We start from the raw sequence: 144179 nt of genomic DNA on the forward strand, positions 1-144179 counted from the left end.
GGGACTGATTTCTTCTCAGGCTCTTTGGTTTCTCATATTCTTTTGTGAGAGAATAAAGTAGCTACCTTTTTCTTTTATGCTGTTTTTCCTCTAATAAAGAAACACATTTACAGCTCAGGAAAGACCAATTTTTCTATTAATGAAAAAAAGTAAGTAATTGATAAAAAAGATAGAATTTACAATCTATAAAACAGTATTGGTAGAACATAGTGAAACAGCAACCAGTCTTACTGTAGAGATGAACTTTCCATCCAGCACTCCCTAATGAAAACAAAATTCAACAGACACATCTTACTTTTCAAGTGATAACTCAGAGCTGCAATCATAGATTCTACCTGATAGCATCTGGCTGCACAAAGCATTTATCTGAGATATGCAATCAGAATCTTTCATTTGCCACCCTCTCCCCCAACACTTAATAATTAATTAACAGTAGAAATGGGAAGATTTGTTCTGGGGCCTGTTAAAAGCCTAATAGGAAAGCAGATTTTATTCTTATCAGCTGGGAAAATAATTGCAAGATATAATCTTGTTTTGCCTGGTTTGCAATTCTCTTCTCATTTTAAGATGATACCAGCTCTGACTTCCATGCATTTTCATTTGTTTCATGCTCTGTTTTTTTTTTCAGAAATACACTCATTAGTAGTGACATTAGCTTTATGTCACTTTTAATTTCAAAGTTAATGGTTAAAATCCATTCTGTGACAGTAATATAATTAGTGGCATGTTAACTACTTTTCCTTATGTCTTTTAGAACTGTATCATGTAAATTCTACAGGGAATAGGAAGCTAAGTGGATTTTTTGCTCCAAAGCAGAAATAGCATATTGCTAGCAATGATTCTGTATATACTATAGTATATTGTAGTATACATAGTACAGCTGACAGCATATTTTAGTTTGTAATCGACACCAAATGTAAACATAAAAGATCAGTGACTTGGTTCTGTTTGTGCAACTGATCCTCCAGAAAGTATTATTTGGATTATGTAAAATAGAATAGACAATCGTTCAAATCTATAAGAGCTCATTTGAAAAGCTTGTTCCTTCCCCCTTGCAAGGTAGTGGCTTCAACAGAAGCAAAAGCAGGACCAAACCATCCCTCAGTGTAGAGGTTCCTGCACTATATACAGCACCACATGCCTATCCACATCCAGATCAGAAAAATAATCTTGAATATAGGGACAGCTCTAACATGTAAGGTTGAATTCCATTTTGTCTAACATCTAGTGGGCAAGGACATACTTTTCAGATGTATACTTGCCAGTGATTAACTTCATACTAACTTCAGTGTGAGAGATGAGCAATACAAGCTTGTGAACTCTGAAAACTCACATAGGCATGCTATACACTGGTGGTATTTTACTGAGGTAGCTGATGCTGTCCTTGGATTGAAATCAGTATAAAGAAGATAAAAATCACCTCCTTTGTATACCATAAACTCAGATTGTAGTGCTTTTTTCTGCCCCAAAAGCCCATCTCAAATACTTCTTTTCCGCTTTCAAAGGTCTTAAGATCATTTCTGAAGGAATCAGAACTGCAAAGGCCCAGAAATGTTAAGTTAAAGTATACATTTGCCTGCAGGGAAAAAAAGGGGGGGGGGCTAAAAGACGTGGAGAGAATGAGAAGGAAACCAGAGCTCAGTCAGGCCTTGCCATGCAGAGAATAGATTAAAATTTCACTTACAGTCCTCATTCTTCCACAGACCTGGTTGTTTCTTGGTGCTAAATCTGAGGGTTTACCAACCCTCAAAGTATACCAAGACTGAAAGTGTTTGAATATACATCTGAATATCATAGAGACCTATAAAACTTCCAGCACTTCCATATTCTAACTAATTCCTATGTATTATGCTGAAAATAGACCTAGAAGTCGTATCTTGGTGCCTGAATGATCCCCACTCCAAGCAGCAAATTGGTCTGAGCCACGTAAATTTTCAGCTGTAACAGAAAAGGTCAAAGATTAAGGGTAGAGGGTAGCATCTGCTTTCTAGGACTTTTCATGTGGAATGGGAGATTACCTTTAAGAAGTTTTAGCAACTCTCCTGAGTTCCATTCTTGCAGCTATGCACGTGTACAGCAGACAGGCAGAGAATGGCAAGAAGTAAATGACATGATGGCACACAGCAAAGACAGATGTATTAAATGAGGATATTGGGCAGTCATGCATTGGATTTTGAGGGATATCAGGCAGTAAATTGAGGTGCCAACCATATGGACACAGGAGATGTCAACGGACAATTGTCGATGGTGTGTGGTTATCCTCAGTACACACAAAAAGCTGCAGATTTCAAAAAATAGGCCTGCAGCCATTGTGGGGGCTATTTCAGGTCATTTTCAGTACAAGTCATACAGTAACTGGAAGCAAACATTGATTGCTTACGGTGAGCCAAATTTCTTGATGATATCACATGAAGTCTGTTGGCATAGCCCTGGTGCTTTATGAGACCAGTGGAACTGATGCAGTTCAAAGCAGCTGAAGCTCATTCTTTATTAAAGAAGAAACACAGGCAGTTCTGGCAATCAATAACTCCCTAATCTGCCAGGTCCTTCTGACGCCATTTCATATTCATAATGCCTAGATAACTTTCTTTGAGCTATTTGGAATATCCAGAGTTGGAAGGGATACTGAAAAGACAGCCTGTTGAGTACAGGCAAACTGAGATCTATCTTAACATAGACAAATTGTCTACTTTATGTGACCAGTTGTTGTGTTTTGAAAACAATATGCCTCTGAAGTTTTGTTTCATTTTATTAGAGTATATATTTAAGCTACTTTTGCAGAAAATCTTATGTTTTTGCCATGGGGATTATGTTCAAACACCTGGCTAATCATCCTTCTTCCTTAAAATGCTTTGAGTGATTCTTGGTCAGATAGATGGATTATTTCATTCATTATTCATGAAGCAAGAATGACTTTGATCATAACCAGCTAGGTCTGATTCAAAATATCAAGCAGCAACCAAGAACAATATAATGAAGAACTGCTTTCACATTATTCAAATGTGCTTTACCATTTTTTTTATTCTCTTGTACCTAAACCCTAAGCAGAGATGAAGGAATGTCTGGAAATTAGTTCTGAATTGTTGATGATCAGGAACATGGCTCTAGGCAAGTCAAAAACTCGAAGAACTATTGAAATTTTTATGAGATGTAAGCATACCCTAGAGACATATTCTGTCTGCCAGGACAGCAGTGGGAGTGGTATTGCTATAGTCAAGTGACAAAAAGAACAAGTTTTGAGGTACATCTTACTCCAGCCACTTCACAGCAGTGGATTTCTGTCTTGCAAAAAAAAAAAAAAAAAAAAAAGAAAAAAAAAAAAGACAAAAAGAGGATATATGTTTACCAGTGTAAATCCTTACTCATTCCTTGCTCACACAGAAAAATACTGCAATCCATGTCACTGAGCTATGTATATTTCTTTGAATCTTTACATTTCCTTTGATGAACATTAAAAAATGACTTTCCATCTATACTATGAAACACACTGAAGGAATTTCAGTATATAATGGTTACATAAGTTCCTTGCTTAAAAGCACTGTGTAGGTCTTGGATTTCCTCCATAGCATTCTAACCTTCAAGTGATCTTTGATACATGTCTTGAAAATAAAAACCTATGACATTTGTGAGTTTGAGCACCACATAGTGCTATTATTGTTAGATATCTACTGAAAGTACAACATCGCAGGGCGCAATAACCCAGGAAATTTCTGAAGAGTCTGGATACAACTCTTTAACATATGTGATGGATGGGTTAACTATGTGAGGTGCTCTGCTGCCTTCCCTACTCAAAAATAAGGAAGTACTGGTCAAAAATGTGATAGCTGATGACAATCTTGACTGTGGTGACCATGAGAGCGTAGTTTGAGAACTGTTCAAGATCAGCAAGTAGGGGGCATCCAAGCTACCTGTCAACTAACCTGTCTCTAGGAAGATTATGGAGTAAATATTCCTGGAGACCACATCCAGGCACACGAAGGCTTACAACAGTCTCTCATAGTATTTTTGTAAGAACTCGGCAAGACCTAGACCGGAGACATGGACTACTAGGTGGTGGGAGAAAAACTGGACTAGCAGACACCAGGATTTGTGGTCAGCAGTACAAAGTCCAGCTGACAGACAATTAATAGGAATGTCCCCCAGGGGCCAATACTGGTTAATGTATACTAACGAGCTGGGGGAACAGACAGAATGCATCCTCAGAAAGTTCACAGATGATACCACATAGTAGGGGATGAGGGGCAATCAATACACCGGAAGGCAGGGCAGTCATTCAGGTGGGCCTCAACTGGCTGGAGAAACAGGCTGCCAGAAACCTCATGAAGTTCAGGGGGAAAAAAATGCAGAGCTTGAACCTGTTACGGAATAAGCCCATGCATCTATGTTGGCTGCAGACTGGCTGAGGAACAGCTCTGTAGAAAAGGACTTGGGCCTCCCAATGGTAGAAAGCGGAACTGGCATTTACAGTGCACCCATATGACAATGGAAGACAACCACGTACTGGATAGTATTACTGCACTACAAGCAAATCAAAGGAAGTAATACTTGTCTTCTGCTTGGCACTTGTGAGACCATGCCTGGAGGGCTGTGTTTGTCTTTGAGCTCCTCAGTACACAGAGCAACAAACAGATAAAGCCTTGTGATGGGACACCAAGATGGTTAAGCGAATATACAAAGAGAAGTGAGGGAACTGTGTTTATTTAGCTTGAAGGAGAGAAGGCTAAAGGAGGATCTAATTTCAGCCTTCAATTTCAGTCTTCAGATGTAGAAAGGGCAGCTCCACACTCTCTTCAGAGGTGTACAGGGAGAGGCTGAAAGGCCATAAATGAGTTGTAGCAAAAAGAACATGGGAATTAAACTCTATCTGCCATTTCTAAACCACTAGTGACACCTAGCTGCCAAGAAAAATACTGCTATCTACACTTGGCACAGATGCAACATGAAATGCATCAGATTGTTTTTGCTAAGATACAGATTCAGTAATCTGAAGGTTCTTTGCAGTTTAACACGGAGAGTATAGACCTTGACACTGAAAACGTGTGTTAATTCTCTGCTTCATAAAGTACATAGACTTTTGGAATGTGGCCTGCCAAGTGAAAGGCACTGACATTATATCACTTCAAAAATATTCCTACAGCTATGTCTGTGCTGTCAGGCTAAATCATCCACTTCTCATTAAGGCCTGATTCCCTGATTGTCCACGTGTGCTACATATTGATGTGCACTCAGATGACCTTTCGGGTGCTACTAGCTGGCTCCTCAGGTGGGTATCTTAGACTTAGGTGAAAGCAGCTGACTCATGGGCAGGTCCTGCTCTCACAGGCAATATAGATGTAACTGAACCTGGCCTGGTTTCAGCTGCCTTGCTATAGTACTCCAAAGACCTTTGGGTAGGCCTTGAGCCTCCATTCCCTCACAGTGGCTCCAGTGCTGACCTGCCCTCAGTGTTGTCCTGGAAAATGAGCTGTGAAACAGTACTTTTTATTTTAGTTAACTCTTGCACCACTATACTGGATGTCCATACTGACAACTCACGACTCCTTGCTGAGCTGGGTAACACCAGGGAGAGTGTCAGTGCCAGGCCTCATTACTTGGCTTATAAATGTAAGGATGGCAAGAAACAAACTTCCTCTTAAGTTAAAACAAAAGTAATGAGAGTGGCCAACTCTTGGCCCCAGAGGATTGTCCAGAACCAGTCAGATTTTCTTTTATGGGACAAGAGCAAATCTCTGGTAAGTGTTTTGCTTTGGAAAGTCTATTGGTTAAGGACAAAAAGTCACAGGTGAAGATATGACACAGCATTCAGGTTCTGGTACCCAGAAGAGAGACTATGTTAGGCCACAAGTCTCCCAGAATTGCTACAGCACCCTCTCATCTTTCCCCTGATCCAAATATTCCTGCCTCCTGCCCATCATTTCCCAAGAGATACAAGAATCCCACTTTGGTAGATATGAGGAACATGTATTGTGACTGGGCAGCAGCTGTGGCCAGTCATGACAGGATGGGACTTGCGTTTGCAAGTCATGCTGCTGAAGACACTGCCAGAGCAATGTAAGAACTCCTGTCATCTTCACCAGCTTCTTTTTTACATACACTCTCTACATTTATTATCCTTCACTCAAAAAGCAGGCTCAGAAAGGTATTTTGGGGACCAGCAAATAAACATGCCTTTGAAACAGACATTTACTGTTCTGGCCATACTCAGGTATGCTCTTAGTGTGAAGCTAGTGGGCAATCAGAAAATATATGGATTGAATCAATAAACACCAATACATTTGTGGACGTTGCGGCTACTGAAGTCACTGATGTTTTTGAGAATTGATAACTAGCATGCAGATGTGACTGATGGTTCCACACACTTGAGTAATAATGATCCTAACTGCTAACTTTTCCACCACACTGCCTCCTCACTGATCAGTAGCTCATAGTTAAGCAAATCCAGAAAGCCATAAATACCCTCTTGAACAATAGAATCAGGTCCTCACAATTGCCTGCTACAAAGTGGCTGCCAGCTTACAGTAAGTTTTGTTATAGAGGACCCTTTCCTCCTAAATTTCAGTACCATCATTGGTTCTTTGAAGTGTGGAAGACCAGATGCTACTTGTCTGTCTTCTCTCCTTGGTGGGGAGACTGGAGGCTGGAAAAACTAGTTAGCTCTCTGCCAGCTGATGCAGCTTTATCTATCACAGTAGATACACCTGGTTCTCAGGTGGGCCTCCTATTTACTGTTTAAATCATTATTGGCCTTATCAGCAAGCTGTATGCTGTGGAACCAGCTAAGACAGACCCTCATTTACAGTGAGCAGAGGAAGATCACAGTGATGTGCAAACTCATCTGACGTGCTCTGTATGACAGCAGAGTAATGCTGTGGAGCTGGAGAACCTATTGTGCCATGTGGATGCAATTGACACAAGCTATAACAGCCTAACCTTGTAGCATGGATTCGTACTTGAACTTGTATTATTTGGCTCAGCAAATGTGAACAGTGTAAAGGCACAGCACAGAGCACTACTCCATCTAAGAAGTATAGAATGATTCAGGCTGGAAAGGACCTCTGAGGTCTTCTAGTCCAACCTCCTGCTCAAAGCAGGATCACCTATGAGGTCAGAGCTGCACAGAGCACCTTATCCAGTCAAGTCCTGAAAATCTCCAAGGATGGAGACTGTACAACCTCTCTGGGAAACTTGTTTCACTGCCTGACTTCCCCTGTGGTGGAAAAGGTTTTCTTTACATCAAGTTGGAACCTCCCGTTTATTTTATGACCATTGTCTGTCATCCCTTTATCATGTACACCTGTAAATAGCCTGGCTTCATTTTCTCAGCTACTTCCTCATAGCTATTGAAAAGGTGCCAGTAAGTCACCTCGAAGCCTTCACTTCTCCAAGCTAAATAAGCCCAGTTCTCAGTTTCTTCTCACAGGTCATGTGCTCCAACTCTCTGACCATCTTGGTGGCCTTCTGATGGACTTGCTTAAGCCTACTAACATTTTTTTCATACTAAAGGAGAAAAAATTGAATGAATTATTCCTGATGTGGTTTAATAAATGCAAAATAAAGGTGAATAAGCACTTCCCTCAATCTTCTGGCTACGCTCATGTCAGTACAGCACAGTATTCTGGCAGACATCACCTCTGAATCAGTGAGGTGAGCATACAATAAAAAAATACACTATATCCTTCCTAGAGGTGAATGTTCTGCTGGACATGGTATCCTCGGTTGGATCACAAAGGTGAATCAATCCATATACTTTGATTTAAAGTTAAGTTTAAATTGGCATTTTCCAGAATTTCAGAGACGGTTCTCCACATAATACATCAAACCATTACAGTTTGCCTTTTCATTGCAAAGATAATATTATTTATTGTTAGGTATGTGCTTTATTGCTTTTATGCTGGAACTAAGAGCTATATACACTCTAGGGCAATGTATTAATGATCCATTAATTTATTACTCAGATGTTTAAAATCATTCAGTTTAATGTTTCATACCCTTCTGCACACCTGAGTTAATACTTACCCTGGAATGCTTTCTTGCCTAATTACAGCACTACTACTACTATGGAAAACTGGGATTTGATTGCATCCATACATTAATTATAGCGTATGTTTATATAGTATGATTTCACTTCAAAGTGTAATGATGAAGAAGCAGGATGTACATAGCTGCTCTGGCTGAATGCCTGAAAAGGGGAAGGATTTAAAGGAATATCCTTACATCTCCACCAGAGAGGGCCAAAGAAATGCTAGTGATAATTTTCCAGGCTGCGCAATCTATCTTTCTGCAATAAATATGGGAGCACTTTGCTGGATCATATACACATATCGCGGTAAGTGGTTGCTGTTAATCTTGTAAGTAGTGAATAATTTCTGCCTTTAATGAATTATATTAAGAGGTAAAGTGATTAGTGGTAGGAATGCATACAAAAGAGCCATTATTTACCCCTAGGTTTTTGGCTTCTGTACCTTTTATTCTCTGCCTACAGGTCTTAGCACTAACTCAAAATTTTAATTTTTGCCTGAGATATGCCCCCTTGATTGCCAGTAAAAAATGAGCTTTATCAAAAAATTGTCCAGACGAATTACCATCTCTCAAACAAGAATCATTAGGGTCTTCTTTTTCTGTTTGTTCATTTTTCGTGCCCCTACTGGATATTCAAGTAGAACCATGTGAGAACCAGGTTGTTAGATACACAAGCATATTGTAGTGGAAAAATATGAAGCGTGAAACCTCAGAAACCGTTATACTGAGATTTTTTAGAGGCCGTGGACAGTCTTGACACTTGGAATAGTAAAAAAAGAACTGCTCTATTTTTGAGATCCAGGTAGCAACTGATACGCCAATTAACACAAACTCTCAAACAGGAAATAACTAGAGAAACCTCATGCATCCCTAAACACTACTGAACCTCCAGAGTAGGCTATTATTTGAGAATAGCTGCAAAATAAAGGTAGAAAATTGAAAAAGTAGCAAGCCCCATACAGAGCAAGATTTACTCTGTTCTGATCCAAGAGCTGATTTCAGTCTATGACAGGTAGTCACCACACAAAACAGGCAAGTGTTGAATTTGCATCCATATCACCTCAGATCATACATGGCTGATGAGTAATGTCTTATAAACCAGCACATATATAGATCATTTTACTGCTCTATGTCCTAAAGTAAAGTAAGGCTTCCTAAATAAGTCCAATGAAGCAGAGAATATTCCTAAGGATAAATAAATCACCCAATTTTATTTCTGGCTTTCAAAACAAAATAACCTACAATGATGAAATACAATATATATATACTATACATACATGTACATATAAAGGTTTGGGGAGGAATACCAGAGTGGAGTGCCCTGAAGAAAGCAAAGTTAAAACTGACTTAGAAACTCCATTCAACAAACCATGAAATAAGATACTTAGGCTTTGTGAAAAGCAAAGAAGTAGTCAGGTGGTATTTACGCTTTTAAAATGGGATATTCCTCTTGTATTTGGTAATTAAGAGTACTCTTCTGTAGAGTATTAGCAATCAATACATACTAAAGCAGTCCAAATAAACACTGGAGTGTGGACAGTAACAAGTTTCATCAAGGTTTAATGATGATATCTGAATCTACTGAATGAAGACTATACTTTTTTACACAAATCAATTTGGATCAGCTACATTGTACTAAGAATGAAATCTTGACCAAAGGATGCTTGGATTATTTGAAAGACAATCTGTGAACTAAGGTGAACAGAGCAAAGTATATGCAAAAATAATATTTTGAGCAACATTTGAAGGCCAGATGCATAAAGTTTGTCAAGCCATCCCTGCCATAGGAAAGAAGGGGGAAAGCAAAAAGACAGAGCTGGGACAGGGAGCCAAGAGGAACACAGGGCCTGCAGAAGTGAACTTGCTACACTCCCTGGCAAGAGACTGGAAGAGCTGATGGCAGCGATTGCTGCTCCTGTGAGGGGCTGCTCAGCTTCTCTAGCAGTACACTAACACATTCAAGGGAAGGTTTTTTGTGATACTGGCATAAGTATTGTAGGTAATGCAGCTATGCCCATTTTGCTGCTTTGGGTACTCTATCAACCACAGTACACCCATCTACTTGGCCCATTCCTTAGGACTTACCTGAAAGATGAGAGATACAGAGTCAGTAATCTTCCTTATCCATCTCAATACTATGTTTTCCCTATAGCTCGACAGTTCAGAGAAAATACATAAACTTGTGTTATCTTTTGTTTCTTTATCTGTATAATTTCTGGATTTAAAAAAACTATGCTCCTGTCTTGTGGCAGCTTCATTTTGGTCATGGTTCCACGAGTATACAGAGCTAAACCCAGCAAGCTCTGCTGAAGGCTGTGCACTTCAAGAAACAGAGTTCAACCTTCTAATAATGAGCTGGAGGGACCCAGGCAGACAAAGAGCACACATACAGGTTTATGGCTTGGAATAGCTGTGAAACAGACCTGCAGTAGAGTCAAGACACTGCATGCCCTTGCCATTTTGCTGGAATCAAGAATTCATTCTCTTTAAATTATGACTAGATCGCACAAATGCTTAAGTATTTGGCAAAAATAAACAAAACAGAATGACATGCCCTGGTGGTGGTATGTGTATGGGGAAGGTTCTTTCACTTTCTCCACAACGCACCATAAGCACTGTTATTTTAGAGACAGATCAGGCCTTCTAGTGCTAAAACACTTCCTAAGATTCCCTCAAGGTAAGAGAACTTAAAACTTCCACTAAGTAGGGCGAAATTCCCCATTTAAGAACGATTTTATGTGGATGTCTTTAGGTGAGAGGAAAGAAGAATCATAAAATCTGCTACTAGAACATGAACATTAAGTGTGCAGATGCTGCACAGCCTTTTGGTGACTACTAGTGCAGTCTGAGATGTAATTACATTTTTGAACTACCTAGAGCTTCCTGAGCCCATGTTCTACAAAAACATCAACTCAGCACTTTATTCATACTCATTGACATAGAACTTGCGTAACGCCAATTCTCTGGGTACTGGAGAACACAGTGGACTATCACTAACCCATGGTGATCAGATAGAAGTGCAGCACCACACAGAAGGGCAGCAGGGCTTAATTTTGGTCTTAGGAAATCAGAAGAAAGATGGTATTATGGTTTGAACACTGGAGTGGCTGGAATAAAACTTCAAATCAGTTTATAACTCTGCCCCTGCAGAGCTGGGTTAATTTTTTAAAAGTAAGTGAAAGAGCTGGGACTGTTTAGCCTAGAGGAAAGAAGGCTCTGTGTGATCTTGTGAATGTTTATAAATATCTGATGGGAGAATGCAAAGAAGACAGGCCAGAAACTTCTGAGTGGTGCACAATGACAGAATAAAAGGCAATGGGAACACACTGAAACAAAGGAAGTTCTGTCTGAACATAAGGAAAAACATTTTTACTGTGAGGGTAGTTGAACATTGGAACAGGTTGCTCACAGAAGCTGTAGAGTCTCCATCCTTGGAGATATCCTGGCCAACCTGCTCTAGCGGATCCTGCTTGAGCAGGGGGGGGTTAGACCAGATGATCGCTAGAGATCCCTTCCAACACCAGCTAATCTATGATTCTGTGAATAATTCACCAATTGTTCTCTGAACTGAAGCTGAGATTTTCGAACTCCAAAGCAAACGAATATCCCATTGTGATTACTTGTTGTTTGACACTCAGCAATTTTGGTAAGTCTCATAGAAAACTTCCACTCCCTGTCTGGATGAGCATAGCTTCTAGAATTAGGTTAGCGATGTAAACATTTACAATTAAAATTTTAAATTTTTTATGTGCTATAAAGATTTATAAGGGGAGTAAAATCTCAGTTTTGCTGTATAACATGTAATAATTTCTCAGTGTTCAAATACATTTGCAGAATAAACAAAATACCTATATCGAAGGACTTATCCTTGTTTATAAAATGCTTTGAGAATCTGGGATGAAGAAAGTACTAATAAGCATTACTGTAATTACTACCAAAATTCTATACCTGTTCCTGTTATTTTTCCTTATTTTCCCTGCTTTAACTTCTAAATTTTGCCCCCTTTTATCCAATATTGTAAGAGAAATCTATTTCTTTTTCCATGGTTGTCCACAGAAGTTTCCACTGTTAACTTCAGAATGTGCACCTCTGGAAAATATTATCTGAATGTTAATTTCTAAATTATTGTTCATATTTAATTTTTCTAATGCTTCCATCTGTGTTAGCTCTATCTTAATTTAACTTCAGTGGCCAGTTCTATATAATGCCAATAGTCCTCTGCTGTGCCTAACAAAAATAGCAAAGTACTACAAATTCTCTTTCATTCATGATCACCAAAATGCACTGAATTTATACAAAATGAGACATTTCAAAGATCTGGGCAGCTCTATGCTTAAATTCTGCTAGAAATCATTCAAAATATCCACAGCATAGATGATTTTGTGAACAGAATTCACATGAAAACACCTAACAATCCCAAGGCTTTATGCTTTTCAGTCTCCTTCTCTGGCGATATTCAAAACCTGCTTGAACACGATCCTACCTAACATGCTGTAGGTGACCCTGCCTGAGCAGGAAGACTGGACTAGATGACCTCCAGCAGTCCCTTCCAATCTCAATTGTTCTGTGATTTTGTGCAAAATGAATCAATTAGGAAAATTCCCTGAAAGGAATGCTCATCATTATCATCTGGGCCACCTTCTCTGAATGTCAGACATGAAACGGGGCAAAAAATAGAGTTTTTAGAAACATTTTACTGATTTCTTTGCAACTACCTTGTTCCTGTTTGATAAGAAGCAACTGGGTAACTAAATTGTTACAGGAATACTCTGTTCTAAGGATGCATACTTAAACCATTGTCAGTATTGATACCCCAAAGTAAAGTATAAGCATATTTTTCTGATACATATATAATCTTATAGAAATATTAAAGCAGTATCTGTGAAAGACATTGTCTGAAGTTATAATGATTAACTACTTAGAAATCGGATTCGGGGCAAATCTGTAGGAGCTACAGTTCATAGTTCTCTGCAAATGTCAGTTATTCAGTGTTGTGTAAACCAAGACATGATGTTAAGACATTTGAGAAGACTAAAGAAGTTACATATACTCAGCAGTATAGACTGCTGTCCACAGCAGTACAGACTGTCCACACAGGCGCATACTAAATAGATTCGGATTCTTCAACATGAAAAACGGAATACTTAAGATCATACAATATAAAGTCTCTAGAACAATGAACACCACAAGAAAAAATGTGTGCAAGGAATAATTTTCATTCACTATTCCCGCAACAGCAGAACTAGGTGGTATCCACCAAAGCTTTAATAGAACAGGTTTGAAACAAGTGAGAAGAAATACTTCAGTACATAATCCATCACTATATTGTGGGACTCTGCCACAAGATAGTCTTAGAGCCTGGAATCGAGAAAAAGAGAAAGAAAGAAAAAATGTTTAGAAAGAGGTTGATCGGGGCAAAAGACTGAAGGAAAGTCATAAGCGCGCCCCTAACCGGGGCTCCTGACACACGCAGAGCCCAACTGCCCCGCCCCCGCCCCCTAACAGTCGGGCGGCTGGAGCACGCGCGAAGGTCGCTGGGACACACGCGCGAGCGGCGCGCGCGCAAAAGGCGGGAGCCAATCCAGCCCCCTTTCCCCGCCTGCCGCCCGCCGGAAGTGAGGCACGAGGAGGAGGGGTGGAGCCTATCGGGCCTCTGGCAGGGTCGGCGGTCGCCGCCATTTTGTTCGCGGTGAGCTGCCGGGGCGCGCGGAAGTGGCGGCCGGCGAGGCGGGAAGGGAAGGGCTGGGCCAGGCCGGGCCGGGCCGGGCCGGGGAGCGCCGGGCTCCTCCCCTGCTGGGGCGGAGCGGCGGGGCCTGAGCGCGGCCGGGCGGCGGGGCTGAGGCTGAGCGGCGGCGGCCCGGCATGTCGGCCTTCTCGGAGGCGGCGCTGGAACGGAAGCTGTCGGAGCTGAGCAACTCGCAGCAGAGTGTGCAAACGCTGAGCCTCTGGCTCATCCACCACCGCAAGCACTCGGCGCTCATCGTCAGCGTGTGGGAGCGGGAGCTGCGCAAAGGTGAGGCCGCCGCGGGGCCCTTTCCCGCCCGCTGGTGCCGGGCGGGGCCTTCCCCCGGGGACGGTGGGGATGGAGGAGGTGGCGCCCGGGCGGGCCGCGGGTGAGGCGGGCGCCCTCGGGGGTGTGCCCGCGTGGGGAGGTCGGCGTGGTCTGATGAGAAGGGGAAGGGGGGCGGGCCGACCGCGGCGCCTGGGGAGAGCGGAGCTGCCGACACAAGTGGTAAATCCCGGTTTCGTGATGACTGAGGGCCTGGGAGGTGTTTCTCCTTCCTCTTCTTTCTCCCCTCCCCTGCCTCCCCTATTTCTTCTTCCCTCCCTCCCTCCCTCCCCCTTCCCAGAGATGCTTCTGAGTATGCTGCTTTTCGTGTTGGCTTGTCCCTCTTCTCGGCGGTGGGAAGAAGAGAGGGCAAAAGAAGGGAAAGAAGGCGGGGAGCACAGGGTATAGGGCTTCTTGTTATAATAACAATAGTAAACATACTTGCACCTTAACCATTTCCAAACCTAATCTCTTGTTATCTACCATGATGTTGGCTCTGAAACGGTCTGTGTTGTCTGATATGGTGGCTTTAAGCACTTATACCAGTAATTATTCTCATAGAACAGCTGAAGATGGGAAGGAATACTTAAGGGAAGAGTGATATGCTCAAATGAGCTTAATATGCTTAGAGTGTCGTTTTGACTAACTTCTTGCAAGTTGGTTAATACTCATATTAGCATAGTACTGATGAGTTTGTTTCTTTAGATGTGTTCAGTATTTGATGTTGTTAAGTGCACAGATTTAGATTTCTGTGTGGCTTTCCTTTTAACAGGAAATAATTTGCATATGTAGAAAGCAGTTCAGGGAGTGAAAGGCAGAGATGGCACATGAAATTTCACTTGATCTTCCTGGAAAGTAACCAGCTATTAAGTTTATTCATCTGCAGGAAAAAAAAAAGAGGGGGAAGAAAAAAGAAAAAAAACCACTTTCTAGAGCTCTAGCATGGTCTAGAAAATATTACTGCTTTCCAATAGTTACCTTTCTACCCTCTCCCCCCCCCCCAATAATAGTTGAATCTTTAATGGCAGAAGTAGAGGCTTGGGTTTTCAAGTGGACAGGAAAAATGGAATGAAGCCATTAAAGGACCCACGAAAGAGAAACTACTGTCTCAGTTTCAAGAAAATAAAAGGGGAATTTGACCTGCTGGAAATAGTGTGTTTATTGATATTAAGAGAGTTTGGGTCTGGATTGTAATTGCTTCTTAGAGGGCAGAACTTAATAGAAAAAGAACTGAACTGCCACAGAACAAAAATCTTGAATATGAAACAGTACAAAACTTTACAGGGTACTATGGAAGCAGATTCTCATACTCTTGTAGATATTCATGAGCTACTGTATTTTTATTTAAAATACTAATATGAAATGCATCATTTGAACTTTCAAGTCTGAGGATTTCTTCCCTTTAGAAAAAGGAATGACACATTGCAGAATATTTGAATACATAAATTGAATTATTTGAATCTGTTATCTGAAGAAATGTGTATTTGATGGTTTATTTTGTAAGACTAAATCACATAGTGAAATATTTCTATTATAAAGTTGTTTTTTTTTTTTTTTTTTTTTTTTTTTTTTTTTTTGTTCTGACAGCAAATGAATTGGTCTTCTAGCTGCATATGAAATACTTAATATTCCTGGGTATTCTAAATAAACAAATTCAGGTTTTCAGTGTTCTCAATGATTGGTGCTCAGCCAGTGATTTGGTTGTCTTAATTAACATACTGAATACCAGTTGATAATAAAAGCAGCAACACTCAGTTTTTAGGACTTTAGCATTAGCATAATTTTCCTGTTGTGCTCTTTTGAGTAATTAGAGAAATGAATTGTTAGAAACATGGCCTGAATGTTTGGAGGGGGCATTGGGAGATAAGGATAAAGCTTTTCTTAAGAACTGATGGCTAAGCTTTGCCTTCTGTCAGCTCTTGCTGAGGCAGTACTGTCCAGGAACTGAAAATGGAACTTTGCCTTTCTAAATTTTAAATCTTGTGATTATCACCTTTTTTGTTATTGCTCCCCTTCTCCAAACCTCCTTTCTACCCTAACCATTTTAGGCTTGTGGAAGACTTGCCTAAAACATTGCAAAGTTAACTGAGTTGAATATAATATAGTGTGAGACCAAAGTTTTCTGTATGCTTTCAGTTTTGGTAAAAGACCCTTTTTGTGCTTAGATCAGGTTGCTTGGACTTTTTTTTTTTTTTTTTTTTTTTAAGGTGACTTTAGATACTTATGAAATGAGATTGAAATCAGTTTTCCTTTGCTCCTCAAGGTTTGTTTCTGGTTCTTTTCCTTCTGGAAATGTCCTTAGCACGCTGGAGTAGAGGTGTGAAGAGGCAATGCTTCAAATGTGCATATAGCTTGTTGGGCAACCTACAATGTTAATCTACTTCTGTTTACTTGGATTATTGGCAGTGTTCAGGTCTCAGAGCATCTTTACAAATCATCAGGTTTTTAGCTTTTGTTGATTCACTTGGTGCATGCTTGTATTTATACATGCACTTAGACTGGGCAGAACTTTCATGTTTTTGCCATAACTGAGAGGAGTTATGTAACACTGAATTTGTCTTGCTGAACTCTGGTGTTGCTAATAGTCGCTTGAAAGAGTTGATACAACTGTGATTACTGAAGGCATGTGTGCGCGCGCGCACACACACACGTGCGCACATGTTTTTTGTAATACTGCTTTAACTTTTGTTTGAAGTTCCTTAAAATACTGGCATTTAGCATCCATAGGGTGCCATTCTTAGAAACTAGCTTTGGAGGAAAGCTAGTATAATGTATTCTAAAACTTAAATTTTAAGAAAAGTACTAATTACTCTGGATTGTCAAGAGATTCTTACTAACCCTCACAACATGTTGAAAAGGATGTCCTCATCAAATTGCTGACTGTAAAAGAAATTTTAGTAAGGAGTTGCATACAGTATGCTTCAATAGACTAAGTGTAGAGGCATGCTTTTATAGTTGACCTTGAATATTTGCTAATAAAAAAATGTGTGGATTAACAAGCCCGTAAGGTGGGACTGTGACAGAGCTGGTGTTCTGCCTGAGCTATTAAATAATCTTGATGCTGCACCTATGCAAAGCCAGTCAGGTGTCACTCCATGTTTTAGTATGTTGTTTTTCCTGTTACGCAGAGTATCAGGTATCTATAACTATAATTAATGGAGAATTGATTCTGTAGTTCGTTGGTCTCTTATTCAGTGATCTTTCAGAATGCCTTTAACTTTAAATGACAACTGTAACAAAACAAAAGGTTTTTCCTTTTTCAAAGTGGAAGTAGAGGCCTATACTGTCAGCAAAACAGCTTCTTCTCCCCTCTGCTGTTGGATAAGTATTTCTGTGGCTGCTTTTGGTGATGTTATCTTGTGCGGTGCTGCAGTTGAAAATCTATCAAAAGCAATAATTAGCTTTTAACTCCATGAGTTTCCTGATGGAAAACTGGTGCTTACATAAAGAAGACTTGAGCGCAGTATCACCACTTTAGGCAGGAGCCTGTGTTAGCGATGGCTTAAGTTGATTATGGAACTGCTTGCTTCTGAATTTCAGAGTTGATTTACAGAACAAATAGTTGATGGGGAGGCAACTTGTTCAGTACTTTATTTATAGTAAAGCTGATGCTGGAACATGTCATACAGTTTTGAGTTTTGTTCTACAAAAGTGTGGGTTTTTTTCTTTGGTACTCAGAATATGGCAACTTTTAGCTTTGAAGTACCTTGTGAGACTTAACTTTTGTGACATTGACATACAATATTCGGTTTATTTTTATAGGGGCCTTTTGAGTGGTGATTAGGGAGAATTTGTAAAGGCTTGAAAAGTGTGCACTGGGGAAAAATGATCCTACCTCAGCTAGATTTCAGATGTATGAAATGCAACACTCAGTTACTTACCAAGTAAGCTTACTACTACTAAGTAATTTAGTAATTAATCAAGTGTAATGGGAATACCTCAATCATTCCCCAAATGCAGCTGATGGGGCCGCTTTTTAAAACTATTTAATGCTGCATGTGCATAAAGGGATTGTCTTACAAGGATTATTCTAACAAAATATTGCATTACACATGCAATTTTGTTGTGTAAGCCTGCAGCCACTGAGTGGCTATAGGGGAAAAACTCTTAGAGAAGCCTCTTTGAGTATCTCTGAGACAGAGGCTGACTTTTTTTTTTGGGGGGGGGGGGGGGGGGGAAGGAGAGTACTTGCAAGTTAGGTATCTTCTGTTGCAACTGTTTGTTGCTCCCTAGTTTCAGAATTCTTTTTGCAACCCTAGTCTCTAGGTGAAAATTTCAGTTCTGTAATTCAAAACATCAGCCTTCAAGGGTAAGTACTTGTTCAGTATTTTCCATATGATCTTAACTGTACTATATTAAATATTATTTTTACAAAAGCATTTGGTTGGATACCTTCTGTTCTTTGACTTAATTTTAAATTGCAGAAGTTTCACCAAGTGTTTAACTTCTGAGGACAGTAGTAAAGGGCTTTTTGTTCCAACCTCCAGTTGGTTGCATATAATACTTCCCTGTTAGCTTTTTCAGGTCTGGTTATGTCACTGGTTGTTGATAGAAATATATCCTACTGACTTAACAATTCTGTTAAGTGATATCTTTGAGCTTAATTTCAGATTCATATGTCTGAACTGTTCCTCTGCATCTCATAGATCAGTCTCCAAAACTGGTGCTGAAACACCATTAATGACTTGTTCTCTTTATTTTGGTTATAGTCTTTGTCAACACTGATTGTCTTTCCTGGCAAGTTTTCCTAGGTTAGCAGAACCACCATATATCTACTTTTAAGCCAGCCGTAACTGTTTGAGTACACTTGCATTGGTACAGATGGACACATCCTTAGCATTTGACTATGCCATTTTATCTCCTTTTCTAATTTGCTGTGTGTGGTTTGAAATGCTGGAATGATTCAGTGGTGTAAGAAGTATTTTTGCCTGTGTGTATTTTTTTCAAATTTGTCCTCAACTCTGGCTGCTTAGACGTGTGCTACTGTTTAGGTTTTCACTCATTTTGGCTATAGGCTATATATTTGGCTACAAACTGACTTTGCAATATATATTTCTGGAGCTTGGGGATGTTGTGACAGTTGTTCAGTGCTGCAAAAATGGAAGTTAGAGAATCTTAATAGGCAAATTGAGTAGGCCTAACAAGATTGAGACCACATTCAAAAGTAACGCTACATCGGAATTGCTATGACATTGAATCGCAGCCTTGGAGCACTAGGTATGTGGGTGGTTTTCTGTCATGGAAATGAAATGTTTTGGTGATCATGAGGTTATTTTACCTAGTGGCAGCATAGTGCCATTGGTTAATGTGCTAGACTTGGTAGATTTTTTTTATCTTAAGAAACAAAACTATGGCTTATTGATTTCACTGGTTAGCAGATCATCTTGAGAAGGTTAGTAAAATGCTTAAAATGGAGGGAGACTGGAGTATCTTCCTGCTTCTCTGTGTGAAGCTTCTCTTGTGTGGAAAAAGGTTCAGAAATCAAACAGAAGTGGACAAAACTTCAGAAAAATGTCAGTTGAACTGAGTTTAAAAAAACCCCAACTTAGTGTATACTGCTTTACAAAATGAAGTGTCATCATGAGCAACAGATTGGCATTTATGAGAGGCTTTCACTTGAAATGGTTGTATTTGAATATGTAATCCAACCTTTGTGTTGTGCTCTTCTATTAGTGTTGAAAGAGTGCAGGGTTTATGAATCAATGCGCTTTTATGGTTGTGCTATTAGTGTCGTGGTACCAGTACCTGTCTGGCTTTTGTCATTCTGGTTCTCAATATGTAAGATATGAAAAAAAATAACTGAACTTAAACCTGTTGTTGTTTGGTATCTGTTTTGTGTTATGCCAGGCCAGGTGACAAAAGGAATTGGTTTAGTTTGTGTGTTCAGCTGCTTCAAGATGCCTTAAGTGCTGTGGGACGCTTGTGCAGAATAATTGTATTGGAAAGGTTTTCCTGACCATGGTCAACTTTCATGTCCCCGCAGTAATTACATGCTGGTGATCTTTCCCAGCGATGGCTGTATGCTATGTTCCCTTAGAGTATTAGACTCCAGATTCAAAGTCAAGATATCTAGACCCTCACACTCCTAACATAAATTCTATGGGTAGTTTGTGTTTTATTGCTTTCCCCCCTTTCAAAAGGAAATACAGCAGTTCTCAAAACTTGGTGAATTTTATTAGTTAGGTGACTGAGGCAGTACTGAGTACTTGGCCTAATTTTTCATAACAAAGTTAATAAATTTGTTTTTTAAAAGCCTGTTGCACAGCATGCCTTTTATGGGTTATCATCTCTGAATCAACTATTCTGATGCTAGCTTCTCAAGTTCTTTAGGATACACTTTTAAGTCATGTCTCCAGAAACCCTGTACTTAAATTGTATAAATTAGTTTTCAGTGTGAGGGGTCAGTGATCTTGCAGTCAAGTGTCAGTGCTGCTCAAGCTAGAAAAGTTGAGTTGTCTTGCATAATGGAAAGTGTGAAAGCTTGCCAGGTGTATACAAAGATGGCATGCAATTTCTCATGCAAAGTTATGGAGCATGCTCTGACACAGGTGTTTCAGGGCTTTTGGGGAGAATTGCTATTACCTTTATACTGTTGCATGTATGTAGACTAGCATACTCTTAAACGATTAAGCCAAAACTGAGTCTAGATTAGAGCACTTTAGTAAAAAGTAAACTAGAAAATACTAGGAGGGTTTGCTTTGAAACATAGTAAGAGGTTGTCTCTGCTGGTATTTTGCTGCTTAGTGCTGTTCACTGATGAGGGTTTTTAACCTACTGGTACTTATTTTCTCTAAACCTCTTATTAAATTGTATTTTCCTCTAAAGTCGTTTGGCGTAGCAGAGTTGGCCTATAGATGGGCTAAAACCCGAGTTGCTTTTTCAGTTGGGTCAATGGTCTATTCACTTGCAGTGGGATGCAAATGAAGTCCCTTGTGCATGCATGTGCTTGCATGTTTTAAGTTTGCTCTTATGTGTCTAGGATAGAATCATAGAATGGTAAGGTTGGAAGGGACCTCTGGAGATCATCTAGTCCAACCCTCAGCGTAGCCCATATGGGGATTGAACCCGTAACCTTGGCATTAGCAGCACCACGCTCTAACCAACTGAGCTAAACCTGCCCCCTGATAGCAGATCTCTCGGTTCCCTAGGGAAGAGATGTTGAACAACACGAAATACATGGACATATTTCTAGTAATCCTAGTGGGAACTCGGTTTCCAGTGCCAGGCAGTAAGGCTTTATAAATGGCTAAACCTGGAGAAGACAAGTGTGGATGATATTGTCTTTAACTGCTAGAATTAAATTCAGTGAAAATAACATAATTACTGTCTTACCTGGTGAAGTGCTTCCTAGACTTGCACTAAAGTGGTGCTTCTTGAGTGTTAACAGTTCTCCTGTACAGGACTCCTGCATACAATGGCAGGATATCTCTGGGCTGGAAGAAAATCATGAATGCTCCAGCCAGATTAACAAATACATGTTCCTGAAAGATAGAGATTGCCGAAAGCTAAGAGTTGATAATGAACATACCAAGTCTCAACAGTAAAGACCTAGTTATCCTATTTGCAGGTAAAATACTATGAATACCTTCAGAGTAGTTCTTGTCATATAAGTGTTAGATTGTGGGGTTGTGGGGGTTTTTTGAATGCTTTTGTTTTCAGTTGGCAGCTGCCAAAAACAAACTCTTCGTGGATGTTATTGAACAGTCTCTGTATGGATGCTATTAAGAAGAATCTACTCAAAATGGTTCTTATCCCAGCCAGCACAATTGACCTCTTTGAAATATTTGAGTTCAGTGCTTCTGGGAGCTTTGACTGTGGAATTGGGTAAATGGGAAATCTAATTGAAACAAGGAGAAGAATGATGTGAACGGTACACAACTTCTGAAAGCGTGAGTCTCTGCAGCATGGATCCGTTCTGAGGTTTGTGTGCGACTGCAGTGCTGGTGTAGCAGTGGTACTGGGCACTGACTACCTTTAACACTGTACACTGGCAGTGTGTGCCTTTCATACCTGTTTTCTTTCATTTTCTTTGACAACAACAGCTTTTCTTTAATAGCCTTTCCAAACACTGAGGACAGTGTTTCTATCATTGTTTAAATAGTCTTACTGTTTGCTGCATCTCAGTGTTCTGAGGTGTATCAAAGCCCAGAGCTGAAAAGTTAGTATCACCACTGCTGAAGAGGTGCTTTAAACAAATGAATTTCAGAACAGATCTCATTATTAGTTCAGCTTCAGATTAAAGCCTTTGGTAGCTTAACAATGTGAGATCTTTTCCAGTAGAAGGAAGCTAAAAGATAATATTAAACAAGCTTGAAAGTGACTTTGGGTTTTAGCATCCCTTCTCCAAACGTGATTCAGTCTCTGTGTAGTGAGACAGAGTAGGCCTTATGAGAATCAACATTACCTGACTCTATGATAGTGTCTAGATCTGCTGTCTTTCTGATATTGGGTGATTTAGTTACTTGTGATAGCAGGAAAGTTAAGGCTTGTCAACACTGAGGACTAAAACATAGTGTTTTTTTCTGTGAAATGGACAGATGAGAACCTGAGATGCGTGCAGTCCAGAGGACTTAGTATAGAGAAATCTGTGCATGACTGGTTTGGAGCCCTAACTCTGAATTCCTTTAAGAAATTTGGGGGGAGAAAGGGATGTGGTGATGGTAGGTTTCATAATAGTGAGTTGATTTTGGTACAGGCATGAAACAACTTGTTTTCTAAGATCCCCTCTTTGAATTGCAAGGGTCCTAAATTCAAGGCTTGCTTGATATTAGAACTCTGAATTACCTGGAACATACAGATGTCACCATGTTTTCAATCACTCTTTAACATAGGAATTGTGTAGCATAAATACAATTTGTATAAACTAAAAACAGATTTTAATTTAAAGATATTGAAGCATAACTAAGCCAGATGATCAGGTCAAAATCTGACCTGAATAAATCAACTTTTTAGGTGTGTTCCTGTAGTGACTGCCTGATACTTCTATGTCTAGCAGTTCCAGTCTAATTTTTTTTACTGCTTGTTAATTCTTTTTTTTCTAATAGTTATACATTTTTGCTTTAATAGAGTATCTTTTCACTTAACTCAGGCTTCTGAACTTCTTGGTTGTGTCTGCCAAAGAGAATGGGCATTTAGTATTTCAAGCAGAAGTATTTCAGAGGAGTATTTCTGTAGTGCAAAATTTGTACTTTGAAATCTTTCCATGGAGTAAAAGTATCTTAATACTGAGGTTTTGTTTTTGTGAGGATGGTTTTGTTACATGTTTGAGAGGTTGGAGAGGAAATTAATGAAATGAGATCATGTTAGGAACTGAACTGAAGTTTAAAAGAAAGTGCTGGATTAGCTTTACCACAGTGCTGCTTTCCTTGAAAGGACAGTCTTAAATCTTTTGTCTTAAGAGAAAGTTCTTTGTAAAGTGAGAGTGTACATACTGAGGTTGGCAGGGTGATAAGGGAAGTTGAGAATTTTTCTGATAATGCAAAATTATATTTGATACAGTAATCTGCAGCTCTGAGAAATGTATTGGCTAATGAAGGTTAGATGAAGTGTGGCAAAATGAAAATGGATGAGTAGGGAGAATTAAGGAAAAAGGAACGTGTTTTTGAAAGTAATGTAAATTTGGAAGTTTATGTTATATTGTAACTTAATAGGATTGGGGTAAAATGCTTAAGATAATTGGAAAAGAAATATACCATAGCAGTCTGAAAGCATTTTTTCAAAATGTTGCCTTGAGGTTACAGTTGCAGGCACATAAATGTTTTGGTAATTAGGAGATGGGAGAGTATCATAGATGTCTGAGTGAGTTGCCAGGGAGTAGGGTTTGACTGTTCAGTCTGTTCAAGTACAGGAAAGAGGTGGTTATATAAGGCTGGGAGAGTGAAATTCGCATCAAAAGGAGGTATTTCTTCACATGAGTGATAGTGCACCTGTAAAACTCCTTGTAAGAATTCTATGCATATTGAAAGGGAAGTGGAGGTACTTGGAAGAAATCCATTGGGGCAGATTTAGCTCAGTTGGTTAGAGCGTGGTGCTGCTAATGCCAAGTTTGTGGGTTCAGTCCCCATATGGGCTATGCTGAGGATTGGACTAGATAGATGATCTCCAGAGGTCCCTTCCAACCTTACCATTCTATGAAAGTTGTCAATAGACAAATCAAATTATGCTCTGGAAAACTCATGAAAATCGTTGGAGGCTGAAGAATACTTTGGCAGGTAGAATACTATGTTGTCTGTTCACTTTTGGTGATGGAGGAAGCTTGGGTCATATTAAGAAAGTGGAAGAATCTGAGCCAAGAATTGCAACAGAAAAGAAAAAAGACTGTGTGACTGAACTTTTTGTAAATTGTGTGGTTTTAAATATATTAATATACATATATACACACACAGAATTAAAGTGAAATGTTGTAAGCGTTTGTGAGAATAGGAAAAAACTCATTTAATTTGGTCTTTGCATTTAGCGTAAGAAAAAACAAGGAAGAAACTTCTAATTTTTCTGGATTTCTTTTTCACTTTCTTTTTACTAGCAAAACCAAATAGGAAGCTGACGTTCCTGTACTTGGCCAATGATGTCATACAGAACAGCAAAAGGAAAGGACCAGAATTTACAAAAGATTTTGCTCCAGTAATAGTGGAGGCTTTTAAACATGTTTCAAGGTACAGTAAACTATGTCATGTGCAGTCTCCTTTGTACTGTATTTGAAAGGAAAAATCTTTCTAGAGAAGTCCACAATTAATATCTTCTGGCCCAGCTAATCCTCATACGCTAATTCTGTACTTGAAGTCTTGTTAATTTATTCAGAGTTCTTTTGATCCTGAGAAATTTTAAAGTTGTTAGATGATTTGGTTCCCTCACACCACTACCACCAAATACTAAGCTACAACTTGATATTTCTCATTACTGCTGTTGCATGATATTTTTTTCCCCCTAGCAGCCATCCTTCTCGTTGCAGGAGTAGAATGCTAGAGTCTCAAAATGGTATTCTTTTTAAATACTGTTTTACAGTCCTAAGGCCATATCTTAATACCAATATATTTACAAGGCTTGCATAATAAGCTTACAAGGATTGATTTACAGGTTGAACAGAGAGAGGAATCGAGCATTGGTGTCTTTTTGGTGAATTTGTTGGGACATCTTTGACTGTTTTTTGTTTCCTTTTCTGTAAAACGTGGTTTTATTGTTTTGTGAAGCTATTGAACTTTCGATTCTTTGGCATTGGTAAAGTATGCTAAGATCTTTGTGTGAAGGGTAATTACTGTTGCAATTACAATTGTGTTGTATTTTGACCTAATGCTGATTTTATTTTTTTTTCCTTGTAACAGCGAGTCTGATGAGAGTTGTAAGAAACATCTTGGCAGAGTGCTCTCTATCTGGGAAGAAAGGTCTGTTTATGAAAATGATGTATTAGAACAACTTAGGCAAGCTTTGTGTAAGTATTTTGTGTGTGCATAAAGATTCAGTCTCTTGCTTGAAATGTTATTTCCCTGACTCCTCAGTTTTTTTCAATTTAGATGGAGACAGAAAGGTCAGGAAGCGAACTTACGAACAGATAAAAGTTGATGAAAATAACTGTTCACCTCAAAGTTCTCCCACTGATCCTCCACAGGTAACAGCATGTTTATAAAATTCTATAGTGGCATATAGTTTGGTATACGATTTCTCAGTTGCTGTTTATTTTTAAATAGTTTTTGCTTTTTTGCCCCTTCCATCTCTCTACACTGAGATACTTACGGGCTGGATCAGTGTTCAACATCTAGAAAATTGCAATGAGGATGATTCCATCCCTATTTTGGATCCACATGATTCTAATATGCCCTGATAGGATGTAAAATTTCCACAGTGCTGTGCTTAGTTGTACTTTAGGACCTATATTAGCTTCATAAAAAGACTGCTATACTTTTATTTATCTCAACAACTTCCTTGTATCAAGGTGAGATGGATCTTACTGGTTACAGCATTTTATTTCCTGAAGGTATCTCATGCTGGGAATCTTCATTCTTCTGTGAAAAGGCTGCTTAACATTATAGTGATATTTGGGCAGTGTGAAAGAACTGTGGGCTTTGGAACAGTGTGTAGTTAAATAAAAAATAAAATTCTCATTATCTAATTTGTCCTTGCAAGGTGTAATCCACTGAAGTGTTTTGAACAAAATCTGTTTACTTTGCCTCCTAAAGCTTCGTTTTTGAAATACTTTAGTTACAGGTTGGAGCTAGGAGGCAAAACTACAAGAAAGTTAATTATTTTTTAAATGTGTGTAGGAAAATGAAAGGTACTATAAAATAATCATTAGTGTCAAAAATACAAGGTTAGTAGCTAGTCCTGGGGCAAGAATTTAAATATATCTCTGTTTTAGGAAGATTACTTTTAAAACTAAGAAGAAGGCGATGTTGTGCTGAGAATTAATATCTTGATTTTTATTTTTTTTCAGTCTGAGAAGACTGTTTGTGCTGATACTGTAAATGCTTTTTAAAAATACTGTCAAGCTGTGTTCTGTAAGCTTTCAATGAGGTATTGGTCTGTATTAGGTTTTATTTTTATGAAATAGCTCTCAATCTTGCATGCTTTTTTCAGACCACAGATCTTATTAGAGCATTGCAAGAACTAGAAAATGCTGCCTCAGGGGATGCAGCGGTTCATCAAAGGATAGCCTCTTTGCCTATAGAGGTCCAAGATGTGTCACTATTAGACAGAATAACAGGTGAGGTTTGGGGATCTGATGACTGAAATGCTGATATGAGAACTTAGAAACATATAATGAAATCTTGCTTTACTTATTTCTCTCTGCTTGCCTTTTAGATAAGGAATCTGGAGAGCAACTTTCCAAAATGGTAGATGATGCATGTATGTTGCTGGCTGATTACAATGGCAGGTTGGCAGCTGAAATAGATGATAGAAAACAGCTAACTCGAATGTTGTCAGACTTTCTGCGATGTCAAAAAGAATTCCTTGCAGAGAAAGAACATAAGCTGGAAGTGCGTAACATTTTATTTTAGTCCATTCTTCACTAAAGCTTGATCTTGCAAATGTTTTTAGTTTGTTTAAACAAATTTTTTCTCCGAAGGCAAATATTTAATCACCAGTCTTAGTCTTTTCTTCCAGCAGATTATTAACAGGAATTCTTTGGCTTTGGTATTCTATAACTATTAAACCAGCTTGACATTGGGTAGTATTACAGTTGTAATCACTTCACTATTTGTCTTTTTTCACATGTTCTGTCTTGATTACATAGAGAGACTTAATTTGTCTAGTGTAGTGAAGTTTGTACCATTCACAGTAGAACTTAATTCTCCATGCAGCAATGTTTTTCTGCTCATTTAGACGGTCTTATGTGCTGCATGGTTTAATATCCTGTTTTGTGATAAGGGCTCTCATTGGTGGAGAAGACTTGTATTTTTGAAGCCACTTCAAGAGTTTAAAAACTGATTTTGGCAAAACTTCAGCATAATGAGAGATGCCCAGGGCAAACAGTTCAGTATGAGTAGATGATTGAGTTACTCCATTCCTTGCTACTGCTAGTCATCTCTCTTCCTTTCCTGCCTCATAATCCTGTCAAGCCCCCAGGTGAACATCGTACCCATCCTAAATGGGAAGTAACACATGAAATTAGGAACTTTTAAGTCCTTTGTCTCAGCTTTGAGGTGTGGGTACCAGCACTATCTTGGGTATTGCAGGAAGAGAATTGAAGCTTCATCTTCTTGCAAGGGAAGGTATCTGTATAGTTGCAGTGGACTAACTGCAGCATGTGCATATAGTTCTTACATGGTGCACAAATGAATTGCTTTTCAGGTTGCACAGGCCTATCATGAAAACTGTTTTTACTTCTGTTTCTTTGCCCTTTTATAACTTTATATCTTGCATTCAGGTTTTTTAGTGTCTTGATGCAGGAAAATACTGTTCATGATTCTGTCTGAAGAGATCAGTCAGCTCAGTTGCATCATTCCTGGACTATTCTTATTTTCTGACTTGCTTCCTTTGCTCTGTGCCTTACAGAAAAGTGATTGATTGAAGGTTCTTCCTGCAAAGCTGGTATTTATGTTCATCTGAGGGAAGGATATCTGTCAACTTCAGTTTAGATACTGCACAGTGTAATGTTGATTGCGGAAGCAACCGAACCAGAAACAATATAATTTGGAAGATGAATGAACAAGAAGCTTTAAGCTTCTAGTCATCTGCTGTGCTTTTCCTGTGTATGTGAACCTGTGATATGTTTGAAGGACAGAGATTCCCACAGTACTGATGTGGAACTGATTGTCTTGAGGCACTTGCATTTCTCTGATGATGATGATTATCTGCAGTTACAACCTGTTTAGGTATAGTAGACCACTGGGAGAATGAATTGATGAAAACATACTGACTTACTCCTTCAGACAGATTTATACTTTCATGATACCAAAGAGCTTGATGCCTCAGAAATTATAAGAGTGCAGCTGTGAAAGATTACACTTCTTTTTTTTTTTTTGACTCAAACAATTTAATTTCTCTTTAATAGACCAAAGAGTTCTCTGTAAGAGAAAGGAGCTGCTAATTCCCAGGCTGTCATGGTCCTTTTAACTGGATCCTTATAACTGGTTATAAAAAATAACTTCTTGAATTAACAATTCAAGAATCTTACTCTAATACAGCACAATTCCAGTCTTGGACTGATTCACAAGGCAAGTGCTGTCATCTTCAGTAACAGCAGCAGTCTGTTTTAAACAAATGAAGGCCTATAATGTTGAAGTAGACTTGCAGAATCTTTAGGCTGCTTAATGTGGTATAAATGCAAGCTACTAATAAAGACCTATAAGCCAAGGTGGTGTGGACTGAAGGCTCTAATAGAGTTGTTAGCCAAGAGATTATAAAAAGCAAGAATATAAAATCAAGCTTCTAAATTTGTTAGGTGAGTTTTTTCTTATGCTCACTACCTGTAGCCACTTCCAAACTTGGGAACTGGATGGAGGCTGATAATCTGAAGTTTTGAAATGTAAGATCAGGTTGTGTTTCTGATATTATCTTTAGGGTTATCTGACAGAATTTCTGTTCTTTATTTTTAAGCAGTATCTTCTAAGGTAAATACCACTTACCTGTAGTCAAATACTCATCTATTTTTCTGAAGCAAGGACTTGGTTTCTGCAAGCTCGGAGAACACCGTACCTCAGACTCGGCATTGCTTTTTGGCTTCTCATTTGAAATAGCACTGGAAAAGAGCTTGCCGCTTAATTCTTTGAGAATGTATCTCTTGGACTGAATGTTCCTAGATTGCGTCTCAAGCTTAACTTCTGGCAAAATTCATTGTTCCTAGACAAGCTGATTTCCTTTGGTAGAGTTGTGAATATTGACTCTCTTCTGAGTATAATAGTTTCTCTAGGTTGTAACATACCAAGACTTCATTTTTTCTGAATTTGTATCACCCATCTGTCACTATACTGTTAATACACTTTGTGATTACTCTATCAAACCCACATATGTTAAGAAATAAGTGGTTATATTAGTGGAATCTTGAAATATAACCTTCTATTGACCTGGTTTAACAGTATTAGAATTTGAAATCCTAGAGAATTCTTGCTGACTATAAACCTGGAGCTTTAGACCTAAATTTGCAGATCTTCTGAAGACAATTTACAGGTAAGTAACTGAGTAATCTATTTTTGAATTAATACTTTCTAAAAATAGCAGCTTTATGTTTATATCTAAATAATTTCATGATTCCCATAAATATCAAGGTAGTGTATGTATTGACATTAAATCTTGACAGAAAATTTTGACCACAGATAAATAACACTAGGTATCATGTCTGCACAAAAAAGTAACCATACTGCTTGTTAGGTGACTGTCATAACTCTGCTCTGGGTAAGTAGTGTCATATTTGACTCTTAAATTGTTTTCTTTAATGTCTGTCTAGCTTCTGTTGCAGGTGGTGGACATGGACGTATCTTCTAATGATGTCACCCTCCATTAGTACACACATCCTGCTAAAAATAAATTTCAGAATCAAAATCCTGTATTGTCTGTTGTTTTTGAAAACTGAAGAGGAGATATTCTGTAACAATTTATACCAAACCTATGCTATTTTCATCTGTATTCTCACAAACATTACTGAGTTTATGCCCAAGATGGATAAGTTGTGCTCCTTTTTTTTGAACACAAAAGCTTTCACATGTTTGTGGGTAAAATTCATAGATCCTTTTAGTTAAATTGTGTGGAATTCAGATTGCACTTTCATTGAAGTTACTGTTACCAAAGGGGAAAGAGCTGTGAAAGTAACACTTCATGTGAAGTGATGGATGTGGAATTTGCCCTTCCCAAGCACAATAAGGAACTTACATTTTATCAGTTTACATCTATTTTACATTTTATGTAGGTAATGAATGTAGATGCATTTTATACTTCTGTGGCCCTTAAAAAAAAAAATCTTTCTAAATAGCATTTTTCCTTCATTTTAAATGTTAAATGAGTAAATGCTAAAAGCTAAGTGTGTTTTGGTTGTATCTGGAAGCTTCTATAGGATTTACAAATAGATGTCATTCTGCCCATTAGAGAAAACGAATACTTGTTGTGGAGTGATACTGTAGGAAGCATTTTTGCAGAACTTTGAAGACTAGTATCACTTCCACTTTACCTTGCTGGGGATAAAAGGAGGTAGAGGGGAGCAGTTTTTGAACAAAAAAAGTTGGTTATTCTCTTGTTCTTAATCAAGGCTGGTGAATAGAGCTTTGTGCAAGAACAGAATAAGCTACACAAAAATTAGTAGCCATGTGCTCTCATCTCCTGCAATAAACACCATCCTGTAAATACTCTAGAATTAATGTGCCTTTAATTGTAGGTGACGTGAATGAAATTGTTTTTGACTTGCTCTTGCTTCCACAAACAAAAATCATTTCATTGATTATGCAATAGACACTTTAGTTTCAAGTAAAGGCTTTGGAAATACAAGATTTTACTTGAGTTATTTACAAGTCTGGACAAAGAATCATGTGTGACCTTTTTCAAGAATAACACTTGCAGGCAGCCTCTGTTCATCTTCATTTACTGTTATAAAAAAGTGCTATTGCTGTACTAGTAAGTGCGTGCTGGATGATCTAGTCTCTTTTAAGTAGTACTTGCATCTATTTAACACCTTGAATTTGGAAAGATTCCTATTGCTAAATCAATTTTTATGAAGTAAGTACTGTTCTTGAAGGCCTGCTGTATTTTAGCACTTCCATTTAATCAAGAGATTTCTGCTGATATTGCTATTTTCTTGCATTATTTCATACAGCTGTGCAAACAATATTCATATCCTTATACTAGTGCATCTGTTTATCACTGGTTTCTTAGTATGTCTAGAGAAGATAAGTTCAATGTACTTACAGTAGTAATATTTCACAGTTGAGCCATAAACTTGACTTCTTTAAAGGATTCCTAAAAGATTTAGTTTCATTATTGTTTTTTGGGGGGTAAATAGGCAGTTAATCATCCTAGTCCATAGCTCTGGAGATAGAGTAGGGCTTGGGGAGAGAGGAGGACAAAAGCATTGGTGCTCCATCAAGTTCCCGTTTAATGGGTTTCAAATGCGACTGAAAGTATTAAGCTAGGTATTAGACGTAGTGATGGTATATCACAACAGGCTTCTTGCGTTCTGGTTTTGTTTCTCAATACAAGCTTGGATTGACACTGTTTACAATGTCCCTCCATGCACTTAGTGTTATCACAGGGTGTAGTGTTTTCATTACTGTTTCTTTAACAACTTGAACTTACTGAGTGCATTTGTGTGTCTTGGAACCTTTCTTTCAATGCTAAGTGAACTTGATATATTCAGTCATGTTTCTTGCTTCTCTGGTCCAAATGAAGTAGATCAGGACTCATAACATTGCAGCTGAGCACCTGAAGTCTTTTGTCTTGCACTAGACAAAGTTGAAGATTCATCAGTAGCCTGAATCCTACACTGCGTTTATTTGTGTGGCGTTCACTTCGTAACATTCCAAATCTCCCTAAATGTGGTGAACCCACAGTAACTCGAGTTAATCTTGAATTAGGACTGAACTGTGCTGCAGCTGTTGCTACAAGTGTAACAATTACAAAACTGCTAGTTGAGAAATATCATCAGGAAGTGGGAAATAAGGTGCATCCATGCTTTGTAGGACTGTTTTGGGTATTCAGAATCTTCTGATGAATTCTGGGCAGCAAGGATCTCTCTGTAAGTAGTGACACCAACAATTGTTTTATGTTATGGCTTCTTGGCATTGTAAATTATTGCATTCATTTCTATTAAAGATTATAGCTCTGGGTGTAGAAGATGGGTTGTGTACTTCCAGTTCAGAGTAGGGTGTGACTTCTGAAAGGTGTTTGAATCCATCTTAGCTATTCCTCAGCTGAGGAGACTGACCTTGGATCTCTTGTTTCCTCTACTTTAACTTGCAATAAAGGAGGGGAAGGCCTTCACCAGCACTTTCTTTTTCCCCTTTTGCAGGCCAATTTCAAGTAACCTTTGCTGTTTTTTGGAGAAATATTTGTAGCCTCTGACCATCAGGAGAGGCCAGCAAACTAGGGATCTCTAATGGATGAATTCACTTCATTCTATTTCTCCCTACTATACTCTGTATGAAATAGAATAGGATTTGAAATAGGCCCTTGTGCTTGGAGTTTCCTGTTGGCTAGTTCTAAGCCTCTGCTCACAGGCTTGCTTTGAATAACCATTCTAAGATGCTTCTTCACTTCTCATGTAGTGTAAATGACTTGAGGCTCAGTCATCTTAAAGTTGACTTGATGCAAGTCCTTTACTGAATATAGTCCCTGATGTTAGAAAAGAAACAGCTTCAGTAGACATGGTAGAGTAGAGGTGGTTGGGGAGAATTTGGCATTCAACTGCAAGACTTGGCTCTTCAAGGTTTACTAGATAAGAAGTTAAAGAATGTGAGGGGGCATTTGAGATTGACACAGATCGCATCTTACCCAAAATAGAAATAGGCTTCCTAAGCATGATCACAGATTGCTAACCTGTCTTGTAAACTTAGTTCTCTTGCTTCTGCAGACCTTTTATTTTTGTACCAGGAAGTGGCAAGAAGTACTGTTGTAAAGGTTAACCTTTGTAGAAGTAATTTACTGGAGTGGAGAATAGCAGTCCTTATGTCAAATACAGCAAAGCAAGGTCCAGATGTCAGTGTGTGTGTGTGGTGCTTTTTTTTTTTTTTTTTTTTTTTTGGCTCAGTGCTATACTTTGCTCAAGACCAATGAATATACTCTTTAATATTGTGACTAACTATGCCATAGTATCTGAGATTGCAGGCTGTAGATAACAATTTCATAATTAGTAGCTGAGAGAATATTAGATAACAGCTCTGTTACCCTTCAGAGGAGCAAGAAATACTTCAAGCTTTCACTGCCTCAATGAAATTTTAAGTGTTAAGATTTGAGTGTAAGTCCTGGCTTTTGTAACAAATCTTGTAGGTTGTACCTTGTCCAACAAAAAGACAACTTCTTGCTTCAGAGTATATTTTAAAACTTTGTCACATGGAAGATGCTCTACTTCTGAAATAGAATAATAAAACACTGTACAACATTGTTTTCCTAAAACTTCTTACTAGTTTCACCTTCATTTGTAGAGGGTGGATTTTTTTAAGCTTACCAGTTATCTTATTCAAAAAGAAGAAAAGATACTTCCAATATAGTACTCATGTCTGAAGTGTACCTTTTGAATTCCTTATTGTAAAAAAAAATACACAGTGAGGATATTGGCCTAGATAATGGGACTTCTAGACAGAATGTTCCTGGCTATAGCAAACCTAAACTTGATACTGCTAACCAAATTAAATGGATCTATTTCCATCGTCTTCTGAAGAACAAGTTTTTGCAGGTATGTAATGTCATTTTGTGCTTAAGATGGGAAACTGAATAATCAGTGGGATATTCTCCCATCTAGAACTATTTAAAATTTAAGGCATAGCTATAGAGTGGCAAGTGAGTTAAGATGTGATGCCTTATTCAGCAGGTGTTCCCTTTGCTTTGATCAGGCATTTGCTGGAGAAAGAGGTTTAAGAAGTGTTGATGCTCAAGCACCTATATATGTCAATGAAACTGGTATAGTTATTTTTTAATTAAGCATATTTATTTTCTACAAGCCTTGATTCTCCACAGTAATAATGCTGTTATCTAAAGCAGACCTCTATTCCTGGTGTTTTTATCACTAGACCTGATAAATTTTAGGAACATCTTGTTGATCTTTACTGAATATAAGAAGTCCACAGAACTGTATACTCTGCTGTGTTTTCCCTTCCCCCAGCTGAAGCTTGCTTTTGGAATTGATATTTCTGTAATTCATTGAAGCACCTGTAAAATCTAAAGAGAAACAAGATTTTCCCCAATCTAGCTACTTGTTATCATGGTGTAACTTACTGTAAAATGCAACTATGCAGACTAAACATTATCCTTTCTCAGTCAGTTTGTGAGCTAAAAAAAAAATCACCAAAAAAGAAAATACTTGTAGGTGGAGAGGGGAGAGGGAAGGAAGCTTTTGCAGAACTGTGCTTTGCAATTTGAAATAATTTGTATAAACAAATAAACTAAATGGAAAACTCATGCTCTAGCTAATGGCTTCTGGTACTTTCATTTACTGGGAAAATAAACTTGTGTATATTTGAGGACAGTTGTATTACACTTGGATAATTTTTCTGGCATCACTAAGATGTAGAAACTTCAAAAATTTGGAAAGATTGACCAGAAGTCCTAGGGATTTGTAGAGATACATCCTTGACAGAAGAAGAGAAAAGGTTAAAACATCAGCTTTTTTTTCCTCTTAGACTTGCTGAAAAACCCAAAGCAGTTTTTGTTCCATCTCAGCTGCTGCAACCTTTAGATGCTTGCAATTAAAACTAAGATATTAGGCATAAAAAGCAACTTACATAAAAACTGATACAGAACTTAGCACTCATGCACTTGGACGAAAAGATAATCCCTTTGAAAGAGTTAATGAGCACAGCGTGGAAACAGTCTAACAAACAAAACTTGTGTACAATGGAGTTACTGTAGACATTGGGAAGAATGCTGTTGTGTCCTCACATATACACAGGAAGATAATTTGCTTGCTGCTGTAGTAGGTTGAGATAACATTTTCGGAGTCCATTAATGAAATCAAACTACCCTTTTATTAGTCATGTTTTAAGGTCAGCGTAGGGAAGGTAAAGTTGGCTGGCGCATATTAATTAGACGTGCCTTTAAGAGGAAAGCTTTGTATTTTTATTAAAATCATTTTAGGAGTGAAATATTCTGTTAGAATACTGGTAACACTTTGTGATGAATGATGAGTGCAGCTTACTTTTTTAAAATAACTTCTTGAATTGAAAGTCATCTGTCAGTATGTCCATCAGTTATGAGTAAGATCTCACTGAAAATAATGTTGAAGAGTCCATTTAAATCTTGCATATCCCAGATAAAAGTCGTTTGTGATTTTTAAAAAATCTGTTACTTTGAACTCATAAGTATCTTCAATCAGGCACCAAAGCTACTTTATTTCCCTAGCTCCAGTTCATGGTAATCTCAATGTTACTAGTGAACTAGTTGGGAGGTTTTTTGAATCTTACACAACTTCTGTGGTATGCATGCTCCTTTGCAACAGCTACTGATGATCTGAAGATCACCTTAAATCTTTCTGTTGTTAATCACAAATTCTCTATATGCAGTTGTTAATAAAGGTACTAATAGGTAGAAAAACATTAACTAATGGGTAGGGATTAACACATAGCAATGGAGTCTTTTTTTTTTTTTTTTTTTTTTTTTTTTTTTTTTTTTTGACTAATAGCTTTACAATGAACTCTTAAGAGGCCTTTTCTAATTATTTATTGAAATGGCAGATGTCTTAGTAACTTGTGTCTCTCCTCAGCTAGGGTGTAAGTGTAGAAGACATACTGTTTGTGGGATTCCAGTTGAATTTTACAGATCAAAACATTGTGCTTACACTAATGTTTAAGTCAGTATATTTCCTCTGAGAATTCTCACTTAAATGGGTGGGAGCATACTATAAAACCAGCTGGAGTTTGTTTCTTACAGAGAATTCAAAAAATGTTACTGATCAGGTGGGCCAGTTCATGGAATAGTAGGTCAAGAACCCCAGCTGAGAGGGGGCGTAAGCTGTTATGGGAAAATGCTTCTATTAATGTTTCTTGCTGTGTGGTTGCTGGAAACTCCCAACTCTTAAGAACTGGCATATCTTTCTGTTAAAGCATGTACGTGCAATACTAGATTTTGAGGAATGTTTCAGCTCCTCAGTAGCAACTTCGGTTTTAATTGAGACTGACCTGATTCTGAAGATCAATCTCCAATGATAATGATAGTCTTTCTCCACAGAAAAAGTAAATCTGGAAGATTTATCTCCATAATACACAAACACATACAACTTGTGCTACCTGAAACAAAATTCAGAGGGAGAATGGGAAGAAGAGAATGGCAGGGCTTTATGTGATGCTACAGAAATCTGGTAGAAGTGTGTGTTCTTGCTGTGCTTGTTACTGGAATCTGAGATTCCTGATTGTGTGTGTGTTACATAAACTATTCTTGTTCTGGCAAGACAAACTCAAAATGAGTTGTCTTATCTGAATTATTTTCTTCCTAGCTAGATTTCCCTGACAGGGGCATGGTACAGATCTGGGAGGAAAGAAAGCAATTGGAAGATACAAATGGAAACATAGTTGAGGACAGTGCAGCATGAGCACTGATTGTTGATGGTCTCTTAAAGTTGTATGGATTATGCATATTTAGGGATTAATGGAAATGAAAAAGAGTAATAGAGCTACATCAATAGCAGATCAAGAAACAATATATTCCCTGTCTGTTGTACTCCCTGAGTAGTAGTTCTTTAGCCCTATGGCTGTGGAAAGCGAGATCTGGAAAAAGTTCTCTGCTGTAGAACTGCTCACCCTCAGCTAATAAACAGTGTAAGATTGTTCTTACACCTTCCTTTGAATTTAATTCTAGACAAAAAGTGAGGGCCAAAGTAGATTTACTTCTGTGGTCAGGCTGAAACAGTTGAGATGTTTTCCAGCTCTGGTGAAAGTGAAAGAATCCTGGATTAGTCTACTTTGAAGTTATTGGTGAAGTTTGCAACTATGGATTAAAAGGAAATAAGGGGAAACAGAATACAGGAAGAACACAGAGAAACAAATCAGGATGGCATGTATAAGTTCTGTAAATGAACTGTATGTCATGTTAAAATTTCATTCCATTAATAGATTATGGAGATGTGTCTCCAAGATAAAAAGCACATTAAGTTGGTTGGTTAATTGCTACCTAGAGCATTTTTCTAACATTTTGTAGCTAATGTTAAGAAACATTTCTAATGTTTCTTATCTGGGCTATGATTGGAGGGAGAGAAGAGTAGATTGCTATCACAGAAGGCTTATAGGTGGTGTTTGATCTGCTTTCTCAGGGGACTAGACTAATGCAGTTGTGCTGCCTATCACTTCTCATTTGTCAGGGAGGTGATTTGAATAGTCTTGTTTCTTGCAAGTTTACTATAAATTAGTTTTCTGAAAATGTGGATGGAAGCGAGACCCTAAGGAAAGCTTCAGTAGCTTTGCTGCCCTTAATCTGCTATCCAGTCAGTTTGTGTGGCTTGGTACCAACTGTAACTGCTGCTACTCTTTGCCAAAATAAGCCTTGTGGGATGTAGAAGGCATCAGGAGGTGTTGGGATGGAGGGGACAGATGGAAGGCACGCTAGGATTTACTGTAGGATGGAGGTGAGAGGATTAGTTAGTTACAGAAATCAAATAGCCTTACCATTTATTGAACACCTTTTTACCACTGTGCTCCTCATCTTGAATAAGTAGTGCTATTGAGGGTAAAAGTATTTGCATGCAGTAATAGAACAGACATGAATATATTTCTAAATTCACTAGTCTGAAGAGCCAATATTTTTAGGCAGTTCTCTCCATGTTGCTAGCTGCGTTATCATCTTTCTTATTTTCACAAAAGCATCTTTCTATTTAATTTTCATCATATGTGAAATTGACCTCACAGCAGGTTCTAAATTCTCAGTGCTTTGGCAATTCAGAAATGTTATGAATTTAAATTGATTTTTAAAAACTGTTAGACTAGTCTGTTTGATTTGAGAACTGTGCTATCAAGAAAATGAAGAATCTACTGTCACCATCTTTTTTCTTTTAAAAAAGGATAAAGAGATTCAGTATTTGAAATTGAGTGGTACATATTAAAGTGAGATAGTTTGGAATACTTTGTTGTGTAAATATCATAAAAGAAATTTTAATGACTAATTCTTTTTCACACTTTTACATTACCAAGCAACCTTTTTAAGCTTATCAGAATAGTGTTTTGAGGGGCATAGGCAAAAGAGGAATGTGTTGTGACATATTAGGCAGAAAATTTGATGAAGAATATAAATCAAATAGTTCAGGGTTTTTTTTTTTTTTTTTTTTTTTTTTTGGTTAGTGGACAAGATGAGGACTCGGAGATAAATTACTGTTAATGGCATATTTGGCCCCAGCCTTAGTTCACAGAATTACAGACTAGTTTTCTAGTCAAAACTAACCACTTCTCTTTCCATAGCTGGGTTTGTCTGTCACTGGATATAAAATATTTGTGTGAATGGAGGGAGTTGAGAAGTGGAAAGAATGCCACATACTTCTTAAATAAATCATGGAATTTAAAGTGTAAATGCATCTGTATGTTGGAATCTAAATCAGTATTTTGTAATTTAGCACAAATCTCAAAATATTTGAAGCTGTTCTGTGAGTGTTGATTTTAACGTAGGCTTGTGTTGAGTGATACATAGAAGTAACTGTAAAAATAAGCTTTTACCTGCCTGCAAATTAAAGGTTTCCCTCTGCTTCTCCCTCCCCACACCTCCATACCACCAAAGGTGGCTTCTATATGCTACAACATCTCTTGAGACTGTAAACTGGATGTGGAAACTGTTTTGCAAGCAGCTGATGAACCAGTTTTAAAGCTCTGCTGCATACAGTTTGGGGGTGGGAAATGTGTAGTGGCTACTGGGGCAATTGCTACATTACAAATAGAGAAAGACTCAAGTTTTCCAAGGCACACAACTGAAAGTAGGTAATACACATTTGAGCTTTGAGTTCCATCATTGAAACTCTTCTCATTTAGAGTCACTTCTGCAAATAGAACATAAATGAATTTTTAAAAATAACAATAGAGCAACATGAAGAAGGTTGGAGAAGATTGACATCTGACTGCAATCTTAGAAGTCAAGCAAATTTGTTCTTGTTCCTCAAATGTCTTGTTATCCCTTTCAATTCCCAGTTATGTTCTTTTTTTTATCCTTTGTTTAAGTCAGTAGCACGTAAATAAGGTTTATTTTACTTTGCCACAAATGTTTCTGTCATCAGACGACAAATGAAACGAGGGTTAACAATTTGTTTGTGTTCTGCCTGTGAACTGTTTATTGGATCTTGTGTGGAGGGTTGAGCTACTTGTAAATCTTTAAAAATAGTCTTAAAGTTTGTCTGCTGTCAAGAAAGATGACGTCTTCTGATTATGAAGACTTTAAAAGGCAGAAGACTAATCAGACAGTAGAACTCCCCTCATTCAGCACAATGTAATATTTCAAGTACATAAAGTTTTTGTTTATGCTATATTGCTAATTATCAAAGTAAAAGGAATGATACTGCAAGGGCAAGTGATAGGAAATCAGTTATCTTTTATACATCACATCCTAATTAATTGTAGTCTGTCCTGTTGCTTTATTTATTTATTTATTTTTATTTTTTCTGCTATACCACTTATCCCTGTATGATGGTCACTAAGATGGCATTAAGAATGTTGCATTTTTATAGAATCTCCTTCCCTCTCTCTACCTGGTTGTTGGTTACTATCGTATGCATCAAGACTCAACAGAGAAGCTCAAACTGGTGCTTTTCATTGCCTAAGTATTCAGAGCATCAAGGTGAAACTTGGTTAAATTCCAGAGTTATTTTGGGAGCATCATAAAATCTCCCATTTAAAGTTACCTGTTAGTAGTGATGGAGCTAATTGACACCCATCATCCAAAATGAACTGTGGTCAGAAGATGGTAGCTTCTCTGTAAAATCAGTATGTTTGATAGATGACCTAGTGAGCTCTACCATCATTGTGCTAACATTATTCTGGAGTACTTGGGCTTCTGGACCTTGATAATCATTTGACATCCAGAAAAATCTTAGGCTTAGGTTAAACTGATATTTGATAGTTAGGTTCCAGCCACATCTTTTCAGTCTTTCACTCCTGCAGCTCCATAATAACCAGGATTAGCAATAGAAACTGTGTAGGTGTCAGTAGTCATGTTTTCCCCTTTCTCGTATTTTGCTGTAGGAATACAGTACTTTTCTTAACATGTGATACATTAACCAATGTTTGGTTTTAAAAAGCCTAGGACTGGAAGGTGTACCCTTGTTATTAGTATTACTTACACTGACTGTTTAGCAAAACAACTTAGCATGCTATCTTGAAAGCCAGGCATTTCTTGTGCTTACTTTCACACAGGTTGTATAGTTAATTGAGTGACTTTCCAGTAGCTAAATCCATCATTCACCATAGCACAATACAGATACAGTCTCTATGGAGTGTATACCTATTAACTGACTTTCTTAGCCATAACCCACTTACTGCAATTAGCTATGGCATTGTGTAAAGATGCAGGAGTGGAAAGTCCATGTTCATAATATTCATAAATGTGGAGGAAACCAGGTATTCTTCCTAACAATGTTATCTTAAAGCCTTTTATCCCAGGGCAGGAAAATTGTGGATTAAAGCACAAGCAGAATTATGAGTGCAAACCCAAAATAGAAAGTATACTCAGTATGAAAACTGATCTGTTTCTGGGGGATTGCACCATCTGGCTATGCTCTGCCATCCAAGAAACTAGCTAAATTCAAGTACGATTTTGTCCAATGCATGCCTGTTTCTTTTTCAGGTGACACATTCCCCTCAAGAAGTAGTGTTTCCTCATTTTCTGATTTTCTTCCTGTGCCATAGTGCTATCTTAGAACATGGATGGCAGCAAGAAGTTTAATCTACTAAATTATCCTCCAGAGAATAATCTTTAAGCCACTACTCTTTTGATTTCCTCAGTAGCTTCTCATCTGTCATTTAGGTGGATTGTCAGTGAACCCACTTCTTACACTGCCTATAAGAGAAAGTCAGCACTATGCTGTTGAAAACATAACAAATGTGTTTCTTTTGCAGCAAGCTTGTACCCATTGTTTTCAGCAGTCCTGCAAAGAAAGAGCACTTTCAGTCGATGGATTTTTTTTTTTAATTTTGAGGTTTTTGTTTTGTTTTCTTTTGTTTTCCCGGCTGATTAGTGTCTTCTGCCTTACACTGAGGGAAGAACCCAGGCTGGTGTTGTGGAACAAAGAGGGTCTTTCATTATTTGCAATTCCACACTCTAGCAGAGTTGTTACACTTGGTGCTAATTATTGAGTCCTGGAGGAATGCTTCTTTATTATTTGGCTCATCGGTAGGATTGGACTTTAAAGGATCCTGCAAATACTTTAAAGCCAGACATTTGGAAAAAAAATATGTATGTGCAGAGCATAAAATGACTATTAATAGAAAACTTACAAATAAATTGTAACATTCAAAGCAAAGAAGCTACCTGTTGCTGTGCTGACTAAGCATCTCAATTTGTTCCCTTCCCGTCCTCTCCATTCTACTTATGCATGTACAACTTAGCAAATATTCTAGTCCAAACTCCTTTAAGCCATGTTGGAAAAAAGCTGCTGTAGTTGGTGGCGAATTAATGTTCTTTTAATACAAAATACCCTGAGAAATTGTTCATACTCAGTAGCAGATACAGGTTTTATCTTTTTGCATCTGTTCAATAATGACAACAATTCTTAAGCTTCTGAGGATTTTTTTTCATGTGTGGGCTGTAGAACAATCTTGATCGTTTGAATTTCAATTTTGGAGTTACTTGTAAGTATTCATTGTCATCTTGATATGTGAATAACTAAGATCAAGTTAGGTAATAATAGCTAAAAGAGCAAAGTAAATTACAGAAGCTACCCTTAAGAAAAGCAAATTTAATAAAGGTTAAAGTAATGTTTGAGATAAATAATCTGGGGTTTAGCTATCTTCAGTTACCAAATGTTAAGCCCAAAGTTCAGATTTGCATTGCAATGGATGGAATGGATACCTTACAATTCTGATGATAAGTGAAGTCCAGAATTACGTTAAAACTGTTTCCACAGGGGAGACATTTATTCAGTCTGCAGAAGTCTAATGGCAAAAAGCTTTCTCTTATGCTGTTGCATACAGCTTTATTCGCTTGGTAAATCATGTTATTTTTTTTATGGCACGTTTGTGTTCAACAATACTTTCCTTTGAATATTTCAGGATACAGCGTGATTTTATGCAAGTCATACTGGTTTTGACATACTGCATCATCATTCTTTCTCCCCCTAAGTTCAGTTTGTTTGAAAAGATAGTGAAATATGTCCTACATTGTTGCAGATCATCCACGTACTTATTAGTGACTGTGGGAACTATTTTTTTTTTTTGGTTTTACTTGGCAGTGTTGTCTTGACCTTTGCTAACATAGCTGAGAGCAAGTCACTTTCCCTAAAGAGTGACAAAAGCATGTCTTCACGGTTCATTCTTTTTAGTTGTGAAAGGAGGGACAGTTGGGCTCTCTCTGTGTCATCAGCACAGTTATTTTCCCTGTTTCAGTTCAAGTCCCCTTGCTATACTATTGAATATCAAGTACATGCTAGAGCTGCCAATGGATCACTGAGGGCCTCATTTAGCCTACCAAGCCCTTTCAGCTTGTGGTGCCTGGCCAGCTTGATATTTTCACTCAAATGGGTTTGTAGGATGCCAGCAGAGAAATTACTTTTTGCTTTACAAGACAAACGCTTTCAAAAACTTTGAATGCCTGGTCATGACACTTTCACAGTCACTCTCTAAGACTACATCTTAGTTTTTCATGCAGAGGGTTTACATAAATCACAGTTAGGTTTTGGATTTAGTGCTGCTTGTTATATTTCCTCTTCCACAGGGGAGAAATACTTCCCCTTTGCAGTGCAACCACCATGCGAAAGGGAGGGAAAATGACATTCCCATGCTTAGTTCTCTAGTTCCCTACCTCAGAATAGGCTAATAACACATACCCAAGAGCACATTTACTTCTTTATAAACACTTTCTCTCTTCTCTGCAACTGATTGTGTCCAGCACACCACAAATTTTAAAGTCATGTATAACAGGCTGTATTGCTGCGCCCTGGAGCCTTTGGAAGCAGCTTAGTGGTGGTGAAGCTGACCATTTTAGCATTTGCCTGAATTTCAACCAAAGATTCAGACCTGCTGGTTTTATTTGCCTTGATGGAAAGATCAGTCAGCAGATGCTAGGCTTAGTTTAGTTGCTTTTTTTTTTTTTTTTTCCCCATTCAAAATTGATGTTTATGTGATGAAATCTGGATGTGTGAGCTCGTGGCCAATCCGATTTTAATGGACTACCCAACAAGTAGAGAACACAGGAACAAGTATTTTAGTACCTCATAAATTGCCTTACAAGCCATGTATTCAGTTTGACAGCGATGTAAGCCCTTTCCTGTGGCAAGAGTGCCATCACCCTTGTTTCAGCTCAAGTTTGTGCAAGTGTATTTTATGTGGATAAGAGGGAAATTTGGGGTGTTTGTCACAAAACCCATGAAGATAGTGTATCTGGTGAAAGTGTACCTGACTTATACACTGACATGACATGCAGGAAGCATATGGAAAACAAGAGAATTCAGAGTATGTACTTCTTTGTATAATTCTATTTTTCCAGCGCCTCAGAATCTCAAAAGAACTAGTTTAGGAAATTCAGTGAGGGAACTGATGACAAAGAGTAACAGGTTTCAGGTGTTTTATTGCTATCTGCTGAAAATTCAGAAATTACAGTCATTAGAGTGATTTATAAAAAAAGCTCTGAAATACTGATACTGTATTTTACAAACTAGTTCTTCCCCATATCCTCGTCTATTCTGAAATACCTATTTTAAAAAATAGATCAAAATTGAAAGAACTAAAGATTTTTTTCCATTATTTGATTTTTTCCTTTGAAGATATCTATTGAACTACTCTGAATTTAGGCACAAATACCATAATAATAAAGAACTTTAACAACAGTTAACTTACTATATTGTCCCAGCGACCTGGTCTTCAGAGGTTGTTTCGCTGGATGTAAATCCAGACCTATAAAACAAACCAGAGCTATTATATAAACAAGGATAATCATATAAAAGACCTTTTTAATGAAATGCAGGTGGCTTGAATGGATGAAGGATGTTTTTAAAAGCTAAGACATTTTAAAAATGATTACTAACCTCTATGTTTTTCTTTTATCAGAAGGATGTGCATTAATGGGGTTACTGCAAGCCTTAGGCTTTTTGAATGAAAAAAGTTCACAATGGAAAAGAAGACTTCAGGAAAAAAAAAACACTGTAAATGTCTTTTCATGTTCCTTTTAATATTATTTACCTGCTCTAAGTCTTCTTTTTTTCTCTAGATTTCTTTTTGCTCTGGTTGCTCATAATTTCTCTCTTAGCAACCACTTTTAACACGCTTTTTATTATAAAACTAGCCCTTTGAGCAATTCAGAGTTGGATTAATAATGTTAAAAGGATTGGTATACCAAATTTACTATCTGAAATTGGTTGTTTGAGAAGAGACTTAAATTGTGATTCTTTCTTGTAGTCTGTCTCTGCCTTCACTTGGTATCACCTCCCTTAAGGACAAAATTCTCATCATAATATTTTAATGCTAAGGCTTGAGAGTAGGCATTTGACTTCTTAAATGGTGGCATTTGTTTCTGTGTGCGCTGTCAGGGAATTAAGATTCTGCTCCTTGTTGGCTGTAGAAAAGATGTAATTGTTTGCTTGCCTCATGTAGTGGAAAGTTTTCATGGAAATACTTCTACAGGACATGAAGGGAGGTTCAAGAAGAGAATGAGTCAGAATATCTGTTGCTGCTGTGCAGCTCTTCCTTTCAACAAGATCAAGAGATGCTGAGCACTTGGAACTACCATTAAATAAGAAGTGGATGCTCATCTTTGAGTTGTAACTAAATCTTCTTCTTTAGAATCTGTATCTATAAAATAGATATATCGACCCACCTAGTGAAATTGTGCAAATGATTCAACAAATGTAATATAAAACTGTCTAGCTAGTAAAATTTATTAGAGTCACATTCTATGACTCCCTGCATTTATTGACTTATTTTGAGAAACGCCCTTTAAAATCTCTTTAAGAAATAGCCATGTATCTTTCATGTAAGAGGTTTTTCTGAAATTGTGTGGTTGTCCTTTGCATCAGTTTCTTCAACTTTTGTAGGAATCCTTTATAAATTGGAAGAATAGTAGGGGAAATTAAAAATATGTATATTTATAGTTTGAAGAGCTCATTAGCAAAGTCTTGAGTCTTGAGTGGCCTGCACTGATAGCTTACTTAAATAAACAAGGCCAACAGCACTGCACGCATCTGTAGCAAAATGAGGTCCTCCATCTGTCTTACATATTATTAATCTCACTTGAAATATAGTTAATACCTCAATTTCAGGTCAATCAAACACTTCTGAATCAAATATTTCTCTTTTTTTTCTTCCTTTCTTGCTCACAGGTTAACATTGAGTGTATCCACACTGCAATTGTAAAAGCTGTATGCATTAGTCTGCTTTAAGCTCTGTGCTGCTACCATTAGACTGCTGATGGTGCTTAGCCTTGTTACTATGAAACCAGGTCTCATGCTTTATATAAGTGTCTTTTTGAGAGTAAAAGAAAGCAGAATCTGAAACCTTTGTCTCTTGGTTAGCAATAGATAAATCCCCTTCCTGCTGACCTGAAGTGTTGCTTTTGTTCTCAGGCTCTGCCTTCAAAATAGTTACAGGTAGTCATGACTTTGTAGAATTTTCATACTTTTATGTGTGTGTGTCAAATAATGAACACGAAAGTCCACATTTTTGCACTTGGACACAGCATTGGCTTTGAAAAGATGAGTTGCACATATGGAATCTGTAGTTGGAATTAAGATCTTTGTAATGACCTGCAGATCTTGTGTGAAATGAAGAATCTATGTCAGAAAACTTTCAGAATTCAGCCATTAGGTAGAGTAAATATTTGAGCCTGAAGACTTTACACAACTGTTCTCACATGCATTGCTGAAGACCTGTTTTTCCTAATGGACAACCAAACTTTACCAATCATAGATTCATTCAAAGTTGGTCCCTGATAGCTTTCAGAGTTTGGATTTCCTTTAGATAGTCTGTGAATAGGTGAAACTTTAAAAAGCTATCTCTAAGCCTGAGACCATTTCACTTCTATTTTCTTTCTTCCAAAACTTCTAGCTCTTGTGTGGTCATACTGTATAGAGTATCAGCTTGATATTTGTTTCAATGCAGTTGCTAAGAATTATTCTGAAATGACTGATTCCTTGTCATTAGAAGTTCTTCAGAACTTTCTCCTATCAGCCAAGAGTTGAGATTTAAGAATTCAGTGTAATTAAAGCATCTCCTGGAAATGTGCAGCTTTGAGTTTATTATATGGCTGAATTTCCAACCAGACAAAAATCCTATAACAGAGAGTAAAATACAAGAAAGAAGACAAAATTTAACTGCAAACAGATACCTTCCATTGGAGCTGCTGGTCATATCTGCCATGGAAATGCTTTAAGTCATTGTCCCATAAGAGTTAACCTAATTAAAGCGATGTCTCTATATAGTAATTTACCTTATAAATTAATATATACCATTGTGGCCCTTTTACAATAGAGTGGAGGTACATACAAATGAAGTGAGCCTAGTAACACTGTATTTTAGCTTATAAGTCCATATCTTCTTTGCTTTAGCTTTCCCAAACATTGACCAGTTTTCTGCGCTGAAAAATATTTTGGCTAACAGTTCATCTCCAAGAATGAAGTTAAGAACAAGTTTGTCATAAAACAGTCCTCAGAAATGACATTTTCTTTGAGATGACATGATTTATGTTCCTTCTTAATGGATTGTAGAATGGAGAAGCCCTTCTTTTTGTCAGGAGCATGTGTTTTGGTCTACAAGTGAATATCAACCTGCATTTAATGAAATTACAAGCCTCTGGGAAAATCTCATGTTGAATATCCTCACTGGAAGCTTGTTGTGAGATAATACTAACTTCCATAAAGGGTTTCTCTACTGGAGATTTTTCCAGCTGAGGCTTAAGACGACTGTCTCAGCAGTCACAGTTCTAGGCAGCTGTGCTCTATGCTGACTATGGAACAAGGATCTGAAATGAAGTTCGTATGTTGACCCTGGTCCTCGTGAGTCTGAGTAGTGGGGAGGTGGAAGCCAACTGGTGTGAATGCAGAACTTGGAAAAGTGCCTATAGAGTTTAGAACTGGGGGTTACAGAGATTAAGAAGGAATATAGGAGAGTAGATATTAAAGTAGAGGAAGAGTGGAATAATGGACAGAGTTTGGGCATGGGAGGAAAAGAGATCAGCTGGCTGAGGAAGTATGAAGAAAGGAACTGACAGGCCCGAAGAGGGTGACATCATGCGTGATTGAAGTGGAGGAGCTGGAATTCCTTTGGACAAAGAGACTGGAACCAAAAACCAGTATGAGGTAAGAGAGACACCTCATGGAGATTCTGTACAGGCAGTGAACAGTGTACAGGCTAAGTAAAGTACTGGAGAGAAGCAGGTGGAATTGAAACTAGTTGCAGCCAAAACTATAAACAAAATGGTAAGTGGAGATCGAAACTGGAGAGGGAGGAATTCAGTTACAGAGCCAGAAAGGAAGGAAATTGGTACAGTTGGTCAAAAAGCATTTGTGAGTGTGTGTACCGTATACAGACAGAGACAGGACAGGGTGTATGAGAGGCATTGAACAGCCTTGCTGGGAGAAGAGCTTGGGTCTAGCAACAGTATTTGAGGAATGGAGACAGACACCAGGACTCAAGACTGAGTCAAATGAGGTCAGACCCAAGTTTAGGCTGGAGGAGGCTGGGCAAAGAAGCTGCATTTTCAAGGAATGGGAAGAACAGTTTGTGACCACTATGAAGGACGTTTCTGATACTCAGCCTCTGATGCTGTAAAATACCAAGGAAATACCCTGCTAAAATGCCATGTTCCTGTTTGTTACCAGTGCACTCAGGAATTTACAACCTGAAGATGTGCGACAAAGTCATTTAATCAAAGTTTCCCCAGGTGGTCACCAGTTTGTTTTGTAGGTTACACATTTCTGAGTACATTGTTTCTTAATGCTTCATTTACAGACATGGAGAAGTTGATGTTTTAATTTGCTTTGAGTATTGACTTCTTTATGATTTTATGTACTAGGGAAAGCCAGATCCTCAAAATTAATGGATGCCTTTGATTTTGATCTCTGCTTCTGTTCAAAAATGTTTTTTGAAGAATAATTTCTTTTTTAGTGGTGAAATATGTCTTTAGAAAACTTATGAAGATATCAGTAAATCTTTGTACTGAGCAGAGTTTGAATAATAGGGTATAATAAGCAATGTGTGGGGCAGTGCATAGAACAACAAGGAATGAACAATAGCTCCTTATTATTTCAGCCCTACTTGTTTTTCACCAAATGTAGTATGGCCAATGGAAAAGTGATAGATACTTACATACTGGAAAGCTGAAGCTTCTCTCCAAAAGTATGTTTTCAGCTAAACAGATACAACTAAGCTATCCAAGCCAGACCTTTCCTAAGCCTGTCATAACTCTCCTTGATTTTCCAGCCTTATCTATGTGTGTGATGCATGCAGATGCATTTAGACTCTGTTTAGTGTCTTAGATTCTAAGCTATTTCAGGGTTTTACTCATCCAGGTGTCAGTCTTTCTTGCAAAAAACTACTCACACTGGGCAACATACTAGGTTTTAATAAGGTGGAGTCTATAAATAAATATCACGTTGAGAATTTGAAAAGCTAGATACCAAGATTTCGTGTGCTGCTTATCTTTGTCTGAAGCTTTCAAGATTTCTATTAGTTTCTGCACGTGGCAGGTGAGAAGCCTCGGTGCTGGGATGGGACGCCTGGTTTTGCACCTGCTGTCAGAAGTTTGGAACTGAACTACAACGTCAGAGATCTCAGTTTTAAACCAGATGTGGCCACCAGCCATGGATGTTTGTGTACCCGCATGCCCTGAGCACCCAAAAAGCCTTTCTGGCCTTTTTGTTGTTCTTGTTTTGTGTATTAAGAGTATGGATTTTCACCTCACCATTCTTTCTAAAGCTGACAAGGGTCCAGATTAAATATTTTTGTCTTTCTGTGAATCTTTTATTCTTTCTTTGGAATCAGACTCTTTTTTCCTTTGCTCTGTATTTTCTGTCATACAGTATTTTGAGGCATGCTGTATCCTTATAGATCAAATGAGGGTTCAGAGTAATTTTAATGCTCTAAAGGAGAAGGCATTTCCATTAAGATCTACTTGAAAATGTTTCAGATGGAAAGAAAATATTTTATGCTACATAGTACACAACCTGTTTGGCCTGCCTGTATTTTTATTATTATTGATGGTTGTGCTGTCTCGTCACAAATTGACTCTTTTGTCTGGTACTTACTTGACAGAGAAATGCTTTTGGTCTAGATGTGGAAGTGGAAGCAATACATTGTTGGCATTGCTTTCAGAAAAACTCCCTATTGTATACTATCAAAATAATGAAAACTTGAGTAATTAGTGGCATTCGAGTTAGCAAAATAAGTTGTTCTGATCGTCTCATAAACCTATTTTATGACTGGAAGAACCAAAAATTATTGCTTGAAAGTAGTGTTATCTTAGACTACTGAAGAAATTGAAGAGACCTTAACTCCATACATCAAGTTGTGCATTTTTCCCAAGAGTAAGACTCCATAGGTAGGGAGCAATGCAAATTCTGCTTGGTGTGACAAAAGAAAATATCATACTTTTGCCTGTCCTTGACTCTGAAGTAAGTAGCTTGATTTTGCCTTATTTACACAGAGGTAATTTGAGGTGTATGTTAAAATTAGTATAATGAAAATTAAAATTTTCTGTAAGGATTTCTGTAATTAAGAGTGAAAACAAAGTGAATACAAAGTGAATAAATTGTCAATTAGTTGTTTCTGACTGAGTAACAATATCAGAAATAAAGCCTAAAATTCCCATTCCCAATCTCTTGTTCTAATTTAAGTCGTGCTGTCAATACGTATACTGAGTAAAAGGATGTGTAGGCACGTGCATACTATTATGATAAAGGAATAAACATATAATTAGCATTGTTTTTGCCGAATACTTGATATTGTCTTCTAACAGTCCAGGACTACTTAGGTGATCCAAATTATTTTAGCAACCCTACATAAGCAAAAAAATTAACTAGTGGTTTTGTGTAGAATTAATACTGTGGAAGAACAGCCCCTGCGGAGGTATCTCAAAACTGTGAAATGGCTACACTTTGACAATTAGCCCACTTTGAACAGAAGCTTTGGGCTACCAAAATGGTATTAAATGGTATTGGGTAGCTTTTAGTGCATTGATAATATAAAATGAATTATAAAATCTTACATCATTTTTAATATGTTGTCTTTTTGTAGTAATGTTAAAACCTTGACTGAACTTTCCCAAAAGTCTCTATTTTTAAAAAGACCCAAAGAATGCTAATCAACTTTTGAACCCTGAGTGTGTGAATTATGCTAAAGGTGTTGGCTGGGGAGGAAGGCTGTACACAGAAGACTAAATTTATGAGAGCATTCTCTTTATTCAGAAAAGAGAGCGTACTCTCAGTAATATTGATCAAGCTGATATTCACTAGGCAACAAGGCCCAGATGAAATTCATATGGAAAATACTGGATTTCAGAAATGTGGTGTTACTATGGAAATGATTTACTACTGACAAAAGGGAATTTCGATGAAGTAAAGCCACTGGTAATCTAATTTAAGGCACAATTCAGGGATTTTGGAGTAAAATCTTGAGAGAATACGGCTGCTAATTTGATTGGTGCTTATTTACCTAACCTTTCACTTTGACCTTTTAAAGGGATGCTGATTTGATGATTCATTTACAAGAAATAACTGCTGGAATGATTTTAAAGTGTGTATGGAAGTCTTTTTTGTATTTGTTTTTTGATAATTTTGAGCTTATTGAGCATTTTGATTCTGCAGTCAAGTCTCTTAGCTTCAAGCTTGCTGTAATTCTCGGTAGCCCAGTGCTCAATCTCCAGCCAGCTCTGCTCTAAAAATAGTGTTGTATATATTGACAGAGTGTTTGTCCTACTTGAACAATGAAACCTGTCTTTTCTTATGACTTTAAAATCTGTTCCCCAAAATAAGTCAGGAGTATTTTTCTGCAGCTGGACTAAAACAAATAGTGGAAAAGACATGGCGTCTTCTAGTGGCAAATTTTTAGACTTTTGACGAGGCAAAGGACTGTGACTCTTGCACAGAATCAGCTCGCTGAGGACTCTGGATGCTGCTATAATGTTAGAAGTTAAAGTATTCATAGCCTTTGGGAATTACTGTAAACCAGTCAGGAAACTGTCTTGTTTCCACAGTCTCTTCCTGGTATCACCTGCACCAGTAGCGGTGATTTAGGCAAATGTTACCAAGCAATTGTTTTCCTAGCAAAAATGAACTTTCAATTTTAAGACTTTTTTTCGTTTGTCTGTATCATAAAAGGAATACTGCTTTGTTTTGCCTACAGTCACTAATGCTTAAAGCTCTGCTAACTATGAATCTGTTTTATTTTCACGGTGTTGGATTCCTTGTAAGACTCTAAAGTGTGTAGAATATTTAAATTTTAAATATAAATGATGTTGAGAAACTTGTGATCATAATTGGGGTACTTTTTTCTCTCTTACTATATAGCAATTTAAATTCTTTTTATCTGTATTTTACCTTCTTAGTAAGAATATGAGATTTCTCTTGATTTCTGATGATCTCTTACTGCCCTTGCTAAGAAAGCCCCTCTGCCACTTATGGTAGCTGGCTTTGAGTTTTTAGGTATTGGATCTTGTCCAATAATCTGAATCATGCCACAGCTATTTAACATTTGAGTTCTACTACCAAGCAATCTTTTCATTGGCCTTCTTTCTTACTCTATGCTTTTAACAATATAGAAAAATGTTTACAATTATTTTCAGAGCTTGTAAATAGAATGATTGCTGTCATCTATAGGCATTTGCCCAGTGTTTCCATACTCGCTGACAACTGCCAGTGTTTGTCTGGCACTTTTACAGGATGATTTAGAACTCTTCATTATTATTTTGAAGTGGTTGTAATCAGCAGGTCTTGGTTACCCATGTGTAGATTATCCAGTTTTGTAGATTAACTATTTCTTGTCATATCCAGCCATTCCCTAACTGCAGCAAAACTTGCAGCCCCACTAGAAAGCATCTACACATGATGTGAAATACAAATTACCTTCATAAGCACTGCTTTGACTGTTAGTACTAACTTAGTTTCCCTAAGATTACACACATTAGTAATGTGTTTCCAAGCTTTTAAAATGTAAATATTCTAGTAAATTATAGACCAGTCTTCCTACATTTTTTATTAAGTTTGTCTTCATTTTATACAAGCTGATTTCTTCGTTACGTCTAGTATTTTTAATAGGTGACTAACTGTATTATGGTGCACTGGTTTAGTATTGAATATTTTATCTGGTATAGTATTAGGTTTCATATGAAAAGTGCCTCATAATCAAATTACAGTGCCTCATTACAAAATGAAAGTAATATTTCTGACATAGGTAAATTTGTCTTCTGATACTCTGTGAATGAGAGCAGCGTGTATTTAATATCCTTGACACAGTTCCTAACAGTAATCCTATCTTATTAGTTTCATGCAGAAATGTGTGTACGTGTGTCAGCTGAACTTTTTTCCCTTGTAAACACTTTACAGCTCAAAAGCAAAAAGACCCCCATAGGTATGGTTCCGAAGTCAAATGCTGGGCAAATCCTACACCTAATGACTCTGTCTCTAAAATATTTTGTTTTCTGAATTCTTGCCTATTAAAGAATATTTAGTCAGCTAACTTGCTTAAGAAATGTTATCTAGAAAATGTCAAGTGCAGTAAATATTAGGGAGGATATTAGAAGATGAATCTCATACTGAATGCTTCTGTGTTACAGGAATACAAGCGCAAGCTAGCCAGAGTGTCCCAAGTCCGGAAGGAGCTCAGGTCACGCATCCAGAGTCTGCCTGATCTCTCGCGACTCCCCAATGTCACGGGCAGCCACGTACACTTACCATTTGCAGGAGACATCTACAGTGATGACTGATTGTAAGAACATCCTTCAATAACCTCTACTTTTCCGTGAAATGAGGGGTAGGTCAGACTGATTGGTACTCTTGTAGTATTATTTTTGTATATTGTTGGAGAGTGTCAGTAAAAATACTCTGAATAATTTATAGAAAAATGGTTTAAAAGTTGATTTGTTTACTATTTTATTGGCAAGTGAACATAAGGGTACGTTTATAAAAGAGTGGCATCTCTGTCTATTGCATTAAAGAATGAGTAATTATCTTATATTTTGTACAGATTTTTGTTGGGTTCCCTGTAAAAAAAAACTGATAAGATTTTTCTTATGTACCCTATATTTAATGTAGATCAATATATAATCAAAGCATACTTCGAAGTATGCTTCTAAGTTGACACATTTCAATGACTGTGAGGCACTGAGACATTATGGAACATAAATATTACGGAAATCACAACCTCATGTTTGCAAGAAGGTTATTGCAATTTAATGCAAAGTTAAAAGTGATCTTGCTAGCTATTATGTTTAACTTACCCACTTCCAAAAAAGGCCAGGTGGCTTATTTTAAAGTAAAAGTAAATGTTCCAATTTTATATTGGAAAACATAGATCATGTTACATTGAACACATCTTTAAATGACTCAAAATGTTGCAATATTTTAGTATTTAAAAGGCAGCACAAAAAATTACACATTTGACCATTTCAATTAGGATTGAAATGGTAAGTTTTCTTTTTACAGCTGCTTAGTTTCCTAGTTGAGGGACCATTCATTTGTACTCTAATCTCTTTCTGGAACATCTGTCTCCATCTAAAAAAGTTGATCCCAAAAATGTGAAGCCATTTTACAACTTTAATTAAAGTGAAAGGCCATTCTCTAAACTGTGTCTGTTGTTAAATGTCCATTATTAAAATTTAACAATACTATGTACCATTTATACAGGCAACAGCATGATGCAAACATGCTGTAGGGTAGCCGTGTGGTAGCTTTGGGCCAAATCATACTTTTCCGTTGAGAAACGCAGGAGGCCAGCCTGAGCTACTGCTCCCTTACCTCCCGCTGCTCCAGCAAACGTTTCTAGAGATCTTCATCTTCTTTTCTCACAGAACAGGAAGAGAGAGTTCTGGCCTGTGTATAATTTAAACTGCAGAAAAATACTGCTAAATAGATGTTTTAGAAAGGTCCTTTGCGTGGCACAACTGTGATGTTTGTCTACGGGTAGCTAAACTTGTGAAAATTCTGTGTTACCATACGAAGCGTCAGCTTTTAAGTTCACTTAAAAGCCTAAAGATACAGATGGGCACCTAGTGGATTGCCAGAAAGTTTCAGCTTTTTTCAGTCAGTTCTAATTAGGCACTTAAGAATTTAGGAGTGATTTTTAAAATGTCTGTCTGTACCTTTTACCATTTAAATGACCTTAAAAACCTAGGCTGAAAGTATTTGAGCTGGATATATCATCTGAGTATTTAACGATAATATTTTGTTCATGGGTTTGCACTTGGCAGGCATTGTTTTGCATCAATTAAGTTCAAAGTTTACAAATTTAATGCTGCTTCTCACATGAAAGCAAATTCTTAAAGGCAGCCTATTCCACCTTGTCAAAAATTACAATGATTCAGCATAGTCCTGGAGTGAAATTGTTGAAAATAGTGATTTGTCACGTTATTGACTTCAGTAGGACTAATCCCTAGAACACTTTTTGGATGTGATCAGAAGATAATATTTCTCTTTAAAATAGTTATACTTACACACAAGCACCTCCGTCCAAATATCCTTCTTTTATGGAAGTTGCCATGAATTAAACCTCTTTTAAGGGAGGAAAAAACCCCAAAAGATAGAAATACAAACTGTTGACATAGCATTCCCTTTTGCATCAAAGTTTGACATTACCCAGCAGTCAGGGAGGGCTTGAATCTGTAGATTTTTTTTTTTTTTCTTTTTTTAAAGATATTTGCAAATAGAAAGAAAGCCCACATGCTCCATATTAAATCTCTGGGCCTCTATCTGCCACCACTCAGACTGCTCTGCTGTGGTCACTAAACATATATGTGATCCCAAAATATCCCAGGTCCATCCTAGTATTTGCCATGGGAATTTAAAACAAAAAGAAACCAATATTCATATTTTTCCCTGAGATTCTTAAAAAAAAATGATGCAACACAATATTAATTTCATCAAAAATTCTGATTCACAGGTAGGAATGTTGAAAATAGTTCATCAGTGCTCGCTAGCCTTCCAAAGATTAATAACAGTTCTGAGGGACCCACAGGAAAAAAAAGTTAACCATAAATAATCCAGGAGAGTCTTTATTTTTTTTTTTTTTTAAGTTTGAGTCTGAGATGTATTATTAAATAAAATCTATTGTCGTCTTTTCATGATAAGAGAATGAAAATTCAGATATAATTTTTATGCTTCAAACATTTCTGTTCTAGTATGTTAAAACTTATATAAATTTAGTTATACATGTATGTGCATTACAGCTGCAGTTTACTCTTGCTAAAGAATAGCACAAAATTTGTGATAAATGTTAAAACAGTTTACTTCATTAAGAATTATAAAACAAATCATAAAACCCACTAGTGAGTTCCTGGTTGAATCCTAGCCAAGGAAAACTTAATTAGTACCCAAACATGGTTACAGCAGCAGTGGCATGGCTTGCTCAGAGTCCATTGAAGAATCCAGCATTGGATATTTAAAACTGGAGGAATATGTTAAGTTTATACAGTCTTTTGCTACCTTAACTTAAAATAATAATAATAAAGTTGAATGCTTAATTTCCTTGATTTCTCAAGAGCATTAAAAACAACACAATAGACTTGTTTTTCCTTTTCATAACTCTTTGTGATAATGTTGCGTATCTACAGGCGTTCTTTTATCAGAGTTGATGAAAGAATGAGGAAGAATCTCACCTTTTTCCCAATGTATATGTTTTAATTTTGAGAAAGTGCTATTTTCTGTATATATTTTTCTTTGTTTTACTGTGAAATTCTTTACTTCAAGGAATGTTTAATAATTGACGGATTTTTTAAATTATCTCTCCAAAGTTGTTTGGAAAAGAGGACTTGAGGACGGTAAATATACTCTTAGAGCAAGTGTCATATATTAATGGCTGAATAGTTTTTTTATTTCTGTGGAAAAGACGTCAGGTTAGAAGATCTGTATTGTGAATGTAATAGCATAGCAGGAGATAACATTTTAAGATACAAATGCAGCCCTTTAGTATAAAAAGATATCTTCAAATTCTTGGGTTCCAAAGCCTAAGATAAATACGTGACACGTCAGGAGGAAAAGGGGTCAGGTGAGAAAAAGTGCCTGGAAGCTAAGAAGGAGTAAATATCAGGGTGGAAATGAAAAGCAAAAAAAAAGTCTGCTTTCGACAAAACAAAAATAATAGTGTGAAACTCTGGGCAGTACAATATTTAGCTGCAGATGGATGATACAATAAGACTGCTTTGGAGCATTACCACTCTGGGAAAAGATGGGGGTGTCCCCTGCCCATTTCTCCTAACACACTATGATTCTGCTCAAACCAGAATGCCTACCCTACCAAAGGCACAAATACAAAATATCAGAAAATTTTCATCCAATAACCAGCTTATTTACTTCACTATATTGCACTTTTATTGAGCATTCTTTAGGGGAAGGGGAAAAAAAAAAAAAAAAAAAAAAAAAAAAAGCAAAGACAATCCTGCAGCTCTTTGCCATATGAGCATATGAGAATGCTTGGAGGTCTTTCCGCTGGAGTCTCTGGGATTGCTTGTATATTCTAATGTTTGCAGAATCAAGCTGTATTTTTGCAAAATGTTATGAAAGCTGTCAAAAACATCTACTCCACTTCTGTGATTTTAAAAACAAAAGTAAAGTCCTTAGTTGCAAAAAATTACGTTTCTTAGAAATTGTGTTTTTGTTGCTCCTTTTGAAAATTAAACTATACACAGCAGTAATATTAGCTTGTCTGTGTTTCACTCTGCTAATGTTGGTATTAATATATTAAGATGAAACACCTCAGTTAATCCTTAGGAACACAGCCTAAACTACATGCTTAAATTTCCATGCTTAATAGTTTATCTGAGTGGTCTTCTAAATGTCCAGCTGAGAGCTTTCATTATAAAATTATATTTCTGTTTTCCTCAAGTTTAAGAAGCCAGTGTATTGGGATTTCCATAGACTAATACTGTTCTCACAAGCCAGTGGCAACTCAGTCTGGTACTTCAGTGATTACCCCCAAACGCACACTTAGGATGCCATAGCCCCCTGCAGAAATAACCATAAAAGTCATAGAAATCATGCTTAGGCTTGACTGGCCCAGTACAGAATAGCTGGATTTCTAACTTTTGGAACATAAGCAAATAAATCAATGTTTTCTGTGGAAAGATTACTGAGCTAGAAAACCAGTATGTCAAAAATTTGACTGTTACATTTATAAATATTTAGGGCCAGTTCTGCTCATTATTCATGCACATGATCACAGTGGCCGTTTCTGCCAGTAAAGAAAGCAGCTTCAAATGTAGTGTATGAAGAGAATTATTTTTAATGGATGACCAATTTTGTGTCAGATCCTATTTCAGTGTCATTTATCTTGATTAGGCAGTAACTCTGCCATCTTGTTATTTAAAAATCTAATTCTGATTTCACCTTTACAACATTTAAACTATCATACTGAGCATGTTTTTTTTGTGGGAATTTGCAGAAGTTCAATAGCACTCTTGTTACTTGTTTGCAAAAAAATCGACTCGTTTGTTAAGAGCTAACGACAGTTTGAAATGTAAAGATGTTTCATTATTGTGCTCTTCTGACAGAATGTGTAATCCTTGTGTAATTTGTCCTCAAAATAACACCTGTGTGTATGCTCTTTCATATTTAATAGAATAAAACATTGTTGTAAAAACATCTTTGAAGTCATTATTTAATGCTTGCCTATGCAATCTCATTTTGTGAAATGGCTTTAATGTAAACTGCTTCCTGTAATTAAGAGCAAACCAAAATCACATAGTGATGCTGATGGAAAAATTAGCACTAATTTTGACGTTTATTATCCTCTGTATTTATAGAACGACAATTTTCAGCGAGGAAGCAGTCAGTGCATTAAAAAGCCTAGGGTTAAATCTCTAAAATTGTAAAGAAGCTATAAAAAAAGAAATATTGACCATCTACCTTGGCTGAGAGTCTTTTTCAGGGCGGAGGGGGTGAACCATTTGTAATAAGCCAATCTGAGTCTGAGATCCTGCTGCTCTCCTCAGCCCTGATGAGGCCTCATCTCAAGTACTGTGTCTAGTTCTGGGCTCCCCAGTACAAGAAAGACATGGAACCACTGAAGAGAGTCCAGCGTAGGGCTGCGAAGATGATCAGAATATCGCTCTTATAAAGAAAGGCTGAAAGAGCTGGGCCAGTTCCACCTGGAGAAGACTGAGGTGGAATCTTATCAATGTTTTTAAGTATGTGAAAGGAGGATGTCAAGAGACTGGGGCCAGACTCTTTTCAGTGATGCCCAGGGACAGTGAGAGAGGCAATAGGCACAAACCGAAACACAAGCATTCCATCTGAACATAAAAAGTTTTTTACTCTGAGCCCCAGCAAATGTTGCCCAGAAAAATTGTGGAGTCTTCATCCTTGGAGATACTCAAAAATCATCTGGACACAATCTTGGGCAATGTGCTCTGAGTGACCCTGCTTGAGAAGGGCGGGAGTTGGACTAGATCTCCAGAGGTCCATTCCAACCTCAACCATTCTGTGATTATGCGAGTTGGTTGTATTAAGCAGCATCTTACAACATTTTCATTATATGGAATTATTGTTGTGCTGTTATTTTCAAAGATACACCATTGTCTAGTTTGTGTGAACAAGTAAGTAAACATAAATCTAAATACCTATACCCAAGGGGCGTATATTTAATAATGAACCTTCTTGGTCTTGCTCTACAGTAAAGTCTCACTAAAATTTTGGCACCACTGAAAACACTGATGCTATTATAAATGGATTTGTTCCTCTAGCTCTTCAAACAAAAAGTGAGTGATCCTGCATGGCAGATATTTAACAGGGAGGCTCAGTTAATAGTCTGTTGCAACCAACAATTAATCATCTTCAGTGTTTCATCAAATATAGGAATGTAATATATGCTGAAGGGAAGACTGCATTGGTTTTATATATATGTTTGCCAATATTGATTCTGTTAAGTATAGTAAAAGAAAAAAAAAGAAAACTATCATCAGAGGTACAGGAATAACGTAAAAGCAGTTCAGATATAAGATACCTGAAACTATTGCTGCACAGCATCTTGAAGCATACTTTAAAAACAATGAATGATGCATATTGAGTGAAAAATACTACTTTTCTTCCATGATAAAGTGGCTATTCTGGTATCTTGCAATAGTGACCCCTTCTAAGAATGCATCTGGACTTTAGTGATGTCTCTAGTAATTACAAAGAAAAAGATGTGATTTGGGGCATTCTAAGGCTGTATCTACATTAACAAGTAGCACATTGCATTAGCAGTAGTTCTGGAAAGCAAAACAGCTGGTACTCAGGATCTGGCATCTGCAATACATTTTCTTAGAGATTTGTACTTCAGGCTAGCCCTGGCACGGTCCTAGGGAATGACTGCCTGTTAGCAGTCAGAACACATTAGTTGTGCCCTTGGAGCAGCTTTTCTGTGCTTTTATCTATAACTGCAATATTATCCAAAAGAAAAGTGGTTCATGTGTGAGTGGCTGAAACCACTCTGTTGTGTAAAAAGCACACAGAGACTACTAGGAGATAAAATTCAAAAGCACACTCTTGGTATGACCTAAAAAAATTACTGTTGGTGCACCTTTAATTTTACCAGATGCCCAGGCCCTTTTCATTTAAGTCTCATAAGAAGCAGAGCAATAAAGTACCTGAAGCACACACTTCTAATATAAAAATTTATTATAACATTTTTCAAACATTTTCATAATATACATTCTCCATGAACAAGACTGAAGTATTTTCTCAGAATACTGGATCACAAACTTACTTAGTAAGAATAGATCAATCAATACCAAGTTCTACATCAGAAAAGGTGCAACTTCAAGGTCCACATTTTGATCCTAGAATGGCAGTTAATTTGATCCTACATGTACATAAGAAACAACCTGATGTAAACCTTTCAAAACTGTTCTATGTATGGCTGGTAGATATAAGATTACATGCCAGTCTTTGAGATGGTAAGTAGAATTTGCAACAACCTTTACTCCCCACCCAACTGCTTTCAAGTCTACCAACTTATTTGTTGGTCCTATTTCTTAACTGGTGTATATTGAATCTGAATGCACTTAAAGGGATCTAATTATTAAAATATAAAATGGGCAATGCAGAACTTTGAAACCAAAAAATCAAATATTTTCATTTGGTTGATTCTCTTTCAAAAGGAGAAGTCTGAAGCATGATTTGCAAAAACGCCATTGCAACTATATGCAGAGCAGGCTGTAAGCGCCATCCTTCATTTTGGTTTTCTATTATACTTTTTCACCTCCTGTGCTGAACTGAAAATGTAAAATCTGACAGTGGAAGACCACTTTCATCTTGACTGCTTCTATTCACATCAAAATGTTCTGGTGCAAGGAGATGGCAACTGTCCAGAGCAAATCTACTTTTCCAGACTTAACTCCAGGAAGGAAGGAACTATGAAGTCTGCTGCCAATCAAAACTGAAAGATGTTTCAAAAAGAGGTTCTCTCCTCAGCCATTTTTTGAAAGAAACTGACTCACTTTGGTAATACAAGAGCAATCAAATACTTTATGGTTGTGCTGCTGCTGACAGAAGTAATGAAATGGGGGTACTGATAGTAGTCTAGTGTGAAACTCCTGGTAGGTATTCAGAGCTTCCTGCATTACAGTGTGCAGTCGCACCAGATTCTGTGTTTTCTGGGGAACAGCAGCAACTGCAGTCCAAATCACAAAGAACATTCTTAAAACAATGAAGAAACTTAATCTGGATGATATACTGTTTTCTCTCTCTTTGCATGAGTGCTATCTTAAAGAGTAAGTTATTTTGTTACCTTTGTAAAGACTGTGTAATAACATTTAAATTACCACAAGTGTCAAAAGAAAGCAACACTACAGGACAGTAAGGCAGACCTCTTGAACATATTGCACCTGCGAAATGTGCCAGCCAAAGTGTCTATGGTTAACTCAAACATGGGAAGCAAGGATGAGATCTTTTAAGTTCTATTGTGATATATTATCTTAAAAATACGGGAGGGAGGTGGTGGAAACTGGTATGCTAATAGGCCCAGTACTGTCTGCTTCTTCAAAGAACAGATTCTGACTTTTAATTATTGGGTCATCAGAGACTGCAAAACATGTTCAAGATTCCCAAGCGTAATGGACCAGTTATTTTCCCCTTGCAGACAGTCAGACTCCACAGAAACAGAGCTTGCTTCTAAAGAACATGGTCTGTTCTTATACAATAAATACCATTAGCTTGAGTTTTAAAGAAATCAGTAATTTTTTTGATTTACAACTGCAAAAATACTTATTGCTGTAACTTTTATTTTGCAATAATGAATAACTAAAGTAAAGTTAAGAAGGTTTTCAAATCTGCCTTCTGGCTTTTCTCTTTTTCTTCTAGATTAAGCATCCATTTTAGCTTAGAAAAGTGAAATTTGGAGTTTCTGGGAGTCTTGGAGAAGGAGTTGGTTGTCGCCTGTCCGGGTACACATGTTCTGAAAAATAAAAGACTCAAATATCTTAAAGGTGAGATACTGGAATTAGTATAAAGTAACTATATGAAAGTGCATACATCTGAGTGAAAATTTCTAATGCAGGTGGTGTATTTTCATATGAAATCGAGCAATCAGAGGTATATCTTATTAAAAATTTAAGCTGGACATTTCATATTACTCACAATAACATAATCGTGCATTCTTTGCACCGTCATTTGTCATTACAATCTTTGATTTTAAAGGTTAAAAAGTCAAAGATGATCTTCCTATTCAGATCACTAAGAAAAAATATTAAATTATCAATTAAAGGTTTAATCTGAAGTAACTGACTGGAACATGAATCCTTTTCCCAATAAGTAGTAGTATGCTCTACTCAGTAAAATGTCTCTTAAATAGGAGAGAAACAGGTACCTGGAGAGTGATGATGGACTCCTTCCTTTAGATCCAGACCTGCTGCAGCTTGCAGGTGTCATTTTGTTTGCAGATGGAATTTTTCGATCTGGTGTCTTAAGGCCAGATTTAATGGTTGGAGTACCGGAATGGTGTGTCATAGTAGCCAGAAAATCTCTGCTTTTACCATCATGTCTTGTTGTTTTGTTGCATGAGTTGCAAGTAACCAGCTACGGAGAGAAGAAAGGAAATATCAGCTGTTCTATCAGTCTCTCCCCCTTCGCATTACAAAGCTACTGTAAGAATTATTTGCTTATGTGAAACAGAGATATTAAAAAAGCAACACGTACTTTACATCTAGTATTTTCATTCAGGCTTCATAAACCAACCAGGTCCCATGGGTTTACCTAGAAATGACTCCAGTCCCCTTGCAACTGATTTCAGGAGGCCCTTAATTCTGAATGCAAACATACAGTACAGTGAACTATGGAAAAAACACCCCATTACAACAGAAAGATGAGGCAGCACCTGAAATGGCTGTATGATACCTTGAACATACCTGAGTGGTACTCGTATTTCGCTAAAAAATACGAAATACAAAGTGATCAAAACTCATTAAGCATATTCTGCCCCTAATGAACTTGTATTACACACTTTCCAGGGAGTCTTTGGATAAAATATTTATAATACCAAACCCTCAAAAATAAACATCCATAACTAATAACAGCAAGTCTCAATGAACACAGAAGAGGCTTTTTATTAGTGTAAAAATACTTACTACGTAACAGTGAAAGTTCTAGACAATGGACACTTTATCTTCTTCTGTTTGTCTACTTCTAGACTGCAGGGAACTCTGGCAGCACAGTATGTTACAAAGGTGCAGCAAAATGGATACCGTCTGACAGTGATAGAGGCTGTCAGATAATGCCCCTTACTGTCATGACAACTACTCATACTAAGAAATATGACAGTAATTCACTCAGACAACTATTAAAAACACAATTACACAGACTGAAAGATACAGTTACATGATAAATGTTTCTGGTCTAAAAACATACCGAAAATAGCTTCACAAAAAATATAAGCAGTTTAGAGAACATCAATATCTAAACATTCTTCATTTTAAAGTGTGCAAATTTACCTGAATTCAGATTCCTTAGAAATAATTACATTTAAAAAATTCCTAAATAAAACATTTTCAGGTAAGTGTTTTGGCTGTCACTAGACATTAATTAGTCAGGCTAACAAACTAGAAGATCAGTTATTTATATGGTTCAGATATCAATGTATCTTTACTCTTCTAAATGAAATTCAGAAGGAGAAAAAAAAACAGCATCACAAAACTGTATGTTACTTCACAGAATATAAATGGAGGTGAACACCTTAAAATTCAAGAATCACTGAACTGCACTTCACAGCTAGCTTCCAATTCTCTGAAAACCATGTACAGATAACGCTAGAATTTTTAAAGAGCCCTGAAATAGTTTATAATGTTATATACCTTTTTATGACTCTCAGGTCAAGATTAAGATATTCCTGCTTGCTAAAAGTATCACATACATAGCTTGTCATATTGTTGCTGGTGTAGTTCTTAACCACACCTGAAGTTTCATTTTTTTTTAAGTCTCAGGTTACAGTTTATCTATACTGCTGATTTTGGAAGCTGTTTGTTCCTGACAGAATTTTAAATACTTAACACCAAAAATACTTATATCATAATCCACAGCACAAATGCAAATAGAATTGAACACAATAAAGTGCAGTTTAAACTGAACCCATTCTAAACTGAACTGTAAGAGTACTCATAGAATCATAGGATCCGTAAGGTTGGAAGGGACCTCTGGAGATCATCTAATCCAACCTCCCTGCTCAGCAGGGTCACCTAGAGCATGTTAAGACAGGGTTGCATTCAGGCAGGCCTTGAAGATCTCCAGAGAAGGAGACTCCACAACCTCTCTGGGCAACCTGCTCCAGTGCTCCGTCACTCTCACAAGGGAGAAATTCCCCCTCACGTTCAGGCAGAACTTCCTGTGCTTCAATTTCTGCCCATTGCCTCTTGTCCTGTCACACTGGACAACTGAAAAGAGTTTGTCCTTGTCCTCATATGAATGCACAGGGCATTTGAGGAATTTCTTCAACTACAGAATAAATCTAAGAACCCTTTGTAATTCCCTTAGACACTGCTCATCTGCTATCTAAAGAGATGGTTCTTCAAATGTACTCTGATGTGTGATTCTACAGCAAAAACTAACTCAAAACAAAGCTTCCAGCTTCTCAGATACCCCTTCTCTTGCAATTTTTTGCTGCTACACTACAATGATCTAAAACTAGGAGGAGAAAGTAGTCCCAAAGGTGCCTTATTGGAATGTTTTTTTTTTTGTTTGTTTTTGTTTTTTTATCCTGACAGTTGATGACATCTGTATTTCCTGAGTTTCATTTTTTGTTATTGGCTCTCTAATTGTTTTTGGTTTTGCAAATTTTATTTGACAAACCAGCAGATTCTTATCCGAGAACTTGTCAAATATGTCAGCAACTGTGGAGCACAGTAAGGTGCTGTTTCATTTATTAAGACATCTGTTTGCAATACCAGATTAAATATATACTTTTATTCTTTAAAACATTAAAACCTATATTATTAAATAATTCTAGGAAAAAGAACAAAAGCCCCTAAAGCTACTTTAACTCTGTTTAAATGACATATATGGTTTAGTTTTGAAAGACTTTGTATAAACACTAATATTTGGCAAAATTTAAGAAAACTCAACTTACAAGGTAACAGTAATCTTTTTCAGTTCTGATGGTCTACGGATATAAATGAAGTAAACGTTTTAAGCTGAGCTAATATATTTTTAGACCACTGATAAAACTGAAAAAAATGATAATCTTTCAGTCACTCAAGCTCTTCTTCAGATCTGAAACAAAGGCAGTAAATGCCAAGCTATATATATATAGGTAAAGACAGCCTGACTGACTTCAGTCAAGCCTTAAATTTTGTGCACGTTTTTCTTCTCGGGCATGTTCTTCTGGGATGCAGAGCAATGTAAGGATTTACGTTACTGTAATATGGCTTTGCATCTAGCGGAGTTGCCTGGTCCTAGTTTTACTACATTCATACAAATAGGATAAAAGTGGCAGGCAAAAATTGACATTCCTGCCATTTTTGCAAAGCTATGCAAACGATACAACTGATACAATCACTGACAGTAGAAATGCTGAAGCTTCCTCACAGGAAGAAATGATTTAATTTTAAACTAGATCTTAGATGTCTGCAGTCTATCCAGAATGCTGCTAAAGAGAAAGAGATCACAAGGAGACAAGGAGGGCAGTGCTGTTTGTGTAGTTTTGCTAACATGTTTTTATGGAGAAGGAAATAAAAGATTTATCTTCTTGCCATTGTGATCTAGATCTCTGCTGCGGAGGGTAGATTTTGAACAACATTGTGAATGTGAAAAGAAGTTATCCTAAAACAAAGGAAGAGTTGTGTGCTCATTAAAAAAAAAAAAAAAAAAAAAACACGTAGGTGTGAGCTGCACTTGTCAGTGAAAGACTCTAAAATCTTCCATCCTGTGCTACTGAAAGGTTTCAAGGAAGTATTAAGAACTTTGCACTTCCAGGCAAATATCCTTACCAAAACACTCCTTGAGTCCCTGTACTTTTTCAAGAGCTTTGTCTGTTTCATATTGAGTTTACGGTTCTTTGCCTCTTGTTTCAGAATCTTCTCTATCTGTGGAGTCATTTTCATCTTTGGTTTGAGACGCACACGGTGGTTATCAGGAACCAGGAACTGGAAACAGTAAGGACATATCCTTTCTTTTCGCAATTCACCATCTACATACCAATAAATGTAAAATAGTGAAATTTAAATGAAACTACCACTGCGTTTTACAGGCAAACATAAGCATAGATTATGACTTAAATTTCAAATAGGTAGCATACTTGAAATTTCAATTCTGTTAAGGGTACAGTAACATTTTTTTCCCCTCATTACATGTTTGAACTTTTATTCAACTTATAACCATGCAAGTGCTAAGCATTTTGTTCACGGTCTCTGGTGGGGTATTCACATTATCTAAGTAGATGTACATTTATTCTGTTTCAGACACAGCTAGAACATAAGAGGAAGTTGAGCGCTGATCTGTTTAACAAAGCGCTATAGAACAACTCCTTGCTAATTTTAGGCAGAGCATACGCCGAATTCACACAATACCTAAATTTTGATGGAAAAAAAAATGCAATTCCTTCCTAAAAATCTGTATGTCAGATGCTCGCAGTTGCGCAAGGCACAGGCGCACCACGTTGCCCAGTCAGCACCGCAATGAAGGTGCGGGTACTCCTTCGCCCGGTCAGTGGCACCACAGCCCTGCGAAGCTCTGGGCCTCTTTTAGGGGCCGCGAGAGGGCAGGACCGCGACCTGGGACCGTAGCAGAGCCGTCCCCGACCTCACAACCCTAAGAGACTTGACGGTATCCGCCTTGATACTTCCTGCAGCCGCAACCCGGCTCCCTAACGGCTCTCCAAACCCGGGCTCTACTGTCCGCCGAGTACGTCGGTTCTGCCCGCTGCCCCACCGCATCGGCCTGCGCCCCGCGGCGGCATCGCCGGCGGCACCGTCCCCGCCGCCGCCGCCCTCACTCGCCTTGGCCGGAGCTCAACGTCCACCTGCAGGGGGAGGGAGCGACGCCGTCACCACCCGCTGCCGCGCGCCACCACGCCCCGCCCCGCCCCGCCCCAGCGGCGCGCGGCACGGGCCGCCGCCTCCCCTGCGTCATGAGCTGGAGCGCCCCTCCCCATCCCCCTCCTCCTCCCCCCCCCGCGCGCGGCTCTGCTTCCTCCCCCACTGCCCGCCCGCCCGTCGCGGGCCCTTACAGCAGGAACCGGGCCTGGCCCGGGCAGGCGCCCGCCAGTCCCCGCGCCGCCGCCTCCAGGAACTGCCGCCGCCGCCGCCACCTCGCCATGCCGCCAAGCGCCCCGCCGGAAACCGCCTCCAGCCGGCTCCGGCGGCACCCCGCGGCCGCAGCACGATCGTTCCGGGCTCGCGCGGGCCGCGGCGCGGTGCGGCCGTTTCCCCCAGCCGGAGGGGAGGGGGCTGTGGCGGTTGGGGCGCGGGCAACGGCTGCGCGGGGGAGGGGAGCCGCCGCCGCCGCGTGAAGCGGGATGGGGGCCGGCGGCAGCAACACCTGGCCGGTTATTTTACCACTGGGAGTGGGGAGGATCGGAAAAGTTGCTGGGATGCCTGTCTCCTACAAACTCTGGTCCGCTAAGAAGCAGACGAGCGATGTTCTCGTCCGGGAGATCCCTGTATTTCCACCCCTGTTAACAGTTCCTCTGCGGGAAGGAAAATTACTTTAGGAGAGGAAAAAAGAAAAAAAAAAGGGGGGGGGGGGACTTTCCCGACAAGAGTTGTCACGTGAGAAACTTCAGCCAGAAGCTACTGAAAGCTCCTCAATAACCGAAAGGTCTGAGCATCACTCATTTAGTCACTCCATTTAGACGCCTTTTTAAGAATGTTGGCAATTACGTAATTTGCTCTATCACTCTGCAAATGTGCTCCTATTAAAAAAAAATCAAAGTTTGATGTGTTTTATTAATTCTCTAGGCCCCATTCATTTGCTAGAAGTTCTTTTCCTTTGATCTATTGTTAGTGGTGTTCATTTAGGAGACGTATTCTTCGTCTGAGCGGGCTTCAATATTCTATCAAGGAATTTGAATAAATATAGTTAGTTCTTATTTTCTAACCTTGAGCAGACATGTGCTTGAGCAATCAAAAAGAATGGAAGAAATTGTATTCTAGGCTTGGCTTTAATTGGACCTTTACAGTATAAAGTCTGGACATGCTAATGAAATGTTAGTAACTGCAATTAGAACTTCATCTAAATTTTCGTCATTAAAAGACTTTTTCAATTAACTTATGAATTTCGCTTTTATTTGAGATTTTTTGGCTTGTTGGTACAATTTTTGTGCAAACTACCTTTGGGGGGACTGAAAAACAGGGATATTGCATTACAAATACTAAAACACTGGTGTTCATCAGTTAACTAGTGCTTGACAAATGAAATATTCCCATTCATTAATAGCAGGAAAAAATGAGAAAAGTTCCTTTGGAACACAGGTAAGCAAAATAATTTCAAAAAATTTATTTTGAGATGAGGGGACCCATTTTTATCATTTGTAATAATTAAAGCCATGCAAGTCTGCCCACTAAGGGACAACATACTTTGCAGAGAGAGAGTGGCTTGCAAGGCCGCTGTCTTTTCCTTCAGCATCTGCATAGCAAAAGGGAAATGTTCCAGGAAATTTTCTGCTGACTGTGGCTGGTGTCTGACTCCTAGCCTTTGCATTTTTGCAGTAGACCAAAATACTTGCACCAGAATATATATTTTGGGGGCAACAAGTGCCTGAATGACTTGGTTAACAAGCGCTAGTGGTCACTGCACTAATTAATTAGTGATTAATGAGGTGCGAAGGATTCATTGCTATTTCTTGTCTCTTCCTGAAATGGTTCTAAATTTCTTCTTCTGCCCCAGAAACTAGGCTGTGCTGTTCTTTCCTTTATGCTTGTTAACTGGTTTCTCTTTGCATTATGTATTAACTTAAAAGAAGTGCAAACTGTACTTTCCAGTGACATTCATGTACGGAATAGGGTGTTTCTTGTCAGTGTCTAAGTTAGAGTAAATGCCTCATGAGGCAGGAACGATGTTTCTCTCTTACGTGTGGTGCTGAAAGTGCTAAGCCACTAAAACTCTGGAAACAGAGCGGGGAATAACCAAGAATCCATGGCCTGTAATTCATGGCTCTCTATGGGTCCAATTCTGCAGAACTCTCATAAAAAAGTCAATATTTCTGTGCATCCCATGCTGGTAGGACCAGAACCTTAAAATCCACTAACGTTCAGCTGCTCCATACAATACTTAATTTATGGCCAGAATGGGGGTAAATCCACTTGTGTTTCAAGGCAGAATTCATTTGTTTCTACTTTTTCCTGGCGTCTGTTCACAAAAAGCACATTAGCAAACCCACGTTACCAACTGCTTCCTGCTTCTGTTGTTCAGTGTTTCGTAGTTACCACGGCTGACCAACAAGCTGTAAATCTTGCCTGGTGTTTCATAACAAAGGAGAAAATAGAATGATTTGTGTTGACTTCTGATCATCGTGTTTCATTATTGATTTAAAGCAGGGCAGCAACAAAATACAGTATATCAATTGCTTTGCTGATTATTTAGCAAGGTGGTGTTAACAGTCAGTAGAGGGCAATAGAGAAATACAGTTTGTAATACCTAAAGGATTTGAAGCACTGATTATGTGTTTACAAAAAAGAAAAAGAAGAAAAGAAGAGCCAGGAGGATAGGTTGTTCAGTTTACTACTGGAGAGCTGTCTGTGACAGACCACCAAGAAGACAGAATTTTCAAAGAGATAATCTGGAGCATCTCTGAGTCTTTCCTTTTTTTTTCTTCAGTTACGTACGATAACTTAGCCAGAACTTACTGATGACTGCATATTCAATGGAGTCAAGAAGGTAATGGGAGATTCAGGAATGCACTCTTTTGAAGGAACAGAAGAGGAGGCGTTTCAAAGATCCTGCAGGTGACTGAGGTGAGCAAACTAGCACCTTTTCTTTCAAGTGAGATAATAGGTATTCAGTCAGCTGTATCAAAGTCATGAACAAACTGACTGATTATTTAAGAATTTTGCTTTTTCAGGCGTGCTGGTACACAATTTTATCTTGGAAAAAACAGGACAGTGATGGTATGGGGTAAGCATTTCTAAACATGCGTTATTTTGGAGATGGGGCATGTTACAATTGATGATCTGTTTTATGTGCAATATTTTATATCAGAACTATTTGAAACATGCTTCTCATTGCACAAGGTTTATATATTGTAGCTCCTAGATTCTAATTTACAGGGAAATATATAAAGAAAATGAGACTATTACTGTTCCTTTTAAAGGTATTTTTGCTAAGCTTTGGGAGATATGTGACTTGTAGATTTGGAGAAATCTATTAGGAGGTTTCAGATGCATGGTGGAAATGCTCTCAGATTTTGAAAATGCTTTATTGTCAGAAAGGTATTGAGAAGTGATAAGAAAGAATACAGCAATAATGTAAAGAGTTAAGCCACAAAAATCCAAGGGCTGACAGAGGGATTGGAAAGCAGAAATAAACAAGAAACTAAGTTAGGAAATAAGCATATGAAACACTTTTCTATTGCCAAGATCTCAGCTGGTGTCACCATAACACTTGGAAAATACCCTCAGGATGCTAGGAACCGTTAAAACAATACAGATTATCAGAGGATAACTTTCACATCAGCAGCCACTAGTAACAGAAGTGACCAACAAGAAACACTTAAGAAATGAAAGATGAAGAACTGTCATTCCAGGGATATCACAGAGAAGGTGCAAGGGTATCTAGAGGTCAGTCAGACACTACCAATCTGAAGCAGAACAGGCTGATAAATAAAAGGGATAAAAGAATATTCTGAAAAATACCACCAGCTTTTAAAAGTTAATTAAAGAAAAAGCTAGCTAGTGTTGTTACTCATGAGCCTGGATGTATTTGAAAAATGATGTGATAGATGTGGAAAGAGCACAGTGATTTGTCTGTATTTGTGTGCCAAAATGCATTAAAAAAATAATATGATGATTGTTTACTCATTGCTGAGAACACAGCTTCCTTGCTGTATGTACCAGAGGGAAGTGAAAGATAACATGTATAAAGTATGTCACTATTTTCCATGGATGGGCAATATCCATCTAACAGGGAAGGGACTCGATGAGTATCAGAATCCCCCTGATATTGAAAGCTACAGGTTCTAGATAGTCTGTAATTTCTTCCTTCCTTTTAGTCTGTTTCCAGTGCTCTAGATTTTTTTGCATACATGTAAATCAGTTCTTGCAACAGATGATAGAAATTAGAGATGATCTTGAACAAAAACCTCAGAGAAAAAGTATATCTGAAGTTTAAGGAAATTCATATTTGCATTCCGATTCTTCTTTAAAACAGTCTATGGTGTAAATGTTTCGTTCTTTTTCTAAAATGTGAAGCTCTAGGAAAACCTGACAACAAACATTTTCTTATAGATAATAAATATTTTCAGTGAAATTAATGTGATTTCTTGGTGTTTGCTGAAGAATATGGGTCATATTGCTACAGATCTGATTGTAGGAATTTTTGAAGTTGGGAGCCACACAGTTCAGGAGCTGGGACTGAGAAATGGGAGCCACTGCTTGTTCAAATCAAGGCTTTGCTTTGCCATTCTGTGACTGGGGTACACATTTAACCTCTATGGTCAGTCTATCCAGTGGCAAAACTGGGATCTCGCCCAGACTGAGGGCCAGGCTTTAAATTGCAGGCTGCAGATGTACAAGGACACTCTCACTGTATAGAAGATCCGGGAAAGACCATAGTTTGGACACAGCATCCTTCAGTAAGCAGACAAAGATACTCCTATGCCAATTCTGGATGTGAATCCTCATTACCTTGAGCCATGAGAATTATTCCTTCATTTTCACTAGCGATGGAGTTATCTTAAAAACATTGAAATCTCAAGCTGAAGTTCCACCTACAAAAAAAGATATTGCTAATGAATGTGTTAATTGTCATCTAAACCTGTTGCATGATGAAACGTGAAATGGCACCTACTGTTAGGAATATCAGTGTGCACAGGAGTTTGTCCCAAACCACTTAGTCATTTATTGCTGTGCTGCAGTACAACCCAGGGCTGCTATTTCAGCCTCTTTCCAAAATAGGAATGTTTTACTTTCTGATGAGTCATCTATGTTTCACTCAGATCCATTAAGACTCCTCCACCCTGTTCTTCTTTGCTGTATAGTCCAGCCCCTGCCACAGAAGCCTTGCTTTCCTGGCCTGCATTCTCCAAGCTGCACAGGACAGGATGGGACCATCTTCAGCAGCTGTCAGCTCTATTCCATTAACTTGGAGGAGACTGTTATTGAAACATTTTCTCTGGCATTGGGGCTGAATACGCAGCATTCCTAACCTTTTCTGGCCTGAGATATAACAAAGCAGTGTTGACAACTGACCTGCAGTTTACTACAGAGCTGTGCAAAATGTTAGCTGCATCAAGCCGGAAAGGTCAACCACAGGAGGAAGCTATAAAGTTTCTCCATATTGCTTGCATATACTCATAAACAACTCAGAAGAGCTGTACACTTCATGGAAACATTTCTTTACTTGCCTCCCCCCCTTTTTTTTCCCTCTCCTCTCAGTGCAGGATGGGGATACAGGCAGTTTTAGAGTTTTTTGTTTGTTTGTTTTAGATTTTGTTTGCTTTTAATTCTCTTAATTCTGAGCAACCTGCTCTAAGGTGGCCCTGCATTATGTAAAAGGTTGGACTATTTTTAATATTTTTTCCTCATAGGTATTATTTTTATGTGTTTGAAACTGAGCCAGAAAGAATAAATCCCAGGTATTTACAATAAAGAACTATGCCATGGAGTAGATTTTTGTGGTTGTTGCTCTCGATGTTTCTGAGTTTTCTCAGAAAACACTTCAGCTAGCATGGTTAAGCTGCTTTAACACAATTATTACAATGTAGGAATTCAGTTGGTTGAGAGGTAAACAGTCTGAAGGCTGTACTCCCTGCTGCAATAGAGAAGTGACTTCTCACATCTGTTTATAATAGCCAAAGTAGATCTTTGGCTATTAGATCTGAGGAGTTACCATCTTTGCTAATTCCTCCAGTTGTATTCTTGGTGAGTAGGATAACAAGAAGGGACAAGATTATTTACTGTTAAAGTATGTGAAATAATCTGAATTTGAGAGATTTGGATCAGTTTCTTAGCAATCGATTAATTTTGGCTTAGTTTATTTAAAATTAAACTATTTGCCCAGCTGGCACCCTTAATTCATCATCCTTGCTGGAACTGAGATCTTCAAAGCTGTTTACAGCATCTAAAAACAAGTATGTCTTCCATTAACTTCAGTCATAAAGCTTGTTAAAGTGTGCAGATCTGAGTCCTAGAGATGACAGTGATGTATGTAATTTAGACGCAAGAGAAGTAACAGAGAATCAAATTGATACTCGGAGCAATTTTTAAGTCAGAATTTCACAGCCAGATACAGGTGGGTGATGCCATGCTCTTTTATTTGCCTCAAAACTGCTGAGGCACAGTGGTAGTGCAGTGCATTTTATCTGCATTGGGAAGACAGCACTTGAGTCTTCACTGCTTTTCGTGTGGCATTACCACTAAAACTTATTTCTCTTTTCAAGGAAAAATTAAAATGGAGAGGATGCAACTACATCTTAAGTCTGAGGCAACTATAGTAAGGGGAAAAACTCAACATAGAATCATAGAATCAGTATGGTTGGAAGGGACCTCTGGAGATCATCTAGTCCAACCTCCCTGCTCAGCAGGGTCACCTAGAGCATGTTAGACAGGGTTACATCCAGGCGAGCCTTGAAAATCTCCAGAGAAGAAGACTCCACAGCCTCTCTGGGCAACTTGTTCCAGTGCTCCGTCACTCTCACAGGGAAGAAATTCCCCCTCACGTTCAGGCAGAACTTCCTGTGCTTCAGTTTCTGCCCACTGCCTCTTGTCCTGTCACACGGGACAACTGAAAAGAGTTTGTCCCTGTCCCCTTGACACTCTCCCTTCAGGTACTTATCCACATTGATAAGATCCCCCTCAGTCTTCTCTTCCCCAGGCTGAAGAGGCCCAGCTCTCACAGCTGTTCCTCAGAGGGCAGATGCTCCAGCCCTCTGATCATCTTCGTAGCCCTATGCTGGACTCTCTCCAGTAGCTCCATGTCTCTCTTGTACTGGACAGCCCAGAACTGGACACAGGACTTGAGATGAGGCCTCACCAGGGCTGAGCAGAGGGACAGGATCACCTTTGTCGACCTGCTGGCAACACTCTTCCTAATGTACCCCAGGATACCATTGGCCTTCTTGGCCACAAGGACACATTGCTGGCTCGTGGTCAACTTGTCATCCACCGGCACTCCCAGGTCCTTCTCTGCAGAGCTGCTTTCCAGCACGTCAGCCCCAGTCTGTACTGGTGCCTAGGGTTATTCCTCTCCAGGTGCAGGACTCTGTACTTGCCCTTGTTGAACCTCATGAGGTCCCTCTCCTCTCAGCTCTCCAGCCTGTCCAGGTCTCTCTGAATGGCAGGCCAGCCCTCAGGTGTATCAGCCACTCCTCCCAGCTTGGTATCATCAGCAAATTTGCTGAGGAGGCACTCTGTCCTGTCATCTGGGTCATTGATGAAAAAGTAATGATAGTAATTTAATTAGACTGCAGTGTTAGTGGTGTAATAGGTGATAGAAGACATAAAACTTCAGTGAAGTTTGCATTGTAGCTGCACAGTTCTTCAATACTGAAAGGAGATAGTTTTTCGAAAATTGTCCTGCTTTCAAAGCCCTTGTTCTTTATTGTGTTACTCAAGAGTGTTTCTACAGGAAATAAAACAGTAAGAGATAGCTGATTCAATATAATCATTTTGTCTAGCACCCCAGAGTTCTCTGTCTTAGCATCCCAAGCCAGAAAAAGCTCAAAGTAGTTACATGTGCATATATTAAACAGAAATCAAAGTCAGGATTGCCATTAAATAAATACCCATTTGAAGAAGGGGGAAGGGCTTCATGCAGTCTCCAAATTCTTTTCAAAAGGCCCATAGTCACATGTCTTCGTGTATTCTTTTCATTATTAGTATATAATGCTAACAGTAGTGCATGGCCTGTCAAATACTCTTGAAAGGTCACTTTGGCCCTCAGCAAGGAAAAGGTCTGTTTACCCTCTTCTGAAAAGTCATTTTAAAGTGGCCAGGGTAACAGCATGGCAGACATATCAAACTTTGTCAGTTCATAACAGGCTTAGTTTGTGGAAATGATTTCTCTTTACTGTCCTTGATTACCGTTTCCCTGATGAAAATATGCATGGATGTCTAGTGTTTATGACATGATGGTACAGTTGATTTTCTCTTTTAGAGAACTGTGGTCTGGATTTCTGGATCAGAGCCACAAGTGAGGGAGACTTCTCTTGAGCTATGCTTGAATTCAGAATTCAAGTTTAGATGAATTACAGTCAGGTGCAACATATATGACTTGATGATTCTTGATCCTTTCTAAAGTTTGGAATCAGCATGATGCTTCAGAGCTATTTCTTGTGAAAATTAACATTTTAATTGGTTTGCTTTGGTAGTCCCACCTTTTCTCTTAAGCTACCATGTGAATTCGCTGCATCCCTTATTAGTGTTAGGAAAAAAGAGCTGCTTTTCACAAGAGTCTGGGTAGAAGATAAAACAGTGGAAAGCCTAACAAAGTAGAAGTCCAGATAGAGATGTACTGGCAGGTTTCCGTGAAGAGGCTGCCACAGTGCCTGTTGGCTCTCTGCTTCTGTCTCATTTGCTCTGCTGTGTGCCCAGGTACATGGTGATGGACACACTCCCGTGCCAGAGAACAAGCATGCAGCATATTCGTTAAAACATGGAAACCCAAAATAAAAATGACTTTTGAAAATCTTCAACATAGCTAATGCTGCATTTTCCTTTCTTCTCTAACAGTACAAATTAGCATGGTAGAACATAGGCTCTGTATTCCCACTGTAGGTTTTTCTGTTGGCTGTTGATATCCATAGCTTTTTCATGAAAACGTAATTTAGTCTGAAAGGCTTCAAACTTCTTCCATATGTTGAGTGTAGCACATTTGTGCATTGGCCTTTCTGTGCAGCTAATGTGATGTTTGTTCCATTATCGCTGCTATTAAGACCACGGAAAGGGCCTTGGAATGAGAGCCAAATTTCTTTGGTATATTAAGCTGTTATAGCTTGCTCATGTGACCTTTGTGAACCTAGGGATGTAAAGTGCAACTTTGGCCAGCAGCTAAGATTAATGACTGTTGGAATGACAATCAGCAAGCCCTGGTGCGTTGGTCCTTCTGCTCTAGAGCTGAAGCTTTCTGTATGAATAGCTCCTATGTGGCATCTCTGCTGTCCTTTCAGGTTTTGAGGTCTAAACCTCACAGAGACCTCTACTGCTGCTGTTACTTTTTATAGTACAGCACTACTTATAGCTCTGTTTGAATATTTATGGTGGCAGCCTGTGGAAAGAGCACTGAGCAAGTTTTCCACAGAGGGCATTACTATGCTAGCATCCCTTAACGATGACTGTAGTGCATAGAAACAGATGTTACCTCTTTATCATGACTACGTTAAGAGTTTGCTCCTATTTTCGTCATTTTGGATTGCTTCACACTGCTGCTTTCTGAACATTGATGCCTGGAGCAGGTTGAACTAGCATCCTTGCAGTCTATGAACCCCAGGCATATGACATTCTCGGGAGACAATCTGAACCACAGAGGAGTGAATCAGATAGAGCTAGATGCAAGGTATGCGTTCACTCAAGCTGGGTAATTGTTCCTCAGACTCTGCTGATCATGAAAACTTTAACTTTCCTTGCAGCCCTTAGGAAATGGGAAGACATCCTTTCTCTGTTATATTTTTTATTCATGTGAGAGAAATATATATATATATATATATATTTTTTTTTTTCCTGTCTTACTCACTGCTTTGTCAGCAATTAGTTCGCCAACCGGTCTGGGCCGAGTTCCTGCTGATGTATGGTAAAAAAACACAGAAAGGCTCAAAACTCAGACAGTGAGACAGGGTTGCTGGTGCTGCTTGTTTCCTTGGTAAGGGGCAGGATGGGCCTTTGATGCATTGCTTGCTTGCCATCTGAAGGTTGGAGACACTTCCAAGCAATATGAAGGCAAAGCAATACCATTTGAATTTCCCATATTACTGATACAAAAAAATAAAGTATAATAATGATACCAAATATGACAATCTTATTAAAGTTTCTAAGCAAAAGGTGAATGAGATTTATGGGGCTTGTGGGTTAGGACAGGAGTTTGCCTCCTCCCTAGCATTTTGGAGGTCATCATTTCAGAATATCTGAGCTAGCGTTGTTGCAAGGGTAGGTGAGAGAGGCCAGGACTTATCCCCTAAAGATTTCATTTACAGGCACTGGAAGTGGGATCTCATCCTCTCCATCCTTCTGCAGTATAGGACTTTCCACTCTGGCACACTCTGGTCCATAAGCTTTCTGAGAACCACAGCTGCAGGTACAGGTACAGCAACTCTGCTCTACCTTTATGTTTACTGGGGAGCCCTTAAGGGGAATGGGGAAAGAGCATTGCTTGTCTCCTGTGCCGCTCCTGGAGACAGTGCAGGTAGGATCATCCCTCTCCCAGGTGGAAGTTGTGCTCGATGGGACGTGAAGGTTACAAACTGAAACACAGGCTGTTCTGTCTGAACATAAGGAAAAACTTTTTTTTACCATGAGGGAGACAGAACACTGGAAGAGGTTGCCCCGAGAGATTGTGGAGTCTTCATCCTTGGAGATGTTCAAGGGCTGTTTGGACAGGGTCCTGGGCAACGTGCTAGAGCACGGTGATCTCACTTGAGCAGGGGTTTGGACTAGATGATCTCCTGAGGGTCCCTTCCAACCCTTACCATGCTGTAATTCTGTGAAGTTGGGCCAGATTGCACCAAACAGGAGGAAGACTAATACTGTGAGTGTCAAAGTACTACTTGAAGTTGACAGTTTTGGTGCCTGTAGTACAATTGCAATACTGGGCTGTGGTATCAGAATATGGACTGTTGCTATTGAGAAGACAAACACCTATAGTGCAAAATCTGTGAGTTTTCCTTTAAAGGGCTTTTGTTGCTGAGATGTTGTCAGCCATGCAGACAATTCTTCCTACCAACAGCTTCCTCATTTCCATTATTCTGATGTATTTTATTTAGTATCCCTTTGAATTAAATCTGAGGAGTCTTCATGGCAATCACAGGTCCTGTTCCATTTATTTGCTCAGCTTTCCCTTCCCAAGGAGGGGAAACCTCCCTAAGAACATGTGCAAGTTGAGTCTGGATTGCGGCACCTCCTTCTGTCGGTAGATCTGTGCACTTGTTTTTTTTCCACAGACTATTGTGTGGAACTTGGCAAGCCTTTGCAATGTTTCCTGGATGAGCAGCTCTGGGTTATCCACTGATTTTTTTTTGTGAGTTGAACTGTAAGTAAAGTTTAGCTTGGGACACTGAGCTCAAACTCAAACCTACTCTTTCCCAGTGTGGACCCAGAACTGAGAGTTTTCATTTGGCCCTTTATGGATTATGATCCAGCTACAGAATTAGGTTTTGAAGCTGAATGTCTTTAAGATTTTTTGTATTCATGTATATACCCTACTTTAGTGTTTGTAGGGTATCTAGATCCTGATGCGTATTTCTGCCTAGTCATGTTTTTTCTTTTTATCTACAGTAAGAGCTGTGTTTTTGCTGCTTGTGCTGTGTTTGATACCTTCTGATGGTAGCAGTATCTGCAGATGTAGAAACACAATAAACATTCAGACATAAGGGTCTGATATGAGTCCATTTCTAATCAGTTTAACCTGTGTTGGAACAGAACAGAGAAAGGGTTTATATAGGATGCTTAACTTCAGCCATTGACTGTTCACTTTTAGAAAAGAAGATCCGTGATTTTCTGTCCTCAAATACATAGTGGGTTCAGTTTAAGACAGTTATGCCCAAATCCAAAACGAGTTCAAGTTGTCCAAATGTCTAATTAACAACAGGCATTGGTACACCTGGAATTAAATGGTATTAAATTTATTTGAGGAATGGGCAACTGAGGAATTAAGAAAAAAAAAAAGCTAGAATTGTCTTTAATTATTCAATCTCTCCATCTTCCAGTTCTTTTCACAAGTATTAAGTTTCATAATTTTTTTAAATATATTTTTTAAAAGATCAATTTAAAAACTAAATATGCAATTCTGACTTCAGAAAACTTACAGAATCTTAGGTTCTAAAGGCAGCTGTATTTTCTGACATCATCATACATTTGTGACTAAGAGGAAACTCCATTATTTCACTGGATTGCTAGAGAAGTTCTGAAGTTCTGCTGAATTTCAGTTGATCCATTCTCATCCAGGTAGGTAGACCTGGAAACCTTCAGTTTCAAAGAGGATGAAGGTGTCAGAGTGAGTTCGTATGCAACAGGTGGATTTCCTAGAAAAAGCCTCCGTTGGGATAAACTTCCAGTAGAATATCACATGACTGTTGTGAACATTTGCTGGTCCCACTGAAGTTGATGGGACTCTGGGAAGTGACTTCGTCTGGTACTAGAGCTTTGGTTACAGACTTGTGTGAGTGTTGAAGGCAGTGATCATAAAAACTATGTCAGCTTCTCAGCAATGAACTGATGTTCCTTTTGGTTTGAGTTCAGTGTGCTTTGAATGAGAAGCCTTGATTTGTATAAAGTGTTTGTGAACTGTTCCTGTGGGGGTATTAAGCTAATCTCCTGATACTGTTTGTAGAGCCACCAATGAAACAAGCAAAAAAAAAAAAAAAAAAAAAAAAAAAGGGGGGGGGGTGGAGGGAAGAAATACTGTTTTAAGTTTGGTGGCAGCTGTTGAATGTGCTTGTCCTTTCCACTCTCTAGCATCTGCAGAGCATACTGGCATTGCTGGTGGATAGTCCAACAGCTCCTGTTCAGACTGTTGCCAATCCTGGTTCATGGATCAGCCAACAGCTGTCTACTGAATTGTGTTTGCACCTGTTTCCTCTTCTGAGATAAACAGTCTTGTCTGAAAAGAGCAATGACAAAGGCCAAAGTTGAGTTGTGCACCTAGTCTGGCCCACTGAAATGAAGGAAATTGCATTTTCTTGGTGCTTGTAGAATGAAAGTGGCAGTTGTTACCATGGAAATAATCAATTTCTGAAAGAAGTTTTGAGAAGGCTGATCATCACCACTAATCCAAGAGACTGCAGTCAAGACAAAAGGTTAAAGTTGGGGATGTGCTAATTGGGTGAAAACTGTTTCTTTGGTAATGTAAGGATAGATACAAAGGAATTCTGTGTTTGATAAAATGCTGTTGCCCTGATTAATCCCTTGAATCTGTTATTTTGGATATAGAACACTGATTGGATTCATCCTCAGTATAAATCCACTGATTTGAGTTAGAGTACGTATAAATTTAGCAACCACAGCCTGGAGTCTCTCAAATACTGCCCTAAGATGTATTTAAAGAGTTAATTTTTCATGCTCCCTTTTTAGATACATATTCTCAGGTTTTGCTTTGAATTTTGCAAGTAATGATGTCCTCTGTCCTTTTCTCTCTGCTCTACACATTTTCTGAGGGGTAGAAATTACTGTGGTTCTTCAGATTTCTGCTTAAACATGCTAAAAAAGTTATCAGCAAATTGGAGAAAAGGCTTTATTTCCCCTGCACTTCCTCTGTTGATCGACTGTGTCAAGACAAAGTAGATAATATAGTAAAGTCATTTGAGACAGGAATGTTTGGGCCAGATCCTCTCTGTTTATAGCAAGTGCCAAGAGCCTTTAATAACTTCATGAGAGACAACTTCTGCAAGAGCTGAAAATATGGCAACATGCTATTTTTGTTGAATTTTTAGAGCAGTTCAAAAAAAAAGTTAACCCCCATCTGACCAGCTAATAACAATTTTAAAACAATTCCACATTTTGGCTTGCATTATTTCACAAAGGTCTTAAATATTCTTAATTAAGACTTCCATTGATTACATGTGTGTGAGCCCTAGCTTTTCAAATAATCTTGGGTTCTACATTGTTTTAATTATTTATTTTCACTTGCAAGTAGCTTGCGTATCACAAAAGTCTATCTGTAATTAGTTTTACATGGATCTTGTAAGGAGGACAGAATCTGAAAATTTTCCTGCTGGGATCTTTCTTTAAATCCTAAATGAATCTGTGTTGTGTTTAATGCCATTTTTTCCCCTCAAACCTTAGCTCTTCTCCCACTCAAAGGCCTCTTTCTTGAGGCATTTCTAGGCAGCAACTATATCCTTACTTAGCTTTTTTTTTTTTGCTAGGCTGAACAGCTGACCTCTTTTAGTGACTTTGAATGGGAGATCGCCATTCTTTTGCTCATCTTCGAAGCCTTTCCTGCCCTTTTCCCAATTTGAGTTGACTTTTCCTGAACATAGACAGCCTTCCAGGTGAGGTAAGGCCTTGCTTTGGAAAGGTCACTGATATCTTGTAGGTTCTACTGGGAATCTCTGCCCTCCTATCCTGTGGTTCCACTTGCCTTTTTTGTTGCAGCATGTTAGCAGCTCAGTCATCCTCTGTCTGGCAGCTATTCAGTCCTCATTTGTTTCCGGACGGTGAACTTGCAGCTCACATTTGAACTTTCTGCTTTTAAATCTTGCTGATTACCCCATTTCTGTAGCTCCTGTCTTCAAGCTGCTCTATTTGTATAATTCTACTCTTCTTCTGTATTGGCAGTACTTCCTAATTCTGTGGCATCTGCACACTGAATCAGCATGTTCTTGTCTTTTGCACCTGAGTCACAGTGATCAAGAGCTACGAAAGGACAGTAAGTAAATGCCAAGATGGGTTGTGAAGATCCTCACAGTTAATCTAATGAACTTGCTACTTCCTTTTTAAACACCACTTACCTATTATTACATTTAGCTATTTTTTATCCACCAAATAAGTCTTCTCATTAATTCTCAGATTCCTTAATAATGCCGACACTGTGTAAAATGTTTTCGTAAAGTCCCAAAAGATGAGATCTACTACATTTCCTCTGTTTAGAAAATCACTTACTTTGTCCAAGAAAACTATATGGCTAGTTTGTATCGTCTCCCTTTGGTAAATTTATGTTGCAATTTATTCCCCCTATCCCCCCCCCCCTTTTTTTAATCTCAATGCCTTTACATATTTTCTCCCTCAAAATAGGTTCTAAAGCCTTGCATACTAATGAGGTCAAATGAAATAGCTTGTCATTTCCCAACTGCCTTATCCTCCTTTTTTCCCCTCACACATTTTTTTTTAAGTGAAGAAACTATATTTACTGTTTTTCAGTTTCATTCCCAACTCGACAGTGCTATTAAAATGCTTGCCACTGGATCAGTATTTCATATATCAGTTTTTTTTTTTTTTTTTTTAAGAAGCTGGTGTCCAGTCCTCAAGCTTGAATGCATGTAACTTTTTGAGTTGAGCTTTCATGTTATCTGCTGTAACATTTATTCACATATACCAACATTCTTATTACCCCACCTTGTTTGTCTCTGAATTCAGCATCATACCTTTTATTGAAAACTATCATAAAACATTCATTCAATTCAGAGCCTTTCCTTGTGTTATCTTTAGTCTCTGCTCCATCCTTCCTGCACAATGGCACAACGTTTTCCGTGTCATCTTTTTTTTTTTTTATTTATATTACTGAAGAGCCTTTTATTATTTGTTTTCACATTTTTTGCAAGATCTAACTTTGTTGGCTCTTGACTGCCCAGACTTTTATCTTTTTACTTCCTGAGCTCTGAGACATATTTTTAGTTTGCAGATAGTCCCTTTGGCATTCTGTCTGGACTCTGTTTATTTCCAGCACATACTTCTTGAAATGGTTATTCATTCAGGTTAGTCCTAGAATCTCTTCCTATGAGGTCCTGCTAGTTGCTGCCGCAGTTTTGTAATTCACTGCCCCTTTTCAGTATTATCGAATAGGCATAACTTGAGAAAGGTTACCTGCCCTTTTTATTGTCATTTTACAGTGCATTACTATGCGAGTGCAATTTTTAGGTTCCTGTGCTTGCTTTGCTTCCTTTTTCCTTAAATAAATCCTACTAATGTCATAATCAGAGTTACTAAGATTATTTGTGTGAGAAAGAGTTGCAGATCAGGGTCTGTGTTCCTTAAGGTACTTTCATCAGCTGCAGCATTTCATTTTTAGTAGAACTGCAAATGCCCTTTAAAAGATGCACATGCAGTATCAAAATTACTGAATATTTTGAAAGATCAGACTACTTGGAAATGGTTCTGGTAAAGGGTACAGGAATTTGTGTGTCCATGTATCCAGTATTTCTATAATAGCTTTTTGCCACTTAGGTTTTATTTCTGTCTTTTTACAGAATTATTAGATTTTCTTTTGCCACCTGGTGGTTTGCAAATGTAGAAGAACTGTATTGTGTACTCAGAAGGGACTTTCACAGAACTAGTTTATTATATGCAGAAAGATCCTCACTAACTACTTATTACTTGGATTTTGTCAGGTCCAAAATGTATCATAGCTGTGCTGTATTAACACTAGAAAAGCATTGTCAGCAGCAGACTGTGCCCCAAAGAACTTCACTTGAAATAGATAAAATATACTCAGGGCCGAAGTAAACAAGCATTTTTACAGTCACCGTGAAATAGGGAAAATGAGCCACAAAGTTGTACATCTAAGGCATTACCAACAGCTGAACCGAGTCTCCTTGAGTTATTGGTCTCTCAACTGCAAGGTGATTTTTCCTAGTTTTACTTAATACAGTCATTAATAGGAATAGAAAATTTCAGTATGATTTTACGAATGAAAAGATACAAGATTTCTATTATTTTCCTACTGTTTCGTTTACTTTAGTAGTCTGTCACTATATGACAAAGTAGTTGGTAAAAGGAAAAAGTGTGGTGTGTTTCCTACTGGTGATTCATTGCATTTTTAGCCAGTCTAGTGGAGTAATATATATTAACTATTAATGAGATACTGGGAGAAGTGGATGGTTAGATCAAAACCTGTCTTGACTGTTAATTTACAAATTTTGAGCAGTAGGTATGAGTGACTAAAGAAAATTAGATAATAAAGAAAAGAGAGATTTTTTTTTGTTTTGGTATATGAAAAGCTTCTGTGTACTAGATGGAGCCTACTCATAACTAATATTACACACACTACTGAGAACATATTAAGAAGGCTGAAGACATCTAGATTTTCAGATTAACTGGTGAGCTGCACGAATGTGACCTGAATTATGACTGTCCTGTTATTTCTTCTTATAAATCCTTTACATTACAAATAAATCAGGAATTACATTTAAAAATCATGAGTTAATGAGAATTTTTTTTAAAAAAAAATCTGATGGACTTAGTTATTTTGAATAGTGTCAGTTTTTTGTGAGGATAAAAAAAAAAACTCTAAATCTCTTCCTTGTATAAATACATCCATTTACTTAGCTTGAATGCCACTTCTGTGTGTGTCAGTAAGATTCAGGAGAGATTAGTGAGGAATTTGTATGTGATTCAATACTTACCACTGTGTAACTTCACAGCAAGGCAGTATCCAGGCTGGTATGAAATAAAGGGAAGCAGAATTTTGTTTTTAAAGAAGGTCATCTCATGTATGTACGAAGCTATTACTTCCCTCTCTAGCAGCAAAACTACCAGGGACATTTTCAAAAAGATTTACATTTTGTATTTACTAAAAGAACAGCAACAAATCTCGCAGAAGTGCACACATAAGTGTTTGTATTTAAGGCATTTCAAAGAAATTCTGATCAAAATGGTATTCAAGCTATGAATACCTACAAAGGAATTCTCAGGTACCAGCACTGTGTTGTGAGGAATGCTACAGCAGGATTCCCAGTGGCACCAGTGTTGCAGCTACTCACACAACAAATCTTGTCCTTGATGATTTATCTCAACCGGAAAAAAAACATCCAAATAATTTTACCACTGGAAATGATTTTTTCCCCACTCTGTGTTCTAAAATACCTAACATGAATCTTTGTTCTGTTCTGTAGTTTTAGCTGATTACTTTTTGTCAGGGGAAAAAGTTGGTACTCAGACAATTAGAAAGAAACTTTTCCATCAGACATTTGGAGGAGTATGGAAACAGGGCTGATAAATCACCGTAATGGAGAACTGCCCCTTCCAGAATATGTGCTGGCTTTCTGAGCAAGATTTCAGAAACCAAGAGCTTAGCCTTAGGTTTTGTACTCCTACCTGAAACTTTTCAGGAAAACAGTTTTACCACTTCAAGGACACTCCCTCTGTTAACACCCTATTAGAGTGGTGGATATTGATTTTAAAGTCCTGAGAGGGGAAAAATAACTGCAGATTTTCAGAAGTGTGAAGTGTACAGGTTACTAGTTTGAAGTAAATTGATAAGTGGTTACCAGTTTTGAAAAACATATAATTTTTCTTAATGGTTATTTGTTTAAAAAAATGCGTATTTTTGACTTGGCTTGGCTTATATGTCTATGTTGATTTTTCTTAGCTGTGGAGAAAGAGCTACAATACAAATAATGTGGCATAGATATTTACTCAGCAGTCTGTCCAAACAAACTGACCTGATTAAGGTGAACATTTTTCATTCCAGCAGTTTTCTATTGGTGCAATAGGGATTTGTGGTGAAAGGCATGTTCTGTTTGCAAATTTATTTTAATAAAAACCCCAAACACCTAAAACCACAAATACTTCAGACATAATCCAATTATTTTTAATTCCAAAAAGGCTCCATAGTACCTTCTGGGTTTTATAATTTAGATGCTTCTTTCTCCTATTCTCTTTAGAGGCCTGTTTCCTGTCTGGACCTAATCTCCCATGACATGTCACTATTTCTGCTTTATGGCTATGGACACAGCCTCTTCTCTGATGAATTGAGGGAAATACAGTCTAGTAATATAGCTACACAAGGGAATGAAAGTATGAGTCACTCAAACTTTAATATCTGTGAGGGCCAAAAGCTTGTACCTAAATCTCCCCTGGAAAATTGAATTCTCCTCTGGGGGGAGGGGAAAGGAAGAGAAGAAATAATTTTTAATTACTTCTAGACCTGTTTCTTATTTATTGTTGAATAAATATGTTGACTTTAGTAGAATTAGTTCAAAGGAAGTAAGTTCAGAATTTCAGCTGTGCAGAACCCTAACAAAGCTTGAGAAAGGTTCGATCTGAAGTTTATGTATAAATGACTTGATCTGATAGGAGAAAGAGAGAATTAATGAAGAGTTGAGAGCGTGCTGGCGATATTGGTATTTGTACAGAGAACTTTTTTGTTAGTAAGTCTATTAATCCTTTCTCTTAGTTCATAGCATTTGTTACCAAAAAAAAACAAAACAAAAAACAAACAAAAAACAAAACGTTTTTACACAAGTGTTATGCATGTGGCATGGCCCATTCAACAGAAATCCATCTGTGAACTGTAGTGTCAGCTTAACATCAGTTACTCTCTGTGCCGCTACCACAGGTATCTTTAAGCCTCAAACAACAAGCACAAGCTGTATTTCAAAGTTTTAAATCCAGATGCCTGACTGAAAACTGTCCAATTTGAGTAGAATATTCTCAGGGTGGATGGCTTAATGCTTTGACTTTACTTCATCAGCACAAAAAAAAATATAAAAAATAAAACTCTATTAACAAATTGCTTGCCATTTCCAAGCTAACTGCAGAGGACTACAGTCATCTTTACTAAGTCTCTAAATCTTCATGCCTCCTTCTCTTTGGAGAGTCATTAAGCTTAGTAGAAGCATAAGCCTCTACAGGGCTCATCAGGATGGCTTGTTTTAAGACATGTCAAAACTGTTGGACAGCAGCTTGTTGAAAACTTCCACATTATGGATCGTTCTCATTGACTGGAAATAAATTAGTGCCAGTTCTATTATTATTTTCAACACAAGTTGCAAAGATGCTTATACATCATAGTTGAGCCTTTAAGCTAGGGCTGGCACATGTATTTAATAAATCTAGGCTCTTACAACTTTTCTTTTTATTAGCCTAATATCTTTTATAGATGCTGTATAGTAATTAGAAATCTGAGTAGCTGTTATTCAGTATAACTGTGAGACAGCTGAGAAACCGATTTTCGAAAAGGCTGTTCACCTACATCCTCATTGGCTTCAGCTCAAATGGACACTGATCAGGGCTTGTAAAAGTCATATTTGTACAGGGTACGACACAGCTCTCTACAGTTAACTTACAGCCTTGCAAGAGCTTGTTAACCACAAGTCAGCCCTGCAGACCAAACCTTCAGACCAAATGGTTAGCCAGTGCTTCATGGTCCAAGCACACACTGCAAAGGGGTAGCGTATCTAGGGTTACACCCGCCAGGGCTTCTATCGACTGACTTTTGGTGTGTCACACTGCAACAATTTGATCCTAATGGCCACAACTGCCTTGTCCTTTGCTGGAAATTAGTGCTGCAGCCACTGAGGTGACAGAGCGTGTCCCAGTTGTAGCCTGGTGTTTTGTCTGCTTGATGATGTTGGCCTGCGACATGGAGCGGGGAAGGAGCGAATGCACATTTTGGCTGATGTGGGTTCTGGCAAAGGGTCACGTAGGGGCATCCCATTAAAAACCACTACGCCAGAATTCACTTGAGCTCATTAATGAGAACCTCTCATCCCTTTGGTGAGTGCAAGTGGAGGAGAGGGGAGCAACCAACCTCTCCCCTGTATTTCGAGGGCATTAGTCCCTGTCAGGAAAAGAGGAGGGAACAATCCCTGTCTGCAGGAAGAGCTATTTGCTCTCTGCCTTTGCAGGCACTATCCAAGGGCAGGAGCTATGTCTTTCCCTTCCTTCCCTCCCTGTGATCCCAAGCAGGCTGTTGTCATCTCCTATAAGGTTGTCAAGGCTCAGGAGCACAGATAATGGGTCCAAGTTTTGCCAGAATGTGACCTGACATCTTATTAGTGTCAGGAAGAATTGGACTCTAATATCCAAGGGCAGATTTTAGATAATTTTTTGAAGTCTACATTCTAAGTTAAATCATTTTGTTGTCTGATCAATTCTTGGAGAAGAATTATATCTCTATATGCTGTTTTGTATGTTATAAATACGATTTGAGTATATTATATTTATTATACTTTTAACTTTAAATATTTCTGTGATTTCCAGGAGGACCTCCTTTAAAAAATAAATAAGCTATTGACCACGAATGTAGAAATGATTGGGCAATTTTATTTTGAGTAATGGAGAAAGTCAAAAGAAAAAAAAATCATGGTCTACTTGGACAATTTATAAGGAAGAAAAAAGAGGGGAAATCATAGAATAAATGACTCGCATCATATAATTCACCTCAGTCTAATTGGTGATTCTCAGATTTTGAGCCTTTCTTAATCTGATTTGCAGGTGATAATCTGCCAGAACAAATAAATCTTAGAAAGTGCCAGCACAGCTCAGCCATTTGCTGTGATCACTCCCACATAAGAAACCTGTATCATCATTGTCTTTCTTCAAGTATCTTATCTAGTGTGGTAAGTTTTTAAAATTTATGATGCCTTCTGTGTCAGGAGATTTAAGAAGTAGGAGCAAGACAGTACTGAAAGGTCCAGCTCTGCTGGCAGACCTGGAAGGGTCTAGTCAATAAAGTTAGTCATAGGCATGTTAAACATATGTGAGGTTCGGTAAAGCTGTGGAGTGTAGTAAATATCACAAAACTAAATTACAGTTGTCATTGAACTGTAGTTGGTATTTCCTTCATCCCTATGAAGTGGACAATATTTGCAGAGTTTAAATTTTCTCTACTTGTCATAGTATCTGAAATTAATTTTTTATATACTTGCATCTGTAGTTGCAACTTAGTTCTTTCAAAATTATGTCAGTCTCTTTAAATCATTATGCAGTATTAAAAACAAGTAACAAAAATCCATTAACAACTGCTGCAGGTTCACCTTTGGAATGGAGGCCTAATTAGTTCTTACTGAGTTTGATATAAAGTTTGTTGAAGTAATTTGGAGTCTTTTCATTAAAACTATTTGGCTTTAGATCAAAGTTCTTTTTCAGACCCTGGTTTAGCAGTATAGGCACCAAACCATCACCCTGTCATCCACCAGCATCACAACAGACTGTGTGTATTTTGTGTGTTTGATATTGTATCTGACATTGTTTGTGGGAAAAATGTCACCTAAGTTGATGCTGCCCCTGTGGTTATGTGGAGGACATGGAACAAACTTTATGGCCTGTATGCCCATTTATTTGGCAGTCACCAAAATATGCAGATTTCACTCATTCCAGCTTCACTGATGGACTTTTCATAGCAAGTGTCAACACTAGCAAGATTTTAAACTACAGGCAAATATAGGACATCATTTGATCCTGGCAAAGAACTGTTTGCATCAGCAGTTGTGGAATAATGTAGAGTAAGCAGCAAATCATTGATGAATCTGTAATGCAATGCTATTCCCAGGAGTGCTGAGGCAAAATTGTCGTGAAGACAGCAAAAGTGATTAAATACAGTGATAGCCTTGGACCTTGAGAGACCTCCAGGAAGACCCTTCTTTAGTAAATAAATAAGAGGAGGGAAAGAGAGAAAAGGGGGGAGAAAGTGGAGTACAGAATTATTTGCTTAATCCTTTTATTCTGGTTTAGTAAAAGCTACAAGGAACCCACAGATGTTCCTATTTTCTGAACCTTAACTGGTCTGGATTAATTGTTGAAGTTACTGTAGTTTCATGCTTATGGTAATGTTGTTGACTTTCTTGTCGCTCTCCACTAGTTTCCAGTGAAACTCTATTGCAAATTCTCTCACACCATTAACTCTTGCTGCTGCTGAATGCCTTACTTGCTTTTGCTGTCCATAGAGATAATTAATAGACATATGATAAAGTCTGTATAATACTTCTAAGTATTTCATCTTTGTACATTTAAAAATATGGCCAATTCATTAGCCATATCCAGCAATACTTAAAACGTGGCTAGAGAACATCAGTGGAGTTGCATTATTGTTAAAATGGTATGACACATCTGTGAATGTGGGCAGTTAACCTTAGAATAGCACGTCAGTGGAGGCTTATCTGCTGCTTATCTGTTTTTTCTTGTATGTGACTGTCATGATTCAAATATAAATCCAATGGAGTCGGTGCTAATCTTTCCATAGCGAGGGCTGGGACTTGTGGTTAAGATGATGGCACTGGAGATATCTCCGTTCAGTTTCCATCTCAGTTAATTTGCTCTGTGAGCATGGGCAAGTCACTCATTGTATGACCTAGGGCCAGTCATAACAGAGGTGGCAGAACTTCTTTCCTAGGCCTTGCCTGCTTGGATGGTCTGCTTTAGTAGAGGGCTATGTTTCTTACTATATTTCTGTACCTAGGAAGTAAGGTCCTAATTCCATTTGGTGTCCCTGGTTACTTAAAATAACAAACTTAACTTTGCCAATTTCAAATAATGACATCAAGATAACAATAATAATAAAAAAAACTCCACATACCATTAGTAATCCCCTGAGTATTCCACTCCCTTTGCATATTTATTTTGGAGGCTAAGCAAGGTTATACTGCAGTATTATGTACAATGATATGTTTGGAAAGTAGTTGCAAAGCTCTGGCTAATACTCATAAAAAGTTGAGATTAGAGAGTACATTCCACCTACTGATACCAAAAATACTGTGTTAATGTACCAAAAATAAACATTCATTCAAAGAAAACAAAGTAGTCTTAAGTGATCATTTTGAAAATTTCTATGCCTTTTTGCAGTCATTTGCATTCTATGATTCATACCTGAAATATTATTTCCTACTTTCTCTTAAAATATACTTCTCTATTGTTTAAAAATAAGATGCCTTTGTGCTCTAGCTTTTGGTTTTGGAGGTAGGTGTGGGTGGCTGTTAGTCTTTCAACATCTGCAGTCATGGGGATATTACTTTGAACTGTATTGGCCTAAAATGATCTAAAGATCTTTAGTTTTAAGTTTATGTCTAAGCCAGTGGACATCCAAATGAATTTTAGTCTGCAAGATGTCACCTAAAAAGCAGAGGGCAATGTAGATGGGCAAAGAAGCCTTTATTTGGGCAATGAAGCCGTATCTGTTCCATGACAAAGAGGCCCCACTAGGCTCCTCAAATCTGTATAAACCCCATGCTGAAGGAATTAGGCAGGAAGGAAGAAGCGAATCTACTCACTCTGTTTTCCCACTCACAAAAAAAGAAATGTTCTCTCTCAGGCATCATCAAGGAAGAAGGCAATGTCTTTCTAACAGAGAAACATACATTGATCATCATGATTTTGTTGGGAATGTTTGTACTAGCTTCCTGAGAAATACATGGAGTCGCTTGATAATGCTAGATGATAGCGTTCTGCCCTGTGGGCAAATGTGCATGTAATAGATGGTACCTGCGGCATATTTGTTAAGTGGACTCTCTCCCTCTCTTTTTCATTTATTTGACTATATGATTTAGTTTTATTATCTGTTGAGAACAATCTCTCCTTAATCTTAGAAATCAATACTTAATTTATAAGCATGCAGATTTTAGATATGCACCACTTGCAATGCTGCTGATGATATTTTTTTTAATATGCAGTAAAAATAGAGTATCATTGTTTTCTTGTATTTGAAGATACTTTTGAATTGGTAGCTTTGTCATATTGGTTTGTAATTTTGTCATAGTGGTTTTGAAATAATATATTTTTGGTTTTGTTCTAGATGATGGAGCTTCATGGAAAATGGTCCCAAAATCTGGTCAGAGATTGCTTTTGTTTGTTTGAGAGTCAGGGTTGCGTTATAGTCTCAGCTGTGATGGAGGTGAGGTCATTTTTCTTGAAGTTTTATTGTTGAGGATCCACATCAATAAAGTACTTATGTATGCATGTATTTATTTTCCTTTTGAAATCATAGGATAAAATCCTGACTCCATTGATGTCAATGTCAACTCCTACTGGCTTCAGCGAGGCCAGAACTAATTTCACTGGAATGGGGGTGAGGGAGGATTGCTTTTTCTTTCTTTCTTTTCTTTTCTTTTTCTTTCTTTCTTTCTTTTTTTTTTAAGAAAGAAAACAATGGAAGATAGCAAACCTTTTATGATTTTATTATAGGTGTAGTGCAGATTTCCATGAACAACTATTAGAAAATACTGTTTATGTTTTGTTGGGTTTTTGTTTAGGTTCTTTATTTTGCCCTGACTTTTACATTATATATTAATATTAACTATATTACTATATTGACCTGAAATGTAACATAGAATGTTTTAAATAGTATTTAGATACAATTGATGTAAGGCTTCTTACGGCATCAAAATAAAACCATTCGAACATATAAAAATAAATTGATTTGTCACTATCAATATGCTCTTGAGATTTCCAAATCTATTTTCTTTAAGATGTTCATTTAATGGGAAATACTGGCATTCTTTCTGATTTAGAGCATAATCAAAGTTTGTAATGTCAGAATTTCTTGCAAGGCAGAAATACCAATTTTTACCAGCTCTAAATGCAGCCAAGACTTAACTCACTGTGTCTGTTTACCAGTGCCTTGAAAAGCTGTGTGCTAAAGTATTACACAGAATTGGACCTTAACAATCGGATCTTATTCATGATCAAAATGTCATGAACATTTGATTATACTGCTGGTGAAACACATTGTCTCTGATGCTTTGATCTTCCAGAAGATAATGGCCATTCTTACAGTTGTTTCTGCTCACTCTTCCTCACTTCTGACTGACAAGATTTTTTCAATAGAACCTAAGCTTTTGAAGAAAATAGCATGTTCCTTTTTTTGTCCTCCTGCGCTCAGAAAACAATTCCGTGACATACAGTCATGACTAAGTCATAGTTTTACTTTTAAAAGCTTTTGCATTAGATCGATATGCAATGAAGCCTCTTTTCTTGACCCTTTTATTCTCTTTTCTTCAGGAGTCTTAATTTCTTGGCAGAGCACAATATAGCAACAACAATTTTTTATCTGCTTCATCCGATAATTTTACCTACTAGACCTCTGTGTTTGTTTTTATGTTACTTTAATGGTGATTGACTGGGCCTGACTGTGTCTTGATGCAATTTTATACGAATATAATGCCTTTGTTTTAAATGGAGTGACTCTTAGTTTATACCCGTGGCTGCAAAGAAAGGATTTGGGGACATTTCTTCATGTACTGAGAGTGTTAAATTCATGGGTAACGCAAATGCTTGACTGATGATAATATCCTCAAAAAGTTTCTGCTTGTTTCTAAAATACTTGCTTTATCAGAAGTTTTTTTCACACAAAGTCATGAGAGTCCTTTGTTCAAACAGGGCTAGCTGTGGTGCAATAGCTGTCCTCGGTGGTTCAGTTGAAACTTTTCATATACAGGCTGAGTGACAAGTAGCATCGTTAATGTTCCTTCACTGTCATAATGGACCTTGCAAACTTGCTAAGCCCAGAAGGACACGGGGATCAAGGAAAGGCAGAATGTAAAAAAATAATACATCACAAGCAGAAGCAAACATAGTGAGTTTTGCATTTTTATGAAATTTTATATGCTCACAGGAAGCATTATCTACTGGTTAAGGAATAAAATGGGGAGTTGAGTGATGCTGCTTCTATTCTTGGCTGAGCTGCTGCAGGTTTTGTTCCAAATAGAGAAGAGCAGAGGTCAAAAATATACTTGTATAAAAGAGCTTTCAGTTTTTAATAATAGCATGAGATAAAGCCACATCCCAGAGCATTAAAAAAGACCAGAACTTTGATTGTAGGTAAGATTTTTATGAAAACTAGTTCAGAATTTCAAAAAAGGAACAGGTCAGAGTTAAATGAAAATTAGTATGAAGGGAAACTTGCATTCAGTCTGAAATCGTATGAAGGGAGGTATGTAAGTATATGTGGGGGTCAACAGAGGTAGAAAGCACAAAGGGCAGCAATGGCACACTAATTAGTTAGGGGGTCATAAAATGTGTCCATCTCATACACCCATGAGATTTCAAGAACATAGCATAGGATATTAAAAAATCTTCTTTTGTATGAGTATACAATTACTTATATAGAGAGATTTGTGCAAAATTCCTGGTAGAATGCATGGTCTCTACACGATTTGTGCTTGCAGTTGAATGGAGAATGGATTCAGACATGATCGTCCAAACACAAGTAATACACACATGTGAAACTGTGTGAAAAAAATGAAACTGAACTGAGACAGCTTGGAAAGTCTGGCCTTAGTTATACAGAGCTTTGTCCTTTCTTGCTATTTCCTAGCACTCTTTCATGTGATCACCATCTTCTCCATGTATCTGTAGCGTCCAGGATCTTATTGAGCAGTTTACTTTTAATTTAGAAAGCCCAAATAAATGTACTATCTATTTCTTTTCTGTTTACAGTCTGCTGTTCTGTTTCTAGATTCTGAGGCTTATGGTGCTTGGACATGCTGAGGGTGTGAAGGTCTGTATTTCCGAGATAAGAAAATACGTATTATTATATATATTATTATATGTATATGTGATCTTCCAATCACATCTGTGCAGAACCATTTATCGCTGAATGAACATCTGGCATAGTTAAGTTCTGGATGTTAAAATGTGCCAGGTGTGTCTTAAGTCTTATTCCTGTACGTGCCCATAATGTCTCAAGCCTTGACACTGCTGAGAAGTTCAGTATCTGTCTCACACCTCAGATGTATCAGGATTTCAAACCTAGGAATTCATGGCTCATTTGCAGGATCCAGTATTATAGACATTCCTTGAACATAGTGTTCACCCTTTGGTTTAGTAGCATTCATCCAGAAGCTGGGACACCCCACATCAAGACCTACCTCTGCCTAAGTGAATATGAGCTTAACATTTTCTACCTCTCACAGAAATAGCTTAAACACCAGGCTATAGGGGAAGCTCCGAGTAAGAGTGATGAGAGACAAAGCTAAAGTTTTCATTCCCTCAGCTGAAGGTGTTAAATCTCTATGGATTAGTTAAATGCTCATTGAATCAGAGAGAAAGCAGCTGAGAGAGAGAGAGAGGAAGAGTATAAATGAATGAACTATATGAAAGGATAGAGGAAGAGGGGTCAAATACCTTCAGGTATTTGGAGTTCTAGTTCCAAATGAGAGCTCTAAGGAGATTGGAGAGGCCTTGCCTGTCTGTATTTTGTGAGAAAGTGATAGATTAAGCATCCATCTTTAGGAGAGGGTTTGTAGCTATGAATCCCAAGTACCTGCTGCAGCTCAGGATAGCACCTATCTTTCTTAGGGAGGCAAGAAGAGTGACGGCTATGTCTCCAGCACTGTCATTTGGCCAGGTTCAGCAGGTTGGCCTGCCATAGGTCACACCTTGAGGCACCTAAATGTTTCCATGTGCTATCTAGAAGCACCTTACTAAGTCAGCGTATGGATCCTAAAGCATCAAATAATATGTGTCTGAGGATATAACCCATGAGACTTTTTTACATCAGGAATCCTGGTGACATCTGTAATCCTCTTTGTAAAGCTCTGCAGAATCTCCAAATGAAAAATGGAATGAATTTTTTTTTTTTTTCTGTATTTGTAATGGATTAAAAATCTAAGAGAGGCAAGGTTTTAGAGGACAGAATATCTTTTATTAGATCATCTGATACACCTGGAAGAAGAGGATCAGCTTTCAGGCACAAGTCCCTCTCCACTATAATCTTGATCATCACTTATTACCACAAGTTGTTGCAAAATCAACCTTCTAGTTTGTCTCTACAAAGATCTAGCAGATCTTTGGATCTGCTTCTCATTTTATTGCAGGAAGTTGTTTTTTTTTTTTTTTTCCCTTTTTTTTTTCCTTTTTTTTTTTTTTTTTTTTTTTCTTTCTGCTTCAGATTTTGTGATTATTCCAGTTAGTCATCTTGCCTGAGGTGTAGTTTTCAGATGCTGGACTGCAGTACCTTTACAGCCCCAGGGACTTCTCTGTAGCAGCAGAATACCCATCTGCTTTGTTCCATCTGTTTTCCACTTCTGTTTCTGCCACTAGAATGCACAGAGCCAGAAAAATGGGCCCAGAATTTTGGATTTCATCATGCATACATGTAGGGAGTATATTAAATGATTAAATATTTAATAGTTAATTACTAAATATTAAAAGATGGGGTTCAGAGAAGAACAGCTGGTGCTTAATTTATTGAAATTAAGGTGCACTGATGTACTCATGGCTAAAAAAAATTAGTTCCTTGATCATGAAGAAAAGGAGAGAAGATAGGGAGAGAGAGCAAAAAAAGTGATGAAATTATTTTCTTTTTGTATTTCCAAAATGACTGTCATCTGTCTGTGGAAAGTCAGTCTACAATGCCAATTTCTGTGCCCATTCTCCTGCTCTTCTTTGACTTCAAGGACTCTAGCAAGGCATCCACTAGTTTCTGCAAATGCTCTGCAGTGGTGACTGAACCAGTTTGTTTTCTGTTTTCTCTTTAAAATCTCTGCAAACATTCAGAATTTATATATACTTATGCATTCATGAGAAAGCAGCAGTTGGGAGAGATAAAATGGCTTTTCAATGAAGTTTGGCTGTAGCATTCGTTCCCAGTAAACTGAACACCCTATTGTGCTTTATTTAAAGGAGTCCCCAGGATGCAATCCAGTTTTGCATCTCTCCAAATCCAAGAGTTTCTGAGATAAAGTTTTGTTTCAAACTCAGTCCTCAGGCTGGGATTCAGCGTGATTCAGAGACACTAATATAGCTGTGCATTTTTTCCTTGTAATCAGTTTTCCTAAAATTCTGGTAGACTTTGTTGTTTTCAGTTTCAAAGGAAAAACAAACCTTCTCCTGGGCCTCTAGGGATCATAAATATATTACTTGCACCCATATGAGACTAAACTGTACTAAGCTTGCACGTATATTTTACACTATGAATTCAAAGAGTTATTGATGGAGTAAAGCATCATTTATAAATACAAATAAGGGTAAGCAATGCTGTGTTCTTTTGTCTTCGCCTTTTCTTCCTGGCCCTTCTAATAAATATACAAACTATAAGGAGGGCTTCAAGAAGCTTTACTTTATATGAAAAGTAAAAATTAAGAACTGTGATGAGGCAACCTGCAAATTGCCAGGTGAGAATAAAAAGGCGTAAACAGTCAATTACTTTCAAGGCATTGGGATCTTGGGAACAAAGTATCATAACAGTATCATATAATGACTCCATTATAAGAGTATAGATGCATTGCAGAGCAACATTAATGAGCTCCTCTAAAACTTTAAGGAAGGTTATAACAGTCTGAAATCACTTGATACCTTGGTCTAAATTAGGCATGCATTAATGTCTTTGCAGTCACTTGATGCTGAGTAGAGGAAGAAAACCTACAGTAAGACACTGGATGTGTTGCCAGGTAGCATTAACAATATTTATCATAATAATTCATTTTGTATTATATTTAGAATATTTTTAAATTAATAGTAGATGATACAGTAAAGCAAAATAATAGCAAATACAAATAAGTGAAATATCACAGAGCAGAGGAAATTAAAAGAGATTAACATTTTGCATTGTTTTGCTTTTTAGAAATTACTAAAACAAAGGTTAGGATTTGATGAAAAATTTTTTACCTAATGGTTCTTTCTGGAGCAATTTGTTTGTTCTAACAATGGTAAATTCACCACACAGAAGCACGAATGTTCAAAATTTCTTGATATTATTGAATGTTCTAAGCTCAGATAGTGTTATCAGTGGAGCCCTCTCCACGGATTCATCCACCTCCACCTTTTTCAGCATTGTAGATAGGCTTCTGCATGCACTAGGACATATTAAAATGTAGCACGTTTCTTAAAAGCTCTTCAATTCCTTTTCTTTTCTGCAGGTGCACGCTTTCGTTGGCTCAGGCATTGATAAAGTAATAGCAATTTCTGCAAGCTTAACTATTCAACTGTGTTATTTATTTGGAGAAATTTTATGGAGTAGGGTAGAGGAAGTGAAAGTGAGGGGAGTTTATTGCAATTTAGAGTTGAAGGAATGTGGTAATTAGCATGAAACAAGAATGAGGAAGCAGAGTTTTCTACTCTGTTTTGGTACTAGTAAGTAGTTCTTTTATAGGAATGTCCCTTTCTTTTTGTGACACAAAGCAGAGGTTTTCAATGTATGGTCTGTATTAGTCTGAGAGTCAAAGCACTGCCCCAGGAGTCTGTGGAACTTAGATAGATAGATCAGATCTACTGTGAGTAAATTTTAATGAACTGCAAGCAAAAAAGTTTGCATACTAATGTTGTATATTAATACCTGTAGAGACCTAGGTGATTTTTTTCTAGCATCTTTATTAAGTTCTTAATGTCTGATACTAAACACACTGAAGTCAACAGGAAAACTTAATGACTTCCAGGTTCAGCTTAGGACCAGCACCTGAGTTTATTGGGGTTTTGCTTGTCTTTAATGAATATAATATACATGAGAAGAAGTCTGAGTAGCAATAAGTGTAATTTTTTAACTGTGTGGTACAGCAAGTAGGGGCAGGACAATGGAGATCTGCTCTCTTGAGTGCTATATCGATGTTTTTCCACGGACAGACTGTATGACCTTTGACAACTGACTCACTCCCTCAGCTTTCATGTTGTTAATTTACTGTGAAGATTCAGAAAATAAGAAGAATCTATTCTTTGCCTGTTAATATCCAGCAGCTGTGAAATTCAAAGTATCTTCTGTGGTTCTTGGATAGGGAAGGAAACAAATGCTTGAAGGCAGCGAAGCAGAGGTTTCTAGGCCTGCAGAAAGGCCCACAGTGACTGGTAGCCAGAAAGAGAGAGAGAAAAAAAAAACAACATTGCATGCAAATGTATCTGCACATAAAGATGTATTCTCAGAAGAATAATATCTTCTTCCAGGTAAAAGGTAACTTCCAGGTATAGCATAACTACTCTGAAGATGATGGTGTTAATGCAAGAACAGAACCCAGTTTGGCCCATGAGGAACTTTTAAGAATTTTTCCCTTTTTCACTTCTGGAAATTGGCATTCACAGGAAGACACAGAGAGGAAAGAGGAACTGTGTTAAGGAAAAAGAAAGGAAGTTATAGGAGTAGGAGGCTGCCATGGTGATGACCAACCTTCCACTGCCTTAAGCCCTGATATGTATTACATTGCGTATTCTGAATTTAATTAAGATGCTGGAGTGCTGCACTGATAACGCTTCACAGTTTTGTCTTCTCCCTTTGTCTGAGGCATAGCTAATTAAAATAGGCATTAATTAACATGTGCTTTGGGGTCCCTGAACTTTAGGTGATTAAAGTATTATAAATAATATATTACAACTTACAGCATGGGGATATCTATGAAAGATTTTAAATTAATATCACTGACTATAAGTTGTGAGTAGTCTTGAATTGCCCTGCATGGCAGGAAACATAGCAGTTTAAAGTAACCCCCTTCATCTCTATGCCTCAACATCCTGGAAGAGGTCAGTTTAGCCAGGCTCCCTTCTGAAGCCAGCCAGGGTCATTTGTGGTAGAAACTGTCATAAAGACTCTATCTTGTAGGCAGATGTTTGACAGGCTATTGCCAGTTTTATATCTACTCTAGATAAACTGTAAGTCTTGAGCAAGGTATTTTTAGTGTCTTTGTGCTTTTAGTTCTCTAATTACCCCACAACATCTAAGTCCTGTTATATTGGATGATACATAGGAGATAATTAAATGTTGAAAACATTTTTACTATCTTCACAATGACCCTTGTAACTTTTGTCTTTGCCTCCATCGCTGTCTTTTTATGACAGTTACGATGAAACATGCACTATCAGCAGATTAGACCTCTTAGTCTAGAGTACTTTATTTTGGAAGATAAATCCAGTGGGCAGTAAATGAGGTAGTGTTTGTTAATAAAATCTGTTAGTACTTGCAAAAGCCTCTTGACTATATGCAAAAGTCAAGGCTACCTCAGTGCTAGATAAGGAAGGTCAAACTAGATACCACTTTTAATGATCAGCATAGTGGTGCCACCCTTACGCCCCCCTCATTGCCTTCTTCACACCAGAGAAGAGGAGGAGGATCACCTCCCTGCTAGGGGTGTTCCCTTTCAGACAAATTATTTAAACCAGACAGTCCTTTAGCTTTCAGGGAGGGAGTTAAAGATCTGCTTTTAAAAATGACTTTCTGTTCCAGTCTTCCTTCCTCTTGCCACCCTATCCCTCCAGAGTGAAAAACTGTTAGAAAGGACTCAGATCAAATATCCCAGCTACTGAGAATTTCAGAATCTACATCCAGATTTCTGGACTGCTGTTGGGTGCTGATTTCTCCTTGCGATCACCATGGCAGCAATACTTAACTCATTCTGTTTCCCCACTCTTTTTTTTTCTTTTTTTTTTAAGTTTTTTAGATATTTAATCTGTGAAGCACCACACCAAAAAAAAAAAAAAAAGATTTTTTTTAGTTTATTACATGACAACACAAAATTGGAATCTCACAATCAGTGGGAAGTAAGAGCTTTCAGAAATAAAGCTGCAAGGTGAAAAGTTAAAATTGCTGGTTGTCACATCTATCCCACTGCTTTTATCTGTAACTGCTCTGCTCCTTGTATAAAAGTGTGGCTTTATGAGCATTCGCTGAGGGTTTTCAGAACCATAAAGCCTTGGGGCTCCCAGGTTAACAACTGGTATTAATTATTGCTAATGTACAGATTTGTAAGAATCTAAGGCCACATACCATTTGCTAAGTTTTATCTAAGATGCATGTAAACATCCAGTTTCTTCCCTCATGTAATGTCACTGACTTCAGCACTGAGTGTTACTCTAAGGCAAGACCATTTACAGATGCTTTGTAGCTGGATTTCTGTTCAACTGCAAAAAGGGTCAGAGGCTATTGCAGCAAAATGGGCCTTCATGGCTTCAAGGGGGGAAAGGGAGCTCCTGCTTTCATTTAGCCTCCTCCCTAAACCCACAATCATTCCATATCTTGCAGGAATGAAGGAATACAATGGTTAATCATTTACATATACAAAGGATGAGAAACAAAGACAAACCATTTTGGATTTCTTTCTAGCAGTGTCTGTCTGTGTTTTCCTGCAGCTGAAATGCAACTGGTCATTGTATTGCTCTTACGGAGCCCTTCTTTAATGGTCTGTTCACAGAAGCATATGTCCTCTGGCAGGTCTGAGACAGCTGTAGAGACCATCTCCCAGCTGGTAACCCAGTAGGTTGACCTAACCTATAGGCCATCTTCCACAGAGCACACCTAGGGTTTTCAAACAGACACTGCTGTGCTTTCTCCTTTGATATCCTTCATGTTAGGGGACTGCACTCTGCAAACATTCATCATCTACCTCACCAGCAAGCTTCAAACTATTTTTGCAATTTGATAAGTTATTCACAGAATTCTTGGCAATATGGACAGCCAGTGGGCTAACACCATAACTTCTTTAGTTAGTACTGTTTCATTCCTTATTATCCTTTCTCTCCATATCAGTGTGTGTTGTCTCTTGTCCTTATCATCCAGTGCAAACTCTGTCGGACTAAAGTGGTCAAGTAGTTATCCCATATATTACCACTGCTTAGTGCATGTGCTTAGATCTTCTGAATATGATGGTAGTACATATACTAAGAACAAACAACTCCTTTGGGAAACTTCTTTGCACAAATTGCTGCCCTAATCTTATTCAACTGCTATTTATTTATCTCTTGATATGTAAGATGTAGCAGGATCCAGCTGCAGTGCAGACTTGTGCAATCTGTCAGAGGAATAAACACCACTATGCCTGTACCGGAGATGTAGGTTTTGTCCATGTCAAGACATCAGTATGATTCAGTAAATATCATTCAGTAAATCTGGGTGACTTACTGGAGATTAAGCAGAAGGTATGATACATGGTTCAATGAAAATGACATCTCGATGATTAGAAGTATTTTAAAAATGCTAGGAGTAAAGTGAATTATTAGAAAGGGAAAGAAAACAAACCATTCTGCCACTGTGTAAGTTCATGGTTCATCCACACCTTAACCTTAACTGTATGCAGTTCTGCAGTTCTGCCTTTCCTCTCAAAAGGAAAAAGGAGCCTGGAAAAGGTTCAGGGAAGAGTAACAAACATGTTCAAAAGATATGGAAGGATTTTCACATGAAAAATAATCCAGGAATCTTCAGTCTGGAAAAGCGATCCCCAAGGACAAATATGGCAGAAGTCTACTAAATCATGAGTGAGATGAGAGATAGTGCATACGAGGTTTACAAGAACATGGGGACATCAAATGAAGCTGTCAGGAACCAGTTTCAAAACAAGCAAAAAATAGTTCTCCCAACAACAGGTAGATGACTTGTGAAACTCCTTCCCTAAGAATATGGTAGATACTAGAAGTTTACACATGTGACTGATGCTCATGAAAGTAAATCCACTGAGCATTACTAAATGCCTAAAGCCCACACTGAGATCAGTAAGATCCTGAGCTAAAAAGCATTGCAGGCAAAGGGAGTATTAGCAACTTTCATATATAATTGCCTTGTTCTTACTCTTCCATAAGCACTGACTTATGGCAGAGCTTTTGTTTTGTGTTGAGACACCAGAACAATTAATTGCCAACATTCCCTGGAGCAAAAATTGCATTCAGGATCTCTTAATGTCAGTTCCATAAAAGCAGGGTGAGGTAGAGGCCTCTCTACTTTATTGAGGTAGATAGACCTTTGGTCTAACCCACTATGGCCATTCTTGATGTGTTTCTATATGTCTAAAATGGGAATAAAAATCAGAGTATTTAACTCTGTCTTCCCTTTTATGGTTTTTCTTATAGCAAGAACACTTCAGTTGTACATACATGCACACACATGCACAGTACTCAAACAGTGGCACCCCAGGTGAAAAAAAAACAGACTTGAGCTTTACCCCCACATCCCATATACAGTGGCGTGCTCTGAAGAGATGTGGGTTAGAGAAGATCGGTGGAAGTCTTATACTGCAATGTTGTCTTGGAGAGATGTCATTCCAGCCAGAAGATGGTGAAAGAGGCCTCAGTGCATCTTTTGCAATGAATTCTGTGATGGTTCTTCATGATTTATTCGGTGGTACAGTGAGAGAGATTCCACTGTGCATTTTAGGTTTTTTGTCCAGTGCATTTTCTACCAGTAGAAATTTAATAGGATCATTTTCTGCCTTTGAAATACCAGATGCTATATTGATCTTTCTCTTACAAATGCTGTTATTATGGATTTTGATGCCTCCTTGCTTGTAACAAGACATAGAGATTTGCTGTAGAGTATGTTTCTGTATGTGTTTTGTAAACGAGCATAATTTTGAGCTATTTTTTATTCTTTTTTTACTTAGGTCTGAGATAGACAAACAGAATTTGCTGGAGGAAGAATTTTTGAACATTTGAACTGCAGAGAAGATTTCTATTCAATAGTTAATTTCACCTTTTCTTTACCTGAAATTTTTTATGTGGAACCTCAAAGGTAACCTATCTGCCTACTACGACAGGTAGGTGAGCTAATTTTAACTCACTGTGGCCTCCTAAGGAGGAATACAAGTTTTCATTTACCAGATACCTGTATTTCCTTTATTGTAATTTTTTTGTTACTTATACAGATAAAATACTTCATGTATTTTCCAGACCTCCACCTTCTCCCAGCTCTATAATCAGTATTTCCGTAGTTGAAGGTAAAGAATTTTCTGGGAGGAAAGACAGATGATTGCAGTAATACTATTTTACACCTAAATCTTCAAAGATTATTTAAGCAGTTATTCTCCTATTGAAGTTGATAGGACTTTGGTGCCTTGTGGATCTTAGTCCTTCTACACCAGAATTTTTGCAAAAACTGAAGCTTTATAGCTCACCCCCCCCCGCTCCCTCGCAAGAGTCAGTTCTCAGCATCATGTTCCTCTGCTGTATCATAAGCACCCCCAAACTCCAGGCAGTACTGTTTGCCAGGTGCTCCCTGTAACACACAGACTAGACTACTGTGAGCGTCCATTTGAAAACTTCTGCTTGTTCTTTCTTGCTTTCTCTCAGACATGGGTAACTGTAAACTTTCTCCAGCTCTGGCTTCTCATCTGACTGACCGTAATAAAATATAGTGTTCTAAATTCATGTAACATTCAATTTTTTTCTCTGCTGTTCCTTGGCATCCAGCTCAACTGTAATTGCCATCACTGGACAGCGTAGCTCAGTGATGGCTGAACCAGAAAAATTTCTAGAATTCTCTGATCACTGTTTGGAGTCTTTAACTTAGTTTACAGCCAGTTCACTTGAATTTAGATAGGATCACAAACTCTAATCTGGATTTACTCAGAGATGCTTTACACAGCTAGTCTGTGTAAATGCACGATTCTGATTAATTCAAGTTGTTTTATTTGATCTAAATAGAAAGTCCACCCAGAAAATGTTACTGCTGTTTCTTACTGCAACCTAACAACATTGCAGAAGAACTAGTGGCAGTTGTAGCAACTAAAGATTGCTTCTGAATGATTCCCATAAGAGATATACAAAGCCTGTATTTCTTTGTTTTCCTTTTCCTTTTTCTCATTTTCACTCCCACAGCTATCTTTGAGAACCTTCTGTTCTGTTATCTGCTCATTTCATTTCCCAGTATCGAATGCATGATGCCCTCAAAGCAACCAGAATTTGAGGTTTTTCACCCAAAGAACCTCTGACCCTGGAGAATAATGAAAAGTATTATATGGCATTCAGGAGATCCAGATCAATGTCTTTGTTCCAGCAATGCCACTTTGAAATGGCTGTCTCTGCAATAGCTGCAAATGTGACATAATTTGCCTCTTTCTCCCCTTCTTCTACGTGGTTGCCTTGGGGGCAGGCAGTGGACAACGCGTGCGACCGCGCTATGAAAGCAGTGCACTGATGTGATAGTCTTGCTAGGGCATGTGTTCTGGAGGGCATTTCCATGCTGTATCAGAGAACATGCTTTCAGGGTTGCCTCCTGCACAGTGGACACGTTCAGTTTTGAGGAGGTTTAAGCTTTGAGGCTGCTCTTTCCCAGACACTGTAGCCACAGGCTCTGTGACCTTGGACTAGTTAGTTACTATTTCTGTGCCTCTGTTCTACTTCTTTTGCAGTTAGCTGCAAGAATAAAGTCATTGAAGTATATGAAATGCTCATATACTCCAACAGTCTGGACTTTAAAAAATACCTTGTATATTATTCCTTCCTTATGTGAATACTTCTGCTCTCCAAGAGGCCTGGGTAACAAAACGGTGTATGTACAGATAGAATGGGAGCACAGTCTTTAATGTGCTTGCAAACTGGAATAGTCTTATTTGTGCTTTTTTGGAGTCAGAAGGACTTTGCAAAAAGATTTCACTGAATTTAAAAATAATCCAATATATGCAGGATAGAGCAGGATGATTGGTTGGTATCTGATTTCATCAGGCTATGCCTGCCTATGTCCTTCTCTACTGGGCGAATGCAGTGAAACAGGAGATTTGTGCTGAGGAGACAGGTACCAGACACATCTAGTGCATACAGTTTCGTACTAACTTTGTCCTTTCTCCAGTTTGGTGTGGTGTGGGCCAGTTCCAAAGCAGATAATGCTTGAGCATGTGACTTAGTACACTACAGTCAAAGTTACAGCCCAGCATGTTTAAGCAGCAAATAATCTACAGCTAATGTGTGCCTTGCTGGTAAGATACAGAGCACAACATTTGTGTGGTTTAATAATTTGGTATAATTTTTTAGGTTCTGTGATTTTCTGTGTTTCCACAAAGTTCAGCATAGCTGGTGCCAATGGAAAGGCAGGGATATGAGATAATGGTGTTAGAAGCTGCTGAACTAAATTTGGTACCACATATCCACATAGATTTGCTGTAACATTACTGGCAAGTCACTATGTAAGCAAAAATTATCAGTGGGGGTGCTGTTTTTAAATATATCAGTATATGCATATGAGACATAGCTGTGCTACTTCAGTGGAAGAAGAGAGACTTGGAACATGTAGACAGCAGACCCCACCTTGGTGGAATATTTGCAGCTGATATGCATTTGGCAGTCCTAATCACACTTTCCAGAGTGGTGAATGAAGCAGAGCTTGGAGAATGGAATAAGCACCTTTCCTTCATCTTGCCTTTTTCCCTTCCATGTGAATTTGTGCAACAAAAGAGACTGGAAGTCCCAAGTTTTGGAATGGATCCAGCTATCAAAGTTCAATGGTGTAGTGGCAACTAACTACTTTAATTCTGTTTGAAGTTAGAGTAATTTAGCAAGAAGCGAATAGCAAAGAGCTATTCAATCCCACACATACATTAGACAGCAAATGGGATGTACATTATTATTATATCATTTCAAATTTCTGTCAGTTGTGCTGTGGGAACAATTTTTTCATACAGAGTATTTAATTCTGGAAGCAATAGTCAGTACTTAGTACTGGAAGGAAGTAGCAGTGGACAAAACCACCTACAGACCAGCAAATTTAGAATATCTATAAATCCATCAGCAGCTCCATTTTTCATCATGTTTCAATTACATACCACAGACAACTCTGACAAGAGCTTAACGATGAATATGGAAATCAGTTCCTGGGAAGATGGAGTTTAAAGGCTTTATTTGCACCTCTGCTCCTGAGACTGGCTGGGAGGAGTTATGTGGCTAGTGCTGTGCAGGGCTGACAACACCTCTGAGACTCTTCTATATTTCAGTGTGGCACATCAAGCCTACTGTGCCTATCCCTATTTTCTGCTGCCTATTGGACACAACTTGTGAACCTTCAGAGGATTTTCACACACATCAGCAGATGCCTAGTCCATCCCAGGTTTTCAGAAATCTTTTTTTTTTGTTGCTTTTGCCCCACACTTTCTATATAGCAGCAGAGAAACTAGTAAGTGGCAGCACTTTCTAACATAAAATGGCCATAATAGCTGCTTAGCTCTCAAGGAAGCAATATTCAGCAGTGTGTCTCCAGCCCTTGGAGTCATTCATCTAAGGGTCACTAATATCAGTGATAGATATCACTAGATGAGATTTTTCTATCAGTCCATGGGGATAGTCACATGCCTGTCCTCAGTGATATTTCATTAAATCAATTAATTAATTCAGTTTTAATAACTAAATACCTAACTGTGCTTTGATAATTGGTATTCAGAAAGCTGCAGAAAGAACGTGTTAAGTGTGCAAGCTAGAAGTAAGTGCTCTTACAAAAGCATATTTCTGTGGGAGAAGGACTGCTTGAGTCACAACTGAATAAGAAATGAAAAGAAATGTAGCCTGTCACGAGAGTGACAGTCTCCTTGTTCATTGTCACCCCACAGAAAGAGGGAGGCAAAGGAGTCGGAGCTGCGTGAGTTGCAGTGTCTCCAGTGGAGAAGGAGAACATGTGGCAGCAGGCACATGCCACTGGCTTCGCAGCAAGGCAGAGACTGGCCTACAGACTGCAGCCCAAGGGAAAGCAACCCTGCCCAAAGAGACAGAGTTTGTGTCATCAGCCTTTTGCCCAAACTGATACCAATCCAGAGATGAACGTGAGAGTTTTGTGAGATTTTTGTGGTGAGTGAAGCTTCCCCTTCCTTTTCTTTGATTTAGTAAAAAGGACTTTATTATTTATTTATTTATTTATTTATTTATTGTTTTTGTTTAAGAATTAGTGCATGGCTCAGTTTTAGTTTTGTCTATGGAGATGAGCTTCCTCCAGGGTACCCAAGCTGCTGGATAATGAACTGCAGCCCCCTCACAGCATAAACTGGCTCTGCCTAAAGAGGGATTTCTTGCACAGGGTCAGGCTTGCTACATACTGGCGCTGTAGAACCATGAGCACATAAATTTATTTTGACCTAATCCTCCACCTTTCTGGCTCCTGAAATAGCCATGATCTTGATTGCTTGTGCGTTTCATGTGCATTTGTTGTGCAGCCTGGAAGCAAGCAACAGATCTTTTGACTTTCATACTTTCTTTGGAGTTTGACTTAGAACTGGGACAATTTTTCCAGTAGCATGGTGGCCAGGGTGATTGAATTTATCAAGCACAGTGATATTTAGATATCATGGGGATATGACGCAAACTTTTCCAGTACAGTAGTGACGGCTGTCAGCAGAAGCCCCAAAATAAACACTTGATTTGTTGAGACTGAGGCCTTTTTTTGGGCCTATTTCCAGAACTGAACATATACAATGAAAACAGTCAATCACCAAAAGTTTGCAAAGTCACGATGTATGGACTGACTGTAAAAAATGTGAAGGCTGACGTTGTAGAAGACAAGCTAAAATGTTTGGGATCATAATGGATACTAAGAAAACAAATTTTTTAGCAAAAAAATGCATATAAGTCAACATAAAAACCAGCAGTAGCCCACAGCATCTTGTCTGGTGGTGCAGCGCTGACTTAATGGAGTGTGAAATGTGGCAACTCATCTGTGGCAATTGCAAGCCATTGCATACCACAGTTTGTATGCACTGGTATGGACAAGATCACAGTATCTCCCAACTCACCCATGTGCCACAACTCTACAATAACGTCAGTGTTCAACAAGGACAAATCATCAAGGGAAGCTCCTTAAAATAAAGGCCAGATGAAACACTTACCCTAAAGCTGCAAGAGCCATTGAAATAATTGCTAGCTCCTTAACCTTTCAGGAAAAAATTAGCTGAGCGGTACAAAATGAAGGATTAAAAAGGGGAGTGAGGGTGGGGAGAGAAAACTGGAAAGAGAAAGAAGCTTTTAATTTGCAACCTGCTCTCTTCATCAGAATTACTTCGGGATAATCAGGCAGATGCGGATGTTTCCTGGAAGGTAATGCTTGAATGGTGAAGATAAAATGCGATGGTTGGATAAAACATGCTTACAAATTTGACAGGTTACATTATCTTTTATTGACATCCAAACAGAACTGCCAGACTCTGGAGGCTTTATTTTTGCATCAGCCTCTTTTTTTTTAATGACATCTGCCATCTTTAAAAATTAAACAAACTTTTTATTGTAGAGCTTTAACAGATTATCTCAAACAGCCTTGACTGCTTCTTGGTAAATTGTGTGATATGTGATGTGTTGCTGACTTTAACCTGCATTTTTTTCTCCTATCTTTTTTCTGTAAAATCATTCAAAATAATTTATGAAATTCACTCTGTGTTATAATCTAACTTTTATCTGGAGAGACAATACCAAGGCAAAATAGAAAAAGATGGATTATAGTTCCTACATTAATAGACTTGCACCAAAAAACCCTTTCACTTTATGAAATGAGAAAGATAAGAACATGAATTAATAATGCTTTAACAGCAGTGGCACAAAATCCTTGAGCAGTAATGTTCCAAAACTACTCATACTGATTTAAAATCTATATTTAAGACAGTTAGGTCTAGAAGTCTCCCTTCAGTCACATCAGATATAGATTTTCAATTTACAGGATTGTTTTAAATCATGGTCTTTAATTCAGAAAATATCCTATAAAACTTTTCATGTTTAAAGGTAAATTCCTTGTCTTTCACTTTCTCGAATTATGCTAGTTAAATTTTAGCAGTTTTCATTGATAAATGCTTGTACATGACCACGTCAAAGCAGAACTGGCACATGTTCCATACAAAGCTTTTCCCAAGTTGCATAGTTACAAGGCTTTGGAGTCTGGACTAAAGGAAATCCCATGGTGAATACAGATAATAAAATGATTGGGCTTGTGGAGAGCTTAAGGTCACCAAGGCCCAAATTCTGCCTGAGGTGACAAGCCTGCTGCGCACAACAAGGATTCCTGCAAGGGCAGAGTTTGTCGAAAATATTTTGCTAATAATAAACAGAGATTGATGTTCTTAAAAATAAAGTTAGACAATCTTCCCTCTACAGTATTATGTAGTGTGTTCAGTTCTTTACTTTATATTGAAGTAACAGCAACAGAAGAATTGATTATTGCTTGCTTGCATTTCAAAACAGTTCTTAAGAACTTCACTGGAAGTGTGCACTGTTCATTCAAAGAGAACTGATAGAGCCTGCAGCTACATTAATGTGCTAATATGTAATTAGTGCAGTGTCACCTTAATTCACAATAGTTAGGTAATTTGGAGCACATACTCATTTATTTTTCTACAAAATGGCTGAAATTTATAGTATGGCCCAGCAAGATGGTCCTCTCCAGAGATTAAGGTGAACTGGAGTGGAACAGATGTGAAATTTAATTAGAAGAACAAAAGGATATTTGTCACAAATCCAAAAAATGCAACAAAGGATGGTTTCACATCAAAAGATTGTGAAAGTCATCTGATTCCAATAGTTGCAAGAAATGTCTCCCTTAACTGATAATAGTAATGGACAGAGGTGGCAATATCCAGTTCCAATGGAAAGTACTAGTTTACAGTTAATAGCTTGAGGATGAGGACAAATCACTCTGTCTCAAATTCAGATTCATATTCAGTGGCCTCAGTATCCCTGTGATATATTTCTGGAACTGGAACCTCTCCCCATTTTGGGTCCAGCATCGTCACTCAAGCCTAAGGGTGTGTTTGGTGGTGAAAGTCAGAATTCCTCTCAAGCCTCTGATTTAAAGGTGGTTTTGATTTCAGCGCTGGATCTGGAATCCCAGAAGAAGGATCGGTTCCATATCTGTGTAGCCAACTGAACAATATACCTGTTCTTGCTCCTTATACAAGCCGCAGAAGTAATGATGGTCTGGCTAACAATATCCTGACTGATTGATTTTGATGGTTGGCTGTAAAGTCTAGGCCAATCGACTCAGTCAAGAGGATAAATGCCAATGGTTGTTCACTGCAGCTACCCATACCAGCTTCCCAGTCTCACAGGGGGAGACTAGACTGTGAGACATTACTCAGAAGGAGATCTCCAGATCTCTTCCTCACACTCCCTCCTCTCAGTATCATCCAGACTCAGAGATTATAGCCATGGAGTGAAAGATGATTGCTCTGTCAAACTGGGGAAACGAATCTTGAGAAATGAGCGGGTTTCCTGCTAGTCCCTCTTGACTTGCCCCTGTTGGAAGTGCAGAACAGGAGAAAGGATGCACTGTGCAGTCCTGGTTGCAGTGCCGACACATCCTGCTTTGTGCCAGAGCAAACACCCTGGTCATTGCAGAGACGCTTGTGAACTCAGAGTAACTTCTCTTGGAAATGCCTTCAGTGAACAAAAACGAGGAGACAAAAAGAATGAAATATATTCTAATTAAGCAGAATCATCTCTAACCCAAATGATTTGCATGCTTTTTTCCACAGGGCATCAGCAAATCTTTAAGGATGCAATTTCAGTTCTAACCTTGAAATTCCTTGCTGTAATACAGCTAAAGTGAATCTCTTAGCTATCTGAACATAATTTTTCTGTAAAAAGCAGATTAATTCTGGGTCCCAAGTTTCTAGTACTCTGTGTTTTGATTTCCTTTTAGTGCCTATATAGGCACAGTTTAGGGAATTGGTAAGACAGATGGAGCTTGGCATGATTCTTTTTCACACTGAATATAAAACTGGTATTTTTTAGTTTTACTATACAGCTGAGATAAAAAAGGCAGGGGGTTAGAAATAACTAATTTCTAGATAAATTCTGTCATTCATTGTAAAAATATCAGAATACATACACAAAAAGATTTTTTTTTCCAAGTTGCAGACTAATGGCTGAAAGCCGTTGCTGCACTAATTATTAGACAGCCTTGGGAACCATGTTTTTGTCAAAAATACTGACAGCGTTCCTTTTGATGCCCTCCTATGGAAAGATCTTTTAATTCATAGCTTTGTCCTTTGCCTAATCTGAGCCGTGACTGGTTGAACTGTACTTTCGTCCATGCAAGATAAGTCTGGAAATGAACAAAGCCGATAGCTGTGAGTTTTATTTGAAGTAGATAGGAAACTTATTAAAAAAAAAGTCTTTTGAACTGAAGCTAGACATTTTAGAGCAAACAGTTTATGTGATTTATTAAATTGATGTGAATTTATGATGAAAGTATTAATGTGAATACTTATCATCATAGTGCTTGAATAGGCATTTCAGTGGTTCACCTTCATAAAAATAGCAGCTAAGTACACTTCATTTCCTCTACCACTTCTTGGAGTTTGTCTGGAGAAGGAAAAGTACCTAACGAAGTAGAGACAGAATAAAAGTGATATGTAGAGAGCCAGGGACAAAAAAGCAATAAATCTGCCAAAGATATTTTGAACAGAGATAGCAATAATCTTGTCTTGTATACCTGGCTTCAAATTGCTGATCTTTATTGTAATGCACAGCAATGTACTGTACTGGATTGACATTTACAAAAAAATCTTTTCAAGCTCTGCCTCTCAAAAGATTTCACTTGGGAATGAATTGCAAGTCCTCACGGAAAAGAACACATGCAAGTAAATACTCTGCTCATAAGAAATTCAACAACAGCTCTGAATATTTTTGTTAGCATTAATTTATGACTTGAGTTGAACAAGCAGTGAAAAAATGCATTGAGCGAATTTCAATTCAACTCTTTGAACCAATTTGAGGGGTTGTTTTCTGTGGCTATTTGGCTTGGAGCTTTGTTAGCAGAAACTATTCTCAATATTGCCCATTTAAAATTCAAAAATTTGAATATTTTACCAAAAAAAATTTTTTGAACTGGATATCCGTACAGTGTTAGTTAATCAGACAACTAATCTCATCAGCAATAAGTCTTACATGGCTTATATAATTAAGAAATGCAGTGTGATTTGCAAATATTCACAAGAAGCTCTTTACAGGTGATCTGCAGACTGGAATTATTCACTGACAGCATTTATAAATAATTCTGCATAACAAATTTGGAAATGTTGTGATCTGTGTAAGGGCAATTTGCAAGCAGGAAACAAAAGGCAGAATGTGTTTATACATGATTGGTTGCTAATTATTTACCTAAGCTATATTTGTCATGGAAAGAAGGATTGCTAACAAAGTTACCAGAGAAGTGTTTTCAGTCTTCTGGTTTTGGAGCTCTTGCTGGAAAGGCAGGTGAGCAAACTCAAACTATTGCAAGCTGGTGTGTCTTTCCTCAGGTCAACAAAATAGCAGTTTCTAACTATAAGTCTGAACTTGACCTTTTTGCCCCAGCTTCGCAGTTACTTGGGTCCTTTTTCCATTTGCAATGTTGACAGTAGCAATAACATACAGTGTTATCTGCTTGCTGTCACAAGCACCTGATTTCTATTCTTCTCTGCTTCTCTTTCGCAGATTGACACACAGGTTGAATTCAAAAGTGCAAGAAAAGAGCTCTGCCTGCAAAAGAAGCCTGCAGTCCGGAGGATTTGCTCTAAACTATTGTGAGACCTCCGGCTACAACACAGGACATGGGAGCTTTTCTGAACCCTCGTGTCTTGTGTTGCAGCCAGAGGGGCACATCTTTTCAGCCAAGTCTGAGACGTGCAGAAGAAAGCAACGTGAAAGAGCTGTAAAGAGAGAGTGAGAGACTGGTATGGGCATGGGACTTCACTGAACATCTGAGAGGAACAGACTCAGGAATGTGATCCTTGATTTAGCCATTGAAGCTTTCTCCTAGATCCAGAGGAGATGTCAGATTTCTGCCTGTTCTTGCATGCAATTGAAAGATCTGATCAGGTAGTAAAAGTTACTGTGCTTACAGTGCCATCGGCACTAGTCTTTTTTTTTTCCCTTTTTCTTTCTGAAAATTTGACCAGTGTCACTGAATTAAACACTGAACTGTGCAAGTATTTTGTGAGCAGTCTTTTGGAACTCAGCATTTTTGTATTTGTACTTCAGCAGTTGTAGGTATAACTTTCAATAGAAAAAGAATTAAGTAGCCTCACATATTTCGAGGAGGAAGCATGCCTATGATTAGAGTTGAACTTTTTTGTTTGTTGCTGGGACAAATTTTTCAGTTCTTCTTCCATCAAGATGTAACTTCAGGTTGAGCCTCGACTGAGTAAGGGCTGCAACATGATTTTTTTTTTTTTTGATTTGGCTTTAACTTTGCCACATATTTAAAACACTGTATTTCATTGTGTGCCATGTCTCATTTAGTCAGGTATTAAAATGTACTCAACTGGAATCATTAGATTGGATACACTGGCATGTAGTTTTTTAAATATATACCTTAAAATATCTGTATGTCACTGAAATACCCAGAAAGTGAATCTGGGCTTTTATTTTGGGTTCTTAAAATAACATGGGTTATTAAAAATGCTGTAGTTCTGATCCTTCCATTGTAGCATATTGCAGGAAGCTACAAAGAAGTGTATCCTCACATGGCAATAAACATGGCTAAATTTGGGGGTAAGAGCTGAAGGGTATGTTTCCAGACTGTCTGAACTTTCAGACATTGTCCCATTCTGTATTCATTGATTTCAGTGGCGATACACACAAAACCAAGCCCTGCTCAGGGGATTGAGAATAGTCAAAGATGGTCCTTGGATCTCATCACAGTGGTGATTTTTTCTCTTGAAGATTCCAGTACCTGATAAATATTGTGTTTCTGTAGTCACTTCCAGACTGCTATTTCCCACGGGCAAAATGAAAAGACAGTTAGAAGAAAGGCAAATAAATACTTGCACCTTCACTTCTGTGATCAGGCTCAGTGTTTCCTGCATGGTTTGTGCAGTGATCATTTAAATGAGAGATAGTGCTTTCATTTGGAAAATGTCATTCCGGTTCAGTGCTCCTGCTTAGTTTTCAATGCCACTTAAAATATTCAGTTTGTCCTCCTGATCTTTGCCGCAAGTCAGCAGAAAAAAATCTGCAAAGTAACCCATGGGAGATAGATGATACAGTGCCACCCAGTGCTCCATTAATTCCCACTAGGTTGAAAAGTCCAGTTGTCCCCCTGCTCCCCACTAGCATCTATTTCCTTCCCAGGTCCATAACAACTGATATTTGAAAGCTTTTGCTAGAGACGCTCAAGCTGCTAGTATTCTCAGATAGAATTCAGGTTCAGCCATTTTCTGAGGGAAAAGAGACAGAGAGGGGCTTTCTAATCCCAGTGGAAAGCCTTGGAGAAGAGAACACTTTGGGGGGAAGCAGTGAGAAATGCACTTGGATAGAAAAGCAGAGGTCTAGGTGCAAATCTCTGCAATTCCACTGGCTCATAGAACTACTCTAGCTCATTCCAGCTTAAGGATTTTACCCAGTGATTTTCCCCATTTTAAAGTATACCATATGAGATAACAAAAATTTCAAGAGCTTTCCAAAATAATCAAAGTGAAGGATGTGCTTTTTGGGTTTTAAATTGATCTTTATTCAAGTTCTTCTCTTCCTGTGGCATACATTTAGTTTTGCACTGGAAATGCAGAGGAAATAGTTTGACAGAAAAATATATATATACTGTTGGAGAAAGGTATTATTTTTTGCTCTGGAGTCTACCAACTAAATTCTATCAGTTGAGAAAATTTTTGCTAGTAGTTAGCCATCAGACTGTATCCAAACCCCTAGTTAAAAAAAAAAAAAAAAAAAAAAAAAAAAAAAAAAAGAACAGCAGTTAAGTATATTTTATTATTTTTTTTCTGGAAGTATTGTTATTATAAACTGCAATTAGTTGTTTTAAACCAGCAATACTTCATTTCTCTTAAAGCAGAAAAAGGCTTCTAGTCGAACATCTTTGTTAGAGCTGTCAGTGTCTGCATTCATAAAAGGAAAAGAGCTGTGATCAAAAACTGGTAATTTCTTGGCGGTTTAGATGAGCACCCCGCCAATCAGGGAAGCGAAGGCCTCCTAATGATATTAAAATAACAATGAATAGAACTCTGTCAAACATTCAGGTGTCTTTGCGAGAACCTATTTGCTCAAGTGAGAAGTTTATTTGTTGGCGATGGCTGAATACTTGATTACAGAGGCTGTGCTAAATATCACTGCTGGCGTTTGAGCTATATTTAGATTCATCTCCCTCTGTCTCAGAAAACACAGCAATTAAAATGCAGCACTGTAACATAACGTAACTGATAATAGGTATAGACTGAGCAAGGTTTGAGACGTTGCCAAATCTGCTATGGAAACCATAGATGAAGCATGAAAATGGTGGGAGCTTTTTCTTCTCTGTACTAGTCAGATCCCCTGTTCTTCTCCGTCAGTACAATGTGCAGCCAGGTGGGGATTTTCAAGAGAATCTGAAGCAATTAGGTGCCTTTGACAGTAATAATCATTACAGCATTAGACTTACTGTCTATAATTTATCTCCTTCACAAGATTTGCCTCAAATAATGAACCAAAGCTTAGTCCTGAACAGACCGAGGGGATCCTTTTAGGAGGCTCTTTTCTCCCCTCCTCCCTTTCATAGGAGGTACACACAGCCTCTGTATCCTGAATCGGACTGAGTGAGTCCCACCTGGGCTGTCCTCTTGCACAAATCAGCACAAGTCAACACAACCGTCTTAGCTCTTCCTGCAGGGGCTTTGATTTCCTATGCTTTGTGTTCCCGGAAGGTGACGCAGAAGCAGGCTTGGTGTGGAACATAAAATCTCAACATTTATGCTAAGCATACCCTGATTCTTTTGGGACTTTATCTGCTCTCTGCTTCCCCATCCTCCTCCTCCCCCTCCTCTGAGCATGCTCAGCCGCCTTCGTTTCAATGGGAGCTCAAGTTGTTGCGCCCTATAAACGCTTGGACCTGAAGACAGTCCCAGAAGAGAGCATATAGCAGCAAGCTCTAATATATAACTCCTGATTGTATTTTTAACGCCACATGCAGAAAATTGGGCTTAATCTCCCAGACCTGTTAGTAGTAGTAGTAATAAAAATCATAAACTTACATCTGGAAGGATAAAGTGGGAAGGCAATGTCTGCTTGACACTTACTGTGTGACTTTGCTGGAGGAAACCTGGTTTGCAACAAGTATGGATAAAGCCTGTACTCTTCAGAGCTCCGACCTTTCCAGAAGTTACATTAACCTTGAAAAAGATTTTTACTAAAGATGTATCCTTGTCCTCATTTAATCTCTGTGTATGCTTTGAAAGTCACACACAGTTCACTGAAAGAGTTTTTCTGTCTCTTTAAAAAGTGAACATAGTGATTATCAGAGCTCCAGATTGACAGGGTGAAGAACCAGCTTACCCTGTTTGTCCATAAAATAGTTGCACTGTGTAAGTTCCTCTAGCCAGCAAGTTGCTTGGAAAGCAAAGGGCCTGCTCATTCTTGCAGGCTGATTCATTCTGTGAGTGCTGTGTAGGGTATGCTAATAAAAGTGGCAATTATTTCTAGCATCAAAAACCCCACCAACCCTTATCTTTCTTTCCTTTAAAGCACCATTCTTAAGAACGCCATTCTTTTGGTATGTGAATTGAACTATTGTATGTATTTTGTATATGTCCTTATTTTCACTGAGAATTTAATTGACAAAAACCTCATTTTAGCCAGAAAAAGATGATTTTGCTGGAAGCTTAATAACCTGTGTACCATTAGGCCTGTTTATAGTCAAAAAGGAGCAGTAAAAGTGTGACCTTCTAGCTCAGATCCGCTTCCTGAGTGGATCACAGGTGGCGTTTGTTCACTTTACTGGCTAAAATAAATCTTACTTCTCTTGGCTGTGAGAACAATGCAGTTAATGGAGAGAGGGCTGCAGGTTACATCACATATATTCAGCAGAATTTAATTTAAATCTTTATGAAGAATGTTTTACCAGTAGTCATGATGCAGGGGAAATACCCATTCAGAGCCACGGCTGAACTTTTAAAGAGAAGTGGTCAGAAAAAGAGACAAGTGTCCTTGTAAAGTAAGCAGATACGCCCTGGAGTCAAACAGGAACTATGAACACGGATCTATAGAGCACTCTTCAAACGTCGCCAGGTTTGGCGAGAAAGGCCAGTCTGTTCACCTATGGATGGATGAAGGGAGCGAGGCAAGATCTCACAGAGCTCTAACTCTCACACATGCTCTGCTCCAGATCCCAATGGGAGTGACAGGGTGAGTCAGGTCAGCGCCTATGCTGTCTGGAGAGGGTGGAATACGTTTTTTTCCTCTTCACACTGGCCTGCAAAACTGGCTATTTGTGGGAGGGCGTTTTTCAAAGGCATGTACCTTGTTCAAAGGCAGCATGGCTGCTGTTGCAGTACAAGCTCTATCTTAGATTGTGGTTGAGCTGAATGTGCCTTCTGGCACATTGATACAGTGGCAGCATTGCTGGTCTACATGTACACAGTACCAAACAACATGAGAATCACTGGGTACTTTCACCTCAATGTTAGGCTTGGTTCTGGCTTCCCTGCAGCTCTGATGCCCTTTTCCCTTGCTTCTGCTCTCCAAAGATGAGGTGGAGCTAGCAGCAGCAGGGAGATGAGTGGGCTTTCCTATGCAAGGTTGATAGTATGCCTTTTTCTTGCCATCTAGGCCGAAGAGCTCCTAGACATACAGGGTCAGAGATGGTCTGTGTGCCATGGGGGTAGTAGGAGGAAAGTGCTGAGATTAAGGAGTCCATAACATGGGTGTGGGTAAAGGAAATCTTCAGGACAGGTGTCAGTTCTCTAAGGAGGAAGGAGAGAGCGAGAGGAAGAGGAAGGGCCTGAGACTGACATTTCCAGAACTCCACTGCCTTCTTCTCCAAGAGGTTTGGCAGTTTATGATCATACTGAGCTACCCTCTTTGGAACTGACATTATAGCAGTTTCGAATGTCATTGCCCCTCAGCATTCAATACAGCAATGCAAAGCCACAATCTCTGCTTTAATTAGAGAAAGAGACTGGGACTATTTGTGTTTTGAAGCCATGACATTCAAAGGGATTTGGAAGAGAGAAGCGTACAGAAAAAGAAAAAAAAAGTGCGTGTGTGGGTGCATGCATGCACACTCTCCAAATTGTGGTGTGGGGAGGGAAGAAGTGCAAACATTTGGGAGCTGGTGCTATAGATGCCTGTTACCCTTGTGTTCATCCAGAGCAACTCCATTAACTTCTGACGAGCCACCCGGCTTCCCATCAGTGTAACAGATCACAAAACTTTGTCCGTAATCTTTACAGTATGACTCATTTCATTTTTTCAAAAGATTTGCAAACTTGCAAGCTGAGCTTGAATGTTGTTCACAAAACTGCTCCATTTACCTCTCCCTGCTGCATGATCACACCTGAGTTTTAGGCAGTGCTGCAATTTAGCATTCTCAGTTTGAACTCCACAATAAACACCATAAAAGGCAAACATACTTCTTCCCACTGTACTTGCAGGGCAAAAACAAGGAGTAAAACTGAGAAGAAAGATGCAAATAGAGGTGGAATGCAGCCACCAGATGATGAAGAAACAATACCCCAGAAGACATGGGGAATACTTTCAGCACTGGGATGGGGCAGGCGTCCCTCTTCCCACACGCAGGCTGCAGTTGCAACTCTGACTGTTGCGGGCATCCTGAAGAAACAGCAAACCCAGCTGGCAGAGGGCTGCAAACTTTCCGTTGTGTCAGCCTCTCCAGAACGAATCTATTGTACTTGCTGGCCTTCTGCCAGGCGGGAAGCTGCAGGGTCCCCGCGGCAGTCCTCCAGCTGTGTGCGTGCAGTCACGGAGCCACACTCCCTGCAGCGCCCTGCCTTGCCGGGCAGCAAATCTCAAGGCCCAGGCAGTGGCAGCACTTCCTTCCCTACCTGCTCCCCTCCGGCAGCACCTGCAGAAGGCCCTGTGCGCCAGGGAAAGCGGCTTAGTCACTCTGTGCAGCCTGCTTCCCTCGTCCTCTGCTGGGGCAAGGGGGAGGAGAGAGCGGAAGGGAGGAGAAATTAGTTATAAGTGCCAGCAGGGACTACACCAAGCGTTGCTCTCAAAGGGCTGCCCTTCCGCCCAGGCACGCCTGCCCCTGGGAGTAAGGAGAAGCACACAGATGCAGGGGAAACGGGGGTTAGTGGAATCGGCTCTCTGCAAAGGGTGGGAGTACGAGATTTAAGTGTCAACGCCAGAGTGTCTCCAAAGCCCTCTGCAGACTTTTTCCCATGGAGAGTGTGCCAGTGCACGTGAGAGAAATTAACATTAATGGGGCCATGGCTGATCTAATGCTTGATTTTGTACATTTTGTAAAATGAAAAAAAGAAAACCCGTCTCTCTCTTCCTGGGGCTTGTATGGGCTCTGTCCATAGCAGGAGGGCAATACCAAAGAAGTGCCTGGAGCCTGCTGGCCTTTTGTACCTTGTTCAGCAGCGAACTCTTATATAACCAGGATATCTGACTGGCCAAAATGTTTCAATGCCCAGGCCTATGTGTGCTGCTGCACAGGTGAGGTGCAGGTAGCTTCTGCATATAGTAAAGCCAAGGAATGATTTGCAAACTGTTTAAAGGGACAGTCTGTAATTCTTGCTATGAACTCTCTCCTTCTATGCAACAGATACATCCACACATATTATAAGAAGCACTGAATCACTGTATTATAAGTAGCCTTGTTATGCATTTGTTTCCCCTGAAAATAATATCAAACTAAACATGCCTACTCTGTTCACTTTGAATTACTGTTCTCAGGAAAGGAAAAGAAGACATTTTCTAACCCTTCCTAGCTTCCCCATTAGTAGTATTACTGTTAAAAGCCTTGACTGTTTGCCTTTGGGATGCAAACCTGCTCCCATTTAAGTCAATGTGAGTTTTATCATTGACTTAATTGGAAGTGAGCTTGAGCCATTGGGCATGTGAGTAGCTTTGCACCGAACTTGAACAAAAATAAAGGCGATGGAGGCAAAATGCAGTGCCAAATTCTTTCATTAGAGCAATAATGCAGCTTTGCCCAGCCTGCCCACAGTCATGCTAAATGCAGAGCCTAGACTGAATGGGAGCACTCTCAAAATATTACAGCTTAATTAGTTTATGATAGGAAAGTGCTGAAGGGGAGAGGAGCTTCCACTGTTAAATACTTTACCATTGCAACACTGACAGTAACCTAGCCGGAGTCCTTGCCTTGTTCCAGTGCAGCCTGGCCAGGTTGCCACGCTCCATCTTCAGGCTTAGATTTTAGTTTAATGACAGACATGCTGGGTGCCTCTGAAAGCACAGAAAACATTTCTTTTCTGTGTATCTAATTTTCCCATTATTAACATTATCCCCAATCTTTTAAGTAGCTGATTATTTAGAAAAGAAATAGCAATGAAGCAAGGAGAGAATGTGATAGGGAGATTTACTGTGTGGGAGGCAGAGATAAAATTAGATTTCTTTAAGCTGTGTAGTACAGTTATTAGGAAGTTAGGCTAATTTTTCAAGTAGCTGTCACTTAAATAACCTCATCTTATTATTCATGCTGAGGTATTTACTACAGAAATTCTTTCCCTCAGGTCATCAGTTTTTCCAGTAGCAGAAGTCAGGAGCTCAACAATTGTTTTGCATCCCTGAATAATGCAGTCATGTGTTATGGTAATGCAAATAATAGATTATTAAAGGACATGATTTAAAAACACTCTGCTGGTTCTAGTAAAATTAGTTTGTTTGGCCTCTTTAAGTATTTTCACCATCTCTCTCCAAATTTTCCATCCACAATCTCTGAGCAGAGACAGAAGTAAATTTTTGCCATCTTGATTTGTTCTTAATGCTGCTTTTCATTAAATGCTGCCTTTTCTATAGCTGCTGAACTCCCCTAGCTTCAAACACACCAACTGCTAACAACACACAGTGTCTCCACCACCATATGGCTCTGAAGATCTTTTTTTTTTCCTCACTGCTTGCTCTTTGTCCAGCTCGACTCTGTTGCTCCCATCCTTGTGCTGCTCCAAGTCCTGGCCTGTGTATAAATAAATCAGATTACTTTTTAGGCTAAACTGTGGGCCCTTAGGAGTGTGCATTGCTCTTGCTATGGAAGGCAGTGGGCTTGGTGTTTGCATAAGTAAGTACCAGACATGGCTTGTCAAATGTTTCCCCTTAGGCTTCTTTCAGTAATATGTCTCCAAGTCTCCCTCTCCATCTCGTTCTGTTTTGCAGGAGCACTTCAGCATCCATGTCTCTAGTCCAGGTTGCTGGGACACCACCCTGCACCCTCCTCCTCGAGTTCCCGGGAACTAGCAGAGCTCTGCATGTGCTTCATGCCACACTGGGTCTTTACTGCAGGTTCAACCTCCCAAACCTCAGTCTTTCAAAAAAGAGGAGCCTAGCAGAAAACAACAGATTATTGTTTTAATACTGAGAAGCAAAATACAGAGATCAAGGGGGGGGAAAAAGTGTATGCATTTATTGTGCTTTCATCATTTATAACGTTAGCTCGATCTCTCGCGGCTGATGGTTTGCCAGCAAAAAGGAGCGTCCCTTCCTTTCTTAGATGGGACGCTTTTTAATTGTTACCCTCTCTTGTACAGTTGGCTGAGTGTAACTGCATGTGTCAGATTCGCAAGGCTTGGAAACATGGTCCACTCATCTTACAGAGCAACACTAGCTGTGTTTTTTTGTGAGAAATGTGACTTCATCTGAGCACAGGAAGGTTATTGAAACTGTAAGTAAGTCCCTCAAAAACTGCTAAGATTTGGGAGGCTCCTCAAGGTTGCAAATCCATGTGTGCCTGAGACCAGTTAGGCAGCAAAGAGGCACCCCTGGATCCATGGGATATAGGCTGCGGGTTTTCTGGGTTGAAGAGCAGGGAGCTATTTCTCTAGGGGAAGCTTTAGGAGGCTGGGGCAACCAGGGATGTCAACAAAAGAATGCTTGCTTGTTTAAAGTAAGAAGAATATGGACCTCAAGGTGAGAAAAATATGTCCTTAAAATTTGGAGCATGTTCTCATAGGGGAAATGGCATGCACAGACGATCTCTACTCAAATTACTGAGGTCATTACCCCCAAAACTGTGCCTTAGGGGAAAAAAAATCAAGTTTTAAAGTGATCACTTGGATTCATGAAAATGGAAACAAAAAGTGCTGAGGAAGCTCTTGAGGGAAAAGACAGAACAGGACAAACGTGACTGGTTGGTGCAGGGGTGGGAGGTGGTACATCATCCAGGTGGCATCATCCAGATATTTGTCTTCAAGGGAGGCACAGAACTGAGGGAGAGCTACTCCAGGTAGGATGATGTGGTACAGATATATGGCTGCTCTCACTGCTGCCCCTCACCCTTGTGGCAGCACTTCTCATCCTACTTGATCAAGGCCTTTGCCTTCTTCTTTCTTTTTCTCTCCTCCTTGCTTCCTTCTTTCATTTTTTTTTCATTTGCTCCTTCCTTCCTTCCTTCCTCCCTTTCTTCCTTTCCCTTCCCTTTCTTTCTCTCCCTCTCTCTTGCTTTCTCTCTTTTGAAGGAGGTAGATACTCGTTCCTTTCATTAGCACCGGTGGGCGAGGAAACAGACTTTGAACGTGCCTGGTAAATTTGCATGGCAATTTCACAAGACCGTCAGGCTTGTCTCAGAAGCATCTATCCTTAGAAACAGTTGTAACAAAAATGACGTTGCAAACAAGACCAACATCCCCAGTGAGCCAACGAAGCTTTTCAGTGTTAAGTTTCCTTCAATACTATACGTCAGCGTTCAGCCGATTGTTTTCTTAACCTGATTATGGCATTTCGCTCTCTGTGACAATAAGCATTGTGCTTGCTTTGTTCTTCTGTAAGTACAGAAAACCAGGGGCAGGGAATTACATCTCAAAAGGGTGAAGACTGGCAGGAAAAGTGTAACTGAAACATTGGTTCGAGGTAGGATGCCTGGGAAACGTTTTGCAGATTCGGTTTTGTCTCTCTGGTTGACCTTGATAGGTTCCCTTAGGTTTCTTTTGCTGCGATAGGACGAACGCCCTGCTCCCCTTCATCATGCGAAAACAAGATTCCCCCTTTTCCAGCAGGTGTGTGCACCTCTTCCCCCACTGTTTAAACGCTTGGTCCCTGAAGTGCTTCTCATGCTGTCCTGCAGCTGTGCGGGTCTGTGCAGAGGTGTCACCCATGGGACCCAGCATGGGGACTCTTCAGCACGGCCAAGCTTGTGCCACAGCAGCCCTGCCAGGGCAGGCGCCCACTGATGAGCCTGAGGGCTCCTTTTTTCTGAGAGGAAAGTTAGAACCTGCAATGGATCGTGTAGTGTGGAAATGATCCTTGCTCCCACGCTTGGAAGGAGAAGGGAGTGGGACCTGCAACACGAGCGACCTGTCTCCTCCTGCTTCCTTCAGGCTTGCAGAGCTTCATGTCTCAAATCCCCGCTCTCGTCATCGGATGGAGAGTTTCCTTTGCACCCTCAGACTGCTCACTGAAAGCTAGGCTTGCAAAACTTTGAGCTTAACCTTTCTGCCTTTGTCCAAAGCTATGGCAAAATCGGATTAATAAATATTTGCCTAGCTGAGAGGTGCACTTTGAGGCCTAATGCACGGGTCCTAAGTACCTTGTACAACATAAAAGCCTAGAAGAGCCTGAGAAGGAGGTGAAGATTACTTAATTAAGTTAACCCTCAGATTAATTGAATTAATTTCTAAAAAATGTAATGCAAGAGGGGAGCACAAAAATCCTCTAGGACTCTAACCTCATTTCTGGGGCTGCATGAGCTAGATAATGCCAAGTGCAGTATCCAGTGGAAGGTATGTGATCCTCCCTGCTTATTTATGCTTTACAAAGTGTAAATTTCAGAAATGAATAGTTGATCTACTCCGCACACAGCGACACTGCCCAGGGCCGGGCTGAGCTTTTCTCTGTGCATCCGCTCTCCTTTGGATCGTGCCCACATGCTGCTATTTCCATTCCTGACCTAGCAATTATCCAGCTACACGTATGTGCAGCCAGCACGCTGAACACAGCTTCCTCCCCAGTGAGTTCAAGGAAATTCAGGTATCTCTTTCCCCCCTTTTATTGAATTGACCCTTTGCACATTACCCGGCAATTCTTCTTCTTAGTGATTGAACTCTAGCAATTTATAGCTATAAAGGTATATCCTTTTTAAATCCTTCTTTTCTCTCCTGACAGATTGCAATTCCTTTTTTTTTTAATGACTAATTAACCTGGGGCTTTGTGGATAATCTGCTGCCTAGTCCCTCACTTCAGGGCCTCTTCCTGCTCAGGTGTTAAAGGCAAAGAGTTTGCAAAGGCAGGGTTCAGCATAAATCTGTCCCGCATTGCAAACCTGTCACCTACCTCTTGACATGAGAAAAAGGGAAAAAAGAAAAAAATATGTAGGAGAATCTCTGTGCTGTGTTGTCTGGTGGTCTGACATGCTAAAAGTTTCTCACATGGCAAAGAATCGAAAAGAAAAAGGACTTGCTAACTTATACTTTTCTTGCCATCTGTGCACATCATGGCCAGGCAGAAGGAGCCAAGGACTGGGGAACTGGTATTGCCTCATCAATGCCTTCAGCTGTAGGTGAAGCAACCAGCAGAAAGTTATTCTTTGAATACACTGAGAGTTATCAAATAGCTTATCAATTATCATCCCAGTTATCTGATAGCTTAAATATTCATTAAACATGGTTAACAAAAAATACTGTTTTATTTCATGAGAATAAATACATTTGCAAGCTACTAATGGAATTACGAGGGTTTATTTGAGACTGGATTTGAGATTTTGGGAGATTATCTGAGGATTCAGGAGATCTATCTAATCTTAGCAATTAGATCAATTCAGAGGTAAATTTTATGGTAAGTTCTTAAATAACCCAGAAGTAAAACAGAAAGTAAGAGCTTTACCTTTAAAGGAAATCCCTATAGTCTAATCTAGCATAGGACAAATTAATTTATATATATCTTTATTAATCTAAAGATTAGTTCTTCCAGTTCATATCCATCATGCTTGTAAGATATATTTCAGAAGAAAGAAAACATTTAAGTGAGGAAACAAAATTAAACCATTTTTATTTGTTTCTTTTGATCATATCAGTTAGGAGAACAGTCCTTATAAAGAAGTATTTTTCTGTTGCTCTCCTCTCCCCATCTGCAGCAGAGCCTACTGGAAATATTCACTGTGTTATGGATGGCACTGCTCACACCGGGGTCTGTCTCAGGCATTTGAGGTGTCCACACAAATCACTTCTTCTCACTGGAGGAGAAAAAAAAGTCTTTTAAAATGTGTTCCGCGATGGAGGATATTTTTCTATGGGGAACAGCTGATATATCTCCTTGCACATGATATGAAGTGAGCCAGCCTAACTGTTTTATTCTGCATATCTGATGAAGCCACCTCCTATTCTGATATAGTTTCCAGAAGCTTAAGTTCCATAGAGAGATTTGTTATGGGGGTAATGATTTCAGACTTTAAAAGGAACCCACAGGTGATTTTAAAACATGAGATGAACTTCCAGATAAATCAAATGTCTCATTGGATAAAAGTTTAAGAGGAGCTGATTTTATCAGAATTTTCTGCAAATGCAAAAATTATCTTTCACCATGTCTGGAGGGACAAGGAGGCCTGGGATTTGGATTTGCAAATCTAAGGACTGGAACCAATTATCACTTGGTATTTGAATGAGAAGCTGATTTTTTGTTGTTGTTGTTGGCTTTGGATACAGCCTAGATTCCTTTGGAGATATCCTCTTTTCCCATCTGCAAATTTTGTCCAGACACAAATTTGAAGACTTTGGCTATTTGTCAGGAATTTATGACTGATGGACAAACCGAGTTTGCCAGGATGTCCACCCCAGACCTCATGGTGTTTCACAAATGGGTTGTGGGTCGATGGTAAGGCTTTGGGGCCATATCAGTCTTACTGGCTAAACTGGCTGCCCTACAGTCAAGGCAGAAGCAGGAGGGCTGATGTGCTACATATGCGTCCAGGTAGGAGACTGTGAACGTGAGGTTAACCTGTGATCTGAGCTGAGCTGAATCATGTTTGCTGGAACTGCCTCTTTCAGATACATTGGATGACTCTGGATGCTTGCTCAAAAAAATGTGTGCACCGCCTGCACAAAGAGAAACCCTGTTTCTATCTTAGATTAACTCTCAATGTCACACATAAACACAGAAGAAAAGTATCCAGGAGGGAATACGTGGTCTGTCTCACCCACCTCCATTCTCTCTTGCTAAATCAAAGTTACCTCTGAAAACAACAGATTAATAGGAACTTCAAGAGGCAGCTCTAGAGAGAACATAATCCCCTACTTGTTAGTGCTTGCCCTTTTGTGGTAAGATCTGTGATATTTGATACTGTCCCCAGAGCCCCAGTGCTCTGAGTCACACAATTTTGTAAGAATTGTTTCCTCCAATTTTAATTTCTAGAGAGAAGCCTGAAGACGTGGCCAGAATCCTCCTCCTGCCTTGAGAAATGAAAATAAAAGGGGTCTAAGTTACCCTTTTTTAACAGCCTCCACCATTGAAACCAAGCTGAAGCTTTCCTGAGCTCTAGATTTTGAAAGCGCGGCAGTAATGGGGCTACATTACTATTATGCAGTGCAGCACAGTGGTGCTCGGGGCATCCTACTGCCTTCCCTTGGTGTGTCTGGCACATCCTTGCTTCTCCTCCGCTGGCCCTGAGGGTTGTGGGGGCCCTCAGTCCATCCGTAACAGTGCCCAGAGGCACCAGAAATTCAGAGCTCACAAAATTGCTTGGTAGTTGGACTCTCATCCATCGCGCTGGTTAAGGAGCCAGGACTGGGCTTCCCTCACGGAAGCACGTGCTGATTAAGGACAGTTTTGTCCTCGAGCAGCACTTGGGACTCACTGAGAGAGGTGAACCAAGGCTGTTGGAAATGGCAGTTGCACTCAGGTAGGTGTCGTGGGAAGGCGAGCGATTGCTCTCTGCTGCCAGCACTGAAGGGGCCATTCAAGGCACGGGCACCTTGCATAACCTCCTTCTTAAAAGGAGGAAAAAGTAAGAGAATCAGTTTATGGTGCAAGGTGTACAAATGGAACGGAAACAAGAGAGAAATGGGGTGGATTTTAGAGCTACAGTATTTTATAATTTAGGCTTCTTTTTTTTTTATCTAGTCCAATTTCCATCTGTGGGGCCATCATTGCTGCCAGGGGAAGGGAACACCAATGAGGCTATTTTAAGTGCAAACTCTTGTCTGTGGAGACCTAGCTCCTTGGACTCCTGTGGCAGTCAGTGAAAAAAGCTAAACTCCTCCAGAGGGTAATTCAAAGCAGAAGTTTAATTTTATTTTCTCTCTTTTGTTCTCTTCTTTTTCCACCCTATGGGGATTATGGACAAGGCCACACACACACACACATATATATTTCCTTTTGATAACTTATGGTTGCTACCAGCAGCTCTCACCAACATCAGCTTAAAATAACTCTTACGGCCCATTTCTCTTTCCTGTTATGTCTGTTCCCAGTCCTACTGAAATCCCATGTGACCATGGGCAGCATTGGCTCATGGCGCTGGATTAACTGTGAGTTATGCATCAAAATGTGCCTACATACAGGTGAGTGACAGCTGCACATGTCATCAGATGCAGTTGTAAAGAAAAATTAGCTCTGTCACCACCACAGGCGAGCTGCTGCTCCTATGCAGATTTAACTTTGAGGGGTTGCTGAGACAAAGTGCTGATCATCTTCAATTTGTAGGAATTTCAATGGCCAATAAGGGCAGGAAGCTGAGTTCCCTGTGGAAGCTGCTTATTCCCCCCTCCCTTCAGACCTCTTATGTGCAACCTTTGAAAATCACTGTGAGCCAGCAGCAACAGCTCCAAATGAGTGCTTGATGGATGTGTAAGCACTGCAGGACTCAGTTGTGCTAATATAGAGAGTAGGAGTTTGCATTTCCTATAGGCATGCAAAAAGTACCAGGTCCTCCAAGGTCCATTAATGTCTTCCTAGTTCCAGAGGAACCTAAATCTGTCACTGAAGTACTTGTGAAGCTCTCAAAAATACCACTTGCTGCCTGGTAACCTCTGTAAGTATCCAGGACTTGTAGAGATATCCATTTGCAGCAGGTAGTATGAAGCCCTGGAAGCATCGCTTCAGAGTCACTTGCAAATCTACCTTGGTGCTAACTGCAAGAAGGCCAGGTAGCAGATTCCCAGCCCCTGCAGAGGTATAGGTTGCTGATCTGTTATGCCCACGCTTATGGGCATTGCCGGGGACACTGTAGCCAGGCACAGCTGACACAAAAGCCAGGGGAAGACCGAGGGCAGCTCAGCTGAGTGATGGGAGCCTGCTGCTCAGGGACATGAGTTCAGCTTGCTTTGGAGAAGGATTTGGACCCACCTCCAGAGCAAGGCTACCCATCCACCCACCTTCTTGATAATCTCCAAATCACGTTTTTCCCTACCATTCTGCTTTGAGAGCACTAGAAAAAGCTTGCCAGTGCTTGTTATTCTTCCAGAGAGTGAGCTAATTATGAGATTGGCTTCTCTTTCTGTCTGCTCCAAAGAAGACAGAAATAGGGCAATTTGCTTGGCTGCTCTGTGCAGGTGGTTTTTGAGGACCCCTTCCCATGGCATCTCACTCTCCCTTGAGGTAGGGGTCCAGCCCAGAGCTTTATGTGGCTAGCTGCTGCTCTGAGGAGTTCAGCCTATGCTGAACAGCACTGGCAGGGACTCATTTAGTAAATGGCTGTGAGGAGAGGCTATCACCAGCCTTCTCCTCCTTCTGCTTTCTCCCCCTTCCCCTACCTGTAAAGACATTTGCTATTACCAGGCTGATGTTGCCCCCACTGCAAAGCCAGCACAATGCTTTGAGCAGATCCCAATGCAAAGTCTTATTTGAAACTGCAGTGTTTAAGCTAGGTTGTATGCACTGATGTGGCTGAGGAATGGATGTTCATTTTTGTCACTGCTGGGAAGGTGGAGGCAGCTGCCAGCATAGGAAATGGATGGGGGGAAAGAACATTTTAGATGATCACAGCCATAACCATAGTAAATAGGAGGCAAAGCCCTACATGTGTCTGAGGTTTAAGCCTGCAGTGCTTTACAGGCTCTGGGGAAACAAATTTCATGATGCTGCTGGCAGGTTTTATAGGTAAGTTTTTTAATCCTTGTTCTATTAATGATGCAGCTAATGCACAGAGGGTGGGATCTTCCCCTCTGTTGGATAATGTGCATTGACCATGCAATGTGTCGCCAGACCTGAATGGCAATGCCTTGTGTGCATCTCTGTGTGGTCAGCCTCAAGCCACAGAGCAACTCTACGGGAAACCCCTGACCTGCACTTAGGTGTCTGACTCCCATTATTGAGCTTAAACTACATGTTGCCTCCCTAGGCACAAACAGAGGAGATCAGCAGACCCAAACTTCCCATTTCCCAAAAGATCAGAAAAGTTAATGCTGGAAATGTTCCTTTTTAAAACACTTGTAATTCGCAGCCTCTGCCAAGTATTAACAGGCCAGTAAAATCTCTCTACATAAACTGTGTTGTAATTAGCGTGATTTGTTTAATGTCACCTTGTCTGGCTGTCTGAGAAACTGTCTCAAAATGTAAAAACACCACATTTTTCACTAAAGGGAGTGGAGTCTGACTGCATCAAGACATTTTTATTTCGCTCTATTATTTTACAATGGCCTTTTCAAATCACTCAGGCTAGTGAGCTTCAGCTAAGTTAATCAAGAATTTGCAGGTGAGGAAAATTACAGCAATGAGGCATAATAACAACAGTTCCATTATTAAATTAATAAAAATAATATGCTAATACTACTCAATGTGTATTAAATTCAGTACACAAGGAAACGCAGTAAAAACATTCTGATAGCCTAAAAATATTATCCTGTAGTACACTTGATGTGTGTGCAAATAAGCAATTTTAGGGGGCCCAATAGGCAAGGTGACTGGAGAAAGTAGTTTATTTGCTGGTGAGAAACAGGTGTCCTTCAGGGACAAGACTGAAAAAAAATATCTTGGGGGACGGGTGGAAAGACCTCCATGTAAAAAAAAAAAAAAAAGGCAAGAGAGAGAGCTACAGTTGATACATGGAGAGGAGAATTCTGTGCCTAAGGCCTTTTTTGGTGCAAAGTCAGTGATTTAGCATGATCCTGAGGGGACATGACAACAGTCCATCCAGCCTGCTATTTTCTCTAAGCCCTGTCTTCTCTGCAAAGCCACTTTGGAGGAAGATATCTAGTCTCAATAGCTGAAGAAATAGTAAAGGGCAGTAGAGCATGTTTCTTTCTAATTCTAAGAAATCTAGGGGCATTTTGTTCTTAAAACTGAGACTTTATAGTTTGTACATCCTAACTCATTTAATATTGGTAGGGATATCCTTGTTACTCAAGGAAGTATTTAAAAGAGGTTTGAATCTTGCTGAGCCCCTCAGCAATGTCTCATGACAAGTTAGTTACGTGAACATACCAAAAAATAGAAAGCATGCACTCTGTTTTAATTCCTTCCTACCGTGGTGCTCTCCTAGCTGTTTTGGGGTGGGAGCCAGGGTCGGGCACGTGTGGCTGACAGACTGTCTCCGCAGCCCTTGGCTCTTCTCTTGGGGTGTTACGTGGGGAGGTCTAAAACATGCACGCAACTCTGGAGTCTCTTTGTGCCAAACAGGTCTGTGAGTAGGAGGTGATGGTAATTTTGCCACCAGGTGGCAACAAGGACAGTGTAGCAGCCTGCTACAGTGTTAGAGGGGAGCTGGTGAGACCAGAGAGCAGCCAGGACGCACAGTGGATTCTATGTTAAAAAAGCCCGAACCTGAGTGTGATCCCATTACCGTCCCTCAGTGCCCAGAAAAAGCTCCAGACAGGTTCAGCAGCAGGAAAACCAGCCGGGTCCTACGTCCACCTGTGCCTTCCAGCTTGATAAACCGACCCTCAGCTTCCCTGTTCCATGAGCATTACCAGCAATCACAGCAACATAAAGAGAATAAAATACAAAACTAGGAAGCCCTTTTCTATAGGAGAAATGTTCTGGGGTGAGGAAGGTGCAGAAGGAGCACTGAATGGCTAGCTCAGCACCAACTCTGTCTGATCAGCTTTAGTCTTTCCTCCAAATGCTCTGATTTTATTCCAGCTAATTGAAGCAATGCCTTAAAAATCACAAAACAAACTAAATTTGATTAAATCTATCTTGATTCATATGATAAAGCACTGCAGTTGGAATGCAGCTAGAAAAATACATTATTCTAGGACATGTAAGTATGGTTAACTTCAGTAAGAGCAGGGGTAAATTGCTTTTTGCATGAGATGTGCAATTTTACCTCAGTAAAGCTTTAATCAAGGTAAAATATTGTATGGGAAGGGAACTCCCTCCCCCTACAATGTAACATTTTTATCTAATAACCGCTCAGTAAACCTCAAGTTTAAAACACTAAATGAAACTGAGCCTGTATATTGGTTTTTCTCAGTTAGTATGTAAACAATTAAGTTAAGGCAATATCCAGTTATGAATTGATTTGGGTTTATAATGGAGCAAAAACTGCAGATAGTCGATGTGAATAGGTGCTGTCCATTAGAAGTTTATCTGCCACTGAAATTTTCATTGCAAACATAATGGAAGTAAAACAAAGATATTTAAATGGAGTTTGCATTCATACTTTTAACATTTTTTTTTTGTAGACAAGTGAAAACTAGTGTAAATTAAGCATAGATGACAAATGGTATAGAAAGTACTAATCTTGCATTTGTGGGGCAGGAATCTTGTTCTTTGCTCTCCAGTGGCTGATGTTATGTGTATCAACATGGAGTGCTTCAAGTAACTCCTTGTAGCCCAACTCCGTCTATCTTACCCTTGGGGAAGGGCTGTTCTGTTTTGGCCAATGTGGCTATGCTGCTGCCATTCGCTGCCTTGCCTCGATGGATGCCTACTTTCTGGGTCATCTGCAACCCCTTTCTCCTGTGACTGTAGCTGCATGTGGAAGATGTTGAGCTGTACTTCCATTTAGGACACACCAAGCTGAAGGAGGATGGGGCAGCTGTGACATACTATGGCTCAACCTAGATTTCAGGAAAAAGATTGAGCTTTGATTGCATCTGGCACTTCCTCATCACTAGGAAGGTAATGAAAAGACACTGGAAGAGAGCTTCCAATAAAGCCTTGAAAAAGTTTCAGTCTCATATTTCTGCATGCTACAGGAAAGTACAGCCGAGCATGTGGTTAAGGGGGAGACCTGACTTTTCTAAGGGAATACCTGACCATATTAACCGTGGATGACACCCAACAAATATGTTTCCTTGTTGACAGTGAACCTGGAAGGACTCCTCCAGGTCCAGCACATACTGTTTTTGGAGGTTTCCTTTTTAGCATGATGCCAGCAGAGTACTGTAACCAGCGAGCATAACTTTAGAAGAGGAAGTAACACTGGGAGGTCTGAATCAGTTCTTAGGAAGGAAATGCAGGGATTTGCAGGTGACAAAGATCGAGAACCTAAAACCACTGTGTTTTCTTTGGCTTCCTTTTCCTCTTCCCTGTGCTTACAAAACCCCTTGGCTTATTGCTTGAGCACAACCTCTGCCTCCCATACAAGAAGCCTGATATGGGAATCAGGACAGTTTCTCCTGTGCTCCCAGGACATGGGATGAGGTAGGAAGACAAATGTGAGCTGTGGCCCCGGGGTGTGTTCTCTGCCACACACCCTGATGTACCTACGTACACCCTGGCATGGCTGGTTTGTTGGGGTGATGTACCAGGCTAACAGAATTAGCTGGCACCTAGACCTGGGCTGGCCCATGCATAGATGGTCTGCAGTTTGCTGCCCTCCCCATCAAGCCAATGTTTAGCACGAGGTCCGCCTAGACCTCCCCACGCAGGTGTGTCTGTGATGGCGCAGAGGCAAGAGCCCCAATAGGCTTGTTTTACGTAGCTGTTCCTCCAGAAATGCAAAGCCTTGTGAAGCTGAGCACAAACTGCAGCAAGGAAACAGCAAATGCTTGTGGTGTTTGCTTTTATTTCACTTTTAAAAAGAGTTCCGAATACTAGGATCAGACTACTACTTTTTTTTCTCTTCACTGGCAAAAGAGGAGGAGTATAATATTCATTGAGTTGAAGTAAATATGGCAATGGTAAGGACTTGGAAAATTTCTTTAACTTCCCACCTTGCTCTCACCCTGGGTACTGCGTAAAGGAATGAAGCGTGTGCATCTAACTCCAGATGAAATTTGGCAAATCCCACTAGTCTTCAGAAAACATATCTTTGCGCTCCACCACATCCAATGACACAGATGCTTCTTACCTCATAACTGTGAGGTCCTGAGTTCAAAGGGTGACGTCTCCTTCTGCATAATGCATCTGCCTCCTCCTCCTCCTCCTTCCTGCAGCAAGGAAGATCCGAGAAGATTTACTGCTGAGTTTTCAGCTGTGGTTTACTTAGATTCTTTCTATTAGTCTCAGAAAGTCCAATTTTCTCTTTCCAACCCTTCAGTTTTATTAGTGCACAGAGCCTCATAAGTGATGGGATTTTATTGGAAGCGTTTCACCAGCCCAGATTAGAATTTACCTCTTTGATTGCACACATGTCACTGCTTCAAAATGCAACACTTTTTATGTAATTTTGATCCTGTCATTAAAGACTTCACTAAGAATCTCATCTGGGCTTGTTAGTGATGTATTGGCTTCAGATATCCAGCTAGCAAGGCTGCTCTTGAATAAGGCTAGGAAAACAAAACAATAAAACAAAAAAGCTTATATCTCCCGATGAAAGTGAGTACTCTCAAGAGGGAATGGGCAGTGTGTGGAATAGGAGTATTTGCAGTCCAAGAGAGGGAGGTCTTGTGTATCTCAGGGAAACCAAAGTGTTTCTGGGCAAAGTGTTTCTGGGTTACCTAGTCTTAATCATTCAGTTCCTAGCAGGCACAGTTAGAGCCACAGTCTGAAAGTGTGTCAGTAAAAATAGATCAGTCACCTCAAACTGCCTCTAAGAGGTGTTTGCCGCAGCCCCCTAACAGTTTATGCTATGCCACTTGTAAAAACTTGGAAAATTTCCCCAGAGCAGGCAGCCTTGAAGAAGAAAGGAGTCCATTACAATTCATGTGAGTGAAAAACACATGACGTAAGTCGCTCCCCGGAGCCGTTGCTAAATGAATAATGGATAAACAGTGTCAGCAGCATCCCCTCCCTTTACCTCGGGCATGAGAAACAACACCGGCAGTTCAGGGTTTCATTCAGCCCGGTGTGAAACTTCCCAACAGGATGAGTCCTTGGCTGAAAGCAGCATCTGCAGTTGCTTTGCGAGTGGATTACTTTCCCCATGACCACTCACTCCCCGGTATGTTTTCTGCTCTGTGGATTTACACACTGAAAATATGTGAGAGGGGAGGGATATAAACTCTCGCTCTGCGGTGTCAGTGGCTCATGCATTGCGGCTCAGCAGCCGTGGACTGCATCCAGTATCAACGCTCCAGCCTCACAGGAGCAGGGAAAGCGGGCAAGCAGTGATCGAAGCAGTGCTGAATGACATGCATACTGTAAAGAGGGCAAAAATCGAATATTTCTGAGCCTAAATATTTTTCCTGAAGAAATGAGGTTTATGCAATCCTGCTTGTCTGAGAGGGCGAAGACATGTGTGCAGAGTATGTACGGCTGGGTATTTCTCCCACAAGCCCCACACTGGGGTGTGACCCCACTGACCCAGCACCAGTGATTTTGACAGTGGTACAGCAGACAGAGGCAATTAAGTTGTTCCAGGTTGGATGGAAACAGATGCTTAGTTCTCATGGGTGGAAACGCTAATAAATTCACCCTTCATTAGGCATCAGGCTATCAGCAGAGGGTGGAGATTTTTGAGAAGTGGACACATTAATTCTGCTGCCCTATTGAGGGGCTAAAAAATTCTCTGTGCGCATTTGAAGTTTATTTGCCAACTTCTACCGAAAAACGCTTCTGATGTGCAGATCACCTGGGAAGAGCTGGCTGTGATTAGTTGCAGAGTCTGATTCTGCCACCCGCTGGCTTCTCTGCAACTATTTGCAGACGCAGATACTCCTCGATAGGATTAAGACTCTCGTAATCCAGGCCATAATTTGCTGTGGGAGTTACTTATATGGAGTGTGTGGGAAATAGCCTATTCTCTGCCTGGATGATACAGGCAGCTCACTCGCACAGCATGAGCTGCTCCTTGTGAATTATGTCAGGGCACGTGCAATAGGAAAGGGGTACTTGACCCTAAAAAAAATCTGTACTTTAATTTGTGCTGGTAAATGTCAAGCTCTTCAGTAGGCAGAGAAAATGAACATCATCAGGTCTGCAGGGCAGAAAAATAGTAATGAAAAGCTTTTCCAAGCTGTGTTCTTCTGCAGAGGAAATGATATTTGTATTTTGCAGACTGGTAATTAACAAAACTATATTTTGAGAGATGGGATAAATTTTCAAAAATGTAATGTTAGAGGACTACTTTGCAGGGACAACATTTTTTATGCATGTCCCAATGTCACCGCTTCCTTCAAGGAGCCCCCAGATACGTAGATCTCCACAGTAGGCAAAGAAAGAAGTACATAATAATGAACGCAGTGACATCAAGGAGAATGCATTACCTGTCTTTATAACCACTGTGATCACATTGCAGCAGTGATGAGCAGTTATCCACAGCATCTTGCTGCAAAGGTAACATTATGCGGATTTTTGCCTCCACATTCCTATTAAAAAGAGTAGAGGATAATTTTCAACACAGTGGCTAACACTGAATGCCTCCGTCTGTAGATGCAGAGCGCATTGTCTGTGAGCACATTGTCTCATGTTCAGAGGGCAAAAGCGGTCGCAGCTTACATTTCCTCACTTTGAAAATCAGATCACTTGCTCAGGAACTGCTGTGATTGATAATATTACCAGAGATGTCCATGCTCACACACCTGTGAAGGATGTCCAGAGCTGTAGTCCAGGACTAGCAAAGAAGTTTTGGCCTACAGTGTATCTGAACAGAGCAGAGCTCACACCAGGATACTGATTATTTCAGGTCAGAGGAATTGAAAAAAGCCCTCTCTGCCCACACACAATTTTAGCTTTGAGTCAGAAAACCTCCCAAACAGTAAAAACTTTTGAGCTGATTGCAGCTGCTAAAGTAAGATTAGAAGTATAACTAATGTGTAAACTGAGATCCCTTTGAATCAGAAGAGAGCCTGAAGCAATGATTCAAAAAATATGTGACCTTTCAACTTCAGCTCACTCATGGCTGTGGACTCTTCAGTTGTGAAGCTGTGTTTTTTTTTCAAGCTTTTCTTTCTTTCTTTCTTTCTTTTCCCCCCTTTTTTTGCTGCAGAGTTCATTATTTTGTAGAAGCTGGGTCGTTCAGCCCTGTGGGGCTCTGTCCATCACTGCTGATTCTCTGCGCTTTCTCCACATGGAAGAAGTAATTGGATTGTACTTTCTGCACATGACCAAGGCAGCAGGGAAACCCGGAGCTGTAGGCTAGAGAACTAAGCTATATAAAGGGTAGGGAAGCATGTGATGGTTAAGATAACTAAATGGCTGCATCTAACCTCAAGATCTTTCATTTCTCTCCGTAGAAGGGCTTAATGCTATAAACATGCTATAAACTGCGTTCACCAGACTACATTGGTACCTGTGAAGGTCTGTGATTACCCTGCAGATAACAGTGAAAAAAATACCCCCCTCCCCCGCCAAATAATCACTGCTGAAAATGATCACAGGTGCATTAACTATCTGTGACTATCTGAAACAGTAAGCCATGCTATGCTCAGCTATAGGAACGCTATGTAATACATAGACACTACCACAAAGTATAAGAGTGTCTCCACAATGCTAGGGCCACTGTGTGCTACCAAATACTTGGGGGATGTCATTGTGCAGCAGTGACTGCAATCCCTCAGTCCAGCAAAAAGAAAAAAATCCAGTTATTTTATGAACTTCAGGATAAGGCTGTATTTATCATTATGCCATTGGAAAATACGGTGTCGTAATCCCAAGGTTTGTGCTGCTTCTTTATTCCTGAAGATATCAGAATCCTGATGTTATCATGCTTATTGAGCTGGTTTGAGGAAAGTGCTGAGATGGCCAAAAGTTTATGCTGTAAATCTTTAAGAGCTTAGTAGAGGTGTTTTTTTCCCTTCAAATAAATGACTGCTGGTCATCACCAGCCCTCCACAGGTTGGGCTCCCCCACCCTCTGCCAACTATAAGCTTAAAAAAGCTTACAGCTTACAGCTTCTCCAGATAACTTTTTCAGCTGTAACTTCATTCATGGTTGTCATCTCTCCAACAAGAATTTTAATTTCTTTCTCCCCTACCAGGGCCCATCAGTCAAAAACCAAGTGCTGGATGATCTACAAAGCCTAAGGGAGGTGTGTGTGTATGTGTGTACTCACATATTTATTTTCATGAGCTGGTTGTGCAAAGGGCAGAATGGGGTGGATCTGTTTTGCTCTGGACAGATCATCACCCCTCCTGTCCTTGCAGCATGGGCAGAACATAGTGGTGCATGCCCTTATGAAGATCTATGTCATGGGAGAGCCCCCATATAGGTTGCGCTACATCATGCTCACTTGAGGATTGCTTTATACAAGTGATTAGATTTCTTAAGCAAGTTGATTTGTGGTTTTTCTCCTAAATAAATATTTGTATCAGTCTTGATGGGAGTAAAAGTACTGACACATTGGTGGAAACTGTCTGCCATTATTTTCCACCTGGAAAGAACACAAATCTGAACTGTGGGCTCAACTCACCTGTTCCAAAGATTATGTGTCACATGAAATACTAGGGTAGCAGTAGGAAGATGTTCTTGGTATTTAAGGAGAAAGAGATTGTTCTTTATTGCCGTAAACCACAATGATGTTCCCATTCTGCATATTAACATTCACACTAAAAGATGGCAGTTGCAAAGTGCTCTCTGGTATTATCAAATCAGTGTTTCTTACACAGCTTTGGGAGGTGCAAGCTGATAGTTGGAATAGTAACAAAGACCCTACAATGTTCTGAGTTGTTAGCATTTCTGAGAGGGCAGATTCAAAGGTCTGCAACACTCAGTGCCTTTCAAACTCCAAACAAATAGAAGATGATCAGATAGCACAGCTCAGGGTCCTGTACTTGTAAGCTGGAGTATTTTTTTTCTTTTTTAAATAAATACATAATTTAAATGTGACTGTGATGGAAAAAATAAATTACACAATGCCATACACAAAACTCCTATGGATGGATGAACTGGGGTGTATGTGTGCAATTTAAAACATAATATCATTCCAAGCTAGGAAAATTTAGGAACATACTCAGAGAGAAAGGCATTACCTCAGAAAGAGGACCTGTGGTAAGGAACACGCAACAGCCAGAAATATCATTTAGATCACTGTCGAAAGATACTGAACAACACAGAGGTTAAACTGATCTTCCTGCCAACTATCCCAAACATTAGTCCCAAACCATCCTTCATTTCTCTATGCTGACATCCGCTCTATGGCCAAATCTTTGGATTAACCGGAGCAGTGATGCCATGAAATACAGTGAAACATTTCAGCCATTAATGCCTGAGCACCCGCAGACAACTGGACTTTTAACGTTCAGTATGGCTGAGGCTGAATTTGGTACCATAACAAAGCATGGATCTAAATAAAAACTCCCAAGAGATTTGCTTTTTTTAAGTAATGACAGTTGTCAGAGAGGAGCTCTCCTGCAAGAAAAAACATACCAAATATAGTGTGCTGGAATAAGTGCAAGTGGCAATATTGGGAAAAACTAAAAAAAATGTTTTGCTTACTGTCTGGACACAGCCTATTTCTGCAAGAAGCAGTGGATGTCATAGTTGAGGGCTTTTCTCCCTTTAGCTCTGTGATTCCCCTGCTTTGATATCCAGCTGTCTAGCTGCCCTCCATTGCTAATGCAACATGGCCAGCTGGGTGGTAGATGCAAAAAAAAAAAAAAAAAAAAAAAAAAAAAAAAATTCCTGCAGAAGCTTGTGGAAGGGCATATTTCCACTGATACAGAAAAAAGCCTCTTTAAAACACCTTACATTATTTTACCAAAAGGTGCAGAGCGCTTAGGGAGGGTGAAAGCAATAGACACCTTCACAGCTATTCTCTCACCTAAGTCTACTCTCAGCTTCTGGAGAGCTGCCTTGCTTGATGTCACTGAAGGCTTTTTGCAAGCTTAACTCAGCTTGCGTCAAACCTGGCAGTGGAAATGCTGCTGGTGTGGGATTTGGGGAGCTAGAGCTGAGTATGCCCTGCAGTACTCATGTGAGAAGGTCTGTAAATCCTCAGCTGCTGGGCCAGGGTGGACTATCTGGGTGAATTCGCTCCCTGGAGGAATCAGCCTCTATCCACCCAGCTGGCATCTCATGCTTTCAATCGAGCTGCCACCTTTCTTTCACCATTGCACCACTGGCAGCCTCTCCCAGATCACCTGCTTCCCTCAGGCTTTTTTTGGAGGCTCCAGGTCTTTTTCCAGGCCATGCTTTGGTTTAGTGTGCCAGCCTCAGAGAAGCTGGTAAGCAATTTCCTCCACCAGGAATGTCAGCTGCTTTGGAAGGAGGCCCCTGAAAGCCCTTATCTGTGTCCCCTTTCCTGCTGATCTGCTGTTGATCACTGCTTATAGCTCATCTTGCCTTAGCTGCATATTCACGTAGGCAGCAAGACACAGCTAAGAGAGGAAACAGCCAGACACAGCAGTACAGACGTGTGCCCCCTTCGTCACACCGGCATATTTTTCAGCAAGTTCTCTGCTGCTGTGTTCCTCCTGTTCTGCTCGGGACATCATGCGGGTGCCTAACACAGCCGCTGTGATCAGGAGCTTTGTAAGGATGTACAAACTGCAGGACATGGAAGACAGCTGAGTGGTGACCTTACCTAGAAACCTGGATATGCTGAAACCAAGGCACCATGCACCTCGCCCCCCTGTCCTCAACAGGGCTGGGATTTCCACCTGCAGGTTTCAAAGCACAACAAGCATCAGCACTTGCAAGGGAGCTTCTACAAAGGGTCACTTCTTAGCCTTTTTATTTCACATAGGCTTGCTCCTGTGCCTCTTCTTTTTTGAAGGCTGTTCGGTGGTTGTTTTTGGAGCCACTCAAACTTTGGCACACAAAGCAGAACTTGGCAAAACCCCTTACATATAAGCACAAAGCAGCGACTAGAAATGATTTTGATCAAAGCTGAGCTAACCCAATCTATAACCCTTTCAACTAAGCTGAGGAGTGTTCTTGATTTGTAGAGAAATGCTGCAACCAGTCAAATCTGGTGTGGGGTCTTGACAAGTCAGACAAAACCACAGCAATAGCAGACAGTAACTGCAACCCCAGCCTCTGTGAGCAATGTCTTGCTCTTTGCTGGGCACCTTGCTATGATACGCACCTATGGGTGCTACTGGGAGTTTTGCCTGAAAACAAAGCTAGAATCTGGACCACTGCAGACACGGAAATGGCCCAAAGCAGTTTGTATGCATCTGAAAGATGGCTGCACAGCCCGTGCTGTATGTAATAGGCACCACTGTACTGAAGGCCTGACACTTAGAACACAGTCAACATTCTAGACTATGAGCCCACACAATTTCATTTTAAAATTAAAGTCATTTCTGAGTAATAGGAGCACATTCGTGCTTGGAAACCATAGAGCACTTAGCTTCTTTTTCAATTTCAATGCTAAAAAAAAAAAAAAAAAAAAAAAAAAGGGACAAAGTGCCAAGAAATACTGTTTATTGGCTGATTCTTGTAGACCAAATTTCAGTCCAGAGTGATTTTTTTGCATGACTCAGTGGTAAATTTTTAAATAAAGAGCTTTATAATGTAGAGGCACTACTGTAAAATTATTTAACTCTAGCTGTGCTGGGAGGCAGTGTGGGAATCTTCTGGCTTCTCTTCTTTCTTCTTCACGGCACTGCTTGTAAATGGATTGAAACCTTCCTCAGGGATTTCCGTAACAACACATGTAAAAATTTAAGTGCTTTGTAATCTCTATGGGAAGATTTAGTATCAGATAGAGTAGATAATTTGAATTACTTAGAGCAATCATTCCTTTGAAAGCTTTACTTCCTTATTGTGAAAACTAGTTTGTAGCTAAATTACCTTCCAAAAGCTTCTTTGCATGATCTCCTAATGAACTTTTGATTTACATGCTGTTGGTAGATATGAGTTCTCTCTGGAAAACATAGTTTTCTTCCACTTATTAAAGGCGGATTTCTGTTTCAGGGGGAAATATTATATAGTGTGGATAGATGCTGTGAAGGAAATTATTGAAAATATCTCATTTATAATATTAGTGTTTTCCACTCAGAACCCCCACATTTCACTCCTCCATGGAGGAGAGGATATTTTTTCTGAAGCCTAAAGCATTCCTAAGATTGGCTGCAACTAATCACCAAAAGATGCCATTTTATTTTACAATTCTTGTGAATCGCAGACACAGAAAAAGCACTTCCTACTTCAAAATCTATTTTCCTTCTGATTTATTCTATTTCAAAGGTTAGGCCCAGGCTCATATGCCTTGCTCATCAGCATATCTATTAATATCAGCAAGACTAAGGACACGAGGAGGATGACACCCAACAGTGAAACAATCACAGCATGAGGCTTGAAATCAGAACTTACCAGACTTCAGGCAAAGAATTAATGGAAAAACTGTAGAGAGACTGTATCTGGGACCAGTCTTAGAAAGGTGGATGTGAGGTTGTCTCATCGCTCAGCCTCCTTTCCCCTACTGCTCAAGGTTGCAGGTTCCACAACAACACATCCCATCTTTGCCTCTCCAGGTAAGGGTGGGACAGCAGGAAGTGAGCTGGGCAAATTTTATTTCCTTTTGGCAAATAGTAATTTTGTTATCCCACCCCCCTTTTTTTTTGGTCATGACAACAACGTCACTCCAATCTCCAGGGTCCAATCTCCTTATGTAGTGTCCTCAGATTATAGAGGACTATGAGCTGCAATGAATATTTTATTGAAGGACAACGCTGAAGAAAGGGACATAAGATATTGTGCTGTGGTTTAGAAAACTGGCCACTAATATGGATAACAAGCCATCTTGAGTTATAGGATGGAAAAAAAGTTGCTTTTAAAAAATAAGTGAAATAAACTTGTGTTTCTGGGCATGAACAAGCTCTGTAAAAGGTAGGAATAAGATCCGCTTCTGACACATTACTTTATGGAATACGAGACTGCCTGCATCTTTCTCTGAAGACTCTAGTGTCAGCACTCTTAGACTAGGTAAAAGTGATTTATTTAATTCATAGATTCTTCAGCTTCTTTCAGTGGAAATACAGTTTGCCAAGGACATTTCACACATGTCAGTTGCTAGGTAGAGACCAAGAACTTAATTTTCTCAATCATTTTTTGATCACATTAGGTAGTCCACAGATGCCCACTTGTGACTATATTAGAGGAAATACACAGGTGCCCAGGGACCAGCCAACGACATGATGAAACCCACTAACTACAGAGACCAGGAACAGGATTCAGTCTGACAGTTTTCTAACACCTAATGTCTCTAAATCAAGGCTAACATTTTTTTTTCCAGAAGACATGCAGACATGCAAAGATTTCTTGCATTCAGCAAGAAATTCTGAGTGTGGGGAAAGAACTTAAAAGTCTACAGCAAGTCTATATAGACTGTTATACAAGATTATGATGTTTAATTCTAACTTGATACACAGTGAATCGACAAAGTTACATATTTCTGTGAAAATAAGGAAGTAAATCTGCAGCCATATGCATGAACAATGTGCAGATTTCTCCTGAAGAGTATGTGCAAAGAAGACCAATTCTTTCTGGTAAGGATGATATCACCTACATCATGATACATCATGAAGGAATTTTCTCCCTCACTGCGCAGATCAGAGTTTTAATGATCACTTTCCATTTACTCCACAATGTTTTAATTGCTGAGTAATGCAAGACTTCTTCACACGTTTGAGCTTGATGGCATGTACAAGTAATACAGAGACCTTTCTTTCCTGAGGGAAATCAAGAAAATAGTTTATTCTTTCACTCATTAACTCAACAGAATCCAATTTGGGTTCATTATTTTATGAAATATATATAAGAAATTCTGTTAAATTAAAATATGAAAGGAAGGATGTCAATAATACTGACCATCTTGACATTATGATTCTTAATTCTCTTATACCATTCCTCTTTCATTAACGGTTTTATTTTGCATAGGGAGAAATGGACATAAAGTCTTAGAAGGATTAAAGCACATCTGCAATTTCTGTATGTTGCTATACACTACTATACATATATGTACATGAAACAAAGCCTCGGAAACATACTTTTCATGTTGAGTTGGCTTTTTGGTTTCTTTTGTGGATTTTTTTTGAGTTCTTTACTCGCATTTATGTTAGTGTCAGTTTGCTAAATCTGTTGTATACACAGAAAAAAGTGTAATAACAGGACTGGAGTGTCAGCTGCATTCTATGTCTTTAAGAGACAAAAAATCAAATATTATTTGGAAATTTATATGGTACAGGGACTTCCCAGGTGCTGAGCTCAGCAGATCACATCCCTATTCCTCACTTGTAATTGTTAATACGGGGACAAGTAAGGAAACAGCAGGAATTAGCAAGGCCAAGACCAAAATGAATATTGATTCCCTTCTTCCTTGGTGTGATTGGCTACTTAGATAACATCGATCACTAGTGCTGCCTCAAGAGAAGACTGGAGAAACTCATAGAAGAAAAATCCACTGAGGGCTACTAAACACCAGAAAACAAGTCTGGCCTCAAATACCTGCAGGATATGAACGTGCGTTGAGCAGAGGGGAAATACTGTTCCTGCCTGTCTGGTCTCATACTCGTCCTTTAAACATCTGCTTTTGGACATTGTTATTAGCCATTATTATTTTATTATGCTTTTATTTACTGTTGAAAAGAGACAAGAATTAGAAGCAAATTAGGAAAATGATTGCAGGTCTTACAGAGACCCTTCTTTTCTTCACAGCCTTTGACTGAAGCACAGAGTATTGACCATAGTTCCAGCTGCCTGGGAACTATACCTAATAAGAACGAATTTTCCAAAGTGCCTAAATGGCTTGAAATCTGCAAATTCTCCTGACTAAGCTCAAGTGATTTGCCTATTTTGGAAAAACTGCATCCAATTAGCTTTCTCTTTGTGTGTGTGTGTGTGTGTGTCTGCATGCACATTCTCAGTTATGCAG

General features: G+C 39.1%; 2 protein-coding genes across 5 annotated transcripts; one reads left to right on the forward strand and one right to left on the reverse strand.

The window, feature by feature from the left end:
- The first annotated feature begins 13701 nt into the window (after positions 1 to 13701).
- Positions 13702 to 58088, forward strand: RPRD1A (regulation of nuclear pre-mRNA domain containing 1A). 4 transcript variants are annotated; one of them, XR_009957625.1, is made up of 8 exons: positions 13704 to 14032; positions 24591 to 24720; positions 25387 to 25493; positions 25576 to 25670; positions 26636 to 26762; positions 26861 to 27036; positions 28055 to 29668; positions 29946 to 30004. XR_009957625.1 is itself a non-coding variant. In XM_062569639.1 (7 exons), exons 1-7 carry the CDS (start codon positions 13882 to 13884, stop codon positions 53219 to 53221), a joined length of 936 nt encoding a protein of 311 aa, XP_062425623.1. In that variant the 5' UTR covers positions 13702 to 13881; the 3' UTR covers positions 53222 to 58088. The 4 variants fall into 4 exon arrangements, 3 of the variants coding, with proteins under 3 accessions (XP_062425623.1, XP_062425624.1, XP_062425625.1); XM_062569639.1 differs by lacking the exons at positions 28055 to 29668; positions 29946 to 30004 and adding an exon at positions 53072 to 58088 and having other exon boundaries at positions 13702 to 14032; XM_062569640.1 differs by lacking the exon at positions 28055 to 29668 and having other exon boundaries at positions 13703 to 14032; positions 29946 to 30155.
- Positions 58089 to 60086: 1998 nt separating this feature from the next.
- C2H18orf21 (chromosome 2 C18orf21 homolog) lies at positions 60087 to 67257 on the reverse strand. Its single transcript, XM_062567947.1, has 5 exons — positions 67138 to 67257; positions 66908 to 66930; positions 65900 to 66099; positions 62293 to 62501; positions 60087 to 61881 (listed from the first exon to the last, which is right to left on the reverse strand). The coding sequence occupies exons 1-5, from the start codon at positions 67224 to 67226 to the stop codon at positions 61728 to 61730; spliced, it is 675 nt and encodes a 224-aa protein (XP_062423931.1). The 5' UTR covers positions 67227 to 67257; the 3' UTR covers positions 60087 to 61727.
- Positions 67258 to 144179: the final 76922 nt, after the last annotated feature.

This window comes from Rhea pennata, chromosome 2 (genome assembly GCF_028389875.1).
Source record: "Rhea pennata isolate bPtePen1 chromosome 2, bPtePen1.pri, whole genome shotgun sequence".
In the NCBI taxonomy this organism is placed as follows: Eukaryota; Metazoa; Chordata; class Aves; order Rheiformes; family Rheidae; genus Rhea; species Rhea pennata.

What these genes read in the sequence shown, in the direction of transcription:
- C2H18orf21 (XM_062567947.1), bottom strand. Translation starts at nt 67,226, where the DNA reads ATGGCGAGGTGGCGGCGGCGGCGGCAGTTCCTGGAGGCGGCGGCGCGG. An exon ending in GGCCAGGCCCGGTTCCTGCT is followed by an intron (nt 66,931 to 67,137) that starts GTAAGGGCCCGC and finishes CTCCCCCTGCAG; the next exon opens with GTGGACGTTGAGCTCCGGCC. An exon ending in GGGACTCAAGGAGTGTTTTG is followed by an intron (nt 62,502 to 65,899) that starts GTAAGGATATTT and finishes TTCTCTCCGTAG; the next exon opens with CTGGTTACTTGCAACTCATG.
- RPRD1A (XM_062569639.1), top strand. Translation starts at nt 13,882, where the DNA reads ATGTCGGCCTTCTCGGAGGCGGCGCTGGAACGGAAGCTGTCGGAGCTG. An exon ending in ACAACTTAGGCAAGCTTTGT is followed by an intron (nt 25,494 to 25,575) that starts GTAAGTATTTTG and finishes TTTTCAATTTAG; the next exon opens with ATGGAGACAGAAAGGTCAGG. An exon ending in ACTATTAGACAGAATAACAG is followed by an intron (nt 26,763 to 26,860) that starts GTGAGGTTTGGG and finishes CTTGCCTTTTAG; the next exon opens with ATAAGGAATCTGGAGAGCAA.